At 47.4% G+C, this 144,179-nt stretch overlaps 1 long non-coding RNA gene across 1 annotated transcript; it reads left to right on the top strand.

Moving 5' to 3' along the window:
* Window positions 1–29,073: 29,073 nt before the first annotated feature.
* On the top strand, window positions 29,074–88,189 carry LOC134929365 (uncharacterized). Its single transcript, XR_010178511.1, has 3 exons — window positions 29,074–29,149; window positions 85,718–85,930; window positions 86,879–88,189. It is a non-coding gene; the product is annotated as an uncharacterized LOC134929365 (long non-coding RNA).
* Window positions 88,190–144,179: the final 55,990 nt, after the last annotated feature.

A 144,179-nucleotide genomic window follows, 5' to 3' on the forward strand; every position in this document is an offset into this window, starting at 1 on the left:
TGTTTAAGTATGAATCTCGGTCATTTACTAAGAAGTGCACAGCAAAAAACAAACAAACACTGCCGTGAAAAATTACAACTCGTAAAAAAGTGCTAAAAAAAAACAGACCTACTTTTTTTTTCCGTGATTGGATAGGCATGCAGGGATCCATGAGATCCGTGCATGTATATCAGTGGGAAGGGGTGGGAAAGTTGTTATTTTATTAAAAAAAATTGCGTGGGGTCCCCCCTCCTAAGCATAACCAGCCTCGGGCTCTTTGAGCCGATCCTGGTTGCAGAAATATGGGGAAAAAATTGACAGGGGTTCCCCCATATTTAAGCAACCAGCATCGGGCTCTGCGCCTGGTCCTGGTTCCAAAAATACGGGGGACAAAAAGAGTAGGGGTCCCCCGTATTTTTAAAACCAGCACCGGGCTCCACTAGCTGGACAGATAATGCCACAGCCGGGGGTCACTTTGATATAGTGCCCTGCGGCCGTGGCATCAAAAATCCAACTAGTCACCCCTGGCCGGGGTACCCTGGGGGAGTGGGGACCCCTTCAATCAAGGGGTCCCCCCCCCCCAGCCACCCAAGGGCCAGGGGTGAAGCCCGAGGCTGTCCCCCCCCATCCAATGGGCTGCGGATGGGGAGGCTGATAGCCTTTTGTGATAATGAAAAGATATTGTTTTTAGTAGCAGTACTACAAGTCCCAGCAAGCCTCCCCCGCATTCTGGTACTTGGAGAACCACAAGTACCAGCATGCGGCGGAAAAACGGGCCCGCTGGTACCTGTAGTACTACTACTAAAAAAATACCCAAAAAAACACAAGACACACACACCGTGAAAGTATAATTTTATTACATACATACACACATACATACATACTTACCTTATGTTCCCACGCAGGTCGGTCCTCTTCTCCAGTAGAATCCAAGGGGTACCTGTTGAAGAAATTATACTCACGAGATCCAGGGGCCCAGGGTCCTCGGAGAAATCCTTTGTAATCCACGTACTTGAAAAAAAAAAAAAAACGCTTACCCGAGCCACGCACTAAAAGGGGACCCATGTTTGCACATGGATACCCTTTTCCCGACTGCCAGAAAACCCACTCTGACTGATGTCTAAGTGGGTTTCCTCAGCCAATCAGGGAGCGCCACGTTGTAGCACTCTCCTGATCGGCTGTGTGCTCCTGTCCTGACTGACAGGCAGCACACGGCAGTGTTACAATGTAGCGCCTATGCGCTCCATTGTAACCAATGGTGGGAACTTTCTGCCCTGCGGTTGACCTAAAGTGACGTCACCGCTGAGCAGAAAGTTCCCAGCATTGGTTACAATGTAGCGCATAGGCGCTACATTGTAACACTGCCGTGTGCCGCCTGTCAGTTAGGACAGGAGCACACAGCCGATCAGGAGAGTGCTACAACGTGGCGCTCCCTGATTGGCTGAGGAAACCCACTTAGACATCAGTCAGAGTGGGTTTTCTGGCAGTCGGGAAAAGGGGATCCATGTGCAAACATGGGTCCCCTTTTAGTGCGTGGCTCGGGTAAGCGTTTTTTTTTTTTTTTTCAAGTACGTGGATTACAAAGGATTTCTCCGAGGACCCTGGGCCCCTGGATCTCGTGAGTATAATTTCTTCAACAGGTACCCCTTGGATTCTACTGGAGAAGAGGACCGACCTGCGTGGGAACATAAGGAAAGTATGTATGTATGTGTGTATGTATGTAATAAAATTATACTTTCACGGTGTGTGTGTCTTGTGTTTTTTTGGGTATTTTTTTAGTAGTAGTACTACAGGTACCAGCGGGCCCGTTTTTCCGCCGCATGCTGGTACTTGTGGTTCTCCAAGTACCAGCATGCGGGGGAGGCTTGCTGGGACTTGTAGTACTGCTACTAAAAACAATATCTTTTCATTATCACAAAAGGCTATCAGCCTCCCCATCCGCAGCCCATTGGATGGGGGGGGACAGCCTCTGGCTTCACCCCTGGCCCTTGGGTGGCTGGGGGGGGGACCCCTTGATTGAAGGGGTCCCCACTCCCCCAGGGTACCCCGGCCAGGGGTGACTAGTTGGATTTTTGATGCCACGGCCGCAGGGCACTATATCAAAGTGACCCCCGGCTGTGGCATTATCTGTCCAGCTAGTGGAGCCCGGTGCTGGTTTTAAAAATACGGGGGACCCCTACTCTTTTTGACCCCCGTATTTTTGGAACCAGGACCAGGCGCAGAGCCCGATGCTGGTTGCTTAAATATGGGGGAACCCCTGTCAATTTTTTTCCCATATTTCGGCAACCAGGATCGGCTCAAAGAGCCCGAGGCTGGTTATGCTTAGGAGGGGGGACCCCACGCAATTTTTTTTTTAAATTTTACAGTGTTTAATTAAAAAAAAAAAAAAAAATAGAACCCCAGCACGGATCACACAGATCCGGCCGAGATTAATTGTAAAAAAGTCGGCAGTGTTTTGCTAATCACTGCCGTAAAAAACACAAAAAAAACACGAATGACATCGACATCGGAAGAAAAGAAAAACCCGAATACGACAGCTTAGTAAATCCATCGTAACAAATTCAAAAAGTTGCAGTTTTACACTTTCGATGTCATTCGTGATTGAACTTTGACCTTTTTTCGGAAATTACGAATGTTAGTAAATGTACCCCTTTGAGAGAAGGAAACAGATAAGAACAGTGGAGAGATTTGTAACCAGCACACCCATAACAAGAGGATAGCCATGCTAACCAGAACGTGAAAACAAGAACAGCAACAGCTGAACCAAACAACAGTTAACAAGTAACCTAGCAGGAAGAATGAAGCACCGGGCGGGCACCCAATATCCCCTACGGATTACGAGAAAAGGATTTACCAGTACCAGTAGGTAATTAAAATCCTATTTTCTCTTACGTCCTAGGGGATATTGGGAATCAATTTAGTACCATGGGAAAGTACCAAAGCTCCCAAACCAGGTGGGAGAGTGCTGAGGTTCCTGCAGAACTGACTGACCAAACTGAAGGTCCTCAGAGGCCAAGGTATCGAACTTGTAAAACTTTGCAAACGTGTTCAAATCAGACCAAGTAGCTGCTCAGCATAGCTGTAATCCTGAGACCCCCTGGGCATCCGCCCAGGAGGAAACCACTGACCTAGTAGAGGGGGCCTGAATAGATTTTGGAATCAGCAATCCTGCTGTAGAATAAGCATGTTGGATAGTAAGACTGATCCTTCTTGCAATTGACTGCTTTGAAGTAGAACACCCAATCTTGTTGGCATCATAGAGAACGAACAGTGAATCCGATTTCCTCATACGAGCCGTTTTCTTCACATATATCTTCAAAGCCCTCACCACATCAAAGGATTTTGAAACAGTAGAGGTGTCAGTAACAACCGGAACCACAATTGGCTGATTGATGTGAAACGCCGACACCACCTTAGGAAGGAATAGCTGACGAGTCCTGAGTTCAGCTCTGTCTTCGTGGAAAATCAAGAAGGGATTCTTGTGCAACAACGCCCCCATTTCCAAGACGCGCATTGCCGAGGCCAAGGCCAACAGCGTGACGGTTTTCCACGTAAGATATTTTTCTTCCACCTCCAGTAGCGGTTTGAACCAGTTTGATTGGAGGAACTGTAGAACCAACTGGAGATCCCAAGGTGCCGTGGGAGGCACAAAGGGAAGTTGGATATGAAGGACGCCCTTCAAGAACGTATTTCCGGTAGGGAAGCAATTGTTTCTGAAAGAAAATCGACAAGGCCGTAATCTGAACTTTTAAGGAGCCTAGGCATAGGCCCATATCCACACCTGACTGCAGGAACAGCAGGAAACATCCTAGATGAAATTCCACCGTAGAATATTGTCTACTTTCACACCAAGAGACATTTCTTCTAGATACGATGGTAATGTTTCAATGTTACCCCCTTCCTGGCTTGGATCATAGTTGGGATGACCTTGTCGGGAATCCCTTTCTGGGCTAGAATCAGCCTCTCAACTTCCATGCTGTCAAACGTAGCCGTGGTAAGTCTTGATAGATGAATGGGCCCTGCTGCAGAAGATCCTCTCAAAGAGGCAGAGGCCACGGATCTTCGCTTAGCATCTCTAGAAGGTCTGCATATCAGGCACTTCTCGGACAGTCCGGAGCAATCAGGATTGCATGAACTCTTTTCCTTCTTTTTCTTTTGAGTACCTTGGTATCAGAGGAATCAGAGGAAACAAGTATACCAGTTGGTATACCCACGGAGTTGTCAGGGCATCGACCGCTACAGCCTGTGGGTCCCTCGACCTGGAACAATACCGCCTGAGCTTCTTGTTGAGACGAGAGGCCATCAAGTCGATTTGTGGACAACCCCCCCTATATGTTAGGCACTGGAACACCTCCGGGTGAAGGCCCCATTCTCCCGCGTGCAGGTCATTTCTGCTGAGGAAATCTGCTTCCCAGTTGTCTACTCATGGAATGAAGATTGCCAATAACGCCATCGCTTGTTTTTCCGCCCAGAGAATTCTTGACACCTCTGACATTGAGGCTCTGCTTTTTGTTCCGCCTTGTCTGTTTATGTACGTCACCGCCATCACATTGTCTGACTGAACTTGAATGGCCTGATTCTGAAGAAGGTAAAAGGCCTGCAGAAGGGCATTGTAGATTGCCCTGAGCTCCAGGATGTTTATGGGAAGTGTGGCTTCCAGACTTGACCATCTTCCATGGGTGACCCCTGGATGACCACTCCCCAACCTCTGAGGATTGCTTCGGTAGTTAATAGAATCCAATTTTGAATCGAGAACCGTCGGCCCTTCACCAGGTGAGAAGTTTGCGACCAGCACAGGAGGGAAATCCTTGCTTTCGGCGACAGACAAATCATCTGATGCATGTGTAGATGCGATTCAGACCATTTGTCCAACAGATTCAGCTGGAAGGGCCTTTTATGAAACCTTCCATACTGAATTGTGTCGTAAGAGGACACCATCTTCCCCAGAAGACGCATGCAGTGATGTACTGAGATTCGTTTTGGCTTCAAGACATTGCCTTTTCCAAGGGAATGAACACTTTCTGAGACTCTGTATCCAGGATCATTCCCAGGAAATGCAGCTTCTGCGTTGGTTCTAGGTGAGATTTTGGCATGATCCAGGAGCAATGTGGTTGTGAGACCAATGTTCATTAACAACTGTTCCTTGGATGCAGCCTTTATCAGAAGATCGTCCAGGTAAGGAATAATGTTTGCTCGTTTTCGGAGTAACATCATCATCTCTGCCATCACTTTGGTGAACACCCTCGGTGCTGTTGAGAGACCAAAAAGGTAGGGCCTGAAACTGGTAGTGACAGTCCTGCAGTGCAAACCGCAGGTAAGCCTGGTGAGGCGGCCAGATCAGAATGTGAAGGTATGCATCCTTGATATCCAGAGACACAAGGAACTCCCCCTCTTCCAGACCTGAGATCACCGCTCTCAGAGACTCCATTTTGAACTTGAATACCCGTAAGTATGGGTTCAATGACTTGAGATTCAGAATTGGTCTGACTGAACCATTCATTTTTGGTACTACAAACAAGTTGGATTAGTATCCCCTGTTTTGTAGATGAGCTGGAACTGGAACAATGACCTGAGTCAGTAAAAGTTTTTGAATAGCTTCTTGTAAGGCTATTCTTGCTTTCTGTGAAGCTGGTAAGCCTGATTTGAAGACTCTGTGAGGTGGGAGATCCTGGAACTCCAGCCTGTAGGCCTGTGAAATAAGGTCTAGGACCTAAGGGTCCTGGCAAGACCTCTCCCAGGTGTGACTGAAGAATTTTAGCCGGGCTCCCACCTACCTTTCTTCCAGGCATGTGGGCCCCCTGTCATGCGGAAGGCTTTGAGGCAACAGAGCTGGAGCTCTGTTCCTGAGAACCAACAGTGGTTGCTTGCTTGATTTCCCTCTAGCACCTATGACGGCGGTAGAGGAACTTCTGGCTCTGTAAGTTGGGTCCTTAGTTGGTCTTCCTAGCAGGAGGAGCTGTAGAAGGCAGATAGGTGGATTTACCCGCAGTAGCTTTTGAAATCCACTTATCCAGTTCATCGCCAAATAAGGCCTCACCTGAGAATGGCATGCCTTCCACACCTCTCTTGGAGTCTGCGTCGGCAGTCCACTGACGTAACCATAAACCTCTGTGTGCTGACACTGCCATAGCTGTCGTGCGTGCATTTAGCAAACCTATCTACTTTATGGCTTCAACCATAAGGTTTGCAGAATCTTGTATATGTTGCAGAAGTAAAATAATTTCAACTCGAGGTAAGGTGTAAGAACCCTCCATGACTTTATCAGACCACTTTGCAATAGCTTTTGCAATCCATCCACATGCTATAGTGGGTCTCTGAGCCACCGCTGCAGCTGTATACAAAGATTTGAGGGTAGTCTGAATCTTACGATCAGCTGTGTCTTTTAGGAAGGCTGCACCAGGAACACGTAAAACAATTTTACGTGAGAGCCTGGAGACTGATGTATCTACAATCGGTGGATTTTCCCATTTTTTTCCTATCCTCAGGGGGAAAGGGAAAAGTTGACAGTAACTGCTTAGGGATCTGGAACTTTTTTTCTGGATTAACCCACGGTTGTTAAAACAGGGTATTTAGTTCAATTGACACAGGAAAAGTAGCTAAGGATTTTTTCTGTACATTAAAGTAAGATTCCTCACTTTCCTCAGTCACCTTGTCAGGAATATTGAGGACTTCCCTGATAGCGTCTATGAGCGCTTCAACTCCCTACGACAGAGTACCCTCCCCTACTGCCATGTCCACCTTACCTTCCTCCATTTTGTGAACAAACGTCAGAGGACTGAAACGCTGGTCTGAGTACTGAGTCCTTTTGCATAAACTCAGTCATAGACTTTTCTTAAGTATTGCATCTCTTCTCATTTCGAGATAATTTAGTAGAGATGGTGGAGATCATCCCCCTAATGGAGTCCAGCTATGCTGGCTCTGCTTCCTTTGTCTGAGAAGAGACACTACACTGAGTACACACTAGTGAACCCCCAGGAGAGGAGGAACACTGTGTCTTACATGTAACACACTCCTTGCTTTCTGGCAACCTTGCAGCAGAATGGCATACACACAGGAAATAGTTTACAGCACAATTAACCCACAAAGAGCCCTTCAAGAGAGACACAAATGTAGAGAAACCAGCACACGTCACCCTTATTGCTAAAGTAAGATTAGCCGGGTTGCAGACTATGTACCCTAATTGGGGACTCAGCACACTATATAACGGTCCCTCCCTGCTATAACACCCTGGTACCACTGAGGAAAACTAGAGGCTTTCTGGAGGAGCTGCGCGTCCCTGCAGTCAGTGTATGTGATGATGCAGTCTGTAAAATGGCACCTGTGAGCTGCTGGATCCGCTCATAGTGAAGCCCCGCCCCTGTAATGGCACACGATCTTCACGCTCTTTTTTATACTGGCTGAGGTGATTTTTGTGCCTAAAATGGAGTCAGCCCCCTTTTAAGTATGTAATGCCAGTCTGGGTACTGTGTACACATAAAGTGTACTGAGACTCAGTGCGCTCCGTTAGAAGCCGTGCGTCCGCACTGTGTACTAAGCCTGGAGACCCAGCCACCCTATGAAGAAGCCATGCATCTCCGTACCCTCCTGCTGCCATAATGGCCAGTGACCCGCTAGTCGGGGCGCCGGCTTAGTACTCACCACTCTTCTTACTTCTGGCTCTGTTAGAGGTGGCAGCATGCTGCAGGAATAAACGCTCGCCGTGGTGGGGCTTGAGAATAGTTCCCTCAGGAGCTATGTCCTGTCAGCGGGGAATGGGACCATTAACCCTTTGGGAGGTTGGGCCGTGTTCACCCCTAAGTCCCACGAAGCAGGCAGGCTGGTGACATCCATTCCTGCCTGAAAATAACAGAGAAAATAAATGCTGAAAACTCTTCAGGAGCTTCCAGATACATGACCGGCACCTCCGGGCACATTTTCCAAACTGAATCAGGTGGGAGGGGCATAGAGGGAGGAGCCAGTACACACTATAAATTTCTTAAAGTACCCATGGCTCATAGTGGACCCTTCTATACCCCCATGGTACTAAATCGATTTCCAGTATCCCCTACGACGTAAGAGAAGAGGAGCCGGCAACGGCAGCTTGGTGTGTCTAGAGCGTGGGGACCTGCTGCATCTGGAGAGCTGGTGAGTAAGACATACACACCTCTACCACACACAAACCTCCACAACCACATGCACCTCCACCACACACACTAGAGATGTGCACTTGAAATTTTTCGGGTTTTGTGTTTTGGTTTTGGGTTCGGTTCCGCGGCCGTGTTTTGGGTTCGACCGCGTTTTAGCAAAACCTCACCGAATTTTTTTTGTCGGATTCGGGTGTGTTTTGGATTCGGGTGTTTTTTTCAAAAAACACTAAAAAACAGCTTAAATCATAGAATTTGGGGGTCATTTTGATCCCAAAGTATTATTAACGTCAAAAACCATAATTTCCACTCATTTTCAGTCTATTCTGAACACCTCACACATCACAATATTATTTTTAGTTTTAAAATTTGCACCGAGGTCGCTGGATGACTAAGCTAAGCGACCCTAGTGGCCGACACAAACACCTGGCCCATCTAGGAGTGGCACTGCAGTGTCACGCAGGATGGCCCTTCCAAAAAACACTCCCCAAACAGCACATGACGCAAAGAAAAAAAGAGGCGCAATGAGGTAGCTGTGTGAGTAAGCTAAGCGACCCTAGTGGCCGACACAAACACCTGGCCCATCTAGGAGTGGCACTGCAGTGTCACGCAGGATGGCCCTTCCAAAAAACACTCCCCAAACAGCACATGACGCAAAGAAAAAAAGAGGCGCAATGAGGTAGCTGTGTGAGTAAGCTAAGCGACCCTAGTGGCCGACACAAACACCTGGCCCATCTAGGAGTGGCACTGCAGTGTCACGCAGGATGGCCCTTCCAAAAAACACTCCCCAAACAGCACATGACGCAAAGAAAAAAAGAGGCGCAATGAGGTAGCTGTGTGAGTAAGCTAAGCGACCCTAGTGGCCGACAAAAACACCTGGCCCATCTAGGAGTGGCACTGCAGTGTCACGCAGGATGGCCCTTCCAAAAAACAGTCCCCAAACAGCACATGACGCAAAGAAAAAAAGAGGCGCAATGAGGTAGCTGTGTGAGTAAGATAAGCGACCCTAGTGGCCGACACAAACACCTGGCCCATCTAGGAGTGGCACTGCAGTGTCACGCAGGATGGCCCTTCCAAAAAACACTCCCCAAACAGCACATGACGCAAAGAAAAAAAGAGGCGCAATGAGGTAGCTGTGTGAGTAAGCTAAGCGACCCTAGTGGCCGACACAAACACCTGGCCCATCTAGGAGTGGCACTGCAGTGTCACGCAGGATGGCCCTTCCAAAAAACACTCCCCAAACAGCACATGACGCAAAGAAAAAAAGAGGCGCAATGAGGTAGCTGTGTGAGTAAGCTAAGCGACCCTAGTGGCCGACACAAACACCTGGCCCATCTAGGAGTGGCACTGCAGTGTCACGCAGGATGGCCCTTCCAAAAAACACTCCCCAAACAGCACATGACGCAAAGAAAAAAAGAGGCGCAATGAGGTAGCTGTGTGAGTAAGATAAGCGACCCTAGTGGCCGACACAAACACCTGGCCCATCTAGGAGTGGCACTGCAGTGTCACGCAGGATGGCCCTTCCAAAAAACACTCCCCAAACAGCACATGACGCAAAGAAAAAAAGAGGCGCAATGAGGTAGCTGTGTGAGTAAGCTAAGCGACCCTAGTGGCCGACACAAACACCTGGCCCATCTAGGAGTGGCACTGCAGTGTCACGCAGGATGGCCCTTCCAAAAAACACTCCCCAAACAGCACATGACGCAAAGAAAAAAAGAGGCGCAATGAGGTAGCTGTGTGAGTAAGATAAGCGACCCTAGTGGCCGACACAAACACCTGGCCCATCTAGGAGTGGCACTGCAGTGTCACGCAGGATGGCCCTTCCAAAAAACACTCCCCAAACAGCACATGACGCAAAGAAAAAAAGAGGCGCAATGAGGTACCTGTGTGAGTAAGCTAAGCGACCCTAGTGGCCGACACAAACACCTGGCCCATCTAGGAGTGGCACTGCAGTGTCACGCAGGATGGCCCTTCCAAAAAACACTCCCCAAACAGCACATGACGCAAAGAAAAAAAGAGGCGCAATGAGGTAGCTGTGTGAGTAAGCTAAGCGACCCTAGTGGCCGACACAAACACCTGGCCCATCTAGGAGTTGCACTGCAGTGTCACGCAGGATGGCCCTTCCAAAAAACACTCCCCAAACAGCACATGACGCAAAGAAAAAAAGAGGCGCAATGAGGTAGCTGTGTGAGTAAGCTAAGCGACCCTAGTGGCCGACACAAACACCTGGCCCATCTAGGAGTGGCACTGCAGTGTCACGCAGGATGGCCCTTCCAAAAAACAGTCCCCAAACAGCACATGACGCAACGAAAAAAAGAGGCGCAATGAGGTAGCTGTGTGAGTAAGATAAGCGACCCTAGTGGCCGACACAAACACCTGGCCCATCTAGGAGTGGCACTGCAGTGTCACGCAGGATGGCCCTTCCAAAAAACACTCCCCAAACAGCACATGACGCAAAGAAAAAAAGAGGCGCAATGAGGTAGCTGTGTGAGTAAGCTAAGCGACCCTAGTGGCCGACACAAACACCTGGCCCATCTAGGAGTGGCACTGCAGTGTCACGCAGGATGGCCCTTCCAAAAAACACTCCCCAAACAGCACATGACGCAAAGAAAAAAAGAGGCGCAATGAGGTAGCTGTGTGAGTAAGATAAGCGACCCTAGTGGCCGACACAAACACCTGGCCCATCTAGGAGTGGCACTGCAGTGTCACGCAGGATGGCCCTTCCAAAAAACACTCCCCAAACAGCACATGACGCAAAGAAAAAAAGAGGCGCAATGAGGTAGCTGTGTGAGTAAGATAAGCGACCCTAGTGGCCGACACAAACACCTGGCCCATCTAGGAGTGGCACTGCAGTGTCACGCAGGATGGCCCTTCCAAAAAACACTCCCCAAACAGCACATGACGCAAAGAAAAAAAGAGGCGCAATGAGGTAGCTGTGTGAGTAAGCTAAGCGACCCTAGTGGCCGACACAAACACCTGGCCCATCTAGGAGTGGCACTGCAGTGTCACGCAGGATGGCCCTTCCAAAAAACACTCCCCAAACAGCACATGACGCAAAGAAAAAAAGAGGCGCAATGAGGTAGCTGTGTGAGTAAGATAAGCGACCCTAGTGGCCGACACAAACACCTGGCCCATCTAGGAGTGGCACTGCAGTGTCACGCAGGATGGCCCTTCCAAAAAACACTCCCCAAACAGCACATGACGCAAAGAAAAAAAGAGGCGCAATGAGGTACCTGTGTGAGTAAGCTAAGCGACCCTAGTGGCCGACACAAACACCTGGCCCATCTAGGAGTGGCACTGCAGTGTCACGCAGGATGGCCCTTCCAAAAAACACTCCCCAAACAGCACATGACGCAAAGAAAAAAAGAGGCGCAATGAGGTAGCTGTGTGAGTAAGCTAAGCGACCCTAGTGGCCGACACAAACACCTGGCCCATCTAGGAGTGGCACTGCAGTGTCACGCAGGATGGCCCTTCCAAAAAACACTCCCCAAACAGCACATGACGCAAAGAAAAAAAGAGGCGCAATGAGGTAGCTGTGTGAGTAAGCTAAGCGACCCTAGTGGCCGACACAAACACCTGGCCCATCTAGGAGTGTCACTGCAGTGTCACGCAGGATGGCCCTTCCAAAAAACACTCCCCAAACAGCACATGACGCAAAGAAAAAAAGAGGCGCAATGAGGTAGCTGTGTGAGTAAGATAAGCGACCCTAGTGGCCGGCAAAAACACCTGGCCCATCTAGGAGTGGCACTGCAGTGTCACGCAGGATGGCCCTTCCAAAAAACACTCCCCAAACAGCACATGACGCAAAGAAAAAAAGAGGCGCAATGAGGTAGCTGTGTGAGTAAGCTAAGCGACCCTAGTGGCCGACACAAACACCTGGCCCATCTAGGAGTGGCACTGCAGTGTCATGCAGGATGGCCCTTCCAAAAAACACTCCCCAAACAGCACATGACGCAAAGAAAAAAAGAGGCGCAAAGAGGTAGCTGTGTGAGTAAGATAAGCGATCCTAGTGGCCGACACAAACACCTGGCCCATCTAGGAGTGGCACTGCAGTGTCACGCAGGATGGCCCTTCAAAAAAATACTCCCCAAACAGCACATGACGCAAAGAAAAATTAAAGAAAAAAGAGGTGCAAGATGGAATTGTCCTTAGGCCCTCCCACCCACCCTTATGTTGTATAAACAGGACATGCACACTTTAACCAACCCATCATTTCAGTGACAGGGTCTGCCACACGACTGTGACTGAAATGACGGGTTGGTTTGGACCCCCACCAAAAAAGAAGCAATTAATCTCTCCTTGCACAAACTGGCTCTACAGAGGCAAGATGTCCACCTCATCATCATCCTCCGATATATCACCGTGTACATCCCCCTCCTCACAGATTATCAATTCGTCCCCACTGGAATCCACCATCTCAGCTCCCTGTGTACTTTGTGGAGGCAATTGCTGCTGGTCAATGTCTCCACGGAGGAATTGATTATAATTCATTTTAATGAACATCATCTTCTCCACATTTTCTGGAAGTAACCTCGTACGCCGATTGCTGACAAGGTGAGCGGCGGCACTAAACACTCTTTCGGAGTACACACTTGTGGGAGGGCAACTTAGGTAGAATAAAGCCAGTTTGTGCAAGGGCCTCCAAATTGCCTCTTTTTCCTGCCAGTATAAGTACGGACTGTCTGACGTGCCTACTTGGATGCGGTCACTCATATAATCCTCCACCATTCTTTCAATGGGGAGAGAATCATATGCAGTGACAGTAGACGACATGTCCGTAATCGTTGTCAGGTCCTTCAGTCCGGACCAGATGTCAGCATCAGCAGTCGCTCCAGACTGCCCTGCATCACCGCCAGCGGGTGGGCTCGGAATTCTGAGCCTTTTCCTCGCACCCCCAGTTGCAGGAGAATGTGAAGGAGGAGATGTTGACAGGTCGCGTTCCGCTTGACTTGACAATTTTCTCACCAGCAGGTCTTTGAACCCCAGCAGACTTGTGTCTGCCGGAAAGAGAGATCCAAGGTAGGTTTTAAATCTAGGATCGAGCACGGTGGCCAAAATGTAGTGATCTGATTTCAACAGATTGACCACCCGTGAATCCTTGTTAAGCGAATTAAGGGCTCCATCCACAAGTCCCACATGCCTAGCGGAATCGCTCCGTGTTAGCTCCTCCTTCAATGTCTCCAGCTTCTTCTGCAAAAGCCTGATGAGGGGAATGACCTGACTCAGGCTGGCAGTGTCTGAACTGACTTCACGTGTGGCAAGTTCAAAGGGCAGCAGAACCTTGCACAACGTTGAAATCATTCTCCACTGCGCTTGAGACAGGTGCATTCCACCTCCTATATCGTGCTCAATTGTATAGGCTTGAATGGCCTTTTGCTGCTCCTCCAACCTCTGAAGCATATATAGGGTTGAATTCCACCTCGTTACCACTTCTTGCTTCAGATGATGGCAGGGCAGGTTCAGGCGTTTTTGGTGTTGCTCCAGTCTTCTGTACGTGGTGCCTGTACGCCGAAAGTGTCCCGCAATTCTTCTGGCCACGACAGCATCTCTTGCACGCCCCTGTCGTTTTTTAAAAAATTCTGCACCACCAAATTCAAGGTATGTGCAAAACATGGGACGTGCTGGAATTTGCCCATATTTAATGCACACACAATATTGCTGGCGTTGTCTGATGCCACAAATCCACAGGAGAGTCCAATTGGGGTAAGCCATTCCGCGATGATCTTCCTCAGATGCCGTAAGAGGTTTTCAGCTGTGTGCGTATTCTGGAAACCGGTGATACAAAGCGTAGCCTGCCTAGGAAAGAGTTGGCGTTTGCGAGATGCTGCTACTGGTGCCGCCGCTGCTGTTCTTGCGGCGGGAGTCCATACATCTACCCAGTGGGCTGTCACAGTCATATAGTCCTGACCCTGCCCTGCTCCACTTGTCCACATGTCCGTGGTTAAGTGGACATTGGGTACAACTGCATTTTTTAGGACACTGGTGAGTCTTTTTCTGACGTCCGTGTACATTCTCCGTATCGCCTGCCTAGAGAAGTGGAACCTAGATGGTATTTGGTAACGGGGGCACACTACCTCAAGAAATTGTCTAGTTCCCTGTGAACTAACGGCGGATACCGGACGCACGTCTAACACCAACATAGTTGTCAAGGCCTCAGTTATCCGCTTTGCAACAGGATGACTGCTGTGATATTTCATCTTCCTCGCAAAGGACTGTTGGACAGTCAATTGCTTGGTGGAAGTAGTAAAAGTGGGCTTACGACTTCCCCTCTGGGATGACCATCGACTCCCAGCAGCAACAACAGCAGCGCCAGCAGCAGTAGGCGTTACACGCAAGGATGCATCGGAGGAATCCCAGGCAGGAGAGGACTCGTCAGAATTGCCAGTGACATGGCCTGCAGGACTATTGGCATTCCTGGGGAAGGAGGAAATTGACACTGAGGGAGTTGGTGGGGTGGTTTGCGTGAGCTTGGTTACAAGAGGAAGGGATTTACTGGTCAGTGGACTGCTTCCGCTGTCGCCCAAAGTTTTTGAACTTGTCACTGACTTATTATGAATGCGCTGCAGGTGACGTATAAGGGAGGATGTTCCGAGGTGGTTAACATCCTTACCCCTACTTATTACAGCTTGACAAAGGCAACACACGGCTTGACAAATGTTGTCCGCATTTCTGTTGAAATACTTCCACACCGAAGAGCTGATTTTTTTGGTATTTTCACCAGGCATGTCAATGGTCATATTCCTCCCACGGACAACAGGTGTCTCCCCGGGTGCCTGACTTAAACAAACCACCTCACCATCAGAATCCTCCTTGTCAATTTCCTCCCCAGCGCCAGCAACACCCATATCCTCCTCATCCTGGTGTACTTCAACACTGACATCTTCAATCTGACTATCAGGAACTGGACTGCGGGTGCTCCTTCCAGCACTTGCAGGGGGCGTGCAAATGGTGGAAGGCGCATGCTCTTCACGTCCAGTGTTCGGAAGGTCAGGCATCGCAACCGACACAATTGGACTCTCCGTGTGGATTTGGGATTTCAAAGAACGCACAGTTCTTTGCGGTGCTTTTGCCAGCTTGAGTCTTTTCATTTTTCTAGCGAGAGGCTGAGTGCTTCCATCCTCATGTGAAGCTGAACCACTAGCCATGAACATAGGCCAGGGCCTCAGCCGTTCCTTGCCACTCCGTGTGGTAAATGGCATATTGGCAAGTTTACGCTTCTCCTCCGACAATTTTATTTTAGATTTTTGAGTCCTTTTTTTACTGATATTTGGTGTTTTGGATTTTACATGCTCTGTACTATGACATTGGGCATCGGCCTTGGCAGACGACGTTGCTGGCATTTCATCGTCTCGGCCATGACTAGTGGCAGCAGCTTCAGCACGAGGTGGAAGTCGATCTTGATCTTTCCCTAATTTTGGAACCTCAACATTTTTGTTCTCCATATTTTAATAGGCACAACTAAAAGGCACCTCAGGTAAACAATGGAGATGGATGGATACTAGTATACTTATGGATGGACGAGCGACTGCCGACACAGAGGTAGCTACAGCCGTGGACTACCGTACTGTGTCTGCTGCTAATATAGACTGGATGATAATGAGATAAAATTAAAATATATATATATATCACACTAGTACTGCAGCCGGACAGGTATATATTATGTAATGACGGACCTGCTGGACACTGTCTGTCAGACTCAGCACTGCAGACTCCTAAAGTAAGCTACTAGTATCAAGAAGATAGAAAAAAAAAACCACGGGTAGGTGGTATACAATTATGGATGGACGAGCGACTGCCGACACAGAGGTAGCTACAGCCGTGGACTACCGTACTGTGTCTGCTGCTAATATAGACTGGATGATAATGAGATAAAATTAAAATATATATATATATCACACTAGTACTGCAGCCGGACAGGTATATATTATGTAATGACGGACCTGCTGGACACTGTCTGCAGAATGCGTTTATAAAAACACCACACGACGAGTGTTTAACTTTTTCAGGCAGACAATCACAATATACTGGTGGTCAGCAGACAATCACAATACTGGTGGTCAGTGGTCACTGGTCAGTCACACTGGCAGTGGCACTCTGGCAGCAAAAGTGTGCACTGTACTTAAAATATGTACTCCTGCTATAACTGCTCCCCAGTCTCCCCCACAATTAAGCTGTGTGAGCAGTGAGCACTCAGCAGTCAGATAATGATATACAGTATATGATGCAGCACACTGGGCTGAGCACAGATATGGTATGTGTGACTGTGTCACACTGTGTATCGTTTTTTTTCAGGCAGAGAACGGATTAATTAAACTGGTGGCACTGGTCACTGGTCACACTATCAGCAGCAAGTAGTACTCCTCCTATATGCTCCCCAAAATTTGTGTCTCTCTCTAGTACTCTAGTCACTCTAAACGGAGAGGACGCCAGCCACGTCCTCTCCCTATCAATCTCAATGCACGTGTGAAAATGGCGGCGACGCGCGGCTCCATATATAGAATCCGAGTCTCACAATAGAATCCGAGCCTCGCGAGAATCCGACAGCGGGATGATGACGTTCGGGCGCGCTCGGGTTAACCGAGCAAGGCGGGAAGATCCGAGTCGCTCGGCCCCGTGTAAAAAAAACTGAAGTTCGGGCGGGTTCGGATTCCGAGGAACCGAACCCGCTCATCTCTAACACACACACCTCCACAACACACACCTCCACCACACACACACCTCCACCACCACACACACACCTCCACCACATACACGCACACACCACTCCCCTACCCCATCCACTCTCTCCTAAGAGGTTCTACCTTCACGTGTGTATAAGGGTCTACCTGGTGCAATGTGTGTAAGGGGCTACCTGTCACAATATGTATAAGGATCTATGTAGTGCAATGTGTATAAGGGGCTACCTGTCACAGTGTGTATAAAGGTCTACCTGTCGCAGTGTGTATAAGGGTCTACCTGGTGAAATGTGTATAAGAGTCTGCCTGGTGTAATTTGTATAAGGGGCTACCTGTCACAGTGTGTATAAGGGGCTACCTGTCACAGTGTATATAAGGGGCTACCTGTCGCAGTGTGTATAAAGGTCTACCTGGTGCAATGTGTGTAGGGGGCTACCTGTCACAATGTGTATAAGGGTCTACCTGGTGCAATGTGTGTAAGGGGCTACCTGTCACAATGTGGATAAGGGTCTACGTGATGCAATGTGTATAAGGGGCTACCTGTCACAGTGTGTATAAAGGTCTACCTGTCGCAGTGTGTATAAGAGTCTTCCTGGTGCAATGTGTATAAGGGTCTACGTGGTGTAATGTGTATAAGGGGCTACCTGTCACAGTGTGTATAAGGGGCTACCTGTCACAGTGTGAATAAGAGACTACCTGTCGCAATGTGTATAAAGGTCTACCTGGTGCAATGTGTGTAAGCGTCTACCTGGTGCAATGTGTATAAGGGTCTACCTGGTGCAATGTGTGTAAGGGGCTACCTGTCACAATGTGTATAAGGGGCTACCTGTTGCAGTGTGTATAAGGGTCTACCTGTCGCAGTGTGTATAAAGGTCTACCTGGTGCAATGTGTGTAAGTGGCTACCTGTTGCAATGTGTATAAGGGTCTACTTGCTGCAATGTGTATAAGGGCTACCTCTTGCAGTGTGTATAAAGGGCTAGCTGTCGCAGTGTGTATAAGGGTCTACCTGGTGCAATGTGTATAAAGGGCTACCTGTGGCAGTGTGTATAAGGGTCTACCTGGTACAATGTGTATAAGGGGCTACCTGCTACAGTGTGTATAAAGGGCTACCTGTCGCAGTGTGTATAAGGGTCTACCTGGTGCAATGTGTATAAGGGTCTACCTGGTGCAATGTGTATAAGGGGCTACCTGTCACAATGTGTATAAGGGTCTACCTGATGCAATGTGTACAAGTGGCTACCTGTCGCAGTGTGTATAAGGGGCTACCTGTCGCAGTGTCTATAAGGGTCTACCTGGTGCAATGTGTATAAGGGTGTACCTGGTGTAATATGTATAAGGGGCTACCTATCGCAATGTGTATAAGGGTCTACCTGGTGCAATGTGTATAATTGGCTACCTGTCACCATGTATATAAGGGGCTACCTGTCACAGTGTGTATAAGGGGCTACCTGTTGCAGTGTGTATAAAGGTCTACCTGGTGCAATGTGTATAAGGGTCTACCTGGTGCAATGTGTATAAGAAGCTACCTGTCACAGTGTGTAAAAGGGGCTACCTGTCGCAGTGTGTATAAGGGGCTACCTGTCGCAGTGTGTATAAAGGTCTACCCGATGCAATGTGTGTAAGGGGCTACCTGTCGCAATGTGTATAAAGTCTACTTGCTGCAATGTGTATAAGGGGATACCTCCTGCAGTGTGTATGAAGAGCTACCCGTCGCAGTGTGTATAAGGGTCTACCTAGTGCAATGTGTATAAGGGTCTACCTGGTGCAATGTGGGTAAGGGGCTACCTGTCACAATGTGTATAAGTCTCTATGTGGTGCAATATGTATAAGGGACTACCTGTCACAGTGTGTATAAAGGTCTACCTGTCGCAGTGTGTATAAGGGGCTACCTGTCACAGTGTGTATAAGGGGCTACCTGTCACAGTGTGTATAAGGGGCTACCTGTCACAGTGTGTATAAGGGGCTACCTGTCACAGTGTGTATAAGGGGCTACCTGTCACAGTGTGTATAAGGGGCTACCTGTCGCAGTGTGTATGAAGGTCTACCTGGTGCAATGTACGGGTCTACCTGATGCAATGTATATAAGGGTCTACCTGGTGCAATGTGTGTAAGGGGCTACCTATCACAATGTGTATAAGGGGCTACCTGTCACAGTATGTTTAAGGGTCTACCTGTCGCAGTGTGTATAAAGGTCTACCTGTTGCAATCTGTGTAAGTGGATACCTGTTGCAATGTGTATAAGGGTCTACTTGCTGCAATGTGTATAAGGGGCTACCTCTTTCAGTGTGTATAAAGGGCTACTTGTCACAGTGTGTATAAGGGTCTACCTGATGCAATGTGTATAAGGGGCTACCTGCTACAGTTTGTATAAGGGGCTACCTGTCGCAGTGTGTATAAGGGTCTACCTGGTGCAATGTGTATAAGGGTCTACCTGGTGCAATGTGTGTATGGGGCTACCTGTCGCAATGTGTATAAGGGTCTACCTGATGCAATGTGTATAAGTGGCTACCTGTCGCAGTGTGTATAAGGGTCTACCTGGTGCAATGTGTATAATTGGCTACCTCTCACCATGTATATAAGGGGTTACCTGTCACAGTATGTATAAGGGGCTACCTGTCGCAGTGTGTATAAAGGTCTACCTGGTGCAATGTGTGTAAGTGGCTACCTGTTGCAATGTGTATAAGAGTCCACTTGCTGCAATGTGTATAAGGGGCTACCTCTTGCAGTCTGTATAAAGGGCTACCTGTCACAGTGTGTATAAGGGCCTAACTGGTAAAATGTGTATAAGGGGCTACCCGTGGCAGTGTGTATAAAGGGCTAGCTGTCGCAGTGTGTATAAGGGTCTACCTGGTACAATGTGTATAAGGGACTACCTGCTACAGTGTGTATAAGGGGCTACTTGTCGCAGTGTGTATAAGGATCTATGTAGTGCAATGTGTATAAGTGGCTACCTGTCGCAGTGTGTATAAGGGGCTACCTGTCGCAGTGTGTATAAGGGTCTACCTGGTGCAGTGTGTATAAGGGTGTACCTGGTGCAATGTGTATAAGGGTGTACCGGGTGCAATGTGTATAAGGGGCTACCTATCGCAATGTGTATAAGGGTCTATCTGGTGCAATGTGTATAATTGGCTACCTGTCACCATGTATATAAGGGGCTACCTGTCACAGTATGTATAAGGGGCTACCTGTCACATTGTGTATAAAGGTCTACCTGGTGCAATGTGTGTAAGGGTCTACCTAGTGCAATGTGTGTAAGGGGCTACCTGTTGCAATATGTATAAGGGTCTACCTGCTGCAATGTGTGTAAGGGGCTACCTCTTGCAGTATGTATAAGGGGCTACCTGTCGTAGTGTGTTTAAGGGTCTACCTGGTGCAATGTGTATAAGGGTCTACCTGTCGCAATGTGTATAAAGGTCTACCTGGTGAAATGTGTATAAGGGGCTACCTGTCACAGTGTGTATAAGGGGCTACCTGTGGCAGTGTGCATAAGGGTCTGCCTGGTGCAATGTGTATAAGTGGCTACCTGTCACAGAGTGTATAAGAGGCTACCTGTGGCAGTTTGTATAAGGGTCTACCTGGTGCAATGTGTATAAGTGGCTACCTGTTGCAGTGTGTATAAGGGGCTACCTGTCGCAGTGTGTATAAAGGTCTACCTGGTGCAATGTGTGTAAGGTCTACCTGGTGCAATGTGTATAAGGGTCTACCTTGTGCAATGTGTGTAAGGGGCTACCAGTCACAGTATGTATAAGGGGCTACCTGTCACAGTGTTTATAAGGGGCTACCTGTTGCAGTGTGTATAAAGGTCTACCTGATGCAATATGTGTAAGGGGATACCTGTCGCAATGTGTATAAGGTCTACTTGCTGCAATGTGTATAAGGGGATGCCTCCTGCAGTGTGTATAAAGGGCTACCTGTCGCAGTGTGTATAAGGGTCTACCAAGTGCAATGTGTATAAGGGTCTACCTGGTGCAATGTGTGTAAGGGGCTCTAGCTGGCATAATGTGTTTAAGGGCCACTATCTGGCATAACGTGTATAAGGGGCTCTGCTCTACTATGGTGTAATGTGTGTAAGGGGCTCTAACATGGTATAAGGGGTACTACTGTGTGGTGTAATGTGACTGACGGACACTACTGTGTGATGTAATGTGACTGACGGACACTACTGTGCCGTGTAATGTGAATTGGTACTATTATGTGACCACGCCCCTTCCCCATGAAGCCACGCCCCTATTTTCACTGGCAGGGAGGGGGAGCCAATGGAAACTTTCACCGTGGGTGCAATAAGGTCTAGAAGCGGCCCTATGTACAGAGACACAGATTCAGTCACATAGGAGGCCATATTCATATGGATAATCTGTACATACCATAGGCTAATGATGATTCCATGATGCGACCTGTGGTGCAACTGAAGACACAGCAAGCAGTATTTAAAACACTGACAGTGGGCGTCTCAGTCCTTGCCCATTTAGATGCACGGCTGTACACCCAGGAAGGGCTTTGTTGTGTCATTAGCATAAAGTCGCAGACGTGACTGGGGCAGAAGACGGAGGGACAGCTGTGACTGTGTCTGACTCAGAATCAGGCCCATAATATGGAACACGTAGCAAAAAGAGCAACGTTTCAGTGTATTAAAACACTTTTTGTCAGGGTGCAGGGTGTGTGTTTATTTCAAGGGCACCTTTAAATCCATTGAATGCGCCAGTAGAAAAGCCGGGCCACTTAATTGTGTCTGCCCCTCCAGGCTGAAAGTTGCCAACCAGCCCCTGCTGATACTGTACCTGTGGCATCAGTTCTTTTCTTGACTGTTTAGAACAAAATTATGTGCACAATACTGATTCAATCGCATGTTGGGGGCATGGAATTAGGGTTGATCCCGTGCATACACAGCTGGGCCGCCAATTTTTGGGTTGCAGCGGCCGCATGTGATGTCACACAGTCGCCCTGAATATAGGGGCTAATTCAGACTTGATCACATTTTGTGAAGTGCGCACGCGCAGCGGCCACACTGCGCGTGCGTACCTCAGGAGCCCAGTGAGATGCTAAAACCATCTCAGGGCTGCGATCGCCTCTGCCTGATTGACAAGCAGAGGTGGTCGCAGAGCAGGTGGGGGCGTGCCAACAGCATTAGAACGCAGTTGGCGGGGCGAGGTCTGGACATTGGAGGCGTGTCTGGACAGTAGGGGGGGGCGGCAAGCCGCGGTGGCTGCATGACATCACACACAGCCGTTGCGACCCAAGACGCTGTGTTGGCAGGGAGCTACTCGTCAGGTGCAAAGGCATAGCCGCCATGCAATGCTTTTGCACCTGTGCGGAGGGGGGTAGGGCCTGACATGCGGGATGGACTAGCCCTGTGCTGGGCGTCCACCCACATGTCAGAGTAACTGATCATAGATGTGCTAAATTTAGCACATCTACGATCAAATCTGAATTGCCCCTATAGTCCGGACACTCCTCCTTTGTCCGGACCACGCTCCCCCAACACTGTGTCGACGCCCCCTCCCCCCCCCAACGGCCGCCTCTGTCAATCACAGCACAATCGCAACCTTCAGGGATGCGAGCGCACTGTGAAGGTCCGAGTACACATGTTGCACGTTTGCAATTTTCGGATATTTGCAATCCAACCTGAATGAGGGCTCTGAAATGATAGAAGAGGGAAGGTGTTAAAGTAATTTAATCTGCAGCAACAATTTACCAATTATTGTCTGTACTTAACGTATTACTTTAACATGTATCATGCAATTTATTAAACAACTGTATTTTTTATTTGTTATATTATTATGTGTTTTTAATGTATTCATTCTCTTTAGTTTTTGGGGGGTTTTGGGTGGGGGGATTTTTTTTGGTGGTGGGGAATGAATTGAAAGCGAAAAAAATTAAATCAAATGTAACCACTGGTTCAAGACATCTACTTTTAAATTATGTTTTATGTGTATTTGTATTGCTGATACCTCCAGATAGAATTCTTAGAAGTAACCCTATTTGAATTTGGTATTGTTTCATCATTTCAGCTTGTTACATTCCAGCCAAACATCTGCTTTGTGTGAATAAAATTAAAGCCAAAACACTATCCAGGCACTGTGGTGCCGGTGTCCAAAATTCCCAGTTAAAACCACAGCATACAACCTGTTTGTTTTTTCAGATACAAGTCTTCTATTCACTTATCTAATACGGCTATTGCCCTGTCTTTGCAAAGTTTAGGAGAAAGTAGAATTTTTCTTATAGCCATGGCGAGAAAAAAAAAAACAATTACTCTAATTTCTATTATATTCATTTCCAAAAATAACCTAAATTACCTACCATGCAATTTTATGTAATTGTTGTATTTTATTTTTAATTTTTTTGTTTGTTATTGTTTATATTTCTGATGAATTGCTTTATTTACATGTATTTATTTTTATTTTCATATGAATCCAAAAATATAAAATAGGGGATATCCAATTACCTCCGATGCCGTTTCGGCAGATGAAAATGGCCGGATAACGTGATTAATGGCTGATGATCATTTTTGAGGTATCCAATTAGAGGACTATTAAATTGGACGAGCGATCGTGCGAAAACACATGGAATCGGGGATAAGATCCACTATTGTGGCTCTGGTCTGAGCCTGAGGCACCTGAAGTATAATCCCCAATAAGTGCCGGCGTCAGAAGGAGTAGCGCACCACATCAGGGCTAATAGGATATCCCCGGCGACACACTTACCCGCTGTCATTGACCGTGAGTAATTAGATACCCCCAATACCTCCTCCCAGAATTCTCCAGCCAGATAGGATACATCTCGTTGTAAAATATTGTGATTAGACTAGAACATCAGTGTGTATTGTACTGTACTCCCATAATGTTCCTCCCTGGGTATTTGCTCAGCATATTTAAAAAGCAATTTTCCTGATGTGTTGGTGCTACTCCGTATTTACATCATGTTCAGTTCAGATTGTTTAGGTATCACACGCTAAATTGCAATCCTGTAAGCAGAGGCAGATTTAGACCTCATGGAGCCCTAAGCAAGGCACTGATTTTGGGCCCCCCTTCCTCAAACAATCCCCTATCCCAGTCAGTAAGTGTATGCCAAGTCCCTTACACTACACAGTAGTACCCCTTATGCACATTACACCATACAGTAGTTCCCCTTATACAGTACATAATTGGCAGCAAGCTGTCCAATCAGTGTGTGCTGACAGCCTGCTGGGGCCTGGCTGGCTCAGACTGCAGCACTGCTCCATCACCAGCAGCGGCGACCGTGCCCCCTGACATGCGCCGGGCCCTAAGCGCTTGTCTGGGTTGCCTGGCGGTAAATCCGCCCCTACCTGTAAGTATGGGGTGAGGTCTGCTACATAGGTGAATTCTGCCAAACACAGAACAGAAATGCTACATCATGTTGTACATTTCAAAGACTTTTAATGATGTATACAGTATGGGATGTAGTCAGGATCCCCAGCGGTCGGGATACTGGCGATCAGAATACCGACGCCGGGATACCGACCGCCAGAATTCAGCAGCGCCGCCACAGCTTTTCCATTCCTGGGTGTCCACAACACCCATGGGGTGGGAATAGAACCTGTGGCGAGCACAGCGAGTCACAGAGCCCGCAGCTCACCCGCAAGGGGCTTCGTGGCGCTCACCCTCCTGCTGGCATTCTGGTGGTCGGGATTCTGCCGTCAATATTCTGACCGCTGGGCTCCTTACCGTCGGAATACCGTACACAACCCTACAGTACATATGCTAACATAAACATACCCCTTGTTCAGAGGTCTCTCCTTTTCTGTTACGTACCAATCTGACCTGTATTGCACTAGTAGTTACAGTGCATCTTTACACTTTTTAAAGCACAGGAATGCTTCTCAGTCTGGGACCTCAATGCACTCATTCCCCTTACACACCAAACAACCCGGGTCCAACCTTGGTTACTGAACACAGTTTCAAGCCATGTCATAGTGACTTGAAACCCCGTTCACACCTCAGACCCGAATTATTGCTGGGGCTTTCCTTTGCCTGTGCTTGGCGATGACATAGGGCCCGATTCAGACCTGGTCACTGCAACAGCAGCGATCGTAACCTGAAGCCCACTGTCTTATGCTCATATGCAGCGGCCACACTGCGCGTGCGCACACAGATGCAGAGGCGAATGCAGGCCGGGAGGCAGCATTTGAATGGCGTTGGGGGCACAGCATGGATAACGCATGCATGTCTGGACCGCCTGCTGGAGCAGGCCATGGCAGTTGCGTGATGTCACATGCAGCCGCTGTGAACCAAAACAAGGCTGGTATCCGTAGCTGCGTAGGCAGGGTGCTACTCGCCCAGTGCGATGCCAGTTGTGGGAAGGGGGGTAGGGCTTGACATGCGGGGCAGACTAGCCCTGTGTTGGGCGTCCTCCCGCATGTCAGAGATTGTGATCGTAGATGTTCTATTTTTAGCACATCTACGATCAGCTCTGAATCACCCCCATAGTCCCCAAGCACAGGTGATCCAGCTCTCTGTATACATTTAGTGCGACATGGATCATCCGGCCCTGGTAGCTACAAGCATGGCTGCCATCAGAAATTATCGGGCCCGGGACTGACCCTCACAAGGCGGGCCCCCTCACCACCACACACACTGTCCCATCACCCCCTCCCCCTGCATTCCCAAAACTTAACTAAGAATATGTCCGCTGCTCTGTCCCTCCATGCTATGGCTCCCTGCGAGTGTGCATGCAGGCAGCTGACCTGGCCCCCTGATCCTGACTGCAATCCACCCTTGATGGTTGGCCTGGCTACAAGGGTCAGTTTCCCAGGTAAAACAACTCAGGTAGACCGTTCACACCAAACCTGGACCCAGGATGCCAAGAATATGCATGCTTGAGCATAGGCCACTTAATTAGCACTTCGGTCATTTAGACCTATTTGTGCTCAGAATACTGTAGCTGTCCTTACAACGTACTGTAGTCTGTTCATTTTTTTCTGAGGAAACCTTGAGAAATACTTTTTAAAGAGGGTATCACATCCACAAGGAATATATTCTGACTGTTGTAAATGAGATGAGTAGAATGCTGGGAAATGTAACTAACAGAATCTGTTTATGCATCTTATTCATATAGTGATGCAAATAAAATGCATTTTCAGGTAAAATACGCCTGCTGCAGCAACAATAAGAGAGGACACATCTGTACATATAATAAATTATATGGTGGTATTCATGTGACCATCTGTCAGCAGACCGACGGTCACATGACCTCCCCCAAAATCCCGCCACCTCACTATCCCGACGGTCGGCATGCCGACCAACAGGGACTATTTCCACTGGGTGTGTGGAAACAGGGACTATTTCCACACACCCATAGAGTGGGAATAGGACCCGAGGCAACTACAGGTCACCACCGAGCCCGCAAGGGGCTTGCTGCACTCTCCCCTCCCCGCCAGGATCCCGGCGTCGGTATGCTGCCCAGATCCCTGCGTGAGTATGCTGACCGGCGGTCAGGAGACCATCGGTCAGCCATACCACACCCTAAATTATGTACAATACACACAGTGTATGATGGGAATATATACATAATAAGGCAACACACATATAATATGTACAATACACACACAGTACGTGAGGGGAAGATAGAACACATAATAAGGGGTGTAATATGAGAGGCCGGCGGTCGGGATCCCGGGGCCAGCATACTGGCACCGGAATCCCGACCGCCGGCATACTGACAGATGGGCGAGCGCTAATGAGCCCCTTGCGGGCACGCTATTTATTCTCCCTCCAGGGGGGTCGTGGACCCCCAAGAGGGAGAATATGTGTCAGCATGCCGGCGGTCGGGATCCCGGCGCCGGTATGCTGATCGCCGGGGATCCCGGCCGTCTGCATACTGACGACCACCCCATAATAAGGTAACACACATATAAAATGTACAATACACACATAGTACGTGAGGAGAATACACACATAAGGTGGCATACATATTATATGTACAATATACATAGTACAGCATATAAGGGAAATACATAAATAATAAGGTGGCATACATGCTGTATTATATATACAATACACAGAGTATATGGGGGGGAATACATACATAATAAAGTGGTACATTGTACAATACATACAGTACAGTATAAGAGGTAGTTACATACAAAGGTGACATACATATAATATGTACAACAGTATATTAGGGGAACACATACTTAATAAGGTGACGTACAGTTACAGTGCCGTAACTAGGCATTTTAGCGCTGTGTGCAAGAAACGACATTGGCGCCCCCCCAATGCAAGATAGGGGCAGTGCGCGCCGTAAGCGCGCGGTAAATATATAGGGGCGTGGCCCCAAAATAATAGCAATTCATACTACAGTGCACAGTAGTCTCCATTATTCAAATGACGCTGCACAGTAACGCCACTACACCAGGTAGAGCCCCTTTTATACATTACAGCAGACAGTGTCCCCCTTTTTACACATTACAGCAGACAGTCCCCCTTTTTACACATTACAGCACACAGTCCCCCTTTTTACACATTACGGCAGAAAGCGTCCACTTTTTTACACACTACGGCAGACAGCGTCCCCTTTTTTACACATTACGGCAGACAGCGTCCCCTTTTTTAACATTACGGCAGACAGCGTCCCCTTTTTACACATTACAGCAGACAGCGTCCCCACATTACGGCAGACGGTGTCCCCGTTTTTACACATTGCGGCAGCCAGTCCCCCTTTTTACACATTACAGCACAGTCCCCCTTTTTACACATTACAGCAGACAGTCCCCCTTTTTACACATTACGGCAGAAAGTGTCCCCTTTTTTACACACTACGGCAGACAGCGTCCCCTTTTTTACACATTACGGCAGACAGCGTCCCCCTTTTTTACACATTACAGCAGACAGTGTCCCCTTTTTTAACATTACGGCAGACAGCGTCCCCTTTTTACACATTACAGCAGACAGCGTCCCCACATTACGGCAGACGGTGTCCCTGTTTTTACACATTGCGGCAGCCAGTCTCCCTTTTTACATATTACGGCAGACGTGTCCCCCTTTTTACACATTGCGGCAGCCAGTCCCCCTTTTTCCACATTACGGCAGCCAGTCCCCATTTTACACATTACGGCAGCAAAGGCCCCCTTTTTACACATTGCGGCAGGCAGTCCCCCTTTTTACACATTGCGGCAGGCAGTCCCCCTTTTTACACATTGCGGCAGGCAGTCCCCCTTTTTAAACATTGCGGCAGCCAGTCCCCCTTTTTACACATTACGGCAGCCAGTCCCCCTTTTTATACATTGCGGCAGCCAGGCCCCCTTTTTACACATTGCTGCAGCCAGGCCCCCTTTTTACACATTACGGCAGCCAGTCCCCCTTTTTACACATTGCGGCAGGCAGTCCCCCTTTTTACACATTACGGCAGCCAGTCCCCCTTTTTACACATTGCGGCAGGCAGTCCCCATTTTTACACATTGCGGCAGCCAGTCCCCATTTTTACACATTACGGCAGCAAGTCCCCCTTTTTACACATTACGGCAGCAAAGGCCCCCTTTTTACACATTGCGGCAGGCAGTCCCCCTTTTTACACATTGCGGCAGCCAGTCCCCCTTTTTACACATTACGGCAGCCAGTCCCCCTTTTTACACATTGCGGCAGGCAGTCCCCCTTTTTACACATTGCGGCAGGCAGTCCCCCTTTTTACACATTGCGGCAGGCAGTCCCCATTTTTACACATTACGGCAGCCAGTCCCCCTTTTTACACATTACGGCAGCCAGTCCCCCTTTTTACACATTGCGGCAGTCAGTCCCCTTTTTTACACATTGCGGCAGCCAGTCCCCCTTTTTACACATTACGGCAGCCAGTCCCCCTTTTTACACATTGCGGCAGCCAGACCCCCTTTTTACACATTGCGGCAGCCAGGCCCCCTGAGAGAGAGAGAGAGAGAGTGTGAGAGAGAAAGATACTTACCATCTCCCCGCTGGCATTCAGGCTCCTCGTGCAGCTCCCTCGGTGCAGGCAGTGGAGAAGGAGGAGGAGGAGGGAGGGGGACTGGAGCCGCAGCAGCGCTATTTCATTGGTAGTAAGCGCCGCTGCAGCAGTCCCCTCTCCTTCCGTATTGGCTGCCCGGCGCTGCTGTGGATGCTGGGATGGAGGAACCGAATCCCAGCATCCACAGTAGCGCTGTGTGCCAGGCCCACTTGGCACACACGTAGTTACGGCCCTGTACAGTTATAATATATACAGGAGGCGATAGATACAGTATGATTAGTAAATAAGGAGCAGGGATTGTGTATTACCTAGCACATGTGCTGATCTGAGCCAGAAGTTGATTTCTTGTTGCTAGGAGACGGAGGACTCACTGCTGTCAGTTGCTGTGTGAGCACATGAAGAGGCGGGTGTGATCGTGATGTGAGATTGCTTGTCACATGGTAGGGTCTGAAAGAAGCTATTGGGCTGAGGTTGGTTGCAATGGTGACAGCGTATCTTCTGAGTGGCAGTGTTGTCAATGTGTTACACTAACTACATCCACAGTTACATACAGTATATGTAGTATGGAGGAGGTCAGTATGATATACCGGCTGCTAGGATGGTGGCCATCAGTATATTGACAACGGCATCCTGGGAGCCAGTATACCGGCAGCATGGCGAGCGCCAAGAGTCCCTTTACGGGCTCTATGAGTGTCGTGGACACCCATAAGTGGGAATAGCCCCTGTTAGCTGGGATTCCGGCTGGCGGCATTGTCAGCTGTCAGGATCCCGACTGCTGGCAACCTAACTGCATCCTGTATGTAGTCAGTGGTGCAAGTAGCAAAAACATCTTAGTGGCACTGTGTGTGCGGGCCGCAGGCGCGCCCCCCAAAAAACTGGGCGCGTCCATGTGCCACAAGGGATGTGGCCAATGAAAATGGGGGCATGTCAACATGACACGTCCCCATTTCTCGTCACTCTGAGAACATTAATTTACATTCCATATGCACCTTATCTTTATGATAGTTTCTCACAATGGGGAACCTCTGAAGAAATGTATCCTCCCTGGTCAGACAGCATTTTCAGTAGAGATGAGCGGGTTCGGTTCTCAGAGAACCAAACCCTATCGAACTTCACCATTCAAGTCTGGTTCCGAGCCAGGCTCGGCTTTTCCCGCCTGACTCGAAAACCAGAACGAGGCAAAACTTCATCATCCCGCTGTCGGATTCTTGCGGGGTTTGGATTTTATATATTCCGGCATTGGAGAGTAAAGAGAGAGGACGTGTGTCCGTCCTCAGTGTCCCCTGTGGTAGTGTCTTGTGCTGTATTTGTCCAGTCACAGTGTTTGTGTCCTCTTGCTGCCATATGTCCATTGCTGCCGTGTTGTGCTGCATCAGTTCAGTGGTGGTGTATTGTGCTGCATCAGTCCAGTGGTAGTGTAATGTGCATCAGCCATCAGTCATTCCAGTGACCAGACAGTCACAGTGTTTGTGTCCTCTTGCTGCCATATGTCCATTGCTGCTGTGTTGTGCTGCATCAGTTCAGTGTTGCTGTGTTGTGCTGCATCAGACCAGTGGTAGTGTCCTGGCCATCAGTCATTCCAGTGACCAGGCAGTCACACTGCTATACGCTGCTGCTATATGTCCACTGCTGCCGTATTATAGTACTAATAATAATAAACAACAACAAGCCCCTTACAGTGTTGCTGTGTTGTGCTGCATCAGACCAGTGGTAGTGTCCTGGCCATCAGTCATTCCTGTGACCAGGCAGTCACAGTGGTATGCTCTGCTGCTATATGTCCCCTGCTGCCGTATTATAATAATAATAACAACAACAACAAGTCCCTTACAGTGTTGCTGTGTTGTGCTGCATCAGACCAGTGGTAGTGTCCTGGCCATCAGTCATTCCAGTGACCAGGCAGTCACACTGATATACGCTGCTGCTATATGTCCACTGCTGCCGTATTATAATAATAACAACAAGTCCCTTACAGTGTTTCTGTGTTGTGCTGCATCAGACCAGTGGTAGTGTCCTGGCCATCAGTCATTCCTGTGACCAGGCAGTCACAGTGGTATATGTTGCTGCTATATGTCCACTGCTGCCATATTATAATAATAATAATAATAATAATAATAATAATAATAATAACAATAACAAGTCCCTTACAGTGTTGCTGTGTTTTGCTGCATCAGACCAGTGGTAGTGTCCTGGCCATCAGTCTTTCCAGTGACGAGGCAGTCACAGTGGTATACGCTGCTGCTATATGTCCACTGCTGCCATATTATAATAATAATAATAATAATAACAACAACATGTCCCTTACAGTGTTGCTGTATTGTGCTGCATCAGACCAGTGGTAGTGTCCTGGCCATCAGTCATTCCAGTGACCAGGAAGTCACAGTGGTATACGCTGCTGCTATATTTCCACTGCTAACGTATTATAATAATATTAATAATAACAACAACAAGTCCCTTACAGTGTTGCTGTGTTGTGCTGTATCCGACCAGTGGTAGTGTCCTGGCCATCAGTCATTCCAGTGACCAGGAAGTCACAGTGGTATACGCTGCTGCTATATGTCCACTGCTGCCGTATAATAATAATAATAATAACAATAACAAGTCCCTTACAGTGTTGCTGTGTTGTGCTGCATCAGACCAGTGGTAGTGTCCTGGCCATCAGTCATTCCAGTGACCAGGCAGTCACAGTGGTATACGCTGCTGCTATATGTCCACTGCTAACGTATTATAATAAAAATAACAACCACAAGTTCCTTACAGTGTTGCTGTGTTTTGCTGCATCAGACCAGTGGTAGTGTCCTGGCCATCAGTCATTCCAGTGACTAGGCAGTCACAGTGGTATACGCTGCTGCTATATGTCCACTGCTGCCGTATTATAATAATAATAACAACAAGTCCCTCACAGTGTTGCTGTGTTGTGCTGCATCAGACCAGTGGTAGTGTCCTGGCCATCAGTCATTCCAGTGACCAGGCAGTCACAGTGGTATACACTGCTGCTATATGTCCACTGCTGCCGTATTATAATAATATTAATAATAACAACAACAAGTCCCTTACAGTGTTGCTGTGTTGTGCTGTATCCGACCAGTGGTAGTGTCCTGGCCATCAGTCATTCCAGTGACCAGGCAGTCACAGTGGTATACGCTGCTGCTATATGTCCACTGCTGCCGTATAATAATAATAATAATAACAATAACAACAAGTCCCTCATCTGCAATCCTGACGAAGCCTTGTTGGTAAGGTGAAACGCGTAGATCTCAGATCGAATCGATCCTGCACACTGCCGCTCAGTGCTGAGAACGGCGTGGACAGGATATCCGCCGGCGGACTCCGGACTCACCCGTTGTGGGAGTACAGGACATCAGTGCACTCAGTTGAAAGACCTTTAGCACGGAGCACTTTTGAGGTATTTACCCATCTAAGTACCTACAGTATTTATACCTACATGGGACATTATCACCTTGGGAGACCACTTGCTGTATAGATGGACTCAGACTGAACAGTGATTGACTTTTCCTGTTCAAACGTGAACTGAATCAAGTTCAGCAGCCATCTATTTATATATTTGATTAGCAGTCAGTTTTTAAACAGAGGGAGTAAGCCGCAAATTTGTGCACCCCCTGTGTATACAAGCACCTTATCATCCCGTATAGGTGCAATATCTCCTATTTGGATAAATAATTTTAGGAACGTTTTTTTGACCATCTACCTTCTATTAAATACCAATCCAGGACATTATCAACTTGCATGTTATTTATGTTTTATGTTGTGTGTTAGCCTGTCTGTATGTTTACCGGTAATAGGCAAGACATTTTTCTCATATACTTCTTTATGAGAATTTATTCGAAGCAGATTACTTTAAAGACATAAATCGTTTTTGGAATAAATCAGATTTGAAATACATTTAATTTTCACTAAAAAATATTTTTATTATACATACAGTGTTGTTAACCTTATATTCGTCCTAGCTTGCGCTGGGGATATCCATTTGTAAGTCCCTTACAGTGTTGCTGTGTTGTGCTGCATCAGACCAGTGGTAGTGTCCTGCAGCGCCGTAACTAGGCATTTTAGCGCTGTGTGCAAGAAAAGACATTGGCGCCCCGCCATGCAAGATAGGGGCAGTGCGCGCCGTAGGCACGTGCAAAACATATAGGGGCGTGGCTTCATGGGCAAGGGGCGTGGCCACGAAATAATAGCAATTCATACTACGGTGCACAGTAGTCTACATTATTCAAGTTACGCTGCACAGTAGTGCCACTACACCAGGTAGAGCCCCTTTTATACATTACCGCAGACAGCGTCCCCCTTTTTACACATTACAGCAGACAGTCTCCCTTTTAACACATTGCGGCAGCAGGTCCCCCTTTTTACACATTGCGGCAGACAGCGTCCCCTTTTTTACACATTACAGCAGACAGCGTCCCCTTTTTTACACATTACGGCAGACAGCGTCCCATTTTTACACATTACAACAGACAGCGTCCCCGTTTTTACACATTACGGCAGACGGTATCCCCCTTTATACACATTGCGGCAGCCAGTCCCCCTTTTTACACATTACGGCAGCCAGTCCCCCTTTTTACACATTGCGGCAGCCAGTCCCCCTTTTTACACATTGCGGCAGCCAGTCCCCATTTTTACACATTGCGGCAGCCAGTCCCCCTTTTTACACATTGCGACAGCCAGGCCCCCTTTTTACACATTGCAGCAGCCAGTCCCCCTTTTTACACATTGCGGCAGCCAGTCCCCCTTTTTACACATTGCGGCAGCCAGGCCCCCTTTTTACACATTATGGCAGACGGTGTCCCCCTGAGAGAGAGAGAGAGAGAGAGAGAGAGAGAGAAAGATACATACTTACCATCTCCCCGCTGACAGGCTCCTCATGCAGCTTCCTCGGTGCAGGCAGGTGAGAAGGAGGAGGAGGAGGAGGAAGGGGGACTGGAGCCGCAGCAGCGCTATTTCATTGGTAGTAAGCGCCGCTGCAGCATCCCCCTCTCCTTCCGTAGTGGCTGCCCGGCGCTGCTGTGGATGCTGGGATGGAGGAACCGCATCCCAGCATCCACAGCAGCGCCGGGCAGCCAATACGGAAGGAGAGGGGGATGCTGCAGCGGCGCTTACCACCAATGAAATAGCGCTGCTGCGGCTCCAGTCCCCCTCCCTCCTCCTCCTTCTCACCTGCCCGGCGCTGTAGCTCTCCTCCACAGCGCGGCGGCGGCGCACGGCGCAGACTTCAGAGGCATGTAATGAGTCAATTTGACTCATTACATGCCGCTGGCCGTGCGCCCTCAGGGCAACTGCGCTGTGTGCCAAGCCCACTTGGCACACACGTAGTTACGGCCCTGGTGTCCTGGCCATCAGCCATCAGTCATTCTTGTGCCGAATATTGTGTTATATAACTCCCAAAAAATAATGGAGAACAAAAATTTGGAGGATAAAATAGGGAAAGATCAAGAACTACTTCCTCCTAGTGCTGAAGCTGCTGCCACTAGCCATGACATAGATGATGAATGAAATGCCATCAACGTCGTCTGCCAAGGCCGATGCCCAATGTAATAGTAGAGGGCATGTAAAATCCAAAAAGCCAAAGTTCAGTAAAAAGACCCCAAAAAATGCCAATATGCCATTTATGACATGGTGTGGCAAGGAACAGCTGATGCCCTGGCCTATGTTCAGAACTAATGGTTCAGCTTCACATGACGATGGAAGCCCTCATAACTGAGGCCTTGACACTTATGTTGGTGTAAGACGTGCGTCCGGTATCCGCCATTAGTGCCATGAAATTTAGACAATTGATGGAGGTATTGTGTCCCCGGTACCAAATCTCATCTAGATTCCACTTCACTAGGCAGGCGATAGCAAGATTTTGCCATTTAATTCCAGTGATTTGGACATATAATTCCAGTGATTTTGCCATTTAATTCCAGTGATTTTGCCATTTAACTCCAGTGATTTGGACGTATAATTCCAGTGATTTGGAAGGATAATTACAGTGATTTTGCAGTATTATTACTAGTGATGAGCGGGTTCAGTTCCTCGGAATCCGAACACCACCGAACTTCACCCTTTTTACACGGGTCCGAGGCATACTCGGATTCTCCCGTATGGCTCGGTTAACCCGAGCGCGCCCGAACATCATCATCCCGCTGTCGGATTCTCGCGAGATTCGGATTCTATATAAGGAGCCGCGCGTCGCCGACATTTTTCACTCGTGCATTGGAAATGATAGTGAGAGAACGTGGCTGGCGTCCTCTCACTTTGTTTCAGGGGGCTGCAGTGCAAATATCTTTATTCTGGGGACCAGCAGTATTATAGGAGGAGTACAGTGCAGAATTTTGCTGACCAGTGACCACCAGTATTATACGTTGTCTGCCTGAAAAACGCTCCATATCTGTGTTCAGTGTGCTGTATATATCTGTGCTCACACTGCTTTATTGTGGGGACTGGGGACCAGCAGTATTATATAGGAGGAGTACAGTGCAGAGTTTTGCTGACCAGTGACCACCAGTATACGTTGTCTGCCTGAAAAACGCTCCATATCTGTGCTCAGTGTGCTGCATATATCTGTGCTCACACTGCTTTATTGTGGGGACTGGGGACCAGCAGTATTATATAGGAGGAGTACAGTGCAGAGTTTTGCTGACCAGTGACCACCAGTATTATACGTTCTCTGCCTGAAAAACGCTCCATATCTGTGCTCAGTGTGCTGCATATATCTGTGCTCACACTGCTTTATTGTGGGGACTGGGGACCAGCAGTATTATATAGGAGGAGTACAGTGCAGAGTTTTGCTGACCAGTGACCACCAGTATTATACGTTCTCTGCCTGCAAAACGCTCCATATCTGTGCTCAGTGTGCTGCATATATCTGTGCTCACACTGCTTTATTTTGAGGACTGGGGACCAGCAGTATTATATAGGAGGAGTACAGTGCAGAGTTTTGCTGACCAGTAACCACCAGTATTATACGTTCTCTGCCTGAAAAACGCTCCATATCTGTGCTCAGTGTGCTGCATATATCTGTGCTCACACTGCTTTATTGTGGGGACTGGGGACCAGCAGTATTATATAGGAGGAGTACAGTGCAGAGTTTTGCTGACCAGTGACCACCAGTATTATACGTTCTCTGCCTGAAAAAAGCTCCATATCTGTGCTGCATTGTAGTATATAGTAGGAGTACAGTGCATAATTTTGCTGACCACCAGTATATAATATATAGGAGTACGGTACAGAAGGCCACTGCTCTACCTACCTCTGTGTCGTCAAGTATACTATCCATCCATACCTGTGGTGCATTTCAGTTTTGCACAGTTTGCTGACCACCAGTATAGCAGGCAGAGATCCGCATAGGCTCGAAGCCACATAAACACCCTGAATTTTTCTGACATGTGTTGAGGATAGGCAGGGCTAGCCTTAGTGATTGACAGTTGTGGTCAGGTGACAGATGGGTGCCTATTAGGGATATGTAGGAGGAGTATACACAGGGGTATATAGTACTGGGTTTTGGCAGCCATCTTCCTCTTGCCCGTTTTTTCTTGGATGAGGGTAAGGACATACTGTCAGCATTTTGTCAAGTTATTCCCCCTCCTTTGGATACTGCATTTATTACTGCTCCCTCTCTTTATACTACTGTCAGTGTGCGCTTTAGGTGTCATTGCATTTTTCTGCAGCAGCATGCCCCGTCCCAAGCGATCAGCGCCCCCCCCCCCCCCCCCCCGCCCCCGCCGCCTGGCTGAGGCCTTCCGACCGCTCGCAGCAGCGGGCTATCGCCGGCCGCGGGTGCGCGCGGTCCCCCCCTCCGCTTCGCCGCCCGTCGGAGACAGTGTCCTGCTCTCCTCGGGCGGCGGTGTCTCTCCCGCGACGGCCGCTCTGGGAGCCCGGCACAGCGGTAGAGCCGCGCGCGCCCCGGCCTCCATGGGAAGTCGCGTTCTCTTCCCCACGGCCCCAGTTGGCGGGTCAGGTGACCCATCGGACGGGTCCTGCGGCGGCACACAGGGGAATGGGGTGATGGGTCTATCACCAGCCAGCTCCCCTGCGGGTGCCATCTCTCGCAGGGTCAGTTCGGGGGGCGGGGCCTTCAGTGGCACAGTCGCAATCCATGTTTGCCCCCGCGGTTCCCATAGTGTCCAATCCGGTTGGGGGCAGTGGGGTGTCGGGTGTCGGCGGGCAGGCATCTGGGATTTACCCGGGGGCGCTCCCGGTATCCCAGATCCTTCTGCCGCCGGTGAGTGGCCCGTGGCCAAGTGGACCGACGCCGTCTGCTGGCCAGCTCCTGGTGCAGTGGATGGGGCCGGGACACACTTCCGTGGCCGCGTCATTAGCGTACCAAGGCGGCACATATCAAGGTCCGCCCGCGGGTTTCCTACCGGCGGCTTCCGTGTCGGTGGCCTGGTCGGGGGCACTGCAAATCCCGGTCATGACTTCCGGGGCGGCACCCGATTTGCGAGGGGGTCAGGCCCCCTTTTCGTCCCCTTATTTGCCAGCAGCATTTACGCAAGCGCAGGGATCAGTGACCTCATGGCCCACGCCGATTGGTCCGGGGTTTGCTCCATGGGGGGGTTCCTACGCCGGCGGCTTTACCCCCGGGGCCCTCGCGCAGATGCCTTATTGGGCGGCGCCATTTTCTCAGGCTCTGCCCAATTGGCACGCCGGTTTTAGCTCCCCGGCCACATGGCCTCCAGCGTCCGGCGCGGCCGTCGAACTGGCTGGCGCTTCGTCAGTGGGCATGCCCGCCCTCGGTTCACGGCCCCCTCTTGCTGTTTCCCCCCCTCCGCTACCTCCGGTTCCCCCGCCGGAGGCGGACGCTTTTGTGCCTCCCCCCCCCCCCCCCCTTCTGTTTCCCCATCAGGTGCAGGTGTGTTGAGGTGGGTCTCTCCCCCGGGTGGATCGTCGGGAGCCACGGCAGCAGCAACATCCGGCGAAGCACAGCCAGGAGCCGAGAAGCAGGCGGAGCAAGTGGGAGCGGGGGGACCTCAGGTCCCTGAAGAGGTTCCATCCGGCCCCGCCACCGCGGCAGAAGAAGCGGGCGGTCCTTCTGGAACGGGTGAGACGGTTAATCCTTCTTCTGATAGTTCTTCTTCCAGCTCCTCTTCAGATACTAGGTCTTCCGGGTCCCCCAGGCGCCCGCGTAAATTAGCCAGGCTCATTGCGCATCGTTTGCACAAGAAAGATAGGAAGGCCAAAGGCGCAGTTACGGCAATCACACAGGACCCTCCGCGTTTTACGGAAATGGTGCACTACGCAAACACTGCGGTCACCAGGGGGTTACGTAAACGGATGAGGGAAAAGATCAACAAGGGTAAATACGTCGACATGTTCACCCTTACGGATGACATGCGCAAGGCGTTCGATAAGGCCAAGAAGGTCGGGGGCATTGGCGAGAATGCATTTCGCAATTTCCACCAGTGGCTCCGGGGGTTTTTAGTGTTCACAGCGTGCTACGCTGAGACGAGGCCTACGGAATATCACAACACGGTCAAGTATTTGTACCTGGTACACGAAATGTACTTGACCTCCAAGAGTTACGCGTGGCGGGATTACGATGAGAAATTCCGTCGTAACCAAGAAGGTAACCCGACACTACCCTTGGGGTTCAAGGACGTGGAAGTTTGGTTAGAGGTCACTCATCAGAATAAGCCCCTTTATGAAGCCCAGGGCGGCAAGCCGGGTTTAAGTGTCCGGCCGAGCCCGCCTATGGGGAATAAAGGGAAATGCTTTGCTTTCAACGAGGGCAAGTGTTCCCGGGGGGCTAACTGCCGTTTTCGCCACTCCTGCAAGGTGTGCGGCGGGGGTCACCCGTCCAAAGATTGCCAGTCCTCTTCCGGGTCCAGGCCCTCTGATGCTGCCGAGGTGCCCGGAAGTGGAAAGTAAGGCGTTTTCCCCCATCAACGTCCCCGAATTGGCTAAATGGTTGGGCAGTTACCCCGACGTCACTTCGGGGTTGTTTTTGTTGGAAGGTTTTCGTAGCGGTTTCCGGCTTCCCATCCCGGATTCGGTCCTCGTGGTCTCCAGGCGCAATTTAAAATCCGCACGCGATTTCCCCTCCGTGGTCGCCCGTAAGGTCTAGGCGGAAATCGATTTGGGGCGCATGTGCGGCCCTTTCCCGTCCCCACCACTGCCCCGGCTGTGCGTTTCACCGTTAGGGGTGGTCCCCAAGAAAACCCAGGGTCAATTCCGCCTCATTCAGCATTTGTCACACCCCCGTGGCGGCTCGGTCAACGACGCCATCCCGGAGGAAGCTTGCAGCGTGCGATATCAATCGTTTGATGAGGCCATGCGGTTAGTCCAAAGGGCGGGTCCCAGCGCCCTCATGGCCAAGATGGACATTGAGTCCGCTTTCCGCCTCCTGCCCATCCACCCCGACTCCCTGCGTTTCCTTGATTTCAGGTTAGGGGGTGGGTATTATGTAGACAGGTGCTTGCCTATGGGGTGTTCCATTTCTTGTGCCTACTTTGAGAAATTCAGTTCGTTTTTACATTGGTGCGTAGTGTCAGCCTCCGGCCACCCGGGGGTTGCCCACTACCTAGACGATTTTCTCTTTGTGGGTCCAAGGGAGGGGTCTGTTTGCCGGGATGTACTGGGTTTAGCCCAGAGTTTGTTCGGTCGCCTGGGCGTGCCCGTGGCCTCGGATAAGACCGAGGGGCCCACGACGTGCCTCAGTTATTTGGGCATTGAAATCGATTCGGAAGCCGGTTGCTGCCGGCTTCCGGCCGATAAGGTGCTCAAGTTGCTGGGTCTCATAGAGCAGTGCCTCCTCACGCGCAGGGTCAGACTACAACGGGTTCAGTCGTTGCTCGGGTCTTTTAATTTTGCGTGCAGGATCATACCCATGGGCCGGGTTTTCTGCCGTAAGCTTGAGAGATCCATGGCGGGGGTGCGAAAACCTCACCATACGGTTTACATTTCGAGCGAGGTCAGGGAGGACTTGAGAACCTGGTCCACTTTTTTGGTTTCTTTTAACCGGGAGGTGTTGTGGCCAGCGAAGCGCTGCTCCAACGCCGCGTTACAACTTATTACCGACGCCGCTGGGGGTTCGGGCTTTGGGGCTTTTTTCAGAACAGAACATGCGCCGCGCCTTGGCCCGCAGCATGGGTGACCCGAGGTTTTACAAGGAACTTGCTCCTTCTAGAGTTATTCCCCTTGATAGTGGCGGTCGAGTTATGGGCACCCAGCTTGTCGGATCGGAGTATTGTATTTCGCTGCGACAATCTGGGCGTCGTGCACGCCGTTAATAACCAGCGCTCGTCCTCTCCTGAGGCTCTGCGCTTGTTGCGTTATCTTGTGCTCAAGTGCTTGAGGCATAACATTCATTTCACGGCTGCGCATGTCCCAGGGGTTGACAATAGAATTGCTGACGCACTGTCGCGTTTTGAGTTTGATAAGTTTAGGGAGCTGGTGCCTGATGCGGCGATTGGGGGTCTATTGGTGCCGCCCTTCCTGTGGAGAATCGTTGACTAAGGCCATCCCCGGTGAGTGGGACTTGCCTCTGCGGGCAGGATACCGTTTGGGGTATGGCGACCCGGTATCAGTTGGCTAGGCTTGCGCCTTGTCTAAGGAATATGTTAAGTATTGTTGTTATTGCGCCTGTTGCGCGAACCCGGAAACGTGTTTTACTCGTCGGTTTGTGAACGGCTAGCGTTCAGAAATGGAGGGTGTGAAGTGAATTTTTAAATTTTCCTCCGATGGGGACCGAATTACAATTGGCATCACACACGGTTCACGGGAGGTTTTTTGAGTTTTCTCCTTCACTCGGGTTCTTAATTGCATGTTTAAGTTATTTGTTTCTATTTGTATAGTGTCTGACGGTAAGGAATTTTCTTTTGCAGCTACTTTGGACATCTCGGATCAGATTTGGCTCATTGGCCATTCCTTTATTTTTTGGGCGGAGAGGCATCCAATGGCAGGACGAACGGGCGAATTATTTGGGGACAAGGTAGTTAGATGGTTAGGAGTTAGAGGTTTGCGTTGGATGGGTTTACTTCGCTTGCTGTTTCGCCATGAACGGAGGTGGGGGCGGCCCGGCTGGGTTGTCATTCACCTCGGGGGGAATGATATGGGGCGGGTCAAAGGCATTGACCTCATCTTGAGTATCAAAGCGGATTTAGTGGCATTGCGGGCATCCTGGCCCCGGGTGATAGTTGTGTGGTCTGACATGGTGCCCCGTTTCCATTGGCAGGGTGCCATTCGCTTTTCTGCTATCGAGAAAGCGAGGAAGAAAGTTAATTCCGCTGTGTCAGTATACGTGCGGGCGATAGGAGGTTTAGTGGTTAGGCATCCGCTTTTGGTGCTGCACAATGTGCAGTTTTATAGGGAAGACGGTGTTCACCTTTCCCCTGCGGGTATTGGTGTGTTCTTGGAAAGTATTTTTAGAGTGCTATCTGGTTGAATCTCTTCTCCTGTTGTTGGTTGGATGGCGGTCTGCGGTTTTTTGTTAAAATCCTTGTTGTGGCGGAAAGTCGCTACCAGCCAGCGGTCAAATAGTTACATAAGTGGTCACTGTGGGGCACCCCCTTTTGATTGAACAGCGAGTATGCCCTCCCCTTGCGGGTGGACTACGGATGTTCCCGTGCGGGTTCGTCCACGGCTCTGCTAAAGTAAGGGGGGTGAGCCTGCGCAGTGCGGGTTATGTTAAGGAGGCGGTTGTGAGGCCCTTCCTATTTTATGGTTTATTATAGTTGACTGGTGCTGGTGAGTTGGTAGCGCCTTTTTCTTGCCATCCTCCAATATTCTTAGTTTAAACGACAGGTCACCAAACAATAAATATCTGTTTGACCTTTTAAATCTAGCAGTTGGTGTCCGTGTCTTTATTTCTTAGTGATAAGCTAGCTAGTTATAAATGTTAAATTCGTCGGAATAAAGTCATGGGTGGTTTAAGCAGGCAGAGATCCGCATAGGCTCGAAGCCACATAAACACCCTGAATTTTTCTGACATGTGTTGAGGATAGGCAGGGCTAGCCTTAGTGATTGACAGTTGTGGTCAGGTGACAGATGGGTGCCTATTAGGGATATGTAGGAGGAGTATACACAGGGGTATATAGTACTGGGTTTTGGCAGCCATCTTCCTCTTGCCAGTTTTTTCTTGGATGCCCTCCCACCCTCCCTGTAAGGTTGCTCGAGGCTCGCTTTTCGGGCCTCTATTTCCATTTCATAGCAGGCTTTGATAGCCAGATGGGCGGAAAGTCGCTACCAGCCAGCGGTCAAATAGTTACATAAGTGGTCACTGTGGGGCACCCCCTTTTGATTGAACAGCGAGTATGCCCTCCCCTTGCGGGTGGACTACGGATGTTCCCGTGCGGGTTCGTCCACGGCTCTGCTAAAGTAAGGGGGGTGAGCCTGCGCAGTGCGGGTTATGTTAAGGAGGCGGTTGTGAGGCCCCTCCTATTTTATGGTTTATTATAGTTGACTGTTGCTGGTGAGTTGGTAGCGCCTTTTTCTTGCCATCCTCCAATATTCTTGGTTTAAACGACAGGTCACCAAACAATAAATATCTGTTTGACCTTTTAAATCTAGCAGTTGGTGTCCGTGTCTTTATTTATTAGTGATAAGCTAGCTAGTTATAAATGTTAAGTTCGTCGGAATAAAGTCATGGGTGGTTTAATAATATATAGCAGTATGGTACAGTAGGCCACTACTCTACCTACCTCTGTGTCGTCAAGTATACTATCCATCCATACCTGTGGTGCATTTCAGTTTTGCACAGTTTGCTGACCACCAGTATATAATATATAGCAGTACGGTACAGTAGGCCACTGCTCTACCTACCTCTGTGTCGTCAAGTATACTATCCATCCATAACTGTGGTGCATTTAAGTTTTGCACAGTTTGCTGACCACCAGTATATAATATATAGCAGTACGGTACAGTACGCCACTGCTCTACCTACCTCTGTGCCGTCAAGTATACTATCCATCCATACCTGTGGTGCATTTCAGTTTTGCACAGTTTGCTGACCACCAGTATATAATATATAGCAGTACGGTACAGTAGGCCACTGCTCTACCTACCTCTGTGTCGTCAAGTATACTATCCATCCATACCTGTGGCGCATTTCAGTTTTGCACAGTTTGCTGACCACCAGTATATAATATATAGCAGTACGGTACAGTAGGCCACTGCTCTACCTACCTCTGTGTCGTCAAGTATACTATCCATCCATACCTGTGGTGCATTTCATTTTTGCACAGTTTGCTGACCACCAGTATATAATATATAGCAGTACGGTACAGTAGGCCACTGCTCTACCTACCTCTGTGTCGTCAAGTATACTATCCATCCATACCTGTGGTGCATTTCAGTTTTGCACAGTTTGCTGACCACCAGTATATAATATATAGCAGTACGGTACAGTAGGCCACTGCTCTACCTACCTCTGTGTCGTCAAGTATACTATCCATCCATACCTGTGGTGCATTTCAGTTGTGCGCAGCATATATAGTAGTAGGCCATTGCTATTGATACTGGCATATAATTCCACACATTAAAAAATGGAGAACAAAAATGTGGAGGGTAAAATAGGGAAAGATCAAGATCCACTTCCACCTCGTGCTGAAGCTGCTGCCACTAGTCATGGCCGAGACGATGAAATGCCATCAACGTCGTCTGCCAAGGCCGATGCCCAATGTCATAGTAGAGAGCATGTAAAATCCAAAAAACAAAAGTTCAGTAAAATGACCCAAAAATCAAAATTAAAAGCGTCTGAGGAGAAGCGTAAACTTGCCAATATGCCATTTACGACACGGAGTGGCAAGGAACGGCTGAGGCCCTGGCCTATGTTCATGGCTAGTGGTTCAGCTTCACAGGAGGATGGAAGCACTCATCCTCTCGCTAGAAAAATGAAAAGACTTAAGCTGGCAAAAGCACAGCAAAGAACTGTGCGTTCTTCTAAATCACAAATCCCCAAGGAGAGTCCAATTGTGTCGGCTGCGATGCCTGACCTTCCCAACACTGGACGGGAAGAGGTGGCGCCTTCCACCATTTGCACGCCCCCTGCAAGTGCTGGAAGGAGCACCCGCAGTCCAGTTCCTGATAGTCAAATTGAAGATGTCACTGTTGAAGTACACCAGAATGAGGATATGGGTGTTGCTGGCGCTGAGGAGGAAATTGACAAGGAGGATTCTGATGGTGAGGTGGTTTGTTTAAGTCAGGCACCCGGGGAGACACCTGTTGTCCGTGGGACGAATATGGCCATTGACATGCCTGGTCAAATTACAAAAAAAATCACCTCTTCGGTGTGGAATTATTTTAACACAAATGTGGACAACAGGTGTCAAGCCATGTGTTGCCTTTGTCAAGCTGTAATAAGTAGGGGTAAGGACGTTAACCACCTCGGAACATCCTCCCTTATACGTCACCTGCAGCGCATTCATCATAAGTCAGTGACAAGTTCAAAGACTTTGGATGACAGCGGAAGCAGTTCACTGACCACTAAATCCCTTCCTCTTGTAACCAAGGTCCTGCAAACCACACCCCCAACTCCCTCAGTGTCAATTTCCTCCTTACACAGGAAAGCCAATAGTCCTGCAGGCCATGTCACTGTCAAGTCTGACGAGTCCTCTCCTGCCTGGGATTCCTCCGATGCATCCTTGAGTGTAACGCCTACTGCTGCTGGCACTGCTGTTGTTGCTGCTGGGAGTCGATTGTCATCCCAGAGGGGAAGTCGGAAGACCACTTGTACTACTTCCAGTAAGCAATTAACTGTCCAACAGTCCATTGCGAGGAAGATGAAATATCACAGCAGTCATCCTGCTGCAAAGCGGATAACTCAGGCCTTGGCAGCCTGGGCGGTGAGAAACGTGTTTCCGTTATCCACCGTTAATTCACAGGCAACTACAGACTTGATTGAGGTACTGTGTCCCCAGTACCAAATACCATCTAAGTTCCATTTCTCTAGGCAGGCGATACCAAAAATGTACACAGACCTCAGAAAAAGAGTCACCAGTGTCCTAAAATATGCAGTTGTACCCAATGTCCACTTAACCACGGACATGTGGACAAGTGGAGCAGGGCAGACTCAGGACTATATGACTGTGACAGCCAACTGGGTAGATGTATTGTCTCCCGCAGCAAGAACAGCGGCGGCGGCACCAGTAGCAGCATCTCGCAAACACCAACTCGTTCCTAGGCAGGCTACGCTTTGTATCACCGCTTTCCAGAAGAGGCACACAGCTGACAACCTCTTACGGAAACTGAGGAACATCATCGCAGAATGGCTTACCCCAAATGGACTCTCCTGGGGATTTGTGACATCGGACAACGCCAGCAATATTGTGCGTGCATTACATCTGGGCAAATTCCAGCACGTCCCATGTTTTGCACATACATTGAATTTGGTGGTGCAGAATTATTTAAAAAATGACAGGGACGTGCAAGAGATGCTGTCGGTGGCCCGAAGAATTGCGGGCCACTTTCGGCATTCAGCCACCGCCTGCCGAAGACTGGAGCACCAGCAAACAGTCCTGAACCTGCCCTGTCATCATCTCAAGCAAGACGTAGTAACGAGGTGGAATTCAACCCTCTATATGCTTCAGAGGATGGAGGAGCAGCAAAAGGCCATTCAAACCTATACATCTGCCTACGATATAGGCAAAGGAGGGGGAATGCACCTGACTCAAGCGCAGTGGAGAATGATTTCAACGTTGTGCAAGGTTCTACAACCCTTTGAACTTGCCACACGTGAAGTCAGTTCAGACACTGCCAGCCAGAGTCAGGTCATTCCCCTCATCAGGCTTTTGCAGAAGAAGCTGGAGACATTGAAGGAGGAGCTAAAACAGAGCGATTCCGCTAGGCATGTGGGACTTGTGGATGGAGCCCTTAATTCGCTTAACCAGGATTCACGGGTGGTCAATCTGTTGAAATCAGAGCACTACATTTTGGCCACCGTGCTCGATCCTAGATTTAAAACCTACGTTGGATCTCTCTTTCCAGCAGACACAAGTCTGCAGAGGTTCAAAGACCTGCTGGTGAGAAAATTGTCAAGTCAAGCAGAACGTGACCCGTCAACAGCTCCTCCTTCACATTCTCCCGCAACTGGGGGTGCGAGGAAAAGGCTAAGAATTCCGAGCCCACCCGCTGGCGGTGATGCAGGGCAGTCTGGAGCGAGTGCTGACATCTGGTCCGGACTGAAGGACCTGCCAACGATTACTGACATGTCGTCTACTGTCACTGCATATGATTCTCTCACCATTGAAAGAATGGTGGAGGATTATATGAGTGACCGCATCCAAGAGGCACGTCAGACAGTCCGTACGTATACTGGCAGGAAAAAGAGGCAATTTGGAGGCCCTTGCACAAACTGGCTTTATTTTACTTAAGTTGCCCCCCCTCCAGTGTGTACTCCGAAAGAGTGTTTAGTGCAGCCGCTTACCTTGTCAGCAATCGGCGTACGAGGTTACTTCCAGAAAATGTGGAGAAGATGATGTTCATCAAAATTAATTATAATCAATTCCTCCGTGGAGACATTCACCAGCAATTGCCTCCAGAAAGTACACAGGGACCTGAGATGGTGGATTCCAGTGGGGACGAATTAATAATCTGTGAGGAGGGGGATGTACACAGTGAAAGGGGTGAGGAATCGGACGATGAGGAGGAGGTGGACATCTTGCCTCTGTAGAGCCAGTTTGTGCAAGGAGCGATTGATTGCTTCTTTTTTGGTGTGGGCCCAAACCAACCAGTCATTTCAGTCACAGTTGTGTGGCAGACCCTGTCGCTGAAATGATGGGTTTGTTAAAGTGTGCATGTCCTGTTTATACAACATAAGGGTGGGTGGGAGGGCCCAAGGACAATTCCATCTTGCACCTCTTTTTTCTTTAATTTTTCTTTGCATCATGTGCTGTTTGGGGACTATTTTTTTTGAAGTGCCATCCTGCCTGACACTGCAGTGCCACTCCTAGATGGGCCAGGTGTTTGTGTCGGCCACTTGTGTCGCTTAGCTTAGCCATCCAGCGACCACAGTGCACCTCTTTTTTTCTTTGCATCATGTGCTGTTTGGGGACTATTTTTTAAATCGACCATCCTGTCTGACACTGCAGTGCCACTCCTAGATGGGCCAGGTGTTTGTGTCGGCCACTTGGGTCACTTAGCTTAGTCATCCAACGACCTCGGTGCAAATTTTAGGACTAAAAATAATATTGTGAGGTGTGAGATGTTCAGAATAGACTGGAAATGAGTGGAAATTATGGTTATTGAGGTTAATAATACTATGGGACCAAAATGACCCCCAAATTCTATGATTTAAGCTATTTTTGAGGGTTTTTTGTAAAAAAAACCCGAATCCAAAACACACCCGAATCCGACAAAAAAATTTCAGGGAGGTTTTGCCAAAACGCGTCCAAATCCAAAACACGGCCGCGGAACCGAATCCAAAACCAAAACACAAAACCCGAAAAATGTCCGGTGCACATCACTAAATTTATTACAGTGATTTTGCAGTATAATGCCAGGGATTTTGCCATTTAATTCCAGTGATTTTGCCATTTAATTCCAGTGATTTTGCCATTTAATTCCAGTGATTTGGACGTATAATTCCAGTGATTTTGCCATTTAATTCCAGCGATTTTGCTACTTAATTCCAGTGATTTGGACATGTAATTCCAGTGATTTGGAAGTATAATTCCAGTGGTAATTGTTTGTGTCGCTTGGCTTAGTCATATAGCTACCTCATTGCACCTCTTCGACATCTTTGCATGAGGTGCTGTTTGAGGCCTACATTTTGAAAAGTGCCATCCTGTCTGACACTGCCGTATGAGTCCAGGCCGTATGAGTCCTGGGGTACTGCTGTATTAGTCCTGGGGTACTGCCAATTGCAGAATTTAAAAAAAAAATGACAGGGGCGTGCTGGAGATGCTGTCAGTGGACCGAACAATTGCGGCCCACTCTCGACATTCAGCCACTGCGCGAGACTACTAGATGGACCAGGCAGTTGTGTCGCTTAGCTTAGTCATACAGCAACCTCGTGCACCTTTCTTTCTTCTTAGCATCATGTGCTGCTTGGGGACTATTTTTTTAAAATGTCATCCTGTCTGACACTTCTGTATATGTCCAGTGATTTTGCCATTTAATTCTAGTGATTTGGACGTATAATTCCAGTGATTTAGACGTATAATTCCAGTGATTTTGCCATTTCATTCCAGTGATTTGGACATATAATTCCAGTGATATTGCCATTTAATTCCAGTGATTCTGCCGTATAATTCCAGTAATCCTGCCGTATAATTACAGTGGTACTGGCGTATAATTACAGTGATCCTGCCGTATAAATCCAGTGATCCTGCCGTATAAGTCCAGTGATTCTGCCGTATAATAGTGGTACTGCCGTATAAATCCAGTCCAGTGATACTGCCGTATATATATATATACATATATATACCCTGTTGAAAAGTTTACCTGATTACTGAAGCCATAACAACTATGCTGGTGTTAGACGTGCGTCCGGTATCCACTATTAGTGCAGTGGGACTGCAGTGCCAACCCTAGATGGGCCAGGTGTTTGTGCCGCACACTTGTGTCGCATGGCTTAGTCATACAGCAGCCTCTTTTTCTTCTTTGCATCATGTGCTGTTTGGGGACTAGCTTTTGAATAGTGCCATCTTGTCTGCAACTGCAGTGCCACTCCTAGATGGGCCAGGTGTTTGTGCCGCACAATTGTGTCGCTTAGCTTGGTCGTACAACCACCTCGGTGCAACTTTTAGGCCTAAAAACAATATTGTGAGGTGTGAAGTGTTCTTAATAGACTGGGAATGAGTGGAAATGAATGTTATTGAGGTTAATAATACCGTAGGAGCAAAATTACCCCCAAATTCTGTGATTTTAGTTGTTTTTATGTTTTTATCAAAAATCATCCAGATCCAAACCAAAACCAAAACACGAAAGGGTGGTTTTGGCAAAATAAAGCCAAAACCAAAACACAAAAACATACCTCCCAACTGTCCCGATTTTCGCGGGACAGTCCCGTTTTTTGGGGACTGTCCCGCTGTCCCACCCGCGGGCAACAGTGTCCCGCGGTGGGGGGGTCAGTTGGGAGGCTCTGTCAATCGCTGCTCTGCTTAGCAGAGCAGCGGTGAATAGACGCTGTGCGCATGCGCACAGCGTCTATTCAGTGGAGTCAGAGGGAGAGGGAGCATGCCAGCGGCTCACAGAGCGCTGGGCATGCCCCCTCAGTGACGAAAACGGGGCGTGGCTCGCGATCGCGGGTCCTCCGTGAAGCCACGGCCATTTTTATAGACCACACCCCCTTTTCGGGAGCGCACGCGGCTTCGCCGCGCGAGTGTCCCGCTCCACAAGATAAGAAAGTTGGGAGGTATGCAAAAGTGGAATTAGTTCCAAAACCAAAACACAAAACACGAAAAGTGCCAGACGCACATCTCTAATCTTTAATCGGTATTCACTATTTATGTAGGAAATCACATGGTCCGGAAGATCCCTGGTTGTGTAGGAATATAACCAAAGTCATCATCATACAACAGATGTTTAACCAGATTCATGGTGGCTATGTCATCTTCCCCCTGCATCTCTCAGCCTGCCCCCTTTAATTCTGTGTCTCTTGGCCTGTGCTCCTCTTCCTTCACTCTGTGTCTTTCAGCCTGCAGCCCCCCTCTTTCACTCTGTGTCTCTCAGCCTGCCCCCCATTTACTCAGCGTCTCTCAGCTTGACCCCCCATCACTGTGTCTCAGCCTGCCCCCTTTTAAACTGCGTTCCCCCCTCCTTCATTCTGTCTCTCAGCTTGCATTCCCCCTTCATTCTGTCTCTCAGCCTGTATTCACCCCTCCTTCATTCTGTGCCTCTCAGCCTGTGTTCCCCCCTCCTTAAATCTATGTCTCACAGGCTGCGTTCCCCCCTCCTTCATTCTGTGTCTCCCAGCCTGTGTCCCCCCCCTCCTTTAATCTATGTCTCACAGGCTGCGTTCCCCCCTCCTTCATTCTGTGTCTCCCAGCCTGTGTTTCCTCCCTCCTTTAGCCTGTGTTTCCTCCCTCCTTTAGCCTCCCTCCTTTAGCCCCCTCCTTTAGTCTGTGTCTCCCAGCCTGTGTTTCCTCCCTCCTTTAGCCTGTGTTTCCTCCCTCCTTTAGCCTCCCTCCTTTAGCCCCCTCCTTTAGTCTGTGTCTCCCAGCCTGTGTTTCCTCCCTCCTTTAGCCTGTGTTCCTCCCCACCTTCATTCTGTCCTCCCCTACTTCATTCTGTGTCTCTCAGCTTGCATTCCCCCCTTCATTCTGTGCCTCTTAGCCTGTGTTCCCCCACCCAGTGCCGTAACTTGGCATTTTAGCGCTGTGTGCTAGAAACGTCATTGGCGGACCCCCCCCCCCCATCCCATGCAAGATAGGGGCAGTGCGCGCCGCAGGCACGCAAAAAAAATATAGGGGCGTGGCCCTTCATGGGCCTTTACGGGGAAGGGGCGTGGCCACAAAATAATACCAATTCATACTACGGTGCACAGTAGTCTCCATTATTCAAATTACGCTGCACAGTAGCGCCACTACACCAGGTAGATCCCCTTTTACACATTACGGCAGACAACGTCCCCCTTTTTACACATTACGGCAGACAGTGTCCCCCTTATTACACATTCATCTGCACATTTGGGAGAAATTCCCTTGCATTGACAGTATTACACTATTGTGTGTTTTTTGTCTTCTGTTTTATGCCGATTTGAATATTCTCCCATTCGTCTGTGAGGACATGTTTGGATCTTTTGGACATTGGAGCGCAAAGTGAGATTGTGCCTTTTTTATTGCATTCCATTGTATTATAGGTTGGTGGCCTATTTTGCACCTTCTGTTTGCAGCTCCATACTGCAGCGCCATTAGAGGATTTTTTTTCTTTATACGGCAGACAGTGTCCCCCTTATTACACATTACGGCAGACAGCGTCCCCTTTTTACACAATACGGCAGACAGCGTGCCCTTTTTACACATTACGGCAGACAGCGTCCCCCTTTTTACACATTACGGCAGACAGTCCCACTTTTACACATTACAGCAGTCAGCGTCCCCCTTATCACACATTACGGCAGACAGCATCCCCCTTTTTACACATTACCGCAGACAGTCCCCCTTATTACACATTACGGCAGACAGCGTCCCCCTTTTTACACATTACGGCAGACAGTGTCCCCCTTATTACACATTACAGAAGACAGCGTCCCCCTTATTACACATTACGGCAGACAGTGTCCCCTTTTTACACATTACGGCAGGCAGCGTTCCCTTTTTACACATTACGGCAGGCAGTCCCCCTTTTTACACATTATAGCAGGCAGTGTCCCCCTTATTACACATTACGGCAGACAGCGACCCCCCTTTTTACACATTACGGCAGACAGTGTCCCCCTTTTTACACATTACAGCAGGCAGCGTTCCCTTTTTACACATTACGGCAGACAGTCCCACTTTTTACACATTACAGCAGTCAGCGTCCCCCTTATCACACATTACGGCAGACAGCATCCCCCTTTTTACACATTGCCGCAGACAGTCCCCCTTATTCCACATTACAGCAGGCAGTGTCCCCCTTATTACACATTACGGCAGACAGCGTCCCCCTTTTTACACATTACGGCAGACAGTGTCCCCCTTATTACACATTACAGAAGACAGCGTCCCCCTTATTACACATTACGGCAGACAGTGTCCCCTTTTTACACATTATGGCAGACAGCATCCCCCTTTTTTCACATTACAGCAGGTAGCGTCCCATTTTTACACATTACGGCAGACAGTCCCCCTTTTTACACATTACAGCAGGCAGCGTTCCCTTTTTACACATTACGGCAGACAGTCCCACTTTTTACACATTACAGCAGTCAGCGTCCCCCTTATTCCACATTACGGCAGACAGCATCCCCCTTTTTACACATTACCGCAGACAGTCCCCCTTATTACACATTACAGCAGGCAGTGTCCCCCTTATTACACATTAAGGCAGACAGCGTCCCCCTTTTTACACATTACGGCAGACAGTGTCCCCCTTTTTTCACATTACAGAAGACAGCGTCCCCTTTATTACGCATTACGGCAGACAGTGTCCCCTTTTTACACATTACGGCAGACAGCGTCCCCCTTTTTTCACATTACAGCAGGTAGGCATCCCATTTTTACACATTACGGCAGACAGTCCCTTTTTACACATTACAGCAGGCAGCGTCCCCTTTTTACACATTACGGCAGACAGTCCCACTCTTTACACATTACAGCAGGCAGCGTCCCCCTTTTTACACATTACGGCAGATAGCGTCCCCCACATTACGGCAGACAGCATCCCCCTTATTACACATTACGGCAGATATCGTCCCCCTTATTACACATTAAGGCAGACAGCATCCCCCTTATTACACATTACAAAAGACAGCATACCCATTATTACACATTACGGCAGACAGAGTCCCCCTCTTTACACATTATGGCAGACAGAGTCCCCCTTATTACACATTACGGCAGACAGCATCCCCCTTATTCCTTATTACACATTACGGCAGACAGCACTGCCAGTGCTGCTACTCACAAGTCAAAGGGGATGGAAAACTGCAGCCTGCCCCAGTATGTCCTCCTCCTCTCAAAGATACTATAGCAGGCCAGCTCTCGCAGCGCTGGGCAGGGTGCAGGGAGACCAAGTAAGCCGGGACAGGGAGAGACGTCACCACGTCTCTCACGAGTTGCAGGGGGAGCGATCCGGCAACCAGGACAGAGAGAAGCGGTTGAGTGTGAAGGGAGAGACCCGGGAGCTGGCGGCTGCGCTCCCGAGTCCCCTGCAGAGGCGGCGGCGCAGGCGGGAGACAGGCGCCAGCAGTAATCGGAGACCTGACAGCACGTCGTGCGGGGGGGGGGGGGGAGGAGGAGAGGGAGGTGTGGAGCTCAGGGTCCGTTCAGAGAGGCAGAGCTGGACTCGATTGAATGCTGCCAGTGTGGCTGCGGCCGTGCGGGGGTGGGGGCGGAGGGGGGTGTGCTGTCGATGGTGCGCCTTCAGTGCTTGTGCGCTGTGGGCAAGGCACCATCGGCACACACCTAGTTGCGGCACTGGCCCCACCTCCTTCATTCTGTGTCTCTCAGCCTGTGTCCCCCCCCCTTTATTCTATGTCTTTCAGGCTGCGTTTCTCCCTCCTTCATTCTGTGTCTCCCAGCCTGTGTCCCCCCTCCTTTATTCTGAGTCTCCAGCCTGTGTCCCCCCTCCTTTATTCTGTGTCTCTCAGCCTGTGTTCATCCCCTCCTTCATTCTGTGTTTCGCAGCCTGCGTTCCCCCCTCCTTCACTGTGTCTTTCAGCCTGCATTTCCTCCCTCCTTCATTCTGTGTCTCTCAGCCTGCGCCCCCCCCCCCCTCTTTATTCTATGTATCTCAGGCTGCGTTTCCCCCTCCTTTATTCTGTGTCTCCCAGCCTGTGTGTCCCCCCTCCTTTATTCTGTGTCTCTCAGCCTGTGTTCATCCCCTCCTTCATTCTGTGCTTCTCAGCCTGCATTCCCCCTCCTTCACTGTGTCTATCAGCCTGCATTTCCCCTTTTCTTCATTCTGTGTCTCCCAGCCTGTGTTCCCCACCTCCTTCATTCTGTCTCTCAGCCTGTGTTCCCCCCTTCATTCTGTGTCTCTCAGCCTGCCCCCCCCCCTTATTCTGTGTCTCTCAGCCAGCATTACCCCCCTCCTTCATTCTGTGTCTCTCAGCCTGCGCCCTCCCCCCCTCCTTCATTCTGTGTCTGAGCGAGGGGGGGGGGGGGCGCGGTGGGGATGCGCATTGCTATCACTATGGGGCATACACACGGAGAGATCCGTGCTTAATTACTAAGTAATCTAGTCAGCGCTTTCCGTTGGGGGGGGGGGGGGGGGTCATGCTCCGCCAAAGGGTGTGTCTAGATCCACCTATAAGGGGACTTATTTCCACTCAGGGGTGTGTCCTGATGAAAACTATAGTACTAAAACCAGCCAAAAACAAAAAGAGTAATAATATAGGTACACTAGAGTAATAATAGGTGCACTAAATATTACGGTAGTGTGTACTGTACACTGGTGAGAGAGACGGACGAACAGAAAACCTAAAGTATATACTCTGGTGTGTGATTTTATATATATATATATATATATATATATATATAGCACCATAATGCATTACATTATATACACAGCCAGAGCGTAAGTAGACATTTTGGTGCCCTGTACCAGAAATAGAAATGGTGCCCCCCGCCCAAACGTAAAATATGGCCTGCGCGCCCCAAAAAATAAGGGCATGGTTTCATGGGAAAGTGGTATGACCACATAATTCACATTACATACCTGTACAGTAGTGTACATTTGTCACATTACATCACACAGCAGTACCCCTTATACACATTACGCGTGACAGCCCCTTATATACACCATACGCCAGGTAGCCTCTTACGCACATCACGCCAGGTAGCCTCTTACACACATTACCCCAGGTAGTGTCCCTTATACACACTACGCCAGGTGGAGCCTCTATGCCTGAGAGAGAGTGTGTGTGTGTGTGTGTCACACCATGATAGACAGCAGCGCTTTAGCAAGACCCACAGCTCCATGTCTCACCCGCCTCTGCAAGCAGCTCTGGGACCCGCTGCTCCATGTCCCCCCATATTACCACAGTAACACATTACATTACATTTTACACAGCCCCCCACCCCCCATATTACACACACATTACATTACACCACCCCATATTACACACACGTTACATTACACACACACCCATATTACACTTAGTGGCACATTACACTACACCCCCCCATATTACACGCAGTAGCACATTACATTACATTACACCCCTCCATATTACACACAGTGGCACATTACACTACACCCCCACCCCATATTACACACAGCAGCACATTACACTACCCCCCCCCCCCGCCCATATTACACTCAGTGGCACATTACACTACCCCCCCATATTACACGCAGTAGCACATTACATTACACCCCTCCATATTACACACAGTGGCACATTACACTACACCCCCCCATATTATACACAGCAGCACAGTACACTACCCCTCCCCCCATATTACATTCAGTGGCACATTACACTACCCCCCCATAATACACTCAGTGGCACATTACACCCCCCCATATTACACACAGCAGCACATTACACTACCCCCCCCCTCATATTACACACAGCAGCACATTACACTACACCCCATATTACACTTAGTGGCACATTACACTACCCCCCATATTACACGCAGTAGCACATTACATTACACCCCCCCATATTACACACAGCAGCACATTACACTACCCCCCCCATATTACACACAGCAGCACATTACACTACCCCCCCATATTACACTCAGTGGCACATTACACTACCCCCCCCCCCATATTACACGCAGTAGCACATTACATTACATTACACCCCTCCATATTACACACAGTGGCACATTACACTACAGCCCCCCCCCCCATATTACACACAGCAGCACATTACACTACCCCCCCAAACCCCCATATTACACTCAGTGCACATTACACTACCCCCCCATATTACACTCAGTGGCACATTACATTACCCCCCCCATATTACACACATCAGCACATTATACTACCCCTCCTCCCCATATTACACACAGCAGCACATTACACTACCCCCCCCTCCATATTACACTCAGTGGCACATTACATTACACCCCCCCCCACATTACAGCAGTAGCACATTACATTACACCCCCCCCCCCCATATTACACACAGCAGCACATTACACTACCCCCCCATATTACACTCAGTGGCACATTACACTACCCCACCTCCCATATTACACTCAGTGGCACATTACATTACACCCCCCCATATTACACACAGCAGCACATTATACTACCCCTCCCCCCCATATTACACACAGCAGGCACATTACACTACCCCCCCTCCATATTACACTCAGTGGCACATTACATTACACCCCCCCCCCCCATATTACACACAGCAGCACATTACACTACCCCCCCATATTACACTCAGTGGCACATTACACTACCCCCCCTCCCATATTACACTCAGTGGCACATTACATTACACCCCCCATATTACACACAGCAGCACATTACACTACCCCCCCATATTACACACAGCAGCACATTACACTACCCCCCCCTCCATATTACACTCAGTGGCACATTACACTCCCCCCCCCATATTACACACAGTAGCACATTACATTACATTACGCCCCTCCATATTACACACAGTGGCACATTACACTACACCCCCCCATATTACACACAGCAGCACATTACACTACCCCCACCCCCCATATTACACTCAGTGACACATTACACTCCCCCCCCCATATTACACTCAGTGGCACATTACATTACACCCCCCCATATTACACACAGCAGCACATTACACTACCCCCACCCCCCATATTACACTCAGTGACACATTACACTTCCCCCCCATATTACACTCAGTGACACATTACATTACACCCCCCCCCATATTACAGCAGTAGCACATTACATTACACCCCCCCATATTACAGCAGTAGCACATTACATTACACCCCCCCCCATATTACAGCAGTAGCACATTACATTACCCCCCCCCCCCATATTACACACAGCAGCACATTACACTACCCCCCCCATATTACACTCAGTGGCACATTACACTACCCCCCCTCCCATATTACACTCAGTGGCACATTACATTACACCCCCCCATATTACACACAGCAGCACATTATACTACCCCTCCCCCCCATATTACACACAGCAGGCACATTACACTACCCCCCCTCCATATTACACTCAGTGGCACATTACATTACACCCCCCCCCCCATATTACACACAGCAGCACATTACACTACCCCCCCATATTACACTCAGTGGCACATTACACTACCCCCCCCCTCCCATATTACACTCAGTGGCACATTACATTACACCCCCCATATTACACACAGCAGCACATTACACTACCCCCCCATATTACACACAGCAGCACATTACACTACCCCCCCTCCATATTACACTCAGTGGCACATTACACTCCCCCCCCATATTACACACAGTAGCACATTACATTACATTACACCCCTCCATATTACACACAGTGGCACATTACACTACACCCCCACCCCATATTACACACAGTCATTACATTACACCCCCCATATTACACACAGCAGCACATTACACTACCCCCCCCTCATATTACACACAGCAGTACATTACACTACCCCCCCCATATTACACTTAGTGGCACATTACACTACCCCCCCATATTACACGCAGTAGCACATTACATTACACCCCCCCATATTACACACAGCAGTACATTACACTACCCCCCCCATATTACACACAGCAGCACATTACACTACCCCCCCCCCCATATTACACACAGCAGCACATTACACTACCTCCCCCCCATATTACACTCAGTGGCACATTACACTACCCCCCCCCCCCATATTACACTCAGTAGCACATTACATTACATTACACCCCTCCATATTACACACAGTGGCACATTACACTACAGCCCCCCCCCCCCATATTACACACAGCAGCACATTACACTACCCCCCCAACCCCCATATTACACTCAGTGCACATTACACTACCCCCCCCATATTACACTCAGTGGCACATTACATTACACCCCCACATATTACACACATCAGCACATTATACTACCCCTCCCCCCCATATTACACACAGCAGCACATTACACTACCCCCCCCCTCCATATTACACTCAGTGCACATTACATTACACCCCCCCATACTACAGCAGTAGCACATTACATTACACCCCCCCATATTACAGCAGTGGCACATTACATTACACCCCCCCCATATTACACACAGCAGCACATTACACTGCCCCCCCATATTACACTCAGTGGCACATTACACTACCCCCCCTCCCATATTACACTCAGTGGCACATTACATTACACCCCCCCATATTACACACAGCAGCACATTATACTACCCCTCCCCCCATATTACACACAGCAGCACATTACACTACCCCCCTCCATATTACACTCAGTGGCACATTACATTACACCCCCCCCCCCCCATATTGCACACAGCAGCACATTATACTACCCCTCCCCCCCATATTACACACAGCAGGCACATTACACTACCCCCCCCCTCCATATTACACTCAGTGGCACATTACACTACCCCCCCCCTCCCATATTACACTCAGTGGCACATTACATTACACCCCCCATATTACACACAGCAGCACATTACACTACCCCCCCATATTACACACAGCAGCACATTACACTACCCCCCCCTCCATATTACACTCAGTGGCACATTACACTCCCCCCCCATATTACACACAGTAGCACATTACATTACATTACACCCCTCCATATTACACACAGTGGCACATTACACTACACCCCCCCATATTACACACAGCAGCACATTACACTACCCCCACCCCCCATATTACACTCAGTGACACATTACACTTCCCCCCCATATTACACTCAGTGGTACATTACATTACACCCCCCATATTACACACAGCAGCACATTACACTACCCCCCCCCCTCATATTACACACAGCAGTACATTACACTACCCCCCATATTACACGCAGTAGCACATTACATTACACCCCCCCATATTACACACAGCAGCACATTACACTACCCCCCCCATATTACACACAGCAGCACATTACACTACCCCCCCCATATTACACACAGCAGCTCATTACACTACCTCCCCCCCCCCATATTACACTCAGTGGCACATTACACTACCCCCCCCCCATATTACACGCAGTAGCACATTACATTACATTACACCCCTCCATATTACACACAGTGGCACATTACACTACAGCCCCCCCCCCCCCCATATTACACACAGCAGCACATTACACTACCCCCCCCAACCCCCATATTACACTCAGTGCACATTACACTACCCCCCCCATATTACACTCAGTGGCACATTACATTACACCCCCACATATTACACACATCAGCACATTATACTACCCCTCCCCCCCATATTACACACAGCAGCACATTACACTACCCCCCCCCTCCATATTACACTCAGTGGCACATTACATTACACCCCCCCATACTACAGCAGTAGCACATTACATTACACCCCCCCATATTACAGCAGTGGCACATTACATTACACCCCCCCCCCCCATATTACACACAGCAGCACATTACACTGCCCCCCCATATTACACTCAGTGGCACATTACACTACCCCCCCCTCCCATATTACACTCAGTGGCACATTACATTACACCCCCCCATATTACACACAGCAGCACATTATACTACCCCTCCCCCCATATTACACACAGCAGCACATTACACTACCCCCCTCCATATTACACTCAGTGGCACATTACATTACACCCCCCCCCATATTACACACAGCAGCACACTACACTACCCCCCCATATTACACTCAGTGGCACATTACACTACCCCCCTCCCATATTACACTCAGTGGCACATTACATTACACCCCCCATATTACACACAGCAGCACATTACACTACCCCCCCCCATATTACACACAGCAGCACATTACACTACCCCCCCCTCCATATTACACTCAGTGGCACATTACACTCCCCCCCATATTACACGCAGTAGCACATTACATTACATTACACCCCTCCATATTACACACAGTGGCACATTACACTACACCCCCCCATATTACACACAGCAGCACATTACACTACCCCCACCCCCCATATTACACTCAGTGACACATTACACTACCCCCCCCCCCCCCCATATTACACTCAGTGGCACATTACATTACACCCCCCCCATATTACACACAGCAGCACATTACACTACCCCCCCCCTCATATTACACACAGCAGTACATTACACTACCCCCCCATATTACACTTAGTGGCACATTACACTACCCCCCATATTACACGCAGTAGCACATTACATTACACCCCCCCATATTACACACAGCAGCACATTACACTACCCCCCATATTACACACAGCAGCACATTACACTACCCCCCCCCCCATATTACACTCAGTGGCACATTACACTACCCCTCCCCCATATTACACGCAGTAGCACATTACATTACATTACACCCCTCCATATTACACACAGTGGCACATTACACTACAGCCCCCCCCCATATTACACACAGCAGCACATTACACTACCCCCCCAACCCCCATATTACACTCAGTGGCACATTACACTACCCCCCCATATTACACTCAGTGGCACATTACATTACACCCCCACATATTACACACATCAGCACATTATACTACCCCTCCCCCCCATATTACACACAGCAGCACATTACACTACCCCCCCCCCCTCCATATTACACTCAGTGGCACATTACATTACACCCCCCCCCCATACTACAGCAGTAGCACATTACATATTACACCCCCCCATATTACAGCAGTGGCACATTACATTACACCCCCCCCCCATATTACACACAGCAGCACATTACACTGCCCCCCCATATTACACTCAGTGGCACATTACACTACCCCCCCTCCCATATTACACTCAGTGGCACATTACATTACACCCCCCCCATATTACACACAGCAGCACATTATACTACCCCTCCCCCCCATATTACACACAGCAGCACATTACACTACCCCCCCTCCATATTACACTCAGTGGCACATTACATTACACCCCCCCCCATATTGCACACAGCAGCACATTACACTACCCCCCCATATTACACTCAGTGGCACATTACACTACCCCCCTCCCATATTACACTCAGTGGCACATTACATTACACCCCCCATATTACACACAGCAGCACATTACACTACCCCCCCATATTACACACAGCAGCACATTACACTACCCCCCCTCCATATTACACTCAGTGGCACATTACACCCCCCCCCCATATTACACGCAGTAGCACATTACATTACATTACACCCCTCCATATTACACACAGTGGCACATTACACTACACCCCCCCATATTACACACAGCAGCACATTACACTACCCCCACCCCCCATATTACACTCAGTGACACATTACACTACCCCCCCCCATATTACACTCAGTGGCACATTACATTACACCCCACCATATGACACACAGCAGCACATTACACTACCCCCCCCCATATTACACGCAGTAGCACATTACATTACATTGCACCCCACCATATTACACACAGTGGCACATTACACTACACCCCCCATATTACACACAGCAGCACATTACACTACCCCCCCCCCACCCATATTACACTCAGTGGCACATTACATTACACCCCCCCATATTACACACAGTAGCACATTACATTACACCCCCCCCATATTACAGCAGTAGCACATTACATTACACCCCCCCCCCATATTACAGCAGTAGCACATTACACTACACCCCCCCCCCCCCCCATGTTACACACAGCAGCACATTACATTACTACCCCCCAAATAACCCCCAGCAGACACAGTACACACCCGGTTTGTTGCTCCCTGAGTTCCTCCTGTGAAGAGCAGGGAGTGTGTGTGTGGGGAGGTAGCACAGGGCAGACACAACCAGGAGCAGGAAGGCTGGGCTGTGTCGCTCACGCTGCCTACTGTACTGTTAGTGTGGTGGGCGGGGCCAGCCACCGGGGTGCAGAGCCCTGGCCGCCGGGTCATGTGCTCCCCTGTACACTACAGGTGGCTGCTGTGGTCAGTTTTCACATCCTGCTGCAGACTCTAACAGTCTGCAGTGCACAGAGCTCTCACAGAACAGTCTGCCTCTCCCCTGCTGGCCCTGCCCCCCGCATTTCCGGACTTGCGCATGCGCAGTCTGAATTTACGGGGATGGAGACTTTGAAAACCGGGAGGGCAGACAAGGTATGCTGGGCAGCAAAAATTGGGAGCCTCCCGCTGAATGCGGGAGGGTAGGCAAGCCTGGAATAATAGCTCAGCATATGTAACTCCTAGAGTAGGAGTAAGTTGCTTAATTTTACTTTAAAAGTGAACACCTGAACAATTCACAGTGATACATTTGTCTGTCTGTCTCAGATGTTTTCACTGAAGATACATTACATAGGTTCTGACTCCTTAACAAAATAAGCAGAGAAGACTCTTTCAGAACATTTGAATGACTCATTACTGTTAACTGTGTTATGTCCTTACTGGAAATGGCGAATAGTAGCTGCATAGCATGCAGTCAATGGTGCAGAAATATACATAAGCAGAACTCTTGTGCAAACAAAAAAGAGTATAGGAATCAAAGAAATTGTAACAACATGGCTGTTTGTTTACGTAGGGAGAACCTACGTCACATTTATAAACACATTAGGACTATAGTAAAGTGAGGTCATAGCCCCTAGCAAGCTTTTGCTGTTTGAGGTGAACACAATTCTTTGCAAAATCCCCAAATTATGCTTCACATAATTAAGTATACAGATAAAATATCATACATCTGCAGCTACTGAGTAACTCGAGAAATGGCAGCTATTCAGAAGACTGAAGCGTATTGCAAAAGAAAGCAATGTATAAAAATAAAGTAGTTTTTCGCTTTGAATTCCTGAACTTAAACCTTCAAACCATGCCAAGTTTTGCCAAGTTAAACATATTTTCTTTTAATCTTAGCAGATATATTACAGTAGCTGGAAGACATGCATATTGGTTTATTGTATGATGACCAATGAAGATTAAATTGTCAAAAATTGTCAAAAAAATATTAAAATTAGTGGACTTGTAACTTCAGTTTTACATTTGAATGTTTCTTAGTTTTGGTAATTTCATTTTTGGCAGAGGTACATGAAAATAATTGAATGTGTTTGTCAAAACTTTATTTAAACTTGCATTCCTGATAATTTGTTCCATTTTCACTGACCTGCCTCTTCCCCTTAGTGGTGCTCTGAGAACTGCAAGCTAAGCAGCTTTAACAGCATGCTGTCATAAGTAGACTGAATGTAGACACTGACATAATGGGCCTAATTCAGACCTGATCGCTAGCAAGCAATTTTTGCACAGCTGCGATCAAATAGTCAGCGCCTACAGGGGGAGTGTATTTTAGCTTGTGCAAGTGTGCGAACGCATGTGTAGCAGAGCTGTACAAACAGACCTTGTGCAATCTCTGCGTAACCCAGGACTTACTCAGCCGCTGCGATCACATCAGCCTGTCTGGGACCGGAATTGACGTCAGGAACCCTCCCTGCAAACGCATGGACACGCCTGCGTTTTTCTAGACACTCCCTGAAAACGGTCAGTTGACACCCACAAAGCCTTCTTCCTGTCACTCTCCTTGCGACCGCCCGTGCGAATGGTTCCATTTCACAAACCCATCGCTGAGCGGCGCTCCGCTTTGTACCCGTGCGATGCACATGCGCATTGCGGTGCATACGCATGCGCAGTTTGGACCTGATCGCTTGCTGTGCGAAAACGCAGCCTAGTGATCAGGTCTGAATTACCCCAATTTCCAAAGTGTCAGAATGTCATTGTGAATGCCAAAAGCCATATGTTGACAGTCAATTTTATGGTTAGTATTAGATTAGAGGGGTGTGGTATGACTTGCCAACAGCTATCATTTGGTGAGAGTATGTCGGCAAACCCAGCATGTCAACAGTGGCCATGTCAACATGCATCATGTCTATCCAGATTATATGTCGACATGATAATCTGGCGACAAACCGTCCCTGATGGTCTAGTGGTCTCTTACCTTCACCCGGTGGCAGCAGCGGCTCCTGCGTCCTATCCCGTGTCCTGACTGTGCTATGATAGTTACTACCAGGGTGGACCTGTGATGCTCTTGCTTTCTGGTGAGTATTTTACTCCCTAATCCATATCCCTAACCCTCCCCCTAGTGCCTAACCTTCACCTCCCCGCTTAGACGTTGACAGGCTCACAATATTGACAATTCACATGGCGACATTTCAGATGTCAACATTGTGACCCTGGCGACAGTTTGAGGATGTCGACCTGGTGCCTGTCAACAGTTTGAACTATATTAACATTCTAATGTTGACAATGTGGTGTTGACATTATGCTGAACACAGGGAAATAGAGCAAAATATTTGTTCTATGTGGTGCACAAAATAAAGAGTCAATAAAATATAACTTTTATTATTTACTATTAATAACAAATATTGTTAAAACCTGTAATATAAAATAAAGAAAAAGAAAGTGTGTATCATAGGAAATAAATGTGATATAAAATAACTGCGTACTGGATGTCCGTACAGTCAGGGCCGGTGCAAGGTTTCCCAGCACCCTAGGTAAACCATCTGTCTACTGACCTCCCCCTTCACTGCACCTTCCCCTCCACACACACACACCAATACCAACTTTCCAGTCCCCCAGGTGTAAAGTCTAAATGGCTTAAAAAGTAAATGGCTTCCTAGAAGTTCCACAGCCATTGTCATCCTCCTAGGTTAGGGAGGGGAGAGTGGGTCCGCCCCCTCAGGGCCCGCTGCCTAATTGAAGTGCAGGATCTGTGATTATATATACAGTATATATATATATATATATATATATATAATCTACACACACCATAGGTGCGGCACTCAACATAATAAACACAGTAGACAGATTACAAGGTAACCTGAGGATAGTGGTAAAGCGCTGAAACGTTGTTGTACTCTGTCTATTGTGTTTATTACCCTGAGTGCCATACTGTTGAAGTATATGTAATTGTGACTGTGTGGGCACCAGGGGCTATTCTTTCTATTATTGAAGTGCCGGACCTTTGGAACTAATATATAAATATATATAAATATATAACAATGCAAATAGAGCTGCGCATTCCAGTCCACCTTAAACTTAGTATCAATCCATAATTAGCAGTCTGTGTCCGTTTATTATGGGGTATTCAAAGATGTTTGCTGCCGCTTCCTCCGCCTTAGGACCAGAACCACTGAATCCAATGTACATGCAAGTAAAAGAAGAATGGAGGGCGCAGGTGTGAGTAAAATATTACAATTCCATTTATTGAACAATAAAGCTCACATACATCTTAGCTTCCGAAGATCAGCATAATCAACCGTTTGGCAGCAAAAGCCTCAGGGTCACTCCATCCCGTGTTGATCCAAAACGGCACACCGCAAGAGCCGCCAGGCACAGCCCGTCAATCGCACCGGGACCAGACTTGGTGACGTTCACACGTCTATCGCTCCACAAACCACGCCCGGGCGTCTATAGCACGACATCAACTTAGTGTCTGCAAGTTTCAGTTCTGGGTCACTTTGGACGATATGCCAAAGATTTTTTGATATCTGATTGATTCCCTTACTAGCAGCATTGTACTGACCAACCCAGGGGATAATAGGGCATGCTTGAGTTGTTACAGACTGTTTCTCTAATAGGTCTGCTCTATCCAAATTGAGAGCCCTACTCTTTGCTTGTTCCAATGAATCAATGTGATACCTTCTCTCAATAAATTTTATCATCATCTGATTCATTTGGGTCTCAGCCAAAATGGGGTCAGACGTAATACGTCTGACACGTACAAACTGTGAATACAACAAACCTTGTTTGAGAGGTACTGGATGAAAGCTAGCATAATGTAAAAGGTTATTCCGATCAGTCAACTTTGAGAATATAGATGTTTGAATATATCCTGCCTCCAAGGTGATTTTGACATCAAGATAGTTGATACAAATATCCTCTATGATGTATGTCAATTTCACCGGATGGGTTTGCCTATTATGTTGGTCAAGTATACCCATCAACTCCTGTCGGGATCCTTTCCAAAAAAGGAGCAAATCGTCGATATAGCGACAATAAAATATGATTTTATCGGCTATATCAGGATTGTCAAAAAAAAATTGTTGCTCTACTTCAAACATAAAAATATTCTGCACACAGAATTGGACATTCGGACCCTTAAACTCAGCATGTCCTTGTAAATATTGTTCTACAGAGGCTAAACCCATTTGATGTGGGATAATTGTATATAAACTTTGCACATCGATGCTACAAAGTAATACATCCTTGTCTAATTTTGGCAGCTGTTGTAATTTCTTAAGTAATGAAGTTGTGTCCAGAAGAAATCTATCATGTGTCTGAATACATGGTTGAAAAAGGGAGTCCAGAAAAAGTGCTGTAGGTTGGAACAAAGATTGTCTGGCTGAAATTATGGGGCGTCCAGGGGGGTTAACCATGGATTTATGAATCTACACTATACCGAAGAATCATATTTTATTGTCGCTATATCGCTATATCGACGATTTGCTCCTATTTTGGAAAGGATCTCGACAGGAGTTGATGGGTATACTTGACCAACATAATAGGCAAACCCATCCGGTGAAATTGACATACATCATAGAGGATACTTGTATCAACTATCTTATGTCAAAATCACCTTGGAGGCAGGATATATTCAAACATCTATATTCTCAAAGCCGACTGATCGGAATAACCTTTTACATTATGCTAGCTTTCATCCAGTACCTCTCAAACAAGGTTTGCTGTTTTCACAGTTTGTATGTGTCAGACGTATTACGTCTGACCCCATTTTGGCTGAGACCCAAATGAATCAGATGATGATAAAATTTATTGAGAGAGGGTATCACATTGATTCATTGGAACAAGCAAAGAGTAGGGCTCTCAATTTGGATAGAGCAGACCTATTAGAGAAACAGTCTGTAACAACTCAAGCATGCCCTATTTATCCCCTGGGTTGGTCAGTACAATGCTGCTAGTAAGGGAATCAATCAGATATCAAAAAATCTTTGGCATATCGTCCAAAGTGACCCAGAACTGAAACTTGCAGACACTAAGTTGATGTCGTGCTATAGACGAGGTAAGAACCTTAGAGACATCTTGGTTCGTACCGATATAACGACTCGTTCCCCTAGATTTGAAGAAAGACAGGGCCTAAAGAAGGGTTGTTTTAGGTGCACCTGCACCACGTCAGTTCCTGATCGCTGGAGAGACATTCCAGCACCCACACTCTGGCCGCACATTTTATATTAAACATCGATTTACTTGTTCATCGAAATTTGTGGTATACCAACTTATATGCCCCTGTGGGCTGTCATACGTTGGTAAGACCGAACGTATGTTCAAGGAACGTATGGCAGCCCACAGGTCAGCAATCAAGGCCGCGATCAGTAAGGGGGATAGTGAACAGCCGGTGGCTAGACATTTTAGCCAGGCCCGTCACCCCCTGGTGTCATTACGTTACCGAATGATCGATCAGGTTCAACCTCTGCCCAGAGGGGGAGATCGTGGCAGACCACTGTTGCAACTAGAATCACAATGGATTCATAGACTGGATACAGTACATCCAAGAGGCTTGAATGATCATATTGGCCTTGGTTGCTTTTTTTAATGTTACAGCTATTATTTAACCCTTGTGTAATAGTGTGGCAATCTATGTTGTATTGCTATTGTAGAGGAGTGTCTGTTAGCAATTTCTGGGTAGAGTAGAATATGTATATATCCTCTGTATATGCCTATCGATGTTTGCATTTCCATCGCATATATGGCATCAAGCCTTATAACATTGTATAGTATAGGGTTAGTAGCCATTGTTTTTTTAATTTAAATACTGGGCGATATGCTATAATGATGGAGGATTACATTACTATGTTTCAACAGCGTGTATTCCGTTGTCTTGGTGATGGGGAGCACAGTGATGACGGAGCCTTTTTGCACGTCATCGCTTGAGCGCCAGCCGGAGCGAGCGGGTGATCCGCCTTCCGGAAGACGCCAGTCACTGGGGGATCTATGGCTGCTATAAAGGTATGTTTGTTCACTTGTCTGTATGCTGACCTGACGAAAGTGCTACAATAAAAGCACTGAAACGTTGTCGTTCCCTATGCTGATTTAAGATTGATTTATTCAGACGCTCGGAGTGCCGTACCATCCACTTGCTGCTGCTATATATATATATATATATATATATATATATATATACATATACATATATATATAGTGCTTCTTCGCGCCCTACGGGCACTCTTCAGCTGATAGCCAGCCGCCAGCTGTAACTGGCTGGAGCTCCGTCACTGCCGTCGCTGTCAGCGTGTATAATTAGGGGCAAACACAGGATTTTCATGGTCGGGGGGGGGGGGGGGGATCCGTACACACGCACACAGCAAGGAAGGGCGTAGGGGGGTGTATATGTATGCGTGCGTATATGTGCTACAGTATGTGTTAGAAGACAGGATGTAATGCGATATATCATTAACACGTCGTTGGAGTGCCGGCCACTATCTTTGCTGAAAATAAATAAATAGGTAAATATATATATATATATATATATTTCTCTGACGTCCTAGTGGATGCTGGGGACTCCGCCCAGCATCCACTACGGACTACGAGAAATAGATTTATCGGTAAGTAAAATCTTATTTTCTCGTAGTCCGTAGTGGATGCTGGGCGGAGTCCCCAGCATCCACTACGGACTACGAGAAATAGATTTATCGGTAAGTAAAATCTTATTATATATACTTATTTATTTTCAGCAAAGGTAGTGGCCGGCACTCCAAGGAAGTGTTAATGATAGTTCGCATTACATCCTGTCTTCTAACACATACTGTAGCACATATACGCATACATACATACATACATACATACATACATACATACATACATATACTAGAGATGAGCGGGTTCGGTTTCTCTGAATCCGAACCCGCCAGAACTTCATGTTTTTTTTCACGGGTCCGAGCGACTCGGATCTTCCCGCCTTGCTCGGTTAACCCGAGCGCGCCCGAACGTCATCATGACGCTGTCGGATTCTCGCGAGGCTCGGATTCTATCGCGAGACTCGGATTCTATATAAGGAGCCGCGCGTCGCCGCCATTTTCACACGTGCATTGAGATTGATAGGGAGAGGACGTGGCTGGCGTCCTCTCCGTTTAGAATAGATTAGAGAGACACTTGATTTACTAATTTTGGGGAGCATTAGGAGTACTCAGTACAGTGCAGAGTTTTGCTGATAGTGACCACCAGTTTTATTTATAATCCGTTCTCTGCCTGAAAAAAGCGATACACAGCACACAGTGACTCAGTCACATACCATATCTGTGTGCACTGCTCAGGCTCAGGCCAGTGTGCTGCATCATCTATTATCTATATATAATATTATATATATCTGTCTGACTGCTCAGCTCACACAGCTTATAATTGTGGGGGAGACTGGGGAGCACTACTGCAGTGCCAGTTATAGGTTATAGCAGGAGCCAGGAGTACATAATATATTATATAGTGAGTGACCACCAGACACACAGTGCAGTTTATTTAATATATCCGTTCTCTGCCTGAAAAAAGCGATACACACAGTGACTCAGTCAGTCACATACCATATCTGTGTGCACTGCTCAGGCTCAGGCCAGTGTGCTGCATCATCTATATATATTATATATCTGTCTGACTGCTCAGCTCACACAGCTTATAATTGTGGGGGAGACTGGGGAGCACTACTGCAGTGCCAGTTATAGGTTATAGCAGGAGCCAGGAGTACATAATATTATATTAAAACAGTGCACACTTTTGCTGCAGGAGTGCCACTGCCAGTGTGACTAGTGACCAGTGACCTGACCACCAGTATATATAATATTAGTAGTAGTATACTATCTCTTTATCAACCAGTCTATATTAGCAGCAGACACAGTACAGTGCGGTAGTTCACGGCTGTGGCTACCTCTGTGTCGGCACTCGGCAGCCCGTCCATAATTGTATATACCACCTAACCGTGTTTTTTTTTTCTTTCTTTATACATACATACTAGTTACGAGTATACTATCTCTTTATCAACCAGTCTATATTAGCAGCAGACACAGTACAGTGCGGTAGTTCACGGCTGTGGCTACCTCTGTGTCGGCACTCGGCAGCCCGTCCATAATTGTATATACCACCTAACCGTGGTTTTTTTTTCTTTCTTTATACATACATACTAGTTACGAGTATACTATCTCTTTATCAACCAGTCTATATATTAGCAGCAGACACAGTACAGTGCGGTAGTTCACGGCTGTGGCTACCTCTGTGTCGGCACTCGGCAGCCCGTCCATAATTGTATATACCACCTAACCGTGGTTTTTTTTTTCTTTCTTTATACATACATACTAGTTACGAGTATACTATCTCTTTATCAACCAGTCTATATATTAGCAGCAGACACAGTACAGTGCGGTAGTTCACGGCTGTGGCTACCTCTGTGTCGGCACTCGGCAGCCCGTCCATAATTGTATATACCACCTAACCGTGGTTTTTTTTTCTTTCTTTATACATACATACTAGTTACGAGTATACTATCTCTTTATCAACCAGTCTATATATTAGCAGCAGACACAGTACAGTGCGGTAGTTCACGGCTGTGGCTACCTCTGTGTCGGCACTCGGCAGCCCGTCCATAATTGTATATACCACCTAACCGTGGTTTTTTTTTCTTTCTTTATACATACATACTAGTTACGAGTATACTATCTCTTTATCAACCAGTCTATATATTAGCAGCAGACACAGTACAGTGCGGTAGTTCACGGCTGTGGCTACCTCTGTGTCGGCACTCGGCAGCCCGTCCATAATTGTATATACCACCTAACCGTGGTTTTTTTTTCTTTCTTTATACATACATACTAGTTACGAGTATACTATCTCTTTATCAACCAGTCTATATATTAGCAGCAGACACAGTACAGTGCGGTAGTTCACGGCTGTGGCTACCTCTGTGTCGGCACTCGGCAGCCCTTCCATAATTGTATATACCACCTAACCGTGGTTTTTTTTTCTTTCTTTATACATACATACTAGTTACGAGTATACTATCTCTTTATCAACCAGTCTATATATTAGCAGCAGACACAGTACAGTGCGGTAGTTCACGGCTGTGGCTACCTCTGTGTCGGCACTTGGCAGCCCGTCCATAATTGTATATACCACCTAACCGTGGTTTTTTTTTTCTTTCTTTATACATACATACTAGTTACGAGTATACTATCTCTTTATCAACCAGTCTATATATTAGCAGCAGACACAGTACAGTGCGGTAGTTCACGGCTGTGGCTACCTCTGTGTCGGCACTCGGCAGCCCGTCCATAATTGTATATACCACCTAACCGTGGTTTTTTTTTTCTTTCTTTATACATACATACTAGTTACGAGTATACTATCTCTTTATCAACCAGTCTATATATTAGCAGCAGACACAGTACAGTGCGGTAGTTCACGGCTGTGGCTACCTCTGTGTCGGCACTCGGCAGCCCGTCCATAATTGTATACTAGTATCCAATCCATCTCCATTGTTTACCTGAGGTGCCTTTTAGTTGTGCCTATTAAAATATGGAGAACAAAAATGTTGAGGTTCCAAAATTAGGGAAAGATCAAGATCCACTTCCACCTCGTGCTGAAGCTGCTGCCACTAGTCATGGCCGAGACGATGAAATGCCAGCAACGTCGTCTGCCAAGGCCGATGCCCAATGGCATAGTACAGAGCATGTCAAAACCAAAACACCAAATATCAGTAAAAAAAGGACTCCAAAACCTAAAATAAAATTGTCGGAGGAGAAGCGTAAACTTGCCAATATGCCATTTACCACACGGAGTGGCAAGGAACGGCTGAGGCCCTGGCCTATGTTCATGGCTAGTGGTTCAGCTTCACATGAGGATGGAAGCACTCAGCCTCTCGCTAGAAAACTGAAAAGACTCAAGCTGGCAAAAGCACCGCAAAGAACTGTGTGTTCTTTGAAATCCCAAATCCACAAGGAGAGTCCAATTGTGTCGGTTGCGATGCCTGACCTTCCCAACACTGGACGTGAAGAGCATGCGCCTTCCACCATTTGCACGCCCCCTGCAAGTGCTGGAAGGAGCACCCGCAGTCCAGTTCCTGATAGTCAGATTGAAGATGTCAGTGTTGAAGTACACCAGGATGAGGAGGATATGGGTGTTGCTGGCGCTGGGGAGGAAATTGACCAGGAGGATTCTGATGGTGAGGTGGTTTGTTTAAGTCAGGCACCCGGGGAGACACCTGTTGTCCGTGGGAGGAATATGGCCGTTGACATGCCAGGTGAAAATACCAAAAAAATCAGCTCTTCGGTGTGGAGGTATTTCACCAGAAATGCGGACAACAGGTGTCAAGCCGTGTGTTCCCTTTGTCAAGCTGTAATAAGTAGGGGTAAGGACGTTAACCACCTCGGAACATCCTCCCTTATACGTCACCTGCAGCGCATTCATAATAAGTCAGTGACAAGTTCAAAAACTTTGGGTGACAGCGGAAGCAGTCCACTGACCAGTAAATCCCTTCCTCTTGTAACCAAGCTCACGCAAACCACCCCACCAACTCCCTCAGTGTCAATTTCCTCCTTCCCCAGGAATGCCAATAGTCCTGCAGGCCATGTCACTGGCAATTCTGACGAGTCCTCTCCTGCCTGGGATTCCTCCGATGCATCCTTGCGTGTAACGCCTACTGCTGCTGGCGCTGCTGTTGTTGCCGCTGGGAGTCGATGGTCATCCCAGAGGGGAAGTCGTAAGCCCACTTGTACTACTTCCAGTAAGCAATTGACTGTTCAACAGTCCTTTGCGAGGAAGATGAAATATCACAGCAGTCATCCTACTGCAAAGCGGATAACTGAGTCCTTGACAACTATGTTGGTGTTAGACGTGCGTCCGGTATCCGCCGTTAGTTCACAGGGAACTAGACAATTTATTGAGGCAGTGTGCCCCCGTTACCAAATACCATCTAGGTTCCACTTCTCTAGGCAGGCGATACCGAGAATGTACACGGACGTCAGAAAAAGACTCACCAGTGTCCTAAAAAATGCAGTTGTACCCAATGTCCACTTAACCACGGACATGTGGACAAGTGGAGCAGGGCAGGGTCAGGACTATATGACTGTGACAGCCCACTGGGTAGATGTATGGACTCCCGCCGCAAGAACAGCAGCGGCGGCACCAGTAGCAGCATCTCGCAAACGCCAACTCTTTCCTAGGCAGGCTACGCTTTGTATCACCGCTTTCCAGAATACGCACACAGCTGAAATCCTCTTACGGCAACTGAGGAAGATCATCGCGGAATGGCTTACCCCAATTGGACTCTCCTGTGGATTTGTGGCATCGGACAACGCCAGCAATATTGTGTGTACATTAAATATGGGCAAATTCCAGCACGTCCCATGTTTTGCACATACCTTGAATTTGGTGGTGCAGAATTTTTAAAAAAACGACAGGGGCGTGCAAGAGATGCTGTCGGTGGCCAGAAAAATTGCGGGACACTTTCGGCGTACAGGCACCACGTACAGAAGACTGGAGCACCACCAAAAACTACTGAACCTGCCCTGCCATCATCTGAAGCAAGAAGTGGTAACGAGGTGGAATTCAACCCTCTATATGCTTCAGAGGTTGGAGGAGCAGCAAAAGGCCTTTCAAGCCTATACAATTGAGCACGATATAGTAGGTGGAATGCACCTGTCTCAAGTGCAGTGGAGAATGATTTCAACGTTGTGCAAGGTTCTGATGCCCTTTGAACTTGCCACACGTGAAGTCAGTTCAGACACTGCCAGCCTGAGTCAGGTCATTCCCCTCATCAGGCTTTTGCAGAAGAAGCTGGAGGCATTGAAGAAGGAGCTAAAAGGGAGCGATTCCGCTAGGCATGTGGGACTTGTGGATGCAGCCCTTAATTCGCTTAACAAGGATTCACGGGTGGTCAATCTGTTGAAATCAGAGCACTACATTTTGGCCACCGTGCTCGATCCTAGATTTAAAGCCTACCTTGGATCTCTCTTTCCGGCAGACACAGGTCTGCTGGGGTTGAAAGACCTGCTGGTGACAAAATTGTCAAGTCAAGCGGAACGCGACCTGTCAACATCTCCTCCTTCACATTCTCCCGCAACTGGGGGTGCGAGGAAAAGGCTCAGAATTCCGAGCCCACCCGCTGGCGGTGATGCAGGGCAGTCTGGAGCGACTGCTGATGCTGACATCTGGTCCGGACTGAAGGACCTGACAACGATTACGGACATGTCGTCTACTGTCACTGCATATGATTCTCTCAACATTGATAGAATGGTGGAGGATTATATGAGTGACCGCATCCAAGTAGGCACGTCACACAGTCCGTACTTATACTGGCAGGAAAAAGAGGCAATTTGGAGGCCCTTGCACAAACTGGCTTTATTCTACCTAAGTTGCCCTCCCACAAGTGTGTACTCCGAAAGAGTGTTTAGTGCCGCCGCTCACCTTGTCAGCAATCGGCGTACGAGGTTACATCCAGAAAATGTGGAGAAGATGATGTTCATTAAAATGAATTATAATCAATTCCTCCGCGGAGACATTGACCAGCAGCAATTGCCTCCACAAAGTACACAGGGAGCTGAGATGGTGGATTCCAGTGGGGACGAATTGATAATCTGTGAGGAGGGGGATGTACACGGTGATATATCGGAGGGTGAAGATGAGGTGGACATCTTGCCTCTGTAGAGCCAGTTTGTGCAAGGAGAGATTAATTGCTTCTTTTTTGGGGGGGGTCCAAACCAACCCGTCATATCAGTCACAGTCGTGTGGCAGACCCTGTCACTGAAATGATGGGTTGGTTAAAGTGTGCATGTCCTGTTTTGTTTATACAACATAAGGGTGGGTGGGAGGGCCCAAGGACAATTCCATCTTGCACCTCTTTTTTCTTTTCTTTCTCTTTGCATCATGTGCTGATTGGGGAGGGTTTTTTGGAAGGGACATCCTGCGTGACACTGCAGTGCCACTCCTAGATGGGCCCGGTGTTTGTGTCGGCCACTAGGGTCGCTAATCTTACTCACACAGTCAGCTACCTCATTGCGCCTCTTTTTTTCTTTGCGTCATGTGCTGTTTGGGGAGGGTTTTTTGGAAGGGACATCCTGCGTGACACTGCAGTGCCACTCCTAGATGGGCCCGGTGTTTGTGTCGGCCACTAGGGTCGCTAATCTTACTCACACAGCTACCTCATTGCGCCTCTTTTTTTCTTTGCGTCATGTGCTGTTTGGGGAGGGTTTTTTGGAAGGGACATCCTGCGTGACACTGCAGTGCCACTCCTAGATGGGCCCGGTGTTTGTGTCGGCCACTAGGGTCGCTTATCTTACTCACACAGCGACCTCGGTGCAAATTTTAGGACTAAAAATAATATTGTGAGGTGTGAGGTATTCAGAATAGACTGAAAATGAGTGTAAATTATTTTTTGAGGTTAATAATACTTTGGGATCAAAATGACCCCCAAATTCTATGATTTAAGCTGTTTTTTAGTGTTTTTTGAAAAAAACACCCGAATCCAAAACACACCCGAATCCGACAAAAAAAATTCGGTGAGGTTTTGCCAAAACGCGTTCGAACCCAAAACACGGCCGCGGAACCGAACCCAAAACCAAAACACAAAACCCGAAAAATTTCAGGCGCTCATCTCTAACATATACACCCCCCCCCCTTCCTTGCTGTGTGCGTGTGTACGGATTCCACCCCCCCCCCCCCCGACCAATAAAATCCTGAGTTTGCCCCTAATTATACACACTGACAGCGACTGCAGTGGCGCCGGAGATCCAGCCAGGTACAGCTGGCTGCCGGCTGTCAGCTGCAGTCATCGGTAACTGCGGCGGCTGGCAAACTGTGCACTAATGGGATGGTGCACTGTTCGCCTGCTCCTATTGAACCTCCTAGCACTCTCCTGACCCCAGGGGTGTAAGTTAATACCAGACGGCCGGAGGCAAAAAAAATTATATTGCCCCCCCCTTGGCCCAGTTATGGTATACGCACACACAGCCACAAATTCACACTCATATATATATATACAAATACACTCCCAACCACATATACACACAGCCATATACACACACACACACACACACACACACACACACACACACACACATTATACCACTTATACACAAATAGCCACATATACACACGCAGCCACATACTCACAGCCACATACACACACATACAGAGGCGTAACTAGGGTCGGGCGAGTGGGGCACGTGCCCTGGACGCCTTGGCAGGCCCAGGAGAGGGGGGCGCCGGCGGCGGCAAGGGCATCATGACCCACTCGCCCCCGTTCGCCAAAATGTGAGGGGAGGAGAGCGCAGCGTCTCTCCCTCCCCTCACCGCCGCTGCCAGCACTAGCAGCGCTGTGTGTGTCCGGTCTCCGGCGGCGTTAGCCAATCAGAGCTTGCGGACCGGCTCCTGATTGGCTGCCAGTCCACGAGCTGATTGGCTAGCGAACCGGCGCCACACAGCCTCCGGAGACCTGGAGCTGTGAGGGGAAGGAGAAGCGCTGCGCTCTCCTCCCATCACATATTAGAGGCAAGCCAGTGGAGCCACAAGCAGTGAGTGATGGGGGGGGGGGGGGGGGGGGGGGAGAGCACAGTGGGGCATGTATCTGGCACAGTGGGGCATGTATCTGACACAGTGGGGCATGTAACTGGCACAGTGGGGCATGTATCTGGCACTGTGGGGCATGTAACTGGCACTGTGGGGCAATGTAACTGGCACAGTGGGGCATGTATCTGACACTGTGGGGCAATGTAACTGGCACTGTGGGGCATTGTATCTGGCACTGTGGGGCATGTAACTGGCACTGTGGGGCATGTATCTGACACTGTGGGGCAATGTAACTGGCACTGTGGGGCATGTAACTGGCACTGTGGGGCATGTATCTGGCACTGTGGGGCATGTATCTGGCACTGTGGGGCATGTATCCGGCACTGTGGGGCATTGTAACTGGCACTGTGGGGCATGTATCTGGCACTGTGGGGCATGTATCTGGCACTGTGGAGCATGTATCTGGCACTGTGGGGCATGTAACTGGCACTGTGGGGCATGTATCTGACACTGTGGGGCAATGTATCTGGCACTGTGGGGCAATGTATCTGGCACTGTGGGGCATGTAACTGGCACTGTGGGGCATGTACCCGGCACTGTGGGGCATTGTATCTGGCACTGTGGGGCAATGTAACTGGCACTGTGGGGCAATGTATCTGGCACTGTGGGGCATGTAACTGGCACTGTGGGGCATGTACCCGGCACTGTGGGGCATTGTATCTGGCACTGTGGGGCATGTATCTGGCACTGTGGGGCATGTATCTGGCACTGTGGAGCATGTATCTGGCACTGTGGGGCATGTAACTGGCACTGTGGGACATGTATCTGACACTGTGGGGCAATGTATCTGGCACTGTGGGGCAATGTATCTGGCACTGTGGGGCATGTAACTGGCACTGTGGGGCATGTACCCGGCACTGTGGGGCATTGTATCTGGCACTGTGGGGCAATGTAACTGGCACTGTGGGCCATTTTCAGTGGCCACACCCCTTCTGGTGCATGGCCACACCCCTTCTGGTGTGTGACCACGCCCATTTTTCTGCATGGTTTTGCCCAACTGCTAACAAATTTGATGCTGCGATCAACTCAGAATTAGGCCCATGGAGTCATATTGAAATAACAGGGTATTGTATCAATAGTACTTTGCATGAATGATTCAGCCACAATATTTTTTCTCAATCACTCCTATTATATCTAGAGATGAACGGGTCCAGTTCTCCGAGAACCGTACCCACCCAAATGTCCCGATCCAAGTCCGGATCCCAATCCAGCTCGTGGTTTCTCGCCAGGCTCAGATCTCAAAACAAGGCAAAACATCATCATCCCGCTGTCAAATTCTCGCTGGGTTTGGATCCAATAAAGCTCCCGGTGATCGGTACCATTTTCGCTCCGGCTGTGGAGAGTGCACTGAACGGAATTGTCCGTCTCAGAGCTGGATTGTGGGGGGTGAGCGTGGGACTGGTGACTGCTGTATTGCTGGTGTATCAGTCCAGGGATGCTCTGTCTTTCATCTTGTGTATCTGACAAGGGGTGATCTGTCCATATACATCCTAGGGCTCTGCCCCAGTGTTAAAATCCAGTATACTGTGTGTACATCCAGTGGCTGGTGCGTCCTATCAGTATCATTCTAGGGGTGCTCTATCTGTCACCTGGTGTATCTGACAAGGGGTGCTCTGTTCACCTACAGTAGGGGTGATCTGTCCATCCATCCAGGGGCTCCACTTCAGTGTAAAATTAAAAGAATAAAAGCTAAAAAGCCTAAAATATAATTTTAAAAAATAATATTTTTTTGTTTGTTTGTGCTGTATCCCAGTGTATTACACAATTTTGATTTATTTTCATAAGTACTGTGACATAGCTGGTCAGACCGCAGTATATTATTATTTCATACTCATACACATTCACTGTTGGTGAAATTAAACCGCAATGTTTGATTACTATTTCTGACTCATACACATATTCTGCGACACTGTGGGTGAATGTGGTACCACAGTAATATATTTTTATACTCATTCATGTATTGTGCGTCACTGTGGGTGAAGGTGGCACCACAGTAATATATGTTTGTACTCATACACGTATTGTGCGACACTGTTGGTGAAATTAAACCGCATGTTTTATTACTATTTCTGACTCATACACGTATTGTACGATACTGTGGGTGAAGGTGGTACCACAGTGTTACATTTTCATACTCATACATATATTGTGTGACACTGTTGGTGAAATTAAACCACAGTGTTTGATTACTATTTCTGAATCAAATATGTATTGTGCAACACTGTGGGTGAAGGTGGTACCACAGTAATATATTTTCATACTCATACACGTATTGTGTGACACTGTTGGTGAAATTATACCGCAGTGTTTGATTACTATTTATGACTCATACATGTATTGCAACACTGTTTGTGGTACATTTTTGTACAAATTGTTGTGTGTGCTGTACCCAACTTTGTTCGTGTTTGTGGATAAATAGAGAGGACGAACAATTGAGAGGAGATAAGGAAGCACATACTAGTGCATTCCTCCTGAAGAAACCGCTGTTGGAGTTAGCGGAGAAATGCGTAGAGGCCGTCGTTGCTGCAGGTCCGTGCCGGTAACTTTCTGGGGCACAGCTGATGTGAGCTTTCTCTCCCCCCACCAGCACTGCTTCATCGATCGTGGCTGTGCTAAATTAGCCCCGTCAGCAGACGTGGTGCTGTGGATGCGGTTTGTGCCTTATCCCCCTCGGCACTGTAAAAACTGTGAAACTCTCACCGCAGCCTGGAGCACCTTCCCTGCTTTTCCATCGATGGGAACAAGCTCTAACAATAAAGATCATTCAAGGACTGGCTATACAAATATAAGGGGTGAGCATAATATACCCACTACTTTAATATTCCATCAGTTGGGAACTATCTGTGCATAATATACCAGTTTGCCAAAAATCTTGGACAAAATCCTAATTTATAAAAACGGACTGCAGCATCGGATTTTTTTACCAGCTAGTTATATTTTAAACATTGCATTATTCACTGTGTTTTTTTTTTTTTAACAAATGTATGTTAATAATATTAATATGTGAATTAAATGTAATTATTTTATAAAGCGATCCCTAAGTGTTTGGTATCACAAACATTTTTTATCTATTCTTGTTGCTAGGCATCCAGATTGCCGTTGGGAGCTGCTTAATTAAATGTTATGTTATAACAATTACTTATCTTATGATTGGGAATATATAGGTTCTTAGTAATACAATATAACTTTAAACACACACTCTAGGTGAGTGTTGAGCACCCAATTATATCAGGATACACTATCTCCTGATTTTTTTAGTGCTGCAGGTGCTGCCACCAGTCATGACAAAAGTCTGTCAGTGTCATCTACCAAGGCCGATGTCTAAGGGCATAGAGGGCTTAAGTCAGGGCATGTTCTTGCCCATGATAAAAAGAAAGTCATTATGATGCCTGGGCATAAGACCAAAAAAACACCTCTTGGGTGTGGAATTATTTTTCTACAAATCCTGACAATGATTGTGAAAGCATGTGCTCCATTTGTGAGGCCAAAGTTAGTAGAGGTAGGGACGTTAGCCATCTAGGCATCTCCTCTATGTTACATCATTTGCGGCAAATTCATGAAATTTATTTTACAAGATTTAAATGTGATTAAAACCCTCATCATCAACCTCCTCATTACTGATCGGCAGTAGTCCTTCCAAAAAAATTGTTTTGAGGGGCCCCAAACAATGCAAGCACTTCAGCCACAAGCAAAAGTGTCAGTCCCTATCACTGAAGTATTTGGTTTGTTACACTGTGCATGTCCTTTTTAAATATCCAACATAAGGGTGCGAGGGAGGGCCCAAGGACAAATCCATCTTGGACCACTAGGAAGGGCCCAAGGACAATTCCATCTTGCACCACTTTTCATTTCAGCAGTGCTGTGTGGCAATGTTATATAGATGTGCTATAAACTTCTGTATGTTTGTGCCACTGCTCTGTCGGTTAGTTACCAGCCATCTCGCTGCAGCCTTTGGCCTAAAATGGATTAAAAACAATATTGTGAGCTGTGAGGCAGTCAAAATTGACTGGGAATGAGTGGAAATTAATGACATTGAGGTTAATAATACTGTAGGAATAAAAAATAGACCAAAATTCAGTGATTATACTGTAGCTGTTTTTATGATTTAAAAAAAAAAAAATACAGATCCAAAACCAAAACCCACAAGGGTGGTTGGGGTAAAATCAATACAGATCCAAAACACAAAGGAGATACATATCCAAAACCAAAACACAATATTTAGTCCGGCGCACATCTCTAATTATATCATGGGTTCATAATATATACCCTAAATCTGCTGTGTAACACTGTGGTAAAGGGCCAACACATACAGTATGAAGTCTATTCTTTTGTTATCACTTTATAGTATGTATGGTTCCCATCTCATATAGCAAACATGCATGGGCGTAACTAAAGCTTTATGGGCCACATAGCAAAAATTTTAAGGGGGCCCATAACTCAGATCTAAACCAGAGTGGGTATGGCTAGTGCCGCACAAGAGGCCTCATCGAAGTGTCAGGTGGTAGGGAAATTTTATGGTGCAGGCCGCCTAAGAAATTAAGCGAAGGTAGAACACGTGTGTGTGTGTGTGTGTGTGTGTGTGTGTGTGTGTATGTGTGTGTTTGTGTGTGTGTATAAAATGAGTATATGACATGTGTACGATATCTCACATGTTTACCAAATTATAGCCTCCAAAGAAATTTTAAAATGTTGTCTGCTAAGGTGCATATTGCAATGGTGGGCTGTTCCAATGTGCAGGAAGGAAAGGTGCAGGGTGCAGAGGTAGAAGGGGTGGGCAGATACTGGGTGCAGGGATGGAACATGCAGGGGTGTCATTTGCAGGGAAGGCAGTTTCAAGGTGCAGGTGTCGCTGATGCAGTGGTCAGTTTCAGGGTGCAGGTGTAAGGGGCAGGAGATGGGTAGACAATAAGTTAGTAAGGAACAAATGGTTAGTACTGGGTTAAACATTACCTTAGTGAATGTATAGCACCAGGGATAAGGGCCCATCTGCAGCAACAAGAGGGTAGAAACATCCCACAGCAGCAGCAATAAGCCATTAGAAATGACCAAATAGGGGTTCCAATGCAGGGCCCAGAAGTCAGAGATGTCCATGCAGGCCCGTCTTTTCATATGGGTTCAATGGGCATTTGCCCAAGGGCCCCAGAAGTATAAGGGCCCTAGGCTGATAGTTGAGGATCCAATCTTTCCAGGGGTACCAGATTTGTGAAAATCGACTCTGGGGAACTGGAGAAATCCGACTTCAAAGCAGTGGTCTCCATCCAAGCCTTTTCATTGCGCTTTCCAGCCAGATATCTTGGGCTCTGTCTGACTTTGAGTTTTTCTGATAATATACTCCAAAGGCTAGAACTCTCCTCTTTCAGTGGACACTGGCAGCTTGTCTCTACTATACCCAGAACCAGAGATATCAGCCCTCAAGCAGCTCCACACGCCTAATATACAATTTATATTTTCGTTAGTGGATTGCTCTGGCTCCTGAACTATGATCCTCAATTCCCCAGTACCTCCTGAAAGGTGGGACTCTCTTGTTTTTTTACCATTCAAAGCTAAGAAATCTATTTCCAGGAACTTGAGATATCTGCAGTCAAGCAAGCTGTCCTCCCTCAAGAAAATTATGAAGATTAAGCCTACTCCACTATCCACCTCTCCCCTAAATACTAAACACCCCTTACCACCCTGGAAGTCATGTACCAGGAACCCTTTATTCAGCCGAATGCCCCTTTCTATAGTTTAGTGTTTTCCCATCTGTGCAGTAAAGGAGTAAGTAGCAGAAATTACTGCTGCAGATCCTACATGCTGAGCAGAAGATAGAACACCCCCTACCGCCCCCGGGACATCAAAGCTGACGCTGATAGCACTCCCCACCTCTATCACTGGAGGATGGGTAGGGGCCCCAGTGCATTGCTGTGCCCAGGGACCTACACTGCTGTTAAGACGGCCCTGCATCCATGCACATCAGCAGGATACCAAATGGGAGATCAGCACCATACAGAGACTGGGTCAGCAGCTACAATGCACAGAGGCAGTGATGCCTGAAAGCAGCCAGGATCCACACAGGTCAACTCAGCAGCAGGCATTGTTCAGACACACAGGCAGAGACCACTGTGGCCCGGAGCCCACTGTGGTAGCGGCAGTCTACATAGCAGCAGGAAGCTGCATGTGTCAGACAGCAGAAGTGTAAAAACCTTCTTCTTCTTACTAGGACACGGACGGTCAGGAAGATCAGGCATTGATAGAGGCAGGGTCATAGTCCGGCAGGCAGATCCAAAGTGGTGTAGGAAAGACCTGGAGAAGGCGCATTTATGCTCCACGTTTGTGCCATCCACCATATGTGGTGATGTCGCCACAGAGCAAAGCTGACCAGAGAAAGGCATTTGCAGTGAGCGTAGGAGGCTGAGAGAGCTGTTATCCAGGATTCCGGGAAATTCAAATGCATTATGGACAGTAGTGCTGAGTCCAGACCAATGTTCCCATACACAAGCTTAACAGCCGACATACGCTTTGCAGTCTCACTTCATCAGGGCCCATAAGCAGTGGCGGATCCAGGGGGGGGGGCACTCGGGCCCGTGCCCCCCCTGTCATTTGTGGCAGCATCCGCATCCACACTGATTAGCTGCCACCAGCTGCTGCGCTGCACGCTGTAGTGTACAGTATATTAGTAGCGCTGCGCTCGGCGCCTTCCCCGCCCGGAGGCAGCGCTGCTAATATAGATCACAGGCACAGCAGGCAGCGCTGGGCAATCTGTGTCTATGAGTCTCTCCTCCGTGTACTGCTGGGCTCTGCTCCGCCCCCCCTCCTCCTGCTCTGTACACTGACTTCCGGGTACAGGAGAGACGGCTGTTGCTGCTGCTGCTGCTTAACACAGCAAGTGAAGTCCTCTTCCTTCGTCCCTCCCACCCCCTCGTGCAAGTGCTGCTTATATTGTAGGTACAGTATGTGCTGCTAAATTACTACTTATTTCAGTAAAACAACATTAAAGAAATACTTTTCTTGTGTTTGGAAAATTCTGGACTTTCTCTCTGTGACTTTTTAGATAAACTACTAGTGCAGAGATTTTGTAAAAAAACAAACCCCAAAACTGCATATACATTTATGTAATGTCCCCTGTAAATTGAATACATAAGATTGTGTGTAAATATTCTTCTGCTATGGTATAAAACTATATGTATATTTGGAGTATTACTGTCTGGTGTAATGTGACTAATGAACGCTACCATGCGGTGTAATGTAACTAATGGACGCTAATGTGCGGTGTAATGTGACTGCAGACGCTACCATGCGGTGTAATGTAACTGGCGGACGTTACCCGTGCAGTGTAATGTAACTGGCGGATGCTACGTGCGGTGTAATGTAACTGGCGGACGCTACCGTGCTGTGTAATGTAACTGGCGGATGCTACCGTGCGGTGTAATGTAACTGGTGGACGCTACCGTGCGGTGTAATGTGACTGGTGGACGCTACCGTGCGGTGTAATGTGACTGGTGGACGCTACCGGTGCGGTGTAATGTGACTGGAGGACGCTACCGTGCGGTGTAAATGTAACTGGCGGATGCTACCGTGCGGTGTAATGTAACCGGCGGACGCTACCATGCGGTGTAATGTAACTGGCGGACGTTACCGTGCAGTGTAATGTAACTGGCGGACGCTACCGTGCGGTGTAATGTAACTGGCGGACGCTACCGGTGCTGTGTAATGTAACTGGCGGATGCTACCGTGCGGTGTAATGTAACTGGTGGACGCTACCGTGCGGTGTAATGTGACTGGTGGACGCTACCGTGCGGTGTAATGTGACTGGCTGATGCTACCGTGCGGTGTAATGTAACTGGCGGATGCTACCGTGGGGGTGTAATGTAACTGGCGGATGCTACCATGCGGTGTAATGTAACTGGTGGAAGCTACCGTGGCTGTGTAATGTAACTGGCGGACGCTACCGTGCGGTGTAATGTGACTGGTGGACGCTACCGTGCGGTGTAATGTGACTGGTGGACGCTACCGTGCGGTGTAATGTGACTGGTGGACGCTACCGTGCTGTGTAATGTGACTGTGCAGTGTAATGTGGCTAACGGAGGGGGGGCAATTCTTTTTCTGGCAGAGGGCACCAAAATGTCTAGTTGCCGCTCTGGCAGTGGCGTAACTAGCAGTATGTGAATTATGGGAGGGGGAGGGGGGAGAGGCAGCATTCATTTCAAAACATGACAAGGGGGGGGGGGGGGGGGCGCCGTTGCGGTTACTTGCACACAGCGCTAAAAAGTCTAGTTACGCACTGATTTGTGGCCCCCCCGTCCCCCCCCGCTTGTGTCACTGAGACACGCTGCCGCTCAGTCCGGCGGCAGCGTGTCTCAGCTGTCAGGAGGAGAGCGCGGCTATCTGGCGGCGTGTTGCGGACTTCAAACAGTCGCCGGTTCGTGAGCCAATCAGGAGCCGCCGGTCCGCGAGCTCTGATTGGCTCACGAACCGGCGGCTAGTTTGAAGGTCCTACACGCCGCCGCCACCGGCGTCAGACATAGCCGCGCTCTCCCTCCTGACACCCTCAGAGCCGGGGCAGATAAGCAGCAGCAGCAGCGGTAAGCAGCTGCAGCACTGCTGTGAGGGCATTTGTATACCTGCTGTGGGGGCATTTGTATACCTGGCACTGTGAGGGCAATTGTATACCTGGCACTGTGGGGGCAATTGTTTACCTGGCACTGTGGGGGCAATTGTTTACCTGGCACTGTGGGGGCAATTGTTTACCTGACACTGTGGGGGCATTTTTGGATCTGGCACTGTAGGGGCATTTTTGGATCTGGCACTGTAGGGGCATTTTTGGATCTGGCACTGTGGGGGCATTTTTGGATCTGGCACTGTGGGGGCAATTGTGGATCTGGCACTGTGGGTGCAATTGTGGATCTTGCACTGTGGGGGGCAATTGTGATCAGGCACTGTGGGTGCAATTGTGGATTTGGCACTGCACTATTGGGGGCATATGTCTGTGTATCACGTCTCATTTTAATTGGCCACACTCACTAAATGACTGCTGGCATTACTACAGGCAACATTACTACTGGGGGCAATACGGGCATTGCATAAGGGGCACCACTACTATGGGGTCTATATAAGGGGGCACTACCAGTACAGTGGACATTGCATAATGAGCGCTACAACTGTGGGCATTGTATAAGGAGCGCCACCTCACATGCACCGAAGCCGCACGCAAATGTACTTCCCCTTCCATGGTGCCCCCCCTATCATTTTCTTCTGGATCCGCCCCTGCCCATAAGTATTTATTGTAACAATATAGGTCATGTAATATTTATTGTACTTTTCTTACTATAATGTGGTTTGTATTGTAAAACACAAGAAGTCTGTCCCTGAGGCCCTAAAACACTCAAACTTCTCCACGTGTGTCATAATTAATTGTGTGAAGTATATTAGTGATATGAATGTATCCCACAAAATGTCAGATTTTTGGAAGTGATTCAGTTAACAGTTTGTGAGTGAATTACAGTTGGGTGTAAATTCAGCAACTAGGTTGATTATTTCCAGATTGAAAATTCAATCTGCACTTCTGATGAAGAAAATGTCAAATGCCTGATAATACTGGAAACATCGTACAGATGCATTGTCAGGCTGGCATGCAATGTGTGATATATGTGAATAACATGATATAGTATGAATTGTAGCAGTAACATTGGTAAAATACAATTGCAATACATTAAATTAAGCAATAAAAAATAAGAATTAAACTGGCTGCTAATTGCAACAATATTTCAGCTCTTTTCAGAATAAGTGGGTGCTTCTATGAAGCTGGGTGGTGCTGGAAATATAACCAACAGACTGAAGAGCCTCCTTACCCTATACTGTTCCTGCTACTTCTCCGGTTCTCTCCGTATTGCTGTTTGTGTCCTCTTCACGCTGATGCCCCTGATCTCTATGTTCTCCGATGTGCTAAAACCGGAAGATGCTAGGTATAGTCAGCATGTGGAGGTGGGTCCCCTGTGGCTTCCGTCATGCATGTACTGTTTGTTCCTTACTGGTATCTTCAGTGTTTGTTCCTTACTGATTCCTCCAGTCTCTCTGCTCTCCTATGGTCAAGAGCCAGGAGAGGCTGAATTTCAGTCCACAGTACTGGTTAGCACTTAGCAGCAACGTGTTTCATATGATTAGTACTTTTTCAAGGATGCTAATGGTTGCAGTGGGAGGCCTGCAGTCAGGACTTGGCCTGCACGCATCTGTGTAGGATGTACAGTATTTTAAGGATGAAGTTAGAACCGGAACTGAAAACCATCTCTCCTTTCTTCACAGGTAAAAACACCATCCTCATACTTGTATATCTGAGTCTATTATCCCTCTCTGGCTACACTTTTCACACCCCAAGAAAGTTTGTCTGCAAATGTCTGTGATCTGTCTTCAATGTAAAATCCCCTCTGTTAATTAGCTGAATTTCTGATTGCACACCTCCCTCTTTGCCAACTGATATAGGGGCTAATTCATAGTTGATCGCAGCAGCAAATTTGTTAGCAGTTGGGCAAAACCATGTGCACTACAGGGGGGCAGATATAACATGTAAAGAGAGCATTAGATTTGAGTGGGTTATATTGTTTCTGTGCAGGGTAAATACGGGCTGCTTTATTTACACTGTAATTTAGATTTCAGTTTGAACACACCCCACCCAAATCTAACTCTCTCTGTACATGTTATATCTGCCCCCCCCCCCCCCCCGCAGTGCGCATGGTTTTGCCCAACTGCTAACAAATTTGCTACTGCGATCAGCTCTGAATTACCCTTATAGTGTGTAGCATTTAAGAGCAATATCATCAAGGCCTGCAGTCAGGACTTGGCCTGCACGCATCTGTGAAGTATGCATTTATTAAGGATGCATTTTAAGGATGAAGTTAGAACCAGAACTAAAAACCATCTCTCCTCTCTTCACAGGCAAAAACACCATCCTCATGCTTGTATATCTGAGTCTATCATCCCTCTCTGGCTACACTTTTCACACCCCAAGAAAGTTTGTCTGCAAATGTCTGTGATCTGTCTTCAATGCAAAAGCCCCTCTGTTAATTAGCTGAACTCCTAATTGCACACCTCCCCCTTTGCCGACTGATATAGTGTGTAGCATTTAAGAGCAATATCATCAAGGCCTGCAGTCAGGACTTGACCTGCACACATCTGTGAAGTATGCATTTGTTAAGGATGTATTTTAAGGATGAAGTTAGAACTGGAGTTTGAACTGGATTTGTACTTTGGACTATGCTAGAATATCTAATTAAACTACAAATACTGCAACTCAAGACCATGAGAACACCAGGACCAATGCCTACTACTCCTTTGTACAAGAAAATAATGACTGCCCCCGGGACTACCCCTTAAGCTGAGCAGGGAACTGAGGGGCATGCGCACCAGGACCAAACTTTGCTGGGTCAATTCCATTGGACATTAGTGTGCTCCCCACATTTTCACACCCACCCGCACTGCTCTCATGAGACCAGGACATTTATAATTTTCGCAAAATAACAGATTCCCTGCAAATGTGTTTTTCTCTCCTCTTTCTTCTTACAGCGTACTTCCACCCCACTGTGTGCTATTCCTATAATGTTTACCTCCATTGATTGCACACCCTTCCAGCAGCAACCTATGTAGTGCACCCCACATGGCTGCCTCGGATGGTTCCTCCGTGGGCAGGGTGTGCTTCATTTGGATCTTTCCATGCAGGGTATAGCATACTCCTACACATGTGTTAGTTTTCTGATACATGCATTTGGCCCTTGTATGGCTCATCTCCCACTGTGTAGTGCGCCCAACATGGCTGCCTTTTCTGGTGCGCTTGTGGATGGGATGAAAAATACATGGACCTGATGGTTTTGTTGGATACCTACTCTGAACTTTAGGACTCTGCAATCTACTCATTTTGTGTTCTCTCTTCTAGGCGTGGACTGTTCCACCCTGGATAAACCTACGCGGTGCGCCCAAGATGGCTGCCGTACCTGGTACCTTGTGAGGGTGGAATACACAACCCTTGGAGGTTATTACCCAAAATACCTACACCAATCATACATTATGCTTTCTGTGTGCTCAAGGTTTTCTTTTATGTTAGTGTGGTTTATCTTTTGATGTATTACTTAAATCTCTGTATTATGGGGTAATTCTGAGTTGATCGCAGCAGGATTTTTGTTAGCAGTTGGGCAAAACCATGTGCACTGCACACTGCAGGGGAGGCAGATATAACATGCAGAGAGAGTTAGATTTGGGTGGGTTATTTTGTTTCTGTGCAGGGTAAATACTGTCTGCTTTATTTTTACACTGCAATTTAGATTGCAGATTGAACACACCACACCCAAATCTAACTCTCTCTGCACATGTTATATCTGCCTCCCCTGCAGTGCACACGGTTTTGCCCAACTGCTAACAAAAATCCTGCTGCGATCAACTTAGAATTACCCCCTATGTGCATTGTTTGAGTTCAAGCTGGTGCCGCAGATGGCTGCCTCGGTGCTGCTCTGCCAAGCAGCCTTCATTTTTACATGTATAATATGTCTAATACGTTGAGTCTGTCGTACAGTTGCAATGTGCAGTATGAACTCATACGTGTAATGTTTGTAATGTATGCTACGTTCTTCCCACTTCTTATTCTATGTATTCCCCCTTCATGTTGCTGCTTGGCAATGCATTGTACCACAAAAAATTCCTAGTGTACGTGAGTACACCTGGCCAATAAAGCTGATACTGATATTGATGGTTGCAGTGGGAGATCCTTTTATTTAAAAGGTATCCATTTAAAACATGAAATCATTTATTAGTGCCTGACATCGTGTGAGTTTCTTAGGCTCTTAGGGTCCTATCAATTAGAAGCAAAATTTTCATTGTGGTGAGAAAAAAAAATGGCATCAAATTACTCCAAAATCAACTTTTTTGTGTTTTTATTTTATGCATCCCAAATTTATAGTATTTTTCTTAAATTAAAAATAATTCCTTTTTATCACTTTTTTACCTTTAAATTTGAAATGGTCTCAAATTATCACAAAATGTTAACTTTTTTATTTTATTCACTTTTATTTAAATGAAAAGCTTGCTTTTTAGCAAGTTTTTTTTAAATCTTTCTTTTATTTTTGAAATGCACAAATCAGCCATTTAAAGCATTTCAAAAGCACTAAATATTTTATGGGGGGAAATTAATAGATATTCATACAGTACTGTTACCCAAAATTTTGTTCATTTTACATTTTACTAGGCTGTCACCTAATTTTTATTATAGTGATTTCATGCGGGTGTTTGCCGACAAAACTTTTACCACAGATTTTTTTCCGATTGGTTAGCAAATTGGTCATGATAGCCTCAGTAATTTTTGACAAGAAAATCGCACAACTAATTGGATATGCCCTAAAACCAATTAATCTTTGGTTAAAAATATTAAAACCAAACTGTTTCAAAACTTTCAATGTCAAAATTAAATTAAATGTATTCCTAGAATAAGATATCAAGACGAAGCTGAACAAACAATACATGCAAACCATTATTATGGTCACCGCAAACATGGATCACACATTGGGGTCATTCCGAGTTGATCGCTAGCTGAAATTTTTAGCTGCGCTGCAATTAAGGAAAAATCTGGCACTTCTGCGCATGCGTATGCGGCGCAGTGCGCACGCGCAACGTACTTTCACAACGGGCAATGTATTTTCACACAAGGTCTAGCAAAGCTTTTCAGTCTCACTGCTGACCGCAGAGTGATTGACATGAAGTGGGCGTTTCTGGGTGTCAACTGACCGTTTTCAGGGAGTGTTCGAAAAAACGCGGGCGTGCCAGGAAAAACGCAGGCGTGGCTGGCCAAACGTGTTTGTGACGTCAAATACAAAACTGAATGGTCTGAAGTGATCGCAAGCGCTGGGTAGGTCTGAAGCTACTCAGAAACTGCACAATATTTTTTGTAGCCGCTCTGCGATCCTTTCGTTCGCACTTCTGCTAAGCTAAGATACACTCCCAGAGGGCGGCGGCTTAGTGTTTGCACGGCTGCTAAAAACTGCTATCTAGCGATCAACTCGGAATGACACCCTTTTTTAGCATTTTAAATTCTTAACACATAATCATACAACTGCAGCTATAACATAACATCTATGTCATGGACATAGTGTAACAGCATCATTCAGTTTTTAACTTATTTTTAGTTATTTTTTTAGAACCAAAGCTTCAGAAGTTTTAGAATCTGGCACATTTTCAGTTTTAACTGCATTAATAAAGTTATTTAAGTTTATATGGATCCCTTTTAATTTTTACATGGACCTCCCACTGCAACAATTAGTATCCTTTAAAAAGTATGAATTTGGATGCAATGTGCTGATACTAACTAGCGCTGGATGTCCCCACAGGGAGGGGGAGCCATGTGGGAGGTCTTGAGGGCATGGTGCAGTCAGTGGGTGGTGTGTGGGATGTACATTATGACGATGTCATTATCATGGTCAACCTCCACTATGCAAAGCTGATGACGCATATGCTGATGCGTTTCAGCTCAGGAGAGGGCAGCAGTGTTCTCTGGGAAACTTGCCTACTGTGCATGCATCAAGGAGAGCCATCTGAGATTTATCAGTCACTCGGATGTTCCTGGGAAGAAGGCAAGTACTGTATGGGGTGCTACACATGAGCACCTGGGTCCAGAGGGGTCCACACAGCTCACCTTGCACCCATAGCCTTTACTTACCTCGCCACTGCTGAAATCACTCAGGAAGTGTAGCATGATACCAGAACTATGTGCATGTGCAATAGAGAGATCACAGAGAAAGTGGCTCTGGTGGCATGATCCCAGAGATATGAGCATGTGTTGCAGAGAGATCACAGAGAAAGTGGCTCTGGTGGCATGATGCCAGAGATATGAGCATGCACAGTAGAGATATCACAGAGAAAGTGGCATTGGTGGCATGTTCCTAAAGATATGAGCATGCACAGCAGTGGCATAACTACTGCCCCCGCAGCCCTCGCGGTGGCTTGGGGGCGAGGGGCTGCGGGGGCGCCACTGATTTAGCACAGATTGACATGCGGACGAGCGTCCGCATGTCAATCTGCTCCTACGAACCCTCCCTGCCATGTTGGAGGGACACGGAGGGCACAGCGTGCGCCTCTCCTGTGTCCCTCCTGCATCATCTCCGGCGGCCGCGGGTCTAATAGAAGAAGTGCCGGTTCGTGAGCCAATCAGAGCTCACGAACGGCACTTTGTTTATTAGACCCGCGGCCGCCGGAGATGATGCAGGAGGGACACAGGAGAGGCGCGCGCTGTGCCCTCCGTGTCCCTCCAACACAAACCAGCGGGGGAGCAGCAGCGGCGGCGGGGGAGGGGGCATATATGGCACTGGGGGGGAATATCTGGCACTGGGGGCATATGTGGCACTGGGGGGGTGGGAGAATCTGGCACTGGGAGCATATCTGGCACTGGGGGGGGTAATATCTGGCACTGGGGGCATATGTGGCACTGGGGGTAATATCTGGCACTAGGGGCATATGTGGCACTGGGGGGGGGAATCTGGCACTGGGAGCATAGCTGGCACTGGGGGGGAATATCTGGCACTGGGGGCATATGTGGCACTGGGGGGGGGATATCTGGCACTGGGGGCATATGTGGCACTGAGGGGGAATATCTGGCACTGGGGGCATATGTGGTACTGGGGGGGTATATGTGTACCTGGCACATAGGGGGGGGGGGGCTATATTGTGCACTGGGGTCATGTGAGTACCTGGCACCGTGGGGTAATATCTGGCACCGGGGACATATGTGGCACTGGGAGCACAGCCATAGCAACAAGCACTACCCCCTAGCAACGAGCATGACACCCAGTGCATGAGACCCCTGGCAACGAGCATGACACCCAGTGCATGAAACACCTGGCAACGAGCATGACACCCAGTGCATGAAACCCCTGGCAACGAGCATGACACCCTGAGCATGAAAACCCCTGGCAACGAGCAGGTAATTTAAAAGTAATTAGAAGCCTTACTGTAGGACTTAATGTGTAATGGGCATTACGGTGTGTGACATAATGTATCACGGACATTGCGGTGTGTGTCATAATGTGTCACAGGCATTACGGTGTGTGGCATACTGTATCACGGGCATTGTGGTATGTGGTATAATGTCTCAGGGTCATTGCAGTGTGGCATAATGTATAACGGGCATTGCGGTGTGTAGCATAGGGTATAACGGGCATTGCGGTATGTGTCAGGCATTACGGTGTGTTGTATACTATATCACGGGCATTGTGGTATGTGGTATAATGTATCAGGGGCATTGCAGTGTGTAGCATAATGTATAACGGGCATTGCGATTCCTGTCATAATGTGTCAGGCATTACGGTGTGTTGTATACTATATCACGGGCATTGTGGTATGTGGTATAATGTATCAGGGGCATTGCAGTGTGTAGCATAATGTATACCGGGCATTGCGATTCCTGTCATAATGTGTCAGGGGCATTACGGTGTGTGGCATAATGTGTCGGGGGCATTACGGTGTGTGCATATTGTGTAATGGGCTTTATTGTGTGTGGCATAATGTCTAAGGGCCATTGCAGTATGTGGCATAATGTATACTGGGCATTACTATAAGGAGGAAAAATTACAAATAATGTAAGGGGCATGAATCAGGATTATTTTTCTTTCCAGTGGTGGCTAACGTCTGGGCGTGCAGGTTGGAAAACTGGGGTATAACGTAGTCTTTTCCTGCAATGCCACGCCCCTTTATGTGAAGCCACGCCCATCCCAATGAAGCCACACACCCTATTTTGCAGCGCGCGCCTTAGGCGCGCGCACATTTATCCCTTTAATAGTGCCAATTATGGGGGAGGGGGGGGCGCCGAATAATTTTTTGGCTTGGGGGAGAAAAATTTCTAGTTACGCCACTGATGCACAGTAGAGAGATCACAGAGAATGTGGCTCTGGTGGCATGTTCCCAGAAATATACACATGCGCAGTAGAGAGATCACAGAGAAAGAAAGTTGCACTGGTGACCTGTTCCCAGAGAGATGCACCTGCGCGGTAGAGAGATACAGAGAAAGTAACACTGGTGTCATTTTCCCGGAGATATAGTCATGCACAATAGAGAGATCATAGAGAATGTGGCTCTGGTGGCATGTTCTCAGAGATATGCGCAGTAGAGAGATCACAGAGAAAGTGGCATTGGTGGCATGTTCCCAGAGCTATGTGTCAGTGTCTACTCAGCTCATGATTGCCACAGAAGTGGGGAGCTCATGCAGTAACTGCACCAAGTCACCTCCCTCTCTTAAAATACCACATGGAATGCAGTTTAGGTCATTAAAGAAGGCTGGCTATAGTACAGGGGTCATTGGAAGGCCATGGGTTCACATTTAGACTGCCCAATAATAGCATTTCCTCCTCTGTTGAACATCCATGCCTATTACTGTGTATCGCACAATCTGACAAAAAAGGGAGGCACATTAATAGGATTGGCAATAGAAAACGAGAGAAGAGTAGATGTGCTCAGGAGCTAAACCCATGTGGCCATAATGTACACCCCAAGGTCCAGAACAGGTGAGGTCAAGAAGCTGCTCTACCTGTTTTAACTAAACATTATTTTAGGTGTTTCTATCTGAAAATTCTGCTGGCTTTGGATAGGAGAATACTGACATTGCAGAACTTTTAACTTCACTATTATCTTCACATGTTCCCCTCACCACATATCCAAGTTTCATGATCTTGATGGGAACTGAGCCAGGTTGTAACTATTATCATGTTGTTTCAAGATTACACTGATAGATTTAAATTATGTGATTGGAAAGCAATGCCAGTGAACACAGACATAAATGTTATGTTTTTAATAATAATTTCTTAGGCCTCATGCCTCATGGATCTTCTTAGATGTGCAGCATGCTGGGTTCATTTTAAAAATACGGTTCTCTCAGTCAGAGGTTACGCAGACATTGACATGTTCAGAAAAAATAAGTCACAATTATGTCTGAAACTCAGCCATGGATTACATCAGCTTGAACCATCGACTAATGTAAAATTTATTTCTCAAAAATAGGCAATACAATTTGACATTATATGATATTTGGTACAATTATTTTTGAAGTGGCTCATTAATTTACAATCTTTGATGAAATAGGAGTGAATGTTGGAGATTATGAAAATGGCAGCAGAGGGCAAGTTGCAGAGCCTGGATCTGCACAAAACAAAATCCGGATAATGGCTTGTAGGATGGGTGGATCGGGTGAAACAGGGCTATTTGTCACTGCTTTGGTTTTGGGTACAATAGTGCACTGGTCTATGAATGCGATTAAGAGATAGCATTTTGCAGGTGGGCTTTGTGAATAGTGGTAGCTGTTTGTAGCTGTGAAAATTGACCGAGTACAGTCTGAGAAGGCAACTGACTAGGGGTTTCTGATTGCTTGGGGCATGAAAAAACTGAGCACTCGAAAAATGTATGTGGATTAGATGGCATACTCCTTAGCTGGTTCAAATCATTTCTCACCAGCAGGTCATAGAGAGTATTGTAACCAGAGCTGCTGCCATATTTCACAAGTTTCTATACTATATCCCGCTGAACATGTGTGGAATCTTGGCATTGCAATGGATGGGGACTTGACACTAAACATCAGGTTTCAGCCACAATCAAATCCTCATTCTTTCATCTGAGGAACGTAGCCGGGATCAAGCACTTAATTCCCTCAGAAGATTTGCCTAAAGTCACACATGCATTTGTATCATCACACCTAGATTATTGAAACGCCATCTGCCTGGGTCTCCCAGCAAAAGAAAGGCACAGCTTGCAGATGGTACAAAATGCAACTTTAGACTATTAACTAACCAGCCCCACTTGAGCCACATAACACCCATTCTCTGCCTTCTTCACTGGCTGCCTGTAAGATTGCAAATCTATTTCAAGATTGATTTACTGACTTTCAAAGCCCTAAATAACCAGGCCTAAAGGTACCTGAAGCATCTTCTGATTCCGTATCGCCGCTCTCGATTACTGCAATCTGTAGATTAAGGACTATTAGCAGTACATAGATTCTCCCTGAATTCATCTGGGGGTCGAGCTGTTCTACCCGTTCTTCGCACGGGAGTTTCTGATTTTCACGGTTGTAAATATAAATGAGTGTTACTAATTTGGTAAATCCATAGAGCTGTAAATTTGAGATGTCTTAATGTAAGTACTGTAAATATTAATCCATGATTCTTGGCGTTACCCGAAGAGCATCCATAGCAGATACGGTAAAAAGTGATATTATTGAAGTTTACTAAATTCTACACACTGGAGGTGCAATCCAAATTCTTTTGCGATTGTCCGTTTGGGCGTTATTGTTTGCGCAATGCAAGCCATGCACCGGTAATTACATAAATATGTCAACCCCCTGTTCATCTCCTTAGGGAAGGTTTATTAAAATTCTAATGATGTTGTTTTCCTACGTCCCACCTGAAGAATACCTACAGTATGTTAATTTTCAGCTTCCTAACATATCAGGAAGTAAGAGAATTAGTGATGAGTCTGTCAGCGAGTGAGGGCTTTCGCATATATATATATACATATATATATATATATATATATATATATATATATACACAGCGGATAGAGGCGGCACTCAGAGACTTTGAATAGATGAACTTCGTGAAAATGTAATGCAATAAATTTTCATCAAATTCATCTATTCAAAGTCTCTGAGTGCCGATTCTATCTGCTTTGTATATTGGGGCTGTCTGTCTCAGAGGAGGGCACCGTGAGCAAGCAGTTTACAGCCGAGGGTCTGTGTGAGTGCTGGATCTATTTGTTTATATATATATATATATATATATATATATTAGAGATGAGCGGGTTCAGTTCTCTGAGAACCGAACCGTATCGAGCTTCACCATCCGAGTCCGGATCCGAGCCAGTCTCGGGTTTTCCTTCCTGACTCGGAAACCCGAACGAGGCAAAACGTCATCATCCCGCTGTCGGATTCTTGCGGGATTTGGATTCCATATAAGGAGCCGCACGTTGCGGCGAGTCTAGTGCTGTGTTGTGCAGTCCAGTGTAGTCAGTGTCTTATGCTGCATCAGTCCAGCCAGTCACAGTGTTGGTGTCCTCTGCTGCTATATGTCCCCAGTGCTGCTGGCTGCTGTATAAGTCCCTTGCATTTTTGCTGTGTTGTCTTACATCAGACCAGGGGTAGTGTCTTGTGCAGCATCAGTCCAGTGACCAGTCACAGTGGTGGTGTCCTCTGCTGCCATATATCCAGTGTAGCTGTATAAGTCCCTTTCAGTGGTGCTGTGTTGTCCTGCATCAGACCATGGGTAGTGTCTTGTGCAGCATCAGTCCAGTGACCAGTCACAGTGGTGGTGTCCTCTGCTGCCATATATCCAGTGTAGCTGTATAAGTCCCTTTCAGTGGTGCTGTGTTGTCCTGCATTAGACCAGGGGAAGTGTCTTGTGCAGCATCAGTTCAGTGACCAGTCACAGTGGTGGTGTCCTCTGCTGCCATATATCCAGTGTTACTGCCGTATAATTCCCGTGATATTGCCGTATAATTCTCAGAATACTGGCATATAATTCCCGTGATACTGGCGTATAATTCCTGTGATACGATCATATAATTCCCGTGATACTGGTGTATAATTCCTGTGATACTGCCATATAATTCTCGGAATACTGGCGTATAATTCCCATGATACTGGCGTAGATTTCCTGTGATATTGCCATATAATTCTCAGAATACTGGCCTATAATCCCTGTGATACTGCCATATAATTACTGTGATACTGCCGTATAGTTCCAGTAATCCTGCCGTCCATATTATTCCGTATAAATCCAGTCCAGTGGTGCTGCCATAGAAGTTTAGTGGTGCTGTCCTGTGCTGTATATTATTTACTCCAAATAAAAGAGTTAATAATATTTAATCCAAATAATTTTTAGTGTTTGCCCTGTCAGGTGTAAGGGTACGCTCTCTTGTGCCGCATATTGTGTTATATAACTCCAGAAAAATAATGGAGAACAAAAATTTGGAGGATAAAATAGGAAAAGATCAAGAACCACTTCCTCCTAGTGCTGAAGCTGCTGCCACTAGCCATGACATAGACAATGAAATGTCATCAACGTCGTCTGCCAAGGCCGATGCCCAATGTGATAGAGGGCATGTAAAATCCAAAAAGCCAAAGTTCAGTAAAAAGACCCAAAAAAAGTAATTTAAATGGTCTGAGGAGAAATGTAAACTTGCCAATATGCCATTTACGACACGGAGTGGCAATGAATGGCTGAGGCCCTGGCCTATGTTCATGACTAGTGGTTCAGCTTCACATGACGATGGAAGCCCTCATAACTAAGGCCTTGACACTTATGTTGGTGTTAGACGTGCGTCCGGTATCCGCCATTAGTGCAGTGGGATTTAAACAATTGATGGAGGTATTGTGTCGATAGTACCAAATCCCATCTAGATTCCACTTCGCTAGGCAGGCAATAGCAAGATTTTGCCATTTAATTCCATTGATTTGGACGTATAATTATAGTGACTTTGCAAATTAATTCCAGTAATTTGGACGTATAATTATTAATTCTAGTGATTTTGCCAATTAATTCCAGTGATTTGGACATATAATTAGTGATTTTGACAATTAATTCCAGTGATTTGGACGTATAATTATTAATTACAGTGATCTTGCCAATTAATTCCAGTGATTTGGACGTATAATTCCAGTGATTTTGCCAATTAATTCCAGTGATTTGGACGTATAATTATTAATTCCAGTGATTTGGCCAATTAATTCCAGTGATTTGGACGTATAATTCCAGTGATTTGGCCAATTAATTCCAGTGATTTGGACGTATAATTCCAGTGATTTTGCCAATTAATTCCAGTGATTTGGATGTATAATTATTAATTACAGTGATTTTGCCAATTAATTCCAGTGATTGGACGTATAATTATTAATTACAGTGATCTTGCCAATTAATTCCAGTGATTTGGACGTATAATTCCAGTGATTTTGCCAATTAATTCCAGTGATTTGGACGTATAATTATTAATTCCAGTGATCTTGCCAATTAATTCCAGTGATTTGGACGTATAATTCCAGTGATTTGGCCAATTAATTCCAGTGATTTGGACGTATAATTCCAGTGATTTTGCCAATTAATTCCAATGATTTGGATGTATAATTATTAATTACAGTGATTTTGCCAATTAATTCCAGTGATTTGGACGTATAATTATTAATTCCAGTGATTTTGCCAATTAATTCAAATGATTTGGAGGTATAATTCCAGTGATCTTGCCAATTAATTCCAGTGATTTGGATGTATAATTCCAGTGATTTGGCCAATTAATTCCAGTGATTTGGACATATAATTCCAGTGATTTGGACGTATAATTCCAGTTGGAATTTTTTGTGTCGCTTGGCTTAGTCATACAGCTACCTCATTGCACCTCTTCGACATCTATGCATGAGGTGCTGTTTGGGGCCTAGTTTTTGAAAAGTTTCATCCTGTCTGACACTGCCGTATGAGTCCAGGGGTACTGCTTTATTAGTCCTGGGGTACTGTTGTATAAGTACACCAATTGCAGAATTTTTTTTAAATGACTGGAGCGTGTTGGAGATGCAGTCAGTGGACCGAACAATTGCGGCTCACTCTTGACATTCAGCCACTGCGTGACACTACTAGATGGGCCATGTGGTTGTGTCGCTTAGCTTAGTCATACAGCAACCTCGGTGCACCTTTTTTTCTTCTTTGCATCATGTGCTGTTAGGGGCCTTTTTTTGATATCTGCCCTCCTGTCTGCCACTGCAGTGCCACTCCTAGATGGGCCAATTGTTTGTGTCACTTGGCTTCGTCATACAGCTACCTAATTGCACCTCTTCTACATCTTTGCATGAGGTGCTGTTTGGGGCCTTTTTTATATCTGCCCTCCTGCCTGCCACTGCAGTGTCACGCCTAGATGGGCCAATTGTTTGTGTCACTTGGCTTAGTCATACAACTACCTCATTGCAATTCTTTTTCTTCTTTGCATGATGTGCTGTTTGGGGCCTTATTTTTATATATCTGCCCTCCTGTCTGCAACTGCAGTGCCACTCCTAGATGGGCCAGGTGTTTGTGTTGTCCACTTGTGTCGCTTAGCTTAGTAATCCAGCAACCTCGGTGCAACCTTTTGGCCTAAAAACAATATTGTGAGGTGTTCAGAATAGACTGGAAATGAGTGGAAATGATTGTTATTGAGGATAATAATACCGTAGGGGCAAAATTACCCCCAAATTCCGTGATTTTAGCTGTTTTTATGTTTTTTTTCAAAAATCATCCAGATCCAAAACCAAAACACGAAAGGATAGTTTTTTTTGGCAAAACCAAGCCAAAACCAAAGTGGAATTAGAACCAAAACCAAAACACAAAACACGAAAAGTGCCAGCCACACATCTCTAATATATATACAGTATATTTATATATATATATATATATATATATATATATATAGATGCTCTAACATTATAATTATTATTATTATTATTATCATCATCATCTTGGTTGCTTTTGTATTTACTTTGTAATGCACTGTCACTAGTGACCCCTTACCCTTGGAAATTATGTTCCTTCTCTGATATGCATATGGTGGGTCATTCCGAGTTGTTTGCTCGTTGCCGATTTTCGCTATACTGCGATTAGTCGCTTACTGTGCATGCGCAAGGTTCGCATAGCGCATGCGCTTAGTTATTTTACACAAAAGTTAGGTATTTTACTCACGGCGTAACAAAGTTTTTTCATCATTCTGGTGATCGGAGTGTGATTGACAGGAAGTGGGTGTTTCTGGGCGGAAACTGACCGTTTTCTGGGAGTGTGCGGAAAAACGCTGCCGTTTCAGGGAAAAACGCGGGAGTGGCTGGAGAAACGGGGGAGTGTCTGGCCGAACGCTGGGTGTGTTTGTGACGTCAAACCAGGAACGAAACTGACTGAACTGATCGCAATGTAGGAGTAAGTCTGGAGCTACTCAGAAACTGCTAAGAATTTTCTATTCGCAAATCTGCTAATCTTTCGTTCGCAATTCTGCTATGCTAAGATACACTCCCAGAGGGCGGCGGCCTAGCGTGTGCAATGCTGCTAAAAGCAGCTAGCGAGCGAACAACTCGGAATGAGGGCCATGGACCATGTGTGTGCAATTTGGTATCCACGTGAAAAAGTGTACATTGTTGCACATGTCTATGCACTGCTCCATCCTATTCATACATGAACCAAGCTTTGATTTTAACAGATTTTTCTTTAGTCTGGCACTTAGTAAGCAGGGTATTCACCCACCCACCATCTTTCCAGGACTGGATTCCTTTTATTTATTTTTTATTTGGTGGGAAAAAAACCCTCTTGCGGGCCGTTTGCGGCACATGCTTTAGTTTGTATTGAGGGGTTTACGGTATGGCTCATTGCACTTGTATGAGCAAGTGAAGGACATTCATGGGCAAGTGCAGGCTGTGCAGGCAGAAGTTAATTATGGTCACCTTTGTGATGTATTCTATTTGGATTACATATATCTCAATTCATCTTTTAGGAAGTGTATCTTCATACATCCATAATCTTAAGTAAAGAACCGGTCTTATTAGGTGTCTGTGATCCTGACATATCTTGATGTGCGTAGGGGCGCTGCTACCTGAGGTGGCAACTGATATGTTGAATGTATCGCCTTCCATATTGTCTCCGTTCATGCAATCTGTGGGGATGTGATGCTCCTCTGCCAGTAAGTATTAACACTCTATCTAGGGCTGCCACCTCATCCCTTTAATTCTGGACACATATTAATTACACAGGTTCTGTGGCTGGCTGATTTCAAGACTCCATTTCACCTGGTTTTAAGCAGCCACAGAACCTGTGTCATTAATGTGTGTCCAGAATTAAAGGGATGAGGTGGCAACCCTCTCTATCGCTAACCCCTACCCATAACCCTCCCTCTAGTATCTAGCCACAAAGCTTAACCTAACTCCCCACAAAGCTTAACCTAAACCTCCCCTGCAGCCTAACCCTTCTGTCCGCAGCCTAACCCTGATGGCTACAGTTTGACATGTTAACATTTCACATGGCAACACTATGAGAATGCTGACATGTTTCCTGTTGACATTTCCACATCATGACTGTCAACATTTTGGTAAAATGTCAACATATTGACTACATCCATTTGCCTATGGCTATGAAACACCACAGTAACTTCTGGTATTATAAATTACAGAAAGTGGAACAAGGTCAGAATATTCCATGGACATTTTTGAAAATAATATATATATATATATATATACACATAAATATATATATATATATACATATACATACAACTGTCAATTGGACCGGCACTCCCACAATGGTAAACAGCTGCCCTGGTGCCCTCTGAGATGAATTCAGTAACATAAACATGGAAAATAATCAGCGGCACTCAGGGTCTCTTCAGTGAACAAAACGATGTATTGAAAGAATTACTGCTTCTCCAACGTTTCGGGACTGGCATGTCCCTTTGTTACTCACCTTGACAAAGGGACGTGCCATTCCCGAAATGTTGGACAATGCAGTAATTCTTTCAATACATTGTTTTGTTCACTGAAGAGACCCTGAGTGCCGCTGATTATTTTCCACGTATATATATATATATATATATATATATATACATATACACTGCTCAAAAAAATAAAGGGAACACTAAAATAACACATCCTAGATCTGAATGAATGAAATATTCTTATTAAATACTTTGTTCTTTACATAGTTGAATGTGTTGACAACAAAATCACACAAAAATTATCAATGGAAATCAAATTTATTAACCCATGGAGGTCTGGATTTGGAGTCCCCCTCAAAATTAAAGTGGAAAAACACACTACAGGCTGATCCAACTTTGATGTAATGTCCTTAAAACAAGTCATAATGAGGCTCAGTAGTGTGTGTGGCCTCCACATGCCTGAATGACCTCCCTACAATGCCTGGGCATGCTCCTGATGAGGTGGCGGATGGTCTCCTGAGGGATCTCCTCCCAGACTTGGACTAAAGCATCCGCTAACTCCTGGACAGTCTGTGGTGCAACGTGACTTTGGTGGATGGAGCAAGACATGATGTTCCAGATGTGCTTAATTGGATTCAGGTCTGGGGAATGGGCGGGCCAGTCCATAGCATCAATGCCTTCGTCTTGCAGGAACTGCTGACACACTCCAGCCACATGAGGTGTAGCATTGTCTTGCATTAGGAGGAACCCAGGGCCAACCGCACCAGCATATGGTCTCACAAGGGGTCTGAGGATCTCATCTCGGTACCTAATGGCAGTCAGGCTACCTCTGGCGAGCACACGGAGGGCTGTGCAGCCCCCCAAAGAAATGCCACCCCACACCATTACTGACCCACTGCCAAATGGTCATGCTGGAGGATGTTGCAGGCAGCAGAACGTTCTCCTTGGCGTCTCCAGACTCTGTCACATCTGTTACATGTGCTTAGTGAGAACCTGCTTTCATCTGTGAAGAGCACAGGGCGCCAGTGGTGAATTTGCCAATCTTGGTGTTCTCTGGCAAATGCCAAACGTCCTGCACGGTGTTTGGCTGTAAGCACAACCCCCACCTGTGGACGTCGTGCTCTCATACCACCCTCATGGAGTCTGTTTCTGATCGTTTGAGTAGACACATGCACATTTGTGGCTTGCTGGAGGTCATTTTGCGGGGCTCTGGCAGTGCTCCTCCTGTTCCTCCTAGCACAAAGGCGGAGGTAGCGGTCCTGCTGCTTGGTTGTTGCCCTCCTACGGCCTCCTCAAAGTCTCCTGATGTACTGGCCTGTCTCCTGGTAGCGCCTCCATGCTATGGACACTACGCTGACAGACACAGCAAACCTTCTTGCCACAGCTCGCATTGATGTGCCATCCTGGATGAGCTGCACTACCTGAGCCACTTCTGTGGGTTGTAGGGAGGTCATACAGGCACGTGGAGGCCACACATACTACTGAGCCTCATTTTGACTTGTTTTAAGGACATTACATCAAAGTTGGATCAGCATGTAGTGTGTTTTTCCACTTTAGTTTTGAGGGTGACTCCAAATCCAGACCTCCATGGGTTAATAAATTTGATTTCCATTGATAATTTTTGTGTGATTTTGTTGTCAGCACATTCAACTATGTAAAGAACAAAGTATTTAATAAGAATATTTCATTCATTCAGATCTAGGATGTGTTATTTTAGTGTTCCCTTTATTTTTTTGAGCAGTGTGTATATATATATATATATATATATATATATATATATATATATATAAAAATTATTATTATTATCACTATTATTATTATTATTATTATTATTGTTGTTATTATTACTATTCATGCTGCATTTTGATACTAGTTTCACTTTAGGCAGCTTGTTTGTTACCAGTTTTAGTATTTTTTTGGTATTTGAGGTTTGCATTGTCTTTTTCATTAGTTTGTTGTATTTATAGTGTAGAAATGCACTGGGGAGATACTGCTTAATCAGGTGTGTTCCCTGCAACCTTTTGGATGCCACTACTTCCATATCTTAGGAAAAGGAATGGTGGGATCACAGACAAGGAGACAACCTACTGATTGCCACATCACTAGTTGCCAACTGTTGAAATCCATAAATAAGAAGATTTAGTTATATCATGTACAAATCATAACACAGTTAATAATTCCATTATCTTCATGTACGTATGGAAAACAAATAATGAAATATTGTAGTTCTGAGAACCTTATACCTTGAAGTACAGTATATTGATATTGCACATTAATGAACAAAGATATGGAACAATACCAAGTAGAGCAAAGAGGTAAAACATGGTTCTGTTTTAGTTGGCAGTGCCTTGTCTATTCCTGATAACCAGGATTTATGTCTAAGGCAGCAAGATTAATCAGTGACCTCACATCCCACAATTTGTTTAGGAATACTAGCCTGCTTTTGTGATCCCATTTAACATTTAAGAAAAGTATGGAACGGTGTTAAGCAGTGTACTTTTATTTTGAATATATTTCTGAAATACTATATTAAATACTTTGACCCATTTGAGAGAAATATATACCAGTAAAATACTGTGGGGTATGTTTACATTTTGGCAGCTTTGTAAATTCTCCAACTGACGCTGGTTCAGGCAGCGGGATTTAAAACTAGAGATGTGCGCAGACTAGAGATGTGCGGCAGTCACTTCTCGTGTTTTGTGTTTTGGTCTTGGTTCTGGTTCCATGCTCGTCTTTTGGATCTTTATTGGTTTTGCCAAAACCACCCTTTCGGGTTTTGGTTTTGGATCTGGATGATTTTTGAAAAAAATATATAAAAACAGCTAAAATCACAGAATTTGGGGGTCATTTTGATCCTACGGTATTATTAACCTCAATAACATTCATTTCCACTCATTCCAGTCTATTCTTAACACCTCACAATATTGTTATTAGACCAAAAGGTTGCACCGAGGTGGCTGTATGACTAAGTTAAGCAACACAAGTGTGCGGCACAAACACCTGGCTCATCTACGCGTGGCACTGCAGTTGCAGACAGGATGGCACTTTAAAAAACTAGGACTCAAACAGCACATCATGTAAAAAAGTAAAAGCGGTGCAATGAGGTAGCTGTATGACTAATGGGCCCTACACACTTTGCAATCCGCCGCCGAGCTGCCCGACGGCGGATACGGCCGACGGGCGACCCGGCGGCGGGGGTGCAGTGATGGGGGGACACTCCGCCCGTCACCCGGCTACATAGCAGTGCAGGCAAATATGGATGAGATCGTCCATATTGGCCTGCATGCACAAGCGACGGGGCACCAGCGATGAACGAGCGCGGGGCCACGCATCGTTCATCGCTGGTGCCTCCACACTGAAAGATATGAACGGTATCTCGTTCATTAATGAACGAGATCGTTCATATCTTTCAGTATTATCGCCTAGTGTGTAGGGCCCATAAGCTAAGTGACACAAGTGTGCGGCACAAACACCTGGCCCATCTAGGAGTGGCACTGCAATTGCAGACAGGATGGCACTTAAAAAAAGTAGGCCCCAAACAATACATCATGCAAAGAAAAAAAAGAGGTGCAATGAGGTAGCTGTATGACTAAGCTAAGCGACACAAGTGTACAGCACAAACAACATGGGACGTGCTGGAATTTGCCCAGATGTAATACATGCACAATATTGGTGGCACAGGAGAGCGTACCCCTAAACCACACACACACACGGCAAAGCCTGTAAAATTAATTTGGATAACAATTACCCTTCTATTTGGAGCTATTATAATAATATGCAGCACAGGCAAGCATACCCTTACACCACACAGGGCAATCCCTGTAAAAATTATTTGGATAATAATATAAGTAATGTATATAAACCTTTTATTTGGAGTAAATAATATACAGCACAAGACACCACCACTGGACTTATGGCAGCACAAGACACCCCCACTGGACTGATGCAGCACAAGACAGCACCACTGGACTGGACTTATATGGCAGTACCACTGGACTTATACGGCAGTACCCCAGGATTTGTACGGCAGTGTCAAACAGGATGGCACTTTAAAAAACTAGTCCCCAAACAGCACATGATGCAATTTATAAAAAGATGGAATTGTCCTTGGGCCCTCCCACCCACCCTTATGTTATATAAACAGGACATGCACACTTTAACAAACCAATAATTTCAGCGATAGGGTCTTCCACACGACTGTGGTTGAAATGACTGGTTTGTTTGGGCCCCCACCAAAAAAGAAGCAATCAATCTCTCCTTGCACAAACTGGCTTTACAGAGGCAAGATGTCGAACTCATCCTCATCCTCCGATTCCTCACCCATTTCAGTGTGTACATCCTCCTCCTCACAGAGTATTAATTCGTCCCCACTGGAATCCACCATCACAGGTCCCTGTGTACTTTCTGTAGGCAATTGCTGGTAAAGGTCTTCTCGGAGGAATTTATAATTCATTTTGATGAACATCATCTTCTCCACATTTTGTGGAAGTAACCTCGTACGCCGATCAGTGACAAGGTTACTGGCTGCACTAAACACTCTTTCGGAGTACACACTGGAGGGGAAGGGGGGGCGCAACCTAGGTAAAATAAAGCCAGTTTGTGCAAGAACACCCAGATTGCCTCTTTTTCCTGCCAATATACATACGGGCTGTCTGACATGCCTACTTGGATGCTGTCACAAATATAATCCTCCACCATTCTTTCAATGGTGACAGAATCATATGCAGTGACAGTAGACATGTCAGCAATCGTTGGCAGGTCCTTCAGTCCGGACCAGTCAGCACTCGCTCCTGACTGTACTGCATCACCACCAGCGGGTGGGCTAGGAAATCTTATCCTTTTCCTCGCAGCCCCAGTTGCGGGAGAAAATGAAGGAGGAGCTGTTGACGGCTCACGTTCCGCTTGAGTTGACAATTTTCTCACCAGCAGATCATTGAACCTCTGCAGACTTGTGTCTGCTGGAAAGATAGATACAACGTAGGCTTTAAACCTAGGATCAAGCAAGGTGGCCAAAATGTAGTGCTCTGATTTCAACAGGTGCATTCCCCCTCCCTTACCTATATCGTAGGTGGATGTAAAGGCTTGAATGGCCTTTTGCTTCTCCTCCATCCACCTGAAGCATATAGAGTGTTGAATTCCACCTCGTTACCACCTCTTGCTTCAGGTGATGGCAGGGCAGGTTCAGGAGTGTTTGCTGGCGCTCCAGTCTTCGGCATGCAGTGGCTGAATGTCAAAAGTGGCCCACACTTTTTCGGCCCACCGACAGCATCTCCTGTGCGCTTCTCTCATTTTTCAAAAAATTCTGCACCACCAAATTAATTGTATGTGCAAAACATGGGACGTACTGGAATTTGCCCACATGTAATGCACACACAATATTGGTGGCATGGGGCCTAATTCTGAGTTGATCGCAGCAGCAAGTTTGTTAGCAATTGGCCAAATCCATGTGCACTGCAGGAGGGGCAGATATAACATGTGTAGAGAGAGTTAGATTTGGGTGGGGTGTTTTCAAACTGAAATCTAAATTGCAGTGTAAAAATAAAGCAGCCAGTATTTACCCTGCACAGAAACAAAATAACCCACCTAAATCTAACTCTCTCTGCAAATGTAATATCTGCCCCCCCTGCAGTGCACATGGTTTTGCCCAATTGCTAACAAACTTGCTGCTGCGATCAACTCAGAATTACCCCCATTGTCCGATATCACAAATCCCCAGGAGAGTCTAAGTGGGGTAAGCCATTGTGCGATGATGTCCCTCAGTTTCCGTAAGAGGTTGTCAGTGGTGTGCATCTTACGGAAAGTGGTGATACATAGCGTAGCATGCCTGGGAATGAGTTGGCGTTTGAAGTGGAACCTAGATGGGATTTGGTACCGGGGACACACTACCTCCATCAATTCTCTAAGTCCCACTGAACTAATGGCAGATACCGGACACACGTCTAACACCAACATAGCTGTCAAGGCCTCAGTTATCCGCTTTGCAACAGGATGACTGCTGTCATATTTCATCTTTCTCACAAAGCACTGTTGGACAGTCAAATTGCTTAGCTGAAGTAGTACAAATGGTCCTCCGACTTCCCCTCTGGGACTAACGACAGCGGCAGCAACAGCAGCAGGCGTACCACTCAAGGATCCTCTGGAGGAATCCCGGTTAGGAGAGGACTCCTCAGTCTTGACAGTGACAATACCTGAAGAACTACTGATGTTCCTGACTGAGGAGGAAGTTGACATTGAGGCAGTTGGTGGTGTGGCTTGCAGGAGCTTGGGTACAAGAGGAAGAAGGGATTTAGGTGTCAGTGGACAGCTTACGCTCTTACCCAAAGTTTCACAACTTGACACTGACTTCTGAAGAATGCGCAGCAAGTGCCGTATAAGGGAAGATGTTCCTAGGTGGTTAACGTCCTTACCCCTACTCATCACGGATTGACAGAGGCAACACACGGCTTGACACCTGTTGTCCGGATTTGTGGAGAAATAATTCTTCACCGAAGAGGTGGCTTTTTTGGTATTTTGCCCAGGCATCACAATGTGCTTCTTCATCCCATGGACAACAGGTGTCTCCCCCGGTGCCTGATTTAAGCAAACCACATCGCCATTAGAATCCTCATCGTCAACTTCCTCCTCAGCGCCAGCAACACCCATATCCTCATCCTGGTGTACTTCATCACAGACATCTTCAATTTGAATATCAGGAACTGGAATGTGGGTGCAACTTCCAGCACTTGCAGAGGGCGTGCAAATGGTGGAAGGTGCCACCTCTTCCCATCCAGTGTTGGGAAGGTCAGGCATCGCAACTGCCGACACACTTGGAATCTCCTTGGGGATTTGTGATAACATCTTAGAATGCACAATTCTTTGCTGTGCTTTTGCCAGCTTAACTCTTATCATTTTACTAGCGGGAGGATGAGGGCTTCCATCGTTATGTGAAGCTGAACCACTAGTCATGAACATAGGCCAGGGCCATAGCCATTCCTTGCCACTCTGTGTCGTAAATGGCATATTGGCAAGTTTACGTTTCTCCTCAGATCTTTTCAATCTATTTTTTGGGGTCTTTTTACTGAACTTTGGCTTTTTGGATTTTACATGCCCTCTACTATCACATGGGGCATCGGCCATGGCAGACGACGTTGATGGCATTTCATCGTCTATGTCATAACTAGAGGAAGCAGCTTCAGCACTAATCGGAAGTGGTTCTTGATCTTTCCCTATTTTATCCTCCAAATTCTTATTCTCCATTATTTTTCTGGAGTTATATAACACAATATGAAGCCCAGGACAGCATATCCCTACATAACACCACACAGTTCAAACCCTGTAAAAAATATTTGGATTAAATATTAATAACCCCTTTATATGGAGTAAATAAAATACAGCACAGGTCAGTACCACTGGATTTTTAAGGCAGTACCACTGAACTGGATTTATACGGCTGTATCACTGGACTTATACCCCAGTACCACTGGAATTATACAGCAGTATCACTGGAATTATACGGCAGTACCACTGGATTTACACGGCAGTACCACTTTACTGGATTTATACGGCAGTATCACTGGATTTATACGCCAGTATCTTTGGAATTATACGGCAGTATTACTGGAATTATACGGCAGTATCACTGGACATATACGGCAGTATCACTGTAATTATATGGCAGTAGCACTGGACATATACAACAGTATCACTGGATTTATACGGCAGTACCACTGGACATATACTGCAGTATCACTGGACATATACGCCAGTACCACTGGAATTATACCGCAGAATCACTGGAATTATATGGCAGGATCACCGGACTTATACGCCAGTACCACTGGAATTATATGGCAATATCACTAGAATTATACGGCAGTACCACTAGGATTATACGGCAGTACCACTGGACATATACGGCAGTATCACTGGACATATACGGCAGTATCACTGGACATATACGGCAGTATCATTGGACTGGATTTATACGCCAGTACCACTGGATTTATATGGCAGTACCACTGGACATATGCAGCAGTATCACTGGATTTATATGGCAGTACCACTGGACAAATACGTCAGTATCACTGGAATTATACTGCAGTATTACTGGAATTATACGACAGTACCACTGGACTGGATTTATACAACAGTATCACTAGACCTATACGCCAGTACCACTGGAATTATATGGCAGTACCACTGGACATATACGGCAGTATCACTGGACATATACGGCAGTATCACTGAAATTATATGGCAGTACCACTGGACATATACGGCAGTATCACTGGATTTATACAGCAGTACCACTGGACATATACTGCAGTATCACTGGACATATACGCCAGTACCACTGGAATTATACCGCTGTATCACTGGAATTATACGGCAGGATCACTGGAATTTTACAGCAGTACTACTGGATTTATACGGCAGTACCACTGGACTGGATTTATATGGCAGTATCACTGGACTTATACGCCAGTACCACTGGAATTATACGGCAGTATCACTGGAATTATACAGCAGTACCACTGGAATTATACGGCAGTACCACTGGACATATACGGCAGTATCACTGGACATATACGGCAGTATCACTGGACTGGATTTATACGCCAGTAATACTGGATTTATACAGCAGTACCACTGGACATATACAGCAGTATCACTGGATTTATACGACAGTACCACTGGACAAATACGGCAGTATCACTGGACTAGATTTATATGCCAGTACCACTGTATTTATATGGCAGTACCACTGGACATATACGGCAGTATCACTGGAATTATATGGCAGTACCACTGGACATATACGGCAGTATCACTGGATTTATACAGCAGTACCGCTGGACATATACGGCAGTATTACTGGACATATATGGCAGTATCACTGAACATATACGGCAGTACCACTGGACATATACAGCAGCACAGGGACACCACCACTGGACTGATGCAGGATAACACAGCACCAGTGCAATGGACTGGACTTATACAGCAGCACTGGACATATGGCAGCAGAGGACTACACCACTGTGACTGGACTGATGCAGCACAAGACAGTAACACTGTAATGATGCAGGACAACAGAGCTCCATTGCCAGGGCCGGTTCTAGACCTTTTGGCGCCGAGGGCGAACGTTTCCTGTGGTGCCCCCCCCCCCCCCCAATCCAGTAAAAATAGGATTTTGGTTACCTACCGGTAAATCATTTTCTCGTAGTCCGTAGAGGATGCTGGGGTCCATATTAGTACCATGGGGTATAGATGGGTCCACCAGGAGCCATTGGCACTTTAAGAGTTTAATAGCGTGGGCTGGCTCCTCCCTTTATGCCCCTCCTACCAGTCTCAATCTAGAAACTGTGCCCGAGGAGACGACATACTTCGAGAGAAGGACTTACACAGATAGTGGAGAGATTCATACCAGCTCACACAACAGGCAAATATGGCTAACATGCTGGAACAACTCAGCAACAGCTGAAACAGCAAATAACGCAGAACTTACCTAGGAACCAGGTAACACTGAACTGTAACCAATGCAGGAAAACGAAGCGCTGGGCGGGCAGCCATCATCCTCTACGGACTACGAGAAAAGGATTTACCGGTAGGTAACCAAAATCCGATTTTCTCTTACGTCCTAGAGGATGCTGGGGTCCATATTAGTACCATGGGGATCTACCAAAGCTCCCAGTACGGGAGGGAGAGCGCGGAGGCTCCTGCAATACTGCTTGACAAAACTGGAGGTCATCAGAGGCCAGAGTATCGAACTTGTAAAACTTGGCAAACGTGTTCAACCCAGACCAAGTAGCTGCTCGGCAGAGTTGCATTGCCGAGTCACCCCGGGCAGCCGCCCAGGAAGAGCCCACTTTATGAGTAGAGTGGGCCTTTACGGATTTTAGACACGGCAATCCTGCCGTGGAATAAGCATGCTGGATAGTGAACCTGATCCAGCGTGAAATCGACTGCTTAGAAGCAGGGCTTCCAATTTTCTTTGGATCATAGAGGACAAACAGGGAGTCACTTTTCCTGTGACGAGCCGTCCTCTTCACGTAAAACTTCAAAGTCCTCACTACATCCAAGACCTTTGAAGTAATTGAGGAGTCAGTAGCCACTGGCACCACAATAAGTTGGTTGATGTGGAAAGCCGACACAACCTTAGGTAGGAACTGTGGATGAGTCCTAAGTTCCGCCCTGTCTTCATGGAAGATCATATAGGGGCTTTTACAAGATAAAGCCCCCAATTCCGACATGCGTCGTGCAGAAAGGCCAACAAGGTGACCACCGTCCACGTTAGAAACTTGAGATCAGCCTCCTGTAAAGGCTCAAACACAGCAGATTGTAGGAACTGCAACACCACATCAAGATCCCATGGAGCCGTAGGCGCTATAAAGGGAGGCTGGATGTGCAGAACCCCTTTCAAAAAGGTCTGAACCTCAGGAAGAACAGCCAATTGTTTTTGGAAGAAGATGGACAAAGCAGAGATCTGGACCTTGATGGAGCCCAGTCTCAGTCCCGTATCCACCCCTGCTTTCAGGAAAAGGAGAAAACGTCCAAGTTGAAACTCCACCGCTGGAAACCTCTTGGCCTCACACCAAGAAACCTATTTCTTCCAAATGCGATGATAATGCTTAGACGCTACCCCCTTCCTGGCCTGTATCAGGGTAGGAATGACCTCACTCGGGATACCCTTCCGAGCTAAGATCTGGCATTCATCCGCCATGCCGTCAAACGAAGCCGCGGAAAGTCTTGATAAGCGAACGGCCCCTGCAGAAGCAGTTCCTCCCGAAGAGGTAAAGGCCGTGGATCTTCCAGTAGAAGATTCAGTAGATCCGCGTACCAAGCCCTCCTTGGCCAGTCCGTAACGGTGAGGATTTCCAGAGCCTTCGTTCTTCTCATGAGTTGTAGAAGCCTTGGTATCAGAGGAAGTGGAGGGAACACATACACTGACTTGAACACCCAAGGTGTTACCAGTGCATCCACCGCCACTGCATGTGGGTCTCTTGACCTGGAACAGTACCTCCGTAGCTTCTTTTTGAGGCGGAAGGCCATCATGTCAATGTGAGAAACCCCCACCAACCGGTTACCTCCTCGAACACCTCCGGATGGAGGCCCCACTCCCCTGGATGGAGATCGTGTCTGCTGAGGAAGTCTGCTGAGGAAGTCTGCTTCCCAGTTGTCCACGCCCGGAATGAAGATTGCTGACATCGCCACCGCGTGCCTTTCTGCCCAGATGAGGATTTTTTACACCTCTGCCATGGCAGCTCTGCTGTTCGTTACGCCTTGTCGGTTTATGTAGGCCACTGTGGTCAAGTTGTCCGACTGCACCTGAGCAGCCCGATCCTGTAGAAGGTGTGCTGCTTGCAGAAAGGCATTGTAAACGGCCCTGAGTTCCAGGATGTTTATTGGGAGAAGTGACTCTTGATCCGACCATTGTCCTTGAAAGGTTTCCCCCCAGAGCGATCACTCCCCAACCTTTTAGACTTGCATCTGTGGTCAAAAGGATTCAGTCTTGAATTCCAAACCTTCGCCCTTCCAGAAGGTGTGGAAGTTGCAGCCACCAGAGGAGTGAAATCCTGGCTTTCGGAGACAGGCGTATCCTCTTGTGCATGTGTAGGTGAGAGCCCGACCACTGGTTCAGGAGGTCTAGTTGGAAAAGTTGAGCATGAAACCTGCCGTACTGCAGAGCTTCGTAGGCGGCAACCATCTTTCCCAGAAGGCGTATGCATTGATGAACCGATACCCGGGTAGGCCTTAGGACATCCCGGACCATTGTTTGAATCACCGGGAGAAATACCCTCTGCACTTCCGTGGATCATTCCCAGGAAAGACAGCCGTCTTGTCGGCTCCAGATGAGACTTAGAAACGTAAAGTTCAGGATCCAACCGTGTTTCCTGAGCAGCTGTGTCGTAAGCGCGATGGACCGCAACAACCTCTCCCTGGATGACGCCTTGATCAGGAGATCGTCCAGATACGGAATTATGTTCACCCCCTGTTTGCAGAGAACCATCATCTCCGCCATCACCTTGGTGAAGATCCTTGGTGCTGTTGAGAGGCCAAACGGCAGCGCCTGGAACTGATAGTGATCGTCCATCAGCGCAAACCTGAGATAAGCATGATGTGGCTCTCAAATGAGAATGTGGAGGTAAGCATCCTTGATGTCCAGGGACACCAGGAACTCCCCCTCCGACAGCCCTGAAATGACAGCCCTCAGAGATTCCATCTTGAATTTGAACTCAATGACATAAGGGTTAAAAGATTTTAAATTTAGAATAGGCCGTACCGAAGCTTCCGATTTCGGTACCACGAAAAAGTTCGGATAATAACCCTTGTTCCGCTGCTGAGGAGGGACCTAAACAATGACCTCTGACACCACCAATTTTCTGATGGCCTCCAGAAGAATTGTCTTGTCCGCCAGCAGCGCTGGCAAGCCTGACTTGAAGAAACGGTGAGGCGGGGGTCTTGAAACTCCAGTCTGTACCCTCTGGACACTATATCCAGAACCCAGGGGTCCAGACCCGACGACATCCAGATGTGGCTGAACTGCCAGAGTCTCGCCCCCACCTGACCTTCCTCCAGGCCTAGCTGTCCACCGTCATGCAGAGGACTTAGGGGTATCAGAAGCGGGCTTCTGGGTCTGGGAACCTGCGGGAGCGGATTTCTTTCCTTTGGCACGACCACCTCTGAAGAAGGTGTTCGAAGGCTTATTCTTTCTAGGCCTCACGGCCCGAAAGGACTGTGACGTGTTAGATGAAAAGGGCTTCTTCGTAGCCGGTGCAGCTGAGGGGAGAAAAGGAGACTTACCCGCGGCAGCCGTGGCAATCCACGCATCCAGCGCCTCCCCAAATAGAGCCTGACCTTTGTATGGAAGGCCTTCCACACACTTCCTGGATTCCGCGTCTGCAGACCAGTTGCGCAGCCAGAGACCTCTGCGAGCCGAGACTAACATGGAGGAGATACCCGCAGCCATGGAACCCAGGTCCTTCATGGAATCCACCAGGAACCCTGCAGTGTGGAAGTCAAAAAAAATATTACATAAAGAGAACATACAAACTACACACATTATTAGTCGCTATACTTGCAAATACGTGCAGCGAGCACAGCAATATATGGTAACACACGCATTTACACGGACATGCCACAGAGATGGATTCAGCACTTATCTCATACAGTACATAATTATAATAATATCAAGCGCCAGACATCATGATGATTTAAAATTATATATAATGAAGTAATGTCATGTATGTGTATTATTTGAATGAAACCAGATAGACCGGTCATGTTTACTATTGAAGCAACCAGATTGATGTGTAGATTCATTTGATGCTTGTTGTGAAGTTGTGGGACATTGCAGCGGATAATTATGATTACATGTATGAAAGCTAAAAATAACTCTTATTAGGACAGTGGACAGGAAGCTCAAGCCAGCCCCTTTGGATGTCTTCAAGGCTGAACCTGATTAGCACATACAAAGAAACTAGTGACTCATCATGAATGAGAGAGAGTCCCCTCCCCCAAACTAGATAACACATTGCTGATCACACAGGAAGACAGTTCCTGTTTTTTGGTCTCAGAGGAAGATGGAGTCCCAGCACTACTTTACAGAGAGAGAGAGTGATATGGAAAGACAAATTTATATAACTTAAGGATAATGGTATTGTATGTTGGCATGTAACTGTATGTAACTGTATGTATTAACTGCTTACTGTGTGAGTTTAACCATGTAACTATAGGTATACTGTACTTTGTAATATATTGAATCCATATCCTTTTAATAACAAATATATACATCAATGAGCTTTGGAACTCAGATAATGTGTGGGTGTATTGTTTTCTCTTATGGGATGCAGTGTTTTGCTATGTATAGTGCACATTCATGGCACATGGTAATAAGATGTGCAGGCGTTTACAATATATATTAGAGCGGGCATTTTAAATATTTGTGAGGAAACAATTTGGCATTCACAGCAGAATCCTGAATATTACGTAAAAATAAATCAACGTCACCTTTGTCCAGCGTAGACGATTCCTCCTGCAGTGATCGACCAGCTGGCAATAGCTTTAGCAATCCAAGCACAGGCTATAGTAGGCCGCAATATAGCCCCTAAAGCCGTGTAAATGGATTTCAGCATAGCATCCACCTTGCGATCTGCCGGTTCCTTTAATGCAGTAGAACCCGGGACCGGTAATACCACCTGCTTGGACAGCCTGGATACAGAGGCGTCGACTATCGGCGGGGACTCCCATCTCTTACTATCTTCCTCTGGAAAGGGAAAAGCAACCAAGACTCTCTTGGGAATCTGGAATTTCTTTTCCGGAGTTTCCCATGCCTTTTCAAAGATAGCATTCAATTCCTTGGATGCCGGGAAGGTGAGGGGGGGCTTCTTATTATCCGTAAAGAAGCCCTCCTCCACCTGTTCCGGAGCTGTGTCCGAAATGTGTAAAACATCCCTAACAGCCTCAATCATCAACTGCACCCCCCTATCAAGTGATGCCGTTCCCCTCAACACATCCCCATCACCGTCTGCAGCGTAAGAGTCAGTGTCCGTGTCATCCTGCATAATTGCAAGCGCACGTTTATGAGAATGTACCGCAGGGGACCCCGAGGAGGCAGAATCAGACCATATGACCATAGAGGACTGGAGGACCTGAGTGGCATGCTCAGTCCTAGCAACCCTATCAGAAATATGAGAAATAGCCCCCCTCAGAGAGACTAACCATTCTGGCTCTCTAACTGGGATCTGCGCTAAAACAGTGCAATCCTGATTACATGGAATGGAGTCTTCCTGGGAAGACAAATCCTCTGCAGCATATGAAACAGTGTCCCTAGACATGTTGACATACACACTCAAACACCCCACAAACACACAGGGTATTATGCAGACAGAGTTTCCCCCCCAAGAATGGCAGAGAGACACAGAGATTGGAGCCAACCCACACACAGCGCTCTTGAGGCAAAGGGAGTCCCTTCCCAGCGCTGACTGTGTCCCTTAATAGGTGACACAGCCTTTAAGCAGCCTCCCCCCCTTCTACAACCCCCTGGTATCATACAGACTGCTGGAGAAAGATCTGGAGGGACCTGGATCCAGTGAACCGTGACTGCAGGCAGGAAAAATGGCGCTGAACGCTGCTGGGTCCGCTCTGAGGTGAAGCTCCGCCCCTTAAATGGCGCTGTCTTCCCTCTCACAAGATGATTATACTGGCCGGAGGAATATGCTGACCTGGGTCCGCAGACCCCGACACGCTGTAGAAAACCAGTGCAGGGTCCGGAGCTGGCTCAGGGCGCTCCCTCCCAAGCGCCGCACCAAGGTACCGCTGAGCCTTCCAGGAGCTCGTGAACAACCGCACTCCTGACCCGTAGCCGTCCTCTTCACACTGTCCCCCCGCTTGTAAGGGGGGACAGTGCCTGACTCGCCACTCTTCAGCTTCTGAGGGGGTGGCGGCCTGCTGCCGGGCGAGCGTTCCCCTGCGGCAGGGCGCAATCAGACCCCTCTGGAGCCACCGTCCAGTCAGCGGGAGCAGTGGCTCAAGACCCCGCGGGGCGGACACTGCTCCCCCCCCCCAGTCCCACGCTGCAGGGAGGCTGTCGCCAACAGCCTTCCTGTAAAATAAAAAAACCTGACAGAAAAAAATTACTCTTTACCAGAAGAACTCTGTAGAGCTCCCCTAGCTGTGACCGGCACATTTTCTAAACTGAGTCTGGTAGGAGGGGCATAGAGGGGGAAGCCAGCCCACACTATTAAACTCTTAAAGTGCCAATGGCTCCTGGTGGACCTGTCTATACCCCATGGTACTAATATGGACCCCAGCATCCTCTAGGACGTAAGAGAAATAGAGCTGGTGTACGCTGAAAAATAGGGGCATGGCCACAGATATCCCCCTGTACTTGTGCCCCACTGTAGCTGTGCCCCAAGTAGTTGTGACCCCAGTAGCTGTGGACCCTGTAGTTGTAACCCCAGTAGTTTTGCCCCAGTAGTTGTGTCCCCATGTAGCTGTGCCCCCAGTAGATTTGCCCCTTGTAGCTGTGCCCCCAGTTGCTGTGCCCCCTGTAGCAGTGCTCCTTAGCTGTGCCCCCAGTAGCTTTGCCCCCAGTAGCTTTGCCCCCAGTAGATGTGCCCCCTGTAGCTGTGTCCCTGTAGCTGTGCCCCCTGTAGTTGTGCCCCCAATAGTAGTGCCCACATTAGTTCTGTCCCCTGTAGTTGTGCCCCTGTAGTTCTGCCCCCAGTAGCTTTGCCCTCAGTAGATGTGCCCCCTGTAGCTGTGCCCCAGTAGTTGTGCCCCTGTAGCTGTGCCCCCTGTAGATGTGCCCCAAATAGTAGTGCCCCCAGTAGTTGTGCCCCCTGTAGTTGTGCCCCCTGTAGTTCTGCACCCAGTAGCTGTGCACCCAGTAGCTATGCCCCCAGTAGTTGTGACCCCTGTAGCTGTGCCCCAGTAGCAGAGTGTGATCCACCGTCTAACAGAGCATAGCGCTGAAACTATCATACATGGAGCCTGGGGTTTATATTTGCTGCACTATTACTGTAGGGATAAGCTACTTATACAGGAGGTGGAGCATAGCTGCGTCACTCTTAATAACACACTGTGCAAATTATTATTTCATTTGAGTATGAGAAAAAAATGACAGACTGTTATAAATGTTAAAAAAGCAGGATCAATTGGTCAACTTTAATAATAATAATAATAATAATAATAATAATAAAAAGAAGAGTTATTTTCTAGTAGACAGATTGGTGGTACGTATTAGCCAGGCACTCAGTATGTATAATGTAACACATCACATCTAATATGATATACGCTGCATTACTTGTTTTAATTTTAAGCAGCAGCAGGAACAATTGGTCAACTTCAATAATAATAATAATAATAATAATAAGAAGAAGAAGGTTACAAGTATCACTCTGTAAGTCTAGTGTATGTATTGATAACAGTCCCCTACTCCTCCTAATAGCACCCTAATGGCGCCCTGATGGAGATGCTGCTAATGGTGTTTTTTTTTAAACACATTTTCTCCAGCCTCCAGTCCCATCCCACACCCTCGCCCTCCGCTCTACAGTGTGATATGGCCCCCAAATCATATGGGAGGGACTTACATAGGATCCAAAAGACGCAAGATCTGACACCGGGAACATGACGTTTTGCCTCATTCTGAGATCTGAGTGTGGTGGGAAGACCCGAGCCAGTACTTGGAAACACTCGGATCCCCTATGTTTAGGGATGTTTAGATTTTGAAAAATCCAAACCATACAGCTCTATTTAAAACAACAATTTAACATTCAAAACACACTGCGTTGCATTTAATATTTCAGGTTTAGTCTTCCATATCTGAAATATTCCAAAATCCAATTTTTTTTGTAGCACAACTGAGAGTGACACCTTTGCTTCCTGATGGCTCAATATACACAAACTTCATGCACAACATTTTAAAAAATATTGCATAAAATGACCTTCTGGCTATGTGTAAAAGGCGAAAAGGTTTTTTCACAGTAAGGACAATACGTGTTTGGAATTCCCTGCCTGAGAGAGTAGTAACAGCGGACTCAGTCAACACCTTTAAGAATGGGTTAGATAAATTCCTATTGGATAAAGATATTCAGGTTATGGTGCGTAGTCACGCATTATAGTTAATATAACTAGTCCTAACATAAAAATAACTAGTCCTATAATAGGACTGCATAGGAGACCACAAATAGGCTGAACTCGATGGACTATTGTCTTTTTTCTACCTTAGTTACTATGTTACTATGTTTACAGTATATGAAACATAAATGCATTTCGTTTTTAGACTTGGGTCCCATCCCATCCCAAGCATTTTGGATATGGGAGACTCAACCTGTATTATTGCCATTTTAAGTCCGACGGCAAGGACTGACGCTTAGTAATTATTCCCCTGTGCGTTTTTATCTTCATTTGATGAACAAAGACTTCCATCTTGCTGGACACAACAGTTAAAGTAAAGAGGGACCAAAGAGGGTTGGATATTACATGTCAAAATCTTTCAGCCAATCATCCATAATAATACAATTCACTTGGGACAGATAATTCAGTAGAAGGATAAATAACATCTAATCTAATTTACAAAATGTAAATGATGTCAATCAACAACAAGGGCGTAACTACTATAGGTGCAGGGAGTGCTGCTGCTAATGGACCCAGAGCTGAGAGGTGCCCAATTGCCCGGTCAAAGTTACATGTATTATATATATATTTTTCACCATTGGGTGATACATACTGTAGGGGCCCTTACAGACATTTGCCTTGGCTCTATGGACCTGTTCATTGTAATATGGTATAAAAAAATTAACTGGAGGGAATTATAATGTTGCATAAAATTAACTGGTTCACTGTAATGCGGCACAATTTGAAGTGGAGACACTGCAGTGTGGCATAATATGAACTGGGGGCACTGCAATGTGACATAATATGAACTGGGGACCCTATGTCATAATAACTACAATGGGGCATAACATTAGCTAGGGCACTACTATGGTTCAGAAAATTAACTTGGGCATAATTATAGTGCATAAAATGACAACTGCTGTGGAGAAGTGTCTCTCTAGAAGCATTAGGACAGGGGCCCCTTAAAAATGTTGCTATGGGGCCCACCAAGTTCTGGTTACGCCCCTGATCAACAAGTAATGTTGGTATTCATGGGGGATTCTTAGGTTGTGCAATGTTATAGCTTATGAAACACCTGATATGCTGCAGGTTTCTCCACGAGCATACTGATTTAAACTTTTAAATTGTGCCGATTACAATTGATGTTTTGTTATCTTGCCAAAGTAGAAATACATTAAACATGATATTGAATTTCTCAGCAAACAATGGCATCAGTACAAATGTATTATTCTTGGAAGTACAGTTGTGCTCTGACAAGAGTCTTTTTTCCAAATTGTACTTTCACCAAATGTAATAGTGGTTACCAACAGCATTTCTTGTTAAGTTGTTCTGCTCTTAACTCATGTCAAGTCTGCGAAAGCTACAGGTCACCTGGCTGTGGTTAAGATGGGGCTATAACTTTGTATTGTACTCTGTTTTCCTGGAAGAACCTACAGTATGTTGATAAGTGTTGGCGGTTAGTGATGGGCAGTAGTGTAACTACCAAGCTTGCAGGGGGATGCGGCTGCTATGGGGCCCGGGAAACTTTGAGGTCCCGCTGCTCCGCCTGCACCCATTCACTGGCTGTCCCCAAGGCCCGTAGCTCCAATGACCCCCCCCCCCTGATATCCTAAACCATTCAGCCGCCGCTGATATCATAAAACCCCCATTCCCGCAAGGCACGGAGGATGCAGCAAGGGGGGGGGGGCTACCTGGCTGTCTCCGAGTGCTATATTTATGAGGTGGGGCCTAATGTCAGGAAGTGCCCGCCCCCATCAGAGACCTCTACTGGAGTCAGGTAGTACTCGCCCCCCCTCCCTCTCTCTCCCTGACACTCCCCCCTCTCTCTTGCTCCTCTCTCTCTTTCTCTCTCTATGACACTGTCTCTCTCCCTCCCTCTCCCTCCTCTGATAATGCCTCTTTCTCCCTGACTCTCCCTCTCTCTCTCTCTCTCTCTCTGACAGATTCTCTCTCTCTCTGACACTCTCTCTTTCTCATTGACACCCTCGCTCTCATTCTCTTTTCTCCCTCTCTCTCCCCCCACACTCTTTCTTACTCTCTCTTGCGCCTCTCTCTTTCGCTCTCCCTCCCTGAGACTCTATTTCTCACTCCCTCTTGCTCCCCTCCCTTTCTTGCTCCTCCACCTTCTCTCTCTCTGAGACACTTTCTCTCTCCAACACCCTCTCTCTCCCCTCTCGTCCCTTTCTCTTTCTTCCTGACACCCTCGCGCTCTTGCTCATCTCTTTTTCTCTCATTCCCTTTCCCTTCCCTCTTTTTCCATTAAACTCTCTCTCTCTCTCTCTCTCTCCCTGACCACCCCTCTCTCTCTCTCTCTCTTCCTGCTCCACTCTTTCTCTCTTTCTCTCTCCTCTTACTCCCTTTTTATCCTTCACAACTGCTCCCCTTTGGGGCATTGTAGTGGCAACGGGAGGGGGGGGGGGGGGGGGGACCCTTTCAAGATTTTGCTATGGGGCCCATGAACTTCTAGTTACACCCTTGATGATGGGGGTCAGTCAACACAATGAATAACTTAACCAGGGATTGGTTTATTAACCAGGTAGAACAGCAGAGTTAATGCAGCACTATGCAGGAGTCCAGATGTGTACTCTAACAATGTTGTGGGCAAATAAGAGGGAACGCTTTGCATTGCAGCAACAATGGAACATGCTGCTATACTCCATGCAATCCCCCAGCATGATAAAAACGGAGGCATAGATCTCCGGCTCGGAATTGTCCCTTTGCCTCCAGTTCACAATCCCTAATTTGTCCCGAGTGGGACTGCTGAATAGTTCGGAGGTATGCAGATGGGCACTGCCAATAGACGCTGCCTGCATGTGACTCAGAATCAGCCCCAGTCACTGGCCTGGAATGCCCAATACATTCCAGAGTCAGTGAAATCAATCGGTCCAGTGACTCATGGAAGATAGGCGTATGAGCCATGTGACTTATTAGCAATTTAAATGCATGTACAGTCAAGAAAAAAAAAATTAATTTAAGTGAATATTGGCATTGTGTGTGACTCAGAATCAACCTTTATATATAATTATCAGGACCAAATCCAATAATTACTATACCCCTTAGTCTAGGCATTCCAAACCTTGGGCCCCAAGGCACACTAAGGGGTAAGTTTATTAAGCTCCCATGTCAATTTGAGTTTGCATTCACAGCTGCAAAATGCCTCTCAGTAATTTATTAAACATGGCACACTTTGTTCAATTTGTATTGAGATACATGGCCGTCCACACATGTATGAACATATAGGCCATCGGCCAAGCACGGATGGATTTTCACATAGAACACAGGAATTTACCAAGAATTCGTATTCTCAATCATTGCCGACAATACACAAACAATGCCGCAAAAGGATGGAATTCATACAGAAATAGAACTTTAGTTTAAAAAGGTACACCTTTTGGCTGGCATGTGAGATCCACGCATGCTTCTCTGTGTAAAAGTGTGTTAAAGAGTTAAAAATATAGGAGGTCCCCCCTCCTAACCATAACAAGCCCCAAGCTCTTTGAGCCGGTCCTGGTTCTAAAAATACCAGAGGAAAACAGCGTGAGGTGCACCAGTATTTTAAGAATCAGCACCAGGCTCTTGGACCAGTCCTGATTCCAAAAATATGAGGGAAAAAGGACGTAGCGGTGCCCCGTATTTTTTAGACCAGCACTGGACACCACTAGTTAAGGAGATAATTCCACAGCCAGGGGACACATTTATACAGGTCCCTGCGGCCATAGCATTAAAAACCCAACTAGTCAGCCCTGGCCGGGGTTCCCTTGGGGATCCCTAATAAAGGGATCCTTCCCTCCACCAGTGCCCCCAAGGGCCAGGGCTGAAGCACGGAGCTATCCCCGCTATCCACAGACTGTGAATGGAGGGTTGATAGTCCATCAGTTGTGTAAAATAAAGAACTAATATTGTCTTTTACAGTGGAATTACAGGTCCCAGCAAGCCTCCCCACCAGAGGCGTATCAAGGGGTTTTGGAGCCCAGGGCAAGATTATGAATGGCGACCCCCCCCCAGATTAATAAATGAAGCCGTAAGCACGGGCATGGTCACACACCAGAAGGGGCGTAGCCACTGGAAATGGGGCGTGCCGACATGACAAGCCACCTGTTTCATGTCAAAATGGAAACATTCTTTTCAATTCAACAGGCACCTTACCTGTATGATGGTTTCTCACAATGTGGAACCTCTGGAGAAATGTATCCTCTAAGGCAGACGACGTCTTCAGTCGGTAATCACTATTCATGTAGGAGATCATATCCATATCATCCAGAAGATGCCTGGTTGTGTAGGAATATTAACAAGGTCAGCATTGTACAACAGCGGTTCAACCAGACTCACAATCTGCCCCCTGCGTCTCTCATCCACACCATCACCTACCACTTGTCGTCACTCAGCACACCATCAAATACCCCCTGTGTCGTCTCTCAATCACCATCACCTACCCCCTGTCATCTCTCAGCACACCTTCACCTACCCCCTGTGTTGTCTCTCAGCACACCATCACCTACCCCCTGTGTCATCAGGGCACTGGGAGACGCTGTGCAGGAGGAGGCGGAGAGGCTGTGCAGGACGCAAGACAGACGTGAACCGGAAGTGACACAGAGCGGGGGTCAGGCGCGAGTGAGAGCGGGCGTGTGAGTGGAGCTGCCGTGAGAGGGGGTGCCGGATCGGGCAAGAGGTTTTGGGAGCCGGTGAGAGCGGAGACAGAGAGGGGGGTCAGAGCGAAGCGGAGCGCAGCAAGTGTAACAGCTGCTGCTGCCACTCTCAGTGTAAAGGAGTAAAAAAAAAAGTGTATTAAAGGCTTTAATCTTGAGTGAGTGAGGGACAGAGAGTAGTGTGTGACTGAGGGGCTGATAATTGTGTGTGAGATAGGGGCTGAGATTAGTGTGTGAGTGAGGGGCTGAGATTACTGTGTGTGTGTGGGGTTGGGACTAGTGTGTGAGCAAGGGGCTGAGTTTTGAGTGTGTGTGAGGAGCAGAGTTTTTGGGTGTGTAGGGTGCCTGTTTTGTTTTGTTTTTGTATGTGTACTTTTTGCGTTTTTGTGTGTGTACTAGGAACCTCCAGGGATGCTGCTGCATATTGTTTTCACCACAACCAGCCTGTGAGATCAGAACCCTCTACTGAGCTGCACAAGGGGACGAGGAATTCGGTTGCTGCAGTCATCAGAGGAGAGGACAGAAGGGGACGGAGACTGCTGCCATTACAGCTGCTGCCACTGGAGGTATCGGGGACTACAGCTGCATAAAAGCGAAGGATCAAGGACCGCACAAAGACTGATAAGTATAAGCCCAACTTAATTATAGTATAAGTGAGTGTTTTTGCCCAGATTGTTTTGCTTCTACCTTTTCTTTTTTGCTTCTTCTTTTTCTTTTGAGAGTAACAGGGAGTTAGACCTTACAAACAATATGGGGGCTGTGATTGGGGACCTCACTCAGTGTATGTCGTGCAAGATGTACGCGCACCTGGAGCTACCGGCCCAGTGTGATTACATCTACACGAGGTGTGTGCGAATGGTTGCCCTGGAAGACCAGGTAACTGATCTAGAGCAAACCGTTACGCGACTGACGGAGATTCACAATCTCGAGCGAAGTTTAGATAGAACGGTGGAGGAGTTGCGGGAGGGATCACTGGTAGAAGAGGATGATCAGGTAGCCAGCTGGGCCACAGTTAGAAGGAAGAAAAAGAGGGGGAGGCTCGACATCTCCGAAATATCAAACCCAAACAAATTTGCACGACTGGACGAGGATTCGGAGGATGATAGTGAGGAAATGATGGTGCCGGAGGGGACTGCTCCCTCTAGCATCCAGAGGAGCGATCCCTCTGGAGCAGTTGGGATAAAAGATAGTGAGGTACCTAGTCAGATTGTGGTGGTAGAGGATTCTATCATCAGGAAGGCAGATAGGGCAATCTGCTACCAGGACCATGATTGCCGTACAGTCTGTTGTCTCCCGGGTGCTCGGGTACGGCACATCACGGACCGGGTAGATAGATTGTTGGGAGGGGCTGGGAAAGACCCGGCGGTCTTGGTGCATGTTGGCACCATTGACAAAGTTAGCGGAAGGTGGGATGTCCTTAAGAAAGACTATAGGGACTTAGGCAAGAAACTTTAGGCAAGAACATCTAAGGTAATATTCTCCAAAATATTACCCATACCACGCGCTAGTCCAGGGAGGCAGATGGAGATTAGGGAGGTAAATGTGTGGCTTAGGGATTGGTGCAGGAAAGAGGGGTTTGTGTTCCTGGAACACTGGGCGTACTTCTCATTCAGGCGCCATCTCTTTTGTCGTGATGGATTGCACCTGAATGAGGAGGGGGCCGCGGTGCTGGGGGGAAGGATGGTTAGAAGGTTGGAGAAGATTTTAAACTAGGAGTCTGGGCGGAGGGTTTAGCTAGAAATTACAGGTCATGCAGTGAGAATAGTGGGGATGGCGGTAGTAAAAGAAATGGGGGAGAAGTTGGGGGGAGGGTAAGAGCAGCCGGTAAGGGTACTAACATGGGTACTAAAAGAGGTTTTACCAAAGCACTAACTAATAACGATTACGGGTCATCGTTGCTACATAAGGTGAAAGATGTCCCTAACGCAAGAGGAAATACTTATCTTAGTTGTATGTATGTGAACGCTAGAAGCCTTACTGGTAAAAAGCGCAAACTAGAAATACTTGCAGCAAGCAAACAGTATGATATTATAGGCATTACTGAACTTGGTGGGACGAATCTCATGACTGGACAGTCAATATAGAGGGCTAAACGCTGTTTAGGAGAGACAGACTAAATAAAAGGGGTGGAGGGGTGTGTCTTTACGTAAAGCCGTTTTTAAAACCTTATATACAGGAAGATATTCAGGAAGCGACTGTAGACACTGTCAAGACGTTATGGGTAGAAATTGCATGCGGGAATAAAGGAATAAAAAGTTAGTATTGGGTGTATGCTACAGGCCGACTGGTATTAATTAGAGATGAGCGGGTTCGGTTCTCAGTGAACCGAACCCTACCAAACTTTGCCTTCCGAGCCCGGATCCGAGTCTGGCTCGGGTTTTCCCGCCTGACTCGGAAACCTGAAAGTGGCAAAACGTCATCATCCCGCTGTCGGATTCTCGCAGGATTTGGATTCCATATAAGGAGCCGCGCGTCACGGCCATTTTCACTCCAGTCTCGGAGAGTGTATAGAGAGGACGTGTCCTCAGTGTTCAGTGTCTGTGTTGGGGCGGGAAAGTGGGGTGGCAAGTGTTGTGCTGCTCAGTCCAGTCCAGTGTAGTCACTCAGTGTATTGTGCTGCATCAGTCCAGGCAGTCACAGTGTTGGTGTTCTCTGCTGCCATATATCCAGTGTAGCTGTATAAGTGGTGCTGTGTTGTGCAGACCAGTCCAGTGTAGTCAGTGTATTGTGCTGCATCAGTCCAGCCAGTCACAGTGTTGGTGGTCTCTGCTGCCATATATCCAGTGTAGCTGTATAAAGTGGTGCTGTGTTGTGCAGACCAATCCAGTGTAGTCAGTGTATTGTGCTGCATCAGTCCAGCCATTCACAGTGTTGGTGTTCTCTGCTGCCATATATCCAGTGTAGCTGTATAAAGTGGTGCTGTGTTGTGCAGACCAGTGGTAGTGTCCTGTGTCATCAGTAATTCCAGTGACGATATACGCTGCGGCTATATGTCCACTGCTGCCGTATAATAATTATAACATCAACCTGTTGTCATGCATCAGACCAGTGGTAGTGTCCTGTGTCATCAGTAATTCCAGTGACGATATATGCTGCTGCTATTTGTCCACTGCTGCAGTATAATAATAATTATAACAACAACAACCTGTTGTGCTGCATCAGACCAGTGGTAGTGTCCTGTGTCATCAGTAATTCCAGTGACGATATACGCTGCTGCTATATGTCCACTGCTGCAGTATAATAATTATAACAACAACAACCTGTTGTGCTGCATCAGACCAGTGGTAGTGTCCTGTCCATCAGTCATTCCAGTCATTCCTGTGCCGCATATTGTCTCATATAACTCCCAAAAAATAATGGAGAACAAAAACTTTGAGGATAAAATAGGGAAAGATCAAGAAGAACCACTTCCTCCTAGTGCTGAAGCTGCTGCCACTAGCCATGACATAGACAATGAAATGCCATCAACGTTGTCTGCCAAGGCCGATGCCCAATGTGATAGAAGAGGGCATGTAAAATCCAAAAAGCCAATGTTCAGTAAAAAGACCCAAAAAAAGAAATTGCAATGGTCTGAGGAGAAATGTAAACTTGCCAATATGCCATTTACGACACGGAGTGGCAAGGAACGGCTGAGACTCTGGCCTATGTTCATGACTAGTGGTTCAGCTTCACATGACGATGGAAGCCCTCATAACTGAGGCCTTGACATTTATGTTGGTGTTAGACGTGCGCCCGGTATCTGCCATTAGTGCAGTGGTATTTAGACAATTGATGGAGGTATTGAGTCCCCAGTACCAAATCCTATCTAGATTCCACTTCACTAGGCAAGCGATAGCGAGATTTTGCCATTTAATTCCAGTGATTTGGACGTATAATTACAGTGATTTTGCCAATTGATGTCAGTGATTTATAATTATTAAGTACAGTGATCTTGCCATTTAATTTCAGTGATTTGGACGTATAATTACAGTGATTTTGTCAATTAATTTCAGTGATTTACAATTATTAATTACAGTGATCTTGCCAATTAATTCCAGTGATTTGGACGTATAATTCCAGTTGGAATTGTTTGTGTTGCTTGGCTTAGTCATACAGCTACCTCATTGCACCTCTTCGACATCTTTGCATGAGGTGCTGTTTGGGGCATAGTTTTTGAAAAGTGCCATCCGTATGAGTCCAGGGGTACTGCTGTATTAGTCCTGGGGTACTGCCATATAAGTCCAGCAACCTCGGTGCGACCTTTTGGCCTAAAAAGAATATTGTGAGGTGTGAGGTGTTCAGAATAGACTGGGAATGAGTGGAAATGATTGTTATTGAGGTTAATAATACCGTAGGAGCAAAATTACCCCCAAATTATGTGATTTTAGCTGTTTTTATGGGGGGGTTTCTCAAAAATCATCCAAAACCAAAACACGAAAATAAGAATTTACTTACCGATAATTCTATTTCTCGGAGTCCGTAGTGGATGCTGGGGTTCCTGAAAGGACCATGGGGAATAGCGGCTCCGCAGGAGACAGGGCACAAAAGTAAAGCTTTCCGATCAGGTGGTGTGCACTGGCTCCTCCCCCTATGACCCTCCTCCAAGCCAGTTAGGTACTGTGCCCGGACGAGCGTACACAATAAGGGAGGAATTTTGAATCCCGGGTAAGACTCATACCAGCCACACCAATCACACCGTACAACTTGTGATCAAAACCAGTTAACAGTATGATAACAGAGGAGCCTCTGAAAGATGGCTTCCTAACAATAACCCGAATTAGTTAACAATAACTATGTACAATTATTGCAGATAATCCGCACTTGGGATGGGCGCCCAGCATCCACTACGGACTCCGAGAAATAGAATTATCGGTAAGTAAATTCTTATTTTCTCTATCGTCCTAGTGGATGCTGGGGTTCCTGAAAGGACCATGGGGATTATACCAAAGCTCCCAAACGGGCGGGAGAGTGCGGATGACTCTGCAGCACCGAATGAGAGAACTCCAGGTCCTCCTTAGCCAGAGTATCAAATTTGTAAAATTTTACAAACGTGTTCTCCCCTGACCACGTAGCTGCTCGGCAAAGTTGTAATGCCGAGACCCCTCAGGCAGCCGCCCAAGATGAGCCCACCTTCCTTGTGGAGTGGGCCTTTACAGATTTAGGCTGTGGCAGGCCTGCCACAGAATGTGCAAGTTGGATTGTGCTACAGATCCAACGAGCAATCGTCTGCTTAGACGCAGGAGCACCCATCTTGTTGGGTGCATACAATATAAACAACGAGTCAGATTTTCTGACTCCAGCTGTCCTTGCAATATATATTTTTAATGCTCTGACAACGTCCAGTAACTTGGAGTCCTCCAAGTCACTTGTAGCCGCAGGCACTACAATAGGCTGGTTCAGATGAAATGCTGACACCACCTTAGGGAGAAAATGCGGACGAGTCCGCAGTTCTGCCCTGTCCGAATGGAAAATCAGATATGGGCTTTTGTAAGATAAAGCTGCCAGTTCTGACACTCTCCTGGCCGAAGCCAGGGCTAGTAACATGGTCACTTTCCATGTGAGATATTTTAAATCCACCTTTTTTAGTGGTTCAAACCAATGAGATTTTAGAAATTCCAAAACCACATTGAGATCCCACGGTGCCACTGGAGGCACCACAGGAGGCTGTATATGCAGCACTCCCTTAACAAAAGTCTGGACTTCAGGAACTGAAGCCAATTCTTTTTGAAAGAAAATCGACAGGGCCGAAATTTGAACCTTAATAGATCCCAATTTGAGACCCATAGACAATCCTGATTGCAGGAAATGTAGGAATCGACCCAGTTGAAATTCCTCCGTCGGAGCACTCCGATCCTCGCACCACGCAACATATCTTCGCCAAATGCGGTGATAGTGTTGCACGGTTACTTCCTTCCTTGCTTTAATCAAAGTAGGAATGACTTCTTCCGGCATGCCTTTTTCCTTTAGGATCCGGCGTTCAACCGCCATGCCGTCAAACGCAGCCGCGGTAAGTCTTGAAACAGACAGGGACCCTGCTGAAGCAAGTCCCTCCTTAGAGGTAGAGGCCACGGATCTTCCGTGATCATCTCTTGAAGTTCCGGGTACCAAGTCCTTCTTGGCCAATCCGGAACCACTAGTATCGTTCTTACGCCTCTTTGCCGTATAATTCTCAATACTTTTGGTATGAGAGGCAGAGGAGGAAACACATACACCGACTGGTACACCCAAGGCGTTACCAGCGCGTCCACAGCTATTGCCTGCGGATCTCTTGACCTGGCGCAATACCTGTCCAGTTTTTTGTTGAGGCGAGACGCCATCATGTCCACCATTGGTCTTTCCCAACGGGTTACCAGCATGTGGAAGACTTCCGGATGAAGTCCCCACTCTCCCGGGTGAAGGTCGTGTCTGCTGAGGAAGTCTGCTTCCCAGTTGTCCACTCCCGGGATGAACACTGCTGACAGTGCTATCACATGATTCTCTGCCCAGCGAAGAATCCTTGCAGCTTCTGCCATTGCACTCCTGCTTCTTGTGCCGCCCTGTCTGTTCACATGGGCGACTGCCGTGATGTTGTCCGACTGGATCAACACCGGTTTTCCTTGAAGCAGAGGTTCTGCCTGGCTTAGAGCATTGTAGATTGCTCTTAGTTCCAGAATGTTTATGTGAAGAGACGTTTCCAGGCTCGTCCACACTCCCTGGAAGTTTCTTCCTTGTGTGACTGCTCCCCAGCCTCTCAGGCTGGCGTCCGTGGTCACCAGGATCCAATCCTGTATGCCGAATCTGCGGCCCTCCAATAGATGAGCACTCTGCAACCACCACAGAAGAGATACCCTTGTCCTTGGAGACAGGGTTATCCGCTGGTGCATCTGAAGATGCGACCCTGACCATTTGTCTAACAGATCCCTCTGGAAAATTCGTGCATGGAATCTGCCGAATGGAATTGCTTCGTAAGAAGCCACCATTTTTCCCAGGACTCTTGTGCATTGATGTACAGACACCTTTCCTGGTTTTAGGAGGTTCCTGACAAGCTCGGACAACTCCTTGGCTTTTTCCTCCGGGAGAAAAACCTTTTTCTGAACCGTGTCCAGAATCATCCCTAGGAACAGCAGACGAGTTGTCGGCATTAACTGGGATTTTGGAATATTCAGAATCCAGCCGTGCTGTTTTAGCACTTCTTGAGACAGTGCTAATCCCCTCTCTAGCTGTTCTCTGGACCTTGCCCTTATTAGGAGATCGTCCAAGTATGGGATAATTAATACGCCTTTTCTTCGAAGAAGAATCATCATCTCGGCCATTACCTTTGTAAAGACCCGAGGTGCCGTGGACAATCCGAACGGCAGCGTCTGAAACTGATAGTGACAGTTTTGTACAACGAACCTGAGGTACCCCTGGTGTGAGGGGTAAATTGGAACGTGGAGGTACGCATCCTTGATGTCCAAGGACACCATAAAGTCCCCTTCTTCCAGGTTCGCTATCACTGCTCTGAGTGACTCCATTTTGAACTTGAACTTCTTTATGTACAGGTTCAAGGACTTCAGATTTAGAATAGGTCTTACCGAGCCGTCCGGCTTCGGTACCACAAATAGAGTGGAATAATACCCCTTTCCCTGTTGTAGAAGAGGTACCTTGACTATCACCTGCTGAGAGTACAGCTTGTGAATGGCTTCCAAAACCGTCTCCCTTTCGGAGGGGGACGTTGGTAAAGCAGACTTCAGGAAACGGCGAGGCGGATCTGTCTCTAGTTCCAACCTGTACCCCTGAGATATTATCTGCAGGATCCAGGGATCTACCTGCGAGTGAGCCCACTGCGCGCTGAAATGCTTGAGACGACCGCCCACCGCCCCCGAGTCCGCTTGAGAAGCCCCAGCGTCATGCTGAGGCTTTTGTAGAAGCGGGGGAGGGCTTCTGTTCCTGGGAAGGAGCTGCCTGTTGGTGTCTCTTCCCCCTTCCTCTGCCTCGTGGCAGATATGAATATCCCTTTGCTCTCTTGTTTTTAAAGGAACGAAAGGACTGCGGTTGAAAAGTCGGTGTCTTTTTCTGTTGGGGAGTAGCTTGAGGTAAAAAGGTGGATTTCCCGGCTGTAGCCGTGGCCACCAAATCTGATAGACCGACTCCAAATAACTCCTCCCCTTTATACGGCAAAACTTCCATATGCCGTTTTGAGTCCGCATCGCCTGACCACTGTCGCGTCCATAAACTTCTTCTGGCCGAAATGGACATAGCACTTACCCGTGATGCCAGTGTGCAGATATCCCTCTGTGCATCACGCATATAAAGAAATGCATCCTTTATTTGCTCTAAAGACAGTAAAACATTGTCCCTATCCAGGGTATCAATATTTTCAATCAGGGACTCTGACCAAACTACTCCAGCACTGCACATCCAGGCTGACGCTATAGCTGGTCGTAGTATAACACCTGTATGTGTGTATATACTTTTTTGGATATTTTCCATCCTCCTATCTGTTGGATCTTTAAGTGCGGCCGTCTCAGGAGAGGGTAACGCCACTTGTTTAGATAAGCGTGTGAGCGCCTTATCCACCCTAGGAGGTGTTTCCCAGCGCGCCCTAACCTCTGACGGGAAAGGGTATAAAGCTAATAACTTCTTTGAAATTAGCATCTTTTTATCGGGGGCAACCCACGCTTCATCACATACATCATTTAGTTCTTCTGATTCAGGAAAAACTATAGGTAGTTTTTTCACACCCCACATAATACCCTGTTTAGTGGTACCAGTAGTATCAGCTAAATGTAACGCCTCCTTCATTGCCAAAATCATATAACGTGTGGCCCTACTGGAAAATACGGTTGATTCGTCACCGTCGCCACTGGAATCAGTGCCTGTGTCTGGGTCTGTGTCGACCGACTGAGGCAAAGGGCGTTTTACAGCCCCTGACGGTGTTTGAGGCGCCTGGACAGGCACTAACTGATTGTCCGGCCGTCTCATGTCGACAAACGACTGCTTTAGCGTGTTGACACTATCCCGTAATTCCATAAATAAAGGCATCCATTCTGGTGTCGACCCCCTAGGAGGTGACATCCCCATATTTGGCAATTGCTCCGCCTCCACACCAATATCGTCCTCATACATGTCGACACACACGTACCGACACACAGCAGACACACAGGGAATGCTCTTAACGAAGACAGGACCCCACTAGCCCTTTGGGGAGACAGAGGGAGAGTTTGCCAGCACACACCAAAAGCGCTATATATGACAGGGATAGCCTTATAATAAGTGCTCCCTGTATAGCTGCTTTTATAATATAATTTTTGCCACTATTTTGCCCCCCCTCTCTTGTTTTACCCTGTTTCTGTAGTGCAGTGCAGGGGAGAGACCTGGGAGCCGTCCTGACCAGCGGAGCTGTGTAAGGAAAATGGCGCTGTGTGCTGAGGAGATAGGCCCCGCCCCTTTTCCGGCGGGCTCGTCTCCCGCTCTTTAGTGTATTCTGGCAGGGGTTAAATATCTCCATATAGCCCCGGAGGCTATATGTGAGGTATTTTTTAGCCAAATAGGTTTTCATTTGCCTCCCAGGGCGCTCCCCTCCCAGCGCCCTGCACCCTCAGTGACTGCCGTGTGAAGTGTGCTGAGAGGAAAATGGCGCACAGCTGCAGTGCTGTGCGCTACCTTTAGAAGACTGAGGAGTCTTCTGCCGCCGATTCTGGACCTCTTCATGTTTCAGCATCTGCAAGGGGGCCGGCGGCGAGGCTCCGGTGACCATCCAGGCTGTACCTGTGATCGTCCCTCTGGAGCTGATGTCCAGTAGCCAAGAAGCCAATCCATCCTGCACGCAGGTGAGTTCACTTCTTCTCCCCTAAGTCCCTCGTTGCAGTGATCCTGTTGCCAGCAGGACTCACTGTAAAATAAAAAACCTAAGCTAAACTTTCTCTAAGCAGCTCTTTAGGAGAGCCACCTAGATTGCACCCTTCTCGGCCGGGCACAAAAATCTAACTGGCTTGGAGGAGGGTCATAGGGGGAGGAGCCAGTGCACACCACCTGATCGGAAAGCTTTACTTTTGTGCCCTGTCTCCTGCGGAGCCGCTATTCCCCATGGTCCTTTCAGGAACCCCAGCATCCACTAGGACGATAGAGAAAGGGTGGTTTTGGCAAAAACCAAGCCAAAACCAAAACACAAAAGTGGAATTAGAACCAAAACCAAAACACAAAACACGAAAAGTGCACGCCGCACATCTCTATGTATCTGATGAGGAATTGTTACTGAAGCAAATTGAAAGAGCAGCAGGAGTTGGTGCCATAGTAGTGATGGGTCATTTTAACTATCCAGAGATAAACTGGAAAAATGATTCATGTGACACTGCTAGGGGTAATATGTTTTTAAACACACTAAATGATAACTACTTAGTTCAACTAATTGAGGAACCTAACAGGTACAATGCAATCTTAGAACTGGTATTAACAAACAATGGAGAATTGGTATCAGGTATTATAGTAGGGGAACCCATAGGAAACAGCGACCACTATATGGTCACATTCAAAGTTTTTATAAACAGTCCTGTACTGGCTCAACTAGGACTCTAAACTTTAGCAAAGCCAACTTTGAAATGATGAGGGTATTTTTCAGGGATATTGAATGGGAAGGTTTGTTTCTAGGAAAAAATACTGTGGAGAAATGGGATGTACTAAAATCCCTGCTAGCTAAAAATACTCTCAAATTTATTCCTACGAGCAGCAAAAAAAGGAATAAAAATCATAAACCGATGTAGCTTAACAAAAAGATAAAGGAACTTATGGGCAAGAAAAGGCGAGCATTTAAAACATACAAATCTGACGGGAAAGCGGAGTCATTTCAGCACTATAAGGACTGTAACAAAATATGCAAAAAAGAAATAAGAGCGGCTAAAGTAGAAACTGAAAAACTAGTAGCAAAGGAAAGCAAAGCGAATCCCCAAAAATTCTTTAAATACATTAATAGCAATAGATTAAAGAAGGAGAGTATAGGCCCTTTAAAAGAAAAGTTGGGAGTCTTAAGCAAAAATAATAATGACATAGTGGACACACTAAATAAGTTTTTTTTCAACAGTATTTACTAGAGAGGACCCAATTCAGGGACTAACACACAATCTCAATTATGAGAATATCCCACTGATGGGTACTTATTTAAGCGAGGAGGTAGTCTGTGACCGATTAAAACATTTAAAGATTAATAAGTCACCGGGTCCCAATGGAATTCACCTAAGGGTTCTAATGGAGCTTCACTCTGAACTTGCAAAACCGCTATTTTTGATCTTTAAGGATTCAGCAATATCAGGTATGGTTCCCAAAGACTGGCGTATAGCGGAAGTAGTGCCTATATTCAAACAGGGAAGTAAAGCTGAACCAGGTAATTATAGACCAGTTAGTCTTACATCTATAGTGGGGAATGTATTGGAAGGTATTCTAAGGGATAGTATTCAGAAGTTCCTTGAAGCCAATAAGGTCATTAAAAGGAATCAACATGGATTTGTGAAGGACAGATCCTGTCAAACCAACTTACAGTACTTGGCTTTTATGAAATAGTAAGTACAAACCTCGATCAGGGTAAAGAGGTGGATGTAATCTTTTTAGACTTTGCCAAAGTTTTCGACACTGTACCACACAAGCGACTTATTTACAAGCTACAAGAAATAGGGCTAGGAAACACAATATGCACTTGGGTCAAAAATTGGTTAAATAATAGGGAGCAGCGCATTGTGGTTAATGGATCTTTTTCAAATTGGACTGAAGTGCTAAGTGGTGTGCCACAAGGCTCGGTATTAGGACCGCTATTGTTCAACATTTTCATTAACTACCTAACAGAAGGTCTAGAGAGCATGGTGTAAATTTTTGCAGATGATACCAAATTGTGTAAGGCTAGGAATACGGAGGAGGATGCTGAGTCGCTTCAGAACGACTTAGTTAAATTAGAAGCATGGGCAGCCAAATGGAGAATGCACTTCAATACAGACAAGTGTAAGGTAATGCACTGTGGTAACAAGAACAAAAATAACACCTATATACTAAATGGGGTAAAATTAGGGGATTCTGTACCTGAAAAGGACTTAGGTGTTCTCATAGATAGCAAACTAAGCAGCAGTAGCTAAAGTAGGATTGCAGCAAAGAAGGCTAATAAGATATTAGCATGCATAAAATGGGGAATTGATGCAAGGGACGAGAGTGATATACTCCCGTTATATAAATCACTAGTGAGGCCACACCTTGAATACTGTGTACAATTCTGGGCACCATACTACAAAAAGGATATCCTGAAGCTAGAAAAGGTTCAGAGGCGGGCGACTAAACTAATTAAGGGCATGGAGATGCTGGAATACGAGGAAAGGCTTGCAAGACTAGGCATGTTTACACTGGAAAAGAGGAGACTAAGAGGGGACATGATCAACATCTACAAATATATAAGGGGACAATACACAGAGCTTGCGCGGGACCTGTTTTTGGTTAGATCAACACAGAGGAGTCGTGGTCACTCGCTCAGGTTAGAGGAGAGGAGATTCCGCACAATACGGCGTAAAGGCTTTTTCACGGTAAGGACAATACGTGTTTGGAATTCCCTGCCTGAGGGAGTTGTAATGGCAGACTCAGTCAACACCTTTAAAAATGGGTTAGATAAATTCCTAATGGATAAGAATATCCAGGGTTATGGTGCATAGTCACGCACTATAGTTACTATAAAAAGAGGGATAAAACGCAATGGCTGACATAAGCATCGGTTAAAATTTTAGACCAAATAATCCTGCATAGGAGACCACAAATACTTTGAACTCGATGGACAATTGTCTTTTTTCAACCTTAGATACTATGTTACTATGTTACTATGTCTCTCAGCACACCATCACCTACCCCCTGTGTCATCTCTCAATCACCATTACCTATCCCCTGTGCCATCTCTCAGAACACCATCACCTACCCCCTGTGTCATCTCTCAGCTCGCCATCACCTACCCCTGTCGTGGTCACTCAGAACACGATCACCTACCCCGTGTCATCACTCAGCACACCATCACCTACCCCGTGTGTCTTCTCTCAATCACATCACCTACCCCATGTCGTCTCTCAGCACACCATCATCTACCCCCTGTGTCGTCTCTCAGCACACCATCACCTACCCCCTGTGTCGTCTCTCAGCTCACCATCACCTAACCCCTGTCGTCGTCACTCAGCAAACCATCACTTACCCCATGTCGTCACTCAGCACACCATCACCTACCCCCTGTGTCATCACTCAGCACACCATCACCTATCCCGTATCGTCACTCAGCACACCATCACCTATCCCGTGCCGTCACTCAGCACACCATCAGCTATCCCATGTCGTCACTCAGCACACCATCACCTATCCCGTGCCGTCACTCAGCACACCATCAGCTATCCCGTGTCGTCACTCAGCACACCATCACCTACCCTGTGTCGTCACTCAGCACAGCATCACCTATCCCCTGTGTCATCTCTCAGCACACCATCACCTACCACTGTATTGTCACTCAGCACACCATCACCTATCCTGTGTCGTCTCTCAGCACACCATCACATATCCCCGAAAAAAGTCTTGGTGGTACTGTGTGCGCACGTTGAAGGCGCACATCACAAAAATGCGCATGGCCACGTGCCATAAGTGGCATGACCACAGAAAATGGGGGTGTAAACATGAGGGGGTAGAGTAGGGGCCACAGTGGGTAGAGTAGGGGCCACAGTGGGGAGAGTGGGGACACAGGGAGCAGAGTGGGGGACACAGAGGGGGGGATGGAGACAGGGGGGAGAGTGGGGCCACAGGGGGGATAGTGGGGTCCTCAGGGGGGAGAATGGGGCCACGGGGGGGAGAATGAGGCCACAAGGGGGGAGAGTGAGGCCACAGAGGGGAGAGTGGGGCCACTGGGAGCAGAGTGGGGCTGCAGAGGGGAGAGTGAGGCCACTGGGGGTAGAGAAGGGGCCACAGTGGGGAGAGTAGGGCCACGGGGGGAGAGTGAGGCTACGGGGGGAGAGTGGGGCCACAGAGGGGAGAGTGGGGCCACAGGGGAGAGCGTAACGGGCACAGGGAGCAGAATGGGGCCACAGTGGGGAGAGTAACGGACACAGGGAGCAGAGCGGGGCCAGGCTCAGGCACTCACCATGAACACTGGCCATGCACCATGGGGAGCAGCAGCAACATCCCTGCAGACAGGTCTCCAGCGCTCCAGTGCCGGAAGGATCACACAAGGGACCCAGCGTCCTGAGCAGCGCCATCACCTCGGAAGCACTAGCAGGGGAAGGAGATGGCACGCCGAGCGCGGAGGACAGGAAGAGCCAGGGACAGCTCCCCACCTCGTCAGAGACAGCAATTTTCAGCCAACCAGCGTCCGCCATACTGTCACCTCTGCTCACCCCCTCCCCTTACCTAGTGGGAGTCAGCAGGCTGAGGCGACAGGCAGACAGGGAAGCGTGACACATCGCGGTCATGCTCCCAGCAGCTGAGGAAGGACTGCTCGGTGGCGGCGCGACTGTGGAGGGCGGAGCTCTGGCGGCGGTAGGCACATGGGGCGAGCGGGCCATGCAGGGGCCTGGTGGCACCCCCCTCTGCTGGGCCTACCACAGCGCCCAGGGCATGCATCTTGCTCGCCCCGTGCTAGTTACGCCTCTGCTCCCCACATGCTGGTACTTGGTGAACCACAAATACCAGCGTGCGGGTATTAAAGGGCCCGCTGGTACCTGTAAGACAACACTCACACACCTTGATAGTACAGCTTTAATAAACATACTTACCCATTCACACCCACATACATACTCATACATACCATCACCCGTAGCACTTCGGTCCCCTTGTCCAAATAGTAATCCAAATAGTAATCCATAAGGTACCTGTTAAAAAAATAAAAAAATACTCACCTAAATCCAGTGTAGTTCGGTCCTCTTCAGTCCAAGTCGGCATCCAGGGGTTAAAAACAAATAAACCGAGTAACTCGATACAAGTGAACATAAAACAAACCATGTCTATATGCATGTATTGTCTTTCCCCAAATGGCGGGCCTCCACATGACATCTGTCACTTGGGGACCCACCAGCCAATCAAGGAGCACCATGTAGTAGCATTCTTCTGATTGACTAAGTGCTCATCTGCTGTCAGTCAAGTGGAGCCCATAGACTTCAAAGGGGGAAAATACTCATTGAACCCAGGGATGGTTATGCTTAGTAGGGGGGACCTCAATTAATTTCTATTTGTAACTCTTTAATACACGTTACACAAAAAAGCACTGCACAGATCTTACTGATCCGACAGGGCTTCATGGTTTCATGTTTGGCAGAGATTGAGAGACGCTACCATAAAACACTGCTCTGGATTACAAATGGCTACAACATCAGAAAATACGAATTAGACAAACACGGGAGCTTAGTAAATTACTGTATATGTTTTGTCAAAAATAGACATAAAAATGGCGATGCTAACAGATTTAAGTGATGTCCAGGCTTCAACACAGATGGTTAAATCAAAATAACTGAGGTACTGTACTAATTAACTCACCTGTGCTCAATCATGGATATCACTAAAACCTGCACTGTTATGCTGCATTCAGATCGCAAATGCCGGATCCTACCCAGTAAGAGAAACGTGTACTTACCGGGTGGGATCCGGCATTTGCGCTCCGTTGCTGGCTTTCCGACCCGGCAATATACCGGGTCGGTTGCCATAGCAGCGGAGGGCGCAGCAGCAGCAGGGGCGGGGGTGGAGGTTGCGCCGGGAGATGAGCTCATCTCCTGCGCCGCCTCTGCCTATGCTGTGAATGGGAGCCGTGTCGCATCGGAACGGCTCCCATTCACACTGCGCCTGACCCGGTAATCAACCCGGTAATAACCCTTCTTTTTTACCGGGTTGAATTACCGGGTCAGGCGACCCGCTAATTCACCAAAGGACCTTTCACATCGCACACGGACCCGTTTCGACACGGCAATATGCCGTGTCGATACCGGGTTTTTAGTGCGCTGTGAAAGGGGTATTAGTGTGCCTTGATGACCGAGGTTGGGAATGCCTGCCTTATTCCGTGCTTACCCATTATATTTCTGGTGCATAGGCTGCGGCATAATATCTAGAAATGCATTGCACAAAAGTCTTTGGCTTTGTGTACCAACATTAGCCCACAGGCTATGTCCTGCAATACTCAATCGTTTTCATTATTTTCAGGACTTTGAGAGTTTAATTATGTGTTACTGAGCTGTTTGTAAGATGTGCGTGCTGGTTTTTATATTGTACTGAAGTTGCTATTTAAAACCACGTTCAGATGAAAAGCATTAAAACCTAAACCCTGTAAATTGCCTCATTGGGCGTGATGACAGCTATTTATCTTATGTTTGATAACTTGCTTTCATAGGACCCTATTCAGGTTGGATCGCAAAATTTGAGACATTGCAATCTGGCCAATCATCAGACTGTGCATGCGCAGCATTTGCAGTGTGCGTGTGCACCCGCAATTATCCATTATTTCTGTGAACGCCTTATGCTTCAATGCAATCACATCTTGATTGACAGAAGCCAATGTTTAGGGGAGGAAACATGGCGTTTTGTGGGTGTGTTTGTAAAAATGCAGGTGTGCCCAGGAGTTTTTCAGGTGGGTCTATGATGTCAGCAATGACCACTTACAGCCTCTTGCGTATGCCAAATTGTGGATGACCTTGCCAGACGCAGATCTTCCAGTATTTGCGTATGAGTATGCGATCATATCGTGCATTGTGATGCATTTGCAATTTCTGCAATGGGCATTTTTTCTCTATTTCTGGGTGGCAACTATTTGATCGCAGCAATTGCTTTTTTAGAAAGATTTGTGATCCAAAGTGAATAGGGCCCATTGGGGTAGATGTATTAAGCCTGGCGAAGGCATAAGAAAGTGATAAACCAGTGATATGTGCAAGTTGATAAACGCACCAGCCAATCAGTTCCAATATGTAAATTAACAGTTAGGATCTGATTGGCTGGTGCCTTTATCACCTTGCACATATCACAGGTTTATCACTTCCTTATGCCATCTCCAGGTTAATACATCTGCCCCATTGTGTGGTATGAGGCATCTTTCCCGCAGCAGAGGACAGATGAGAGGGGAGGAGAGCTTTCTTTGGTTGCTCTGGTTTCCTAATGCAATGCAAACACAATCTGATTGGATAATTGGCATTGGACAGAATGTATCCTAGTGTGTGTGTGTGTGTGTGTGTGTGTGTGTGTGTGTGTGTGTGTGTGTGTGTGTGTGTGTGTGTGTGTGTGTGTTACATACTTGCCTACTCTCCCGGAATGGCCGGGAGGCTCCCGAAAATCGGGTGACCCTCCCGGCCCCACGGAAGAGTAGGCAAGTCTCCCGGTTTTTCAAGTTCCCCCTGCCCGGCCACCCACTTTGAGAGTAAAGTGGGCGGTCCGGACAGTAGATGACGCGATTCTTGTTGAATCGCGTCATCATAGTCACGCCCCCTGCTGTAAAATGCCGGTTATCGCGGCATTACAGAGCGGGGGCGTGGTTTAAACGTGTAAATCTATAACCACACCCTCGTTCCGCCTCCTCCCTCCTCCTCCCCGCCCCGTTCCGCCTCCTCCCCGCCCCCTCCTCTCGACATTGCCCAGCCCAGCCCCTCCACTGAGCCGTCCTGGCAGCTCTCTCCCGGAGAGAGCTGCCAGAAGGTAGGTAAGTATGGTGTTGTGGGAATGTGTCCTGTTTTACAGGACACATTCCAGCTGCAGCAGCCAGAGCGCCTGTGTCCCCTGCGGGACAATGTCTCTGACAGCGCGGGGACAGCTTGTCTGTCCCCAGCGCCTGTCAATGTGTGGCGGCGGCGGGTGTCCGGTGCAGGGATTACCCTTTTCCCTGCACCGGACCCCAGGCTGGAGGGTTTGAATGTTGGCGCCCTCCGGGAGCCAATCGCGGCTCCCGGAGCGGCGGCCAATCAGGAAGAGACGCGGCGAGCCAATCAGCGCTCGCCGCGTCATAGGCCCCGCCCCCGGCGTCTGACGTCAGACGCCGGGCGGGAGCCGTTCGGACAGGAGGCCGCGCCGAAGAGCGGCGAAGAGGAGGAGCCCGCGCGCAGGAGGAAGAAGAAGAGGATCGCGTGGCTGAAGAGAAGACACGGCCGGGAGCAGCGGAGGAGGTCGTCGGCGCGCCGGAGCGCAGAAGAGGATCCGGCGCCGAGGAGAAGACGACGACCGCGGGGAGAGGAGGTCCTGAGGCCGCGGAAGAGGCCAGAAGACGTCGGCCTGCAGAAAGAAGATGTCCAGCGGCGGCTGGACGCAGGGAAGAGACGGAGGCGCCGCTGGCCAGGACGGGTCAGCGGCAGAAGACGGTGGAGGCCCCCAGGTTAGGTAAGGCCTCAGTGAGGCTATCCTCCCCCTCCCCTTTTCCTCCCTCGACCACCAGGGACGGGCATTAGGCCCGAGGACACAATTCAGGCGCTAGGCCTGGGCGCAGTTAGGAGTTTGGGCCCCCAATATTTGATGAGGTGGTTTGGGCATTAGGCCCAAGCCACCCCACTCATGCGGCACCAGTTAGGCGGCACTAGGCCCGGGGGACAATCTAGGCACTAGGCCTGTGGCTAATAGAGGGCGTTAGGCCCTAGGGTATTTGTGGCCAAATCAGGGATACGATAAGGTGACCCTGGGCACAAGGCCCAGGTCACCCAACGGGCGGCAAGTAGGTGGGCGCTAGGCCCGTGGGTAAAATCAGGCCTCCGGCCTGTGGGCAGTTAGGGGGCGCTAGGCCCAGCGAAGCAGTGTTTCCCTGAGGTGAGTAAAGGTGGTACTGGGCGCTAGGCTCAGGCCACCCTGAGAGTACGGTAGGTGGGTGAGCTGTGCGGTCCCCACTACTGGGTGTTCTGGGTCGGGTAGATAAAGGGACAGCACCGTTTTATGTTGTAACTCCGATAGTGTGATATATGTTATCGTGCAGGGCAAAGTGTATGTGTTGTGTAAGTTGTGCATAGTTGTGTTGCACCACACCCACAGAGCTAGTTTGAGGGCTCCGCTGTTGTAGATAGTATAGGGTGTGACACTAGGTCAGAGTTAGGCCCTGCACGGCTGTTTCTCTTTGCCTCCTTACAGGGACCTGTAAGTGGAGAAGATCGGAGTGCAAGACTTGTGACGGTGAGTAGCATCCGTGTACGTCTGTCCCTTGTTTGTCCCCGAGCGCCGGAGTTAGGATTGCTCACGGACGTGAGAATCCCTTTCATCACACTACGTGCGAAAGCGCGAGTGTGTGAAAGCTGGGTAGCTGAGGCTTTGTGCCGGTGATGACCATTCACCCAGCCGGTGAAGGTCGCAGCCACCCCTGGGGTATCCCCTGTTCCAGCGGAAGAAGGGTCGATACCCCCTTTAATGTAAACCCTTCTCTCCTCAGCTAGGTCGTCGGTAAGCTCCGAGAGGGAATCGCCGTGTCCGGATTAGAGATGAGCGCCGGAAATTTTTCGGGTTTTGTGTTTTGGTTTTGGGTTCGGTTCCGCGGCCGTGTTTTGGGTTCGACCGCGTTTTGGCAAAACCTCACCGAATTTTTTTTGTCGGATTCGGGTGTGTTTTGGATTCGGGTGTTTTTTTCCAAAAAACCTAAAAAACAGCTTAAATCATAGAATTTGGCGGTCATTTTGATCCCAAAGTATTATTAACCTCAAAAACCATAATTTCCACTCATTTTCAGTCTATTCTGAATACCTCACACCTCACAATATTATTTTTAGTCCTAAAATTTGCACCGAGGTCGCTGTGTGAGTAAGATAAGCGACCCTAGTGGCCGACACAAACACCGGGCCCATCTAGGAGTGGCACTGCAGTGTCACGCAGGATGGCCCTTCCAAAAAACCCTCCCCAAACAGCACATGACGCAAAGAAAAAAAGAGGCGCAATGAGGTAGCTGTGTGAGTAAGATTAGCGACCCTAGTGGCCGACACAAACACCGGGCCCATCTAGGAGTGGCACTGCAGTGTCACGCAGGATGTCCCTTCCAAAAAACCCTCCCCAAACAGCACATGACGCAAAGAAAAAAAGAGGCGCAATGAGGTAGCTGTGTGAGTAAGATAAGCGACCCTAGTGGCCGACACAAACACCGGGCCCATCTAGGAGTGGCACTGCAGTGTCACGCAGGATGTCCCTTCCAAAAAACCCTCCCCAAACAGCACATGACGCAAAGAAAAAGAAAAGAAAAAAGAGGTGCAAGATGGAATTGTCCTTGGGCCCTCCCACCCACCCTTATGTTGTATAAACAAAACAGGACATGCACACTTTAACCAACCCATCATTTCAGTGACAGGGTCTGCCACACGACTGTGACTGATATGACGGGTTGGTTTGGACCCCCCCCAAAAAAGAAGCAATTAATCTCTCCTTGCACAAACTGGCTCTACAGAGGCAAGATGTCCACCTCATCATCACCCTCCGATATATCACCGTGTACATCCCCCTCCTCACAGATTATCAATTCGTCCCCACTGGAATCCACCATCTCAGCTCCCTGTGTACTTTGTGGAGGCAATTGCTGCTGGTCAATGTCTCCGCGGAGGAATTGATTATAATTCATTTTAATGAACATCATCTTCTCCACATTTTCTGGATGTAACCTCGTACGCCGATTGCTGACAAGGTGAGCGGCGGCACTAAACACT

This window comes from Pseudophryne corroboree, chromosome 5 (genome assembly GCF_028390025.1).
Source record: "Pseudophryne corroboree isolate aPseCor3 chromosome 5, aPseCor3.hap2, whole genome shotgun sequence".
Lineage (NCBI taxonomy): Eukaryota > Metazoa > Chordata > Amphibia > Anura > Myobatrachidae > Pseudophryne > Pseudophryne corroboree.